The 144,179-nt window shown below is 37.6% G+C and overlaps 1 protein-coding gene across 1 annotated transcript; it reads left to right on the top strand.

Moving 5' to 3' along the window:
- The first annotated feature begins 48,040 nt into the window (after positions 1 to 48,040).
- Positions 48,041 to 132,799, top strand: LOC150080093 (uncharacterized). Its single transcript, XM_090381666.1, has 6 exons — positions 48,041 to 48,109; positions 53,281 to 53,283; positions 65,462 to 65,708; positions 85,130 to 85,265; positions 118,461 to 118,658; positions 131,944 to 132,799. Exons 1-6 carry the CDS (start codon positions 48,041 to 48,043, stop codon positions 132,797 to 132,799), a joined length of 1,509 nt encoding a protein of 502 aa, XP_090237792.1.
- The last annotated feature ends 11,380 nt before the right edge of the window (positions 132,800 to 144,179 follow it).

Here is a 144,179-nt window from a genome sequence, read left to right as displayed (position 1 = left end):
TTTCATCTGATGTTGCGAAAATGAATATTTAATAAATTTAAAGAAGGATTAGACAAATTACTGGAGAGGATGGATAAATGAAATGGTTATTTATTTGTATTTTATTATTTTATTTCATCTTTTTTTGGCAAATGTTATATAGGTTTGTCTCATTCTATCATTTTGGCACTACTATTATTAATACTAAAATACTGAGTAATAGCCAACACGCGTCAAGCGACTCGACTAGTTACATCGTTTCACCATCAGAGAATCCGAGTTTGAAGCTGCAACAGGAAAATCTGTAATAAATTTTCACAGAAGCGCTGCAGCCTACAAGTCTTTAATAACAAAAAACGAATGCTTGCTGTGTTGTACGTAGATTAAATATGTGTAAAATGCCAATCCAGCTAAGGCTATGAAGCATCAATATATTGTGTCTATTCTTCGGTCGGTTTACCTTTTGCTGGATGGAAAACTCGCATCCGATAGAAAAACCATGAAACCCTAGCCTGAGAAGGACTAACCCAGCCATCTCATAAAAAAGTCCATAAAATATGCCACTTCGTCCGTCAGATTCCAATTCAAGCCTTCTCCTCCCGATGTGGGGAGGACAGTGATTATAACCAATGTGCTACTTGCGAGGGCAAATAAATGCTCACTGTCGATTGGAACGAGGAAATTCACTCCGTACCTGGACTTTGGATCAATGGAAAGTAGTCGTATCTATCGATAAGCCGCTACATCTCTTCCAGTCTGATGGGCGTGTTTCGGTATGAAGGGTGCTTGGAGAACCCTTATCGCCTCAGTGTGCTGTTCAACTGTGAAGTTCGAAAGGGGGTGTTGTCATGAACTGGGGTTGTTTCTCGTAATGAGGACTAGTCCTATTGACCAGAATACATGAAACTAAATATTTTGCTACACACTGACGGCATCCGCTTAGTTCCTGAGGTTTGATTTACAAAGGTGTACCCCACCTTTGATAATTCAAGTTTCTTTGATATTGATAATTCTTTGATAATTCAACTTCAAGTTTGATAATTCATCTAAAGTTGGGAGAGCATTCGATTCATAATCTAATCTGGATCAAGAATTTTCTCCCTCGAATATTTGGCACTCCACATGTCACTTACAAGTGAAACAAGCCGTTTCACTTGTAACTTGGCATCCGTTTCACTTTTTGGTTGGATGTTTCTGCAATTATTTGAATTTTCTAAGCAATGCAGAAGGTTTTGAAGTTATGTCTACTACTATACGAGTACCTCGCATTACATCTGCCTTCTGCTTCTAGTTTCATTAATGGGATAAGCGCGGTTGCTGATAAGGTAGGATGACTCATTATAAATAAAGAATAGGTTAGTACGTCGAATGCGTATAGTGTTGGGTAATAGGTAATAACAGTCCCCGCTTCAGGAATGAGGAAGAATGTTTGTTCGCGCTTCATCCTGGTACCGTTTTTGACGTTGGCAAGAATGTATATTAATTCCAAAATATTTAAGCCAATAATAACAAGATTTACCAGTAGGAACAATAAGACAGCATTTGAAACAGTACAAGAACTATATATGATTTACCTTGTAACAGTCTAAAAAAATAATGAAAGGTGGCCAGAGGATCATCGTTGAAGGACAAAACTTTGAAAACTAATAAACAGCATTCAAACGACACAGAATTTTCTCCAAAAGGTGTTGTTTAATGTTTCGTGGCTTTCTGGCTCACTTTTCTTAATTTGAAACAAAAATTTTATGCTTATTTGTGGCTCAGTAAAATCGCTCATTTTAAAATGCGACGAAAGACATAAAGCACCTATTCAATATGCGTTAATTCATACAGATGCAGGTAAACGGGTGGTTCATATGTTATTGTGTTTACACGAGTTACTGAACATGTTGTAACAAGTCTCAATGTGCTACGACGTTGCAATTTCTAGATACAAAGTCAGTCCGTCCCCTAACTTTTTGAACACGTCATGTATAACGTCGCATTCTATCTATGGTAAAACTATGTATAAGCCATCATATCAAAGATAATTAAATGTATTTGAACTGCAAGGAGGTCTTGATTTTTTTTGCATACTTTTCATATTGATATTCCTCAGGACTGAATCGTACCGGCAGTTATTTATTATTATTATTATTGTTAATAGTAGTAGTAGCGGCATACAATACAAGAAAGCAAGCTTATAAAACATTAGCAAAAAAAAAAAAAAAAATCTCCCATGTCACCTGTCCATGCCCTCAAAGAATTTGTCTAGTTCTTCCGTGAATTTATTTAAACTACCCACTTCCTCAACAGCGGATGGAAGTTTTCCAACGATCAGTTACCCACTGGCTGAAGGCAAACTTCCGCATATCTATCCTGCAACCATCCTTCCTCAACTTGAATTTATGTCCTCTCATGTGTGTAGTGTGAGCAAGAAAAAGAATGCCATGAGCAGTGAGCTTGCTCAGTTCATTCAAAACCTTAAACACCTCAATCAGATCAACTCGCAGATCCTAGTCACCAAACGCTGCAGTTTGCAGAACTGAAGCCTTTGTAAGACCATCCTTTTTTTTTTTTTTCTTTTTGCTTTCCCCAATCTCGTTTTCCTTCTCTATATTCGTTCCAACAGCTCTACATACTTCCTAAAACGAGGGCCTCCAGACCTGTATGCAGTACTCAAGATGTGACCCGACCGTTGCCTTACACAATGGGAAAATTTCCTGCTTATTTCTGCTAGCAAAGTTCCTGTATATATATCATTGACAAAACACAATGGGATGGCCTGAAAGCCTGTCTACATTGCTCAGAGAACTTCGTATCTGACTGCACGATTACCCCCAGGTCTTTTTCATTATATACTACACTGAATGAAGTACTACACACTTGGTACGTAAAGCTGGAATTACTACTATTCATATGCAGTGTCTTGCATTTCTCAATGTTAAAATTTCATTTGCCATTTCTCAGCCCATTTGCTTAATTTTTTTAGATCTTGTAGCAGCATACCTTCATCTCTATCATTAATAGATTTATTATAAATTTATCAGCTGGAATACTTCAATATAATGTCTTCATTTTTTTAAAAAAAAAGAGTTGAATTAAATGGTCCAATTTTAATAAATAATTAGCATTAGCATTAGTAGAGGAATATGATGCGAGAAAGCAAGTTCACACAGCATCAGCCAAACAAAACAAATCCCATTTCACCCATCCATTCGCTCCAAAATTTTGTTTAGTTCTTCCTCGAATTTATTTAAGCTGTCAACTTCCACAACGATAGATGGAAGTTTGTTCCAGTAATCAACTACCCGCTGGCTAAAGAAAATTTCTGCAGATCTATTCTACAACTGTCTTTCCTCAATTTGAATTTATGTCCCCTCAGGTTCGTAATCTGAGCAAGAGGAGGAATCCCATCAGCATCGAGCCTTGTCAAACCATTCAAGGCCTTATACACCTCAATCAGATTACCTCGCAGGTGCCTAGTCTCCAGACGCTGCAATTTGCAGAACTTAAGCTTTTCTTGGTAAGAGGACCCCTTCGTTCCCCTCACCAATCTTGTTGCCCCTCTCTGTACTCGTTCTGCCAATTCTACATCCTATCTAAAACGAGGCATCCAGACCTGTACGCAGTACTCTATTCTTCTCTTCTTCTGGTTGGATATAGACAAATTTACATACAGTAGAAATCACAAGTTAAAAAAAAAACATTAAAAAACAAGGGGTAATTCTCGAAAGCAGAACTTAAAAATAATTGGACAAATTTCTTCAGAACCAGAATACTTACTTTTAAAAGTTAGACTGAGTTTAAACATGTGGAGTTATTCGGAATAAGCGCCATGGCAAGGCCACAGAATGTCAATAAAATGTGTTTTTTCAGTTCACTCATTTTTAAATATCAGTACGATGTACACATCTGCTCATTTCATTTGCATAGTTACTTGATCTATGTGCTGTGCGCAATTTCGGTCTGATGTAAAAGGACAAGTGTGCAAACTGAAAATGTACCTCAAACTTTTTTTAACACTATTCTGCATATACTGACATCCTATGGTATTAGCTGCATTGACTTTTATTCTAAACACCCTACCAATAAACCCTAAGAGAACGATTCTGGTGATGTGAGTGGATCAATTGTTACAATTGGGCCTTTATTATCTGAAGGCGTCTTCCAGGTGGTATATACACTGTCAATATAAAAAAATACCTGGCTCCATGTCTCCTAAGAGACACCGCTTCTAAGACAAAATTAATTTGACATACTTGCTCTGTTAATGTCAAGAATTAAAAATGTTAGGATTACCTATTATAAATCACTATTGATTTGGTAAAATGAATCACTGCATTGTCACAAAGAAACATTAAATTTGGATTATTTCTATTTTAATTTTTTTCTGACAGTTCTAATATTGACATTCAATCTCTCAGTAGTTTTCTACGCCTTTATTACCTTCAAAAATATATCAGTATTTTTATTGCATCTGGTACAAAGATTAAAAGCTAACAGATGGCTGCCACACCTCGAACAGCATTAATGACAAGGACACGAATTCGTAACAGAAAAGGAAAAAGAATTTGACATACTTGCTCTCTTTTTTTAATTAAGAAAAAAAAAAAACGAATTTAGTCCATCAATCTGGATTGTTGGGTTTTAGGCGCATCAGTGACTTAGACGATCTAAGGATTAAGCCCCATGGCAAGGCCACAGAATGTCATTATAATGTAGACGTAATACACAATTCCGCATTATGGTGTAATGCGGAATTGTGTATTACCTCTGTACAAGCCGTGTGTGTTCGAGTACATATGTATGTTGTGCGGTCTGAAAAACCCGGAATAACTCAGGGGTCTAAAACCTACTCCCTCTGCCCGAAATAGGCAAACTACTTCGATTAAAAAAAAACTTTAGAAATTCCTCTAGTTATCGCCGGGATTCGAACCCAGACTTTTCCAAATAAGTAACGAATGATGAAACCGTAGCTGTCACGGAGGACAAAACTGGCTTGCAATAATATTAAACTACACTCACTAGCCAAAATTATCAAAAACCTTTATTCGTTATCTATTCAGCCACCTTTTTCCGGAATTACAGCCTGTACATAGCATGGATTCCACTAGCTTCTGAGGGAGTCGGGCTCCAGATTTGATCAATTTTCCATCAGAATACATGTCTGCTGCTGTATTGTGGTCGGAGAACTGCGAAGCCGAACTGCCCTTTCCAACATATCACAAAGATTCTGAATTGGATTCGGATCTGGAGAATTAGGTGGCCAGAGTAGATGTTGGAAATCTTGGGACTGTTCCTAGAACCATTCACATGCAGTATACAGTTTTTTTTCAAGGTGGATAAGTGCGTTGTCGTCTTGAAAGAATACATCTCAATTCGGGTAAAAATGAAGTGTTGTGGGGGGTAAACTTGGTACGATACGACAGAAAGATTGGAGGTAGTAGAAACTTCAATAGTATGAGCGGATCTAGTGCAGTCTTGGTGGCACCGCTCCATTCGGATCTTTCAATTTTTTAGATTCTTCAACACCCGTCGCATAGTTTGGTTGGAAATGAGTCCATATTTGCTAAACTGAATTTTGCAGTCATTTTCTGCACCCTGGACCTTGTATTCTGACGAACTATTCGTTTTAAAATCCTGCAGTCTCTTCTTAGAGTGCTGACTTCCTGCCGAATTTCTTTCTTTTAGAGCTGCATTCTCGTTTCATCTTCCACTCACAGCATACTTTCGAGATGATTTCTTTAAGACGCCAATGAGTTCGTTTGTTTTCTTAATTGTGGCTAAACGTGCTTCAACAATTACACCTTTCCGAAAATTGGAGATATCTTGTGTTCCTCAAGACCAGATCGACTAAGCCCTAGGAAAGATTACAGTATTTATCTGATTCCAAGGAACCTGTGATCATACTATGTAACTACTTGCATTTCCTGCATTTAATTATCTGTTGACGCCAATTGTAAAAGATTTATAAATTTTTGGCAAGTGAGTGTAGAATAAAAGGAATCACTGCAGTTTTCCTTTAATTTCGATCTTAACCAGAACAAATTGATTATACGAGTGAAGAGGGAGAATGATATGAAGAGGAAAAAAAGCTTTCTGTTGCATCGACATTTATTTCTTCGAAAGAAAAGATTATTTGCAACAAATCTGTCTTAATTCTTGTTTTATTTTCGTGTAGCAAAAAGAAAGAGCGGCTCTTTTGCTCCATCACTCTGACAAAACCGCTTTCCTAACATCTGAAATGGGTGTTTTCAACGTCTCCCATCCTGCCGATGACAGGAAACATAATGCAGGCGGCAAAGGTACTTCCCACTTCGCCAAACAGATTTTAATTCATTACCGACCGAGTTTAATTGCATACTTATGTAACCGGGTCTCATGTGACCTTCAGCGCAGCAATAAAAGTCCGAAACGTGTACTGTGCTTTGACAACCTTGAAAATATAAAATAACAAAAAGCTACCTCTATCGTTTCGACTAGTAATACAATCCATCAGCACGGCATGCGTATACAACCTGTCTTCATGCAGGTGAGTTTGGGATTCTTAAATAGTTGACAGCCTAAAGAATTGTGGTATTAACTGTTTAGTTTTCATCAATAAAAACTGTCCCACCTCCATCCCATCGCATCACACACCCATTTACTTGTTTACTCATATTTCAACAGCTCTATGATAAATTTCAAAAGAAACATGTGTCAGTCATGGAAAACCATCTTTGTTTCTTAAAATATTCCTTAGACAATAATGAAATATGTTTGGCGAATTTTGAAGAAGTGAACAGCTACAGTGATGAGTCTATATCGACATTTCTGAAGAATTTATTATCATAAGCAGTGTATTTAAGCAAAGCATAAATAATAGTTAAATGGAGGAAAAATCCATAGGAAAAACCTACCATAAAATTGAAATATCAACATATCAAAGCGACATCTATAGGAATTAATATTGAATTAACATGCTGCATGTTAATGTTACTAAATATTGACTGGAATTTGTCGGTTGGTCACTCGCACACTAGCAAGGCTTTTGTGGATTTATTGGATGATTGTTTTCTACATCAGCATGTTCGTGAGGCAACATGAGGGAGCAATACTCTTGATCTGATTATCAGTAGTGATTCTTCATGCATTAAGAATCTGCAGATAAATGAACCACTAGGTGGCAGTGATCACAGTGTGTTGAAGTGGGATTTACTCAAGGAGGTAACTACCATCAGAGGTAAAGGGAAGGGTTTTTGTTTTCGTAAAGGCGACTATGATGGTCTGAGACAGTATTTAAATTCTATACAGTGGGACCAACTGATGATGTTACCAACAGCGAACTCAAAATGGGAAGCATTCAAGGAACTAATCTTGGAGGCTACCAGGCTTTACATACCAACTAAGAAATATTGTTCAAGGTTTAGGCCTAAATGGTTGTCAGATGAACTAATGAGGCATGTGGCAGAGAAGAAAAATGCATGGGATACATACAAATTAATGGGTGACATGAAAGCCTATGACAGATATAAGTTGGTCTGTAACCAAGTCACAAAGGAGATTAAGCAGGCAAAGGCAGACTACGAAAAATCCTTGGCAAAGGATGCAAAGAAAAACAGAAAGGAGTTCTTTACATACTTGAACTCGAGAAGGAAAGGGATGAATCAGATTGGTCCACTGGATATTGATGGTTCAACAGTTGAGGATCCTGCTCAGGTGGCTAACAATCTAAACGAGTATTTTGCATCTACATTCACGCATGAGGAGTTATTCAGGAAGGAGAATGATGTAGGTAAAGTAAACATTGGCAGTGAGCTGGATGATTTTGTAATAACTGAGAGGAAAGTGGAGGAGAGATTGTTGAGGATAAACATAAAAAAGGCACCTGGGGTGGATGGGATCTATCCAGTTATATTAAAGGAGGCAGCAAAGGAAGTAAGCAAACCCCAATTAAGTAGCCATAATTATGAGAGCTTCTTTGGACTCAGGGGAGGTACCCATAGACTGGAGATGTGCAAATGTAACCCCAATTCACAAAGGAGGATCAAAGGCTGACACAAGTAATTATAGACCTGTTAGTTTAACTTCTGTTCCAGGTAAGTTAATGGAGGCACTGGTTAAAGAAGCACTGCAGGATCATCTAGACAAGAATTCAGTTATAGCTCAGACGCAGCATGGTTTTGTTAAGGGCAGGTCTTGCCTGACCAATTTGATTGGATACTATGATGTAGTCACAAAAGAACTGGATGCAGGGAATAACTTTGATATTATATATTTGGATCTTAGAAAGGCTTTTGATACTGTTGCACATGGAAGACTGCTGCACAAATTGGAGCAGTGTGGCATTGGAGGCAAATTGCTGCTGTGGATAAGGGGATGGTTGAGTGGCAGAAGACAGAGAGTGGTAATCAATGGACACTGCTCAACGTGGACTAATGTTATTAGTGGAGTTCCTCAGGGTTCAGTGTTGGGTCCGTTGTTGTTTTCGGTGTTTATGAATGATATTGATGATGGGATATTAAGTTTAATGTCCAAGTTTGCAGATGATACAAAGGTTGGCAGGGTCGTTAAGGACACTACTGACGCTATGCTGCTGCAACAGGATCTGGAAAGGTTGAACAGATGGGCTGAGAGGTGGCAAATGAAGTTTAACATTGACAAATGTAAAGTACTACATATGGGAAACAGTAACCCCAGAGCAACGTATCAACTCTGCGTTACTACACTGACAGTGGTGGAGAATGAAAAGGACCTGGGGGTAATTGTGCAGGCAGATATGAAGTTCTCTGAGCAGTGCAGACGAGCTGCAAGAGTAGCTCATGGTGTTTTGTCAATGATATACAGGAATTTTTCTAGCAGGGATAAGGAGGTGATTATTCCCTTGTATAAGGCAATGGTTAGGCCACATCTTGAGTACTGTATACAGGTCTGGAGGCCTCATTTCAAGAAGGATGTAGAGCTGCTGGAACGGGTACAGAGAAGGGCAACAAGATTAGTGAATGGAACAAAGGGTTGCTCTTACGAAGAAAGGCTTAAGTTTTGCAAATTACAGAGTCTGGAGACTAGGCACCGGCGAGGTGATCTGATAGAGGTGTATAAGGCTTTGAATGGTTTGAGCATGCTCAATGCCAATGAGATTCTTCATCTTGCTCAGAATAATCACCTCAGAGGGCATAAATTCAAATTGAGGAAGGACGGATGTCGGATAGATGTGCGGAAATTTGCCTTTGGCCAGCGGGTGGTTGGTTGGTGGAACCGACTTCCATCACTTGTTGTTGAAGTTGATAGCCTAAACAAATTTAAGGCTCAACTGGACAGGTATTTCGAACGAACAGAGGGGTGAAATGGGAGTGGTGTGTTTTTTTTTTTTTTTTTTTTTTGGCTGATGCTGAATAAGCTTGCTTTCTTGCATCATATGCCTCTACTAATGCTAATGCTAATATATTAGAATGCGCACGGATGATTTTTTATCTTGATTATATTTTTCGAGTACTGTTAGCAGGATACTGGAGAGTTCAGGGAACTGCAAAGTGGGCGTCGCTTAATTATATCGAGAAACATTGTGCAATTCATCTAAAATTCAGATGGTTATATATATCACAGTTGATTGATTACTTGTATGAATTTTTATGTATGAATTAATCGAAGTCTATATTAATCAAGAGAAGGAACGCGACATAATTCATTGAAAACTTTGATTGAATAATCATGAACATACTACTACTTAGTCTGTTATTATATATTTTTTACATTTTGCTTTTTTACTCTTATAGTTGGAGTCCTACAATTATTATTTTAGTAGTAAGCGTGCGGTTAATGACTGGGCCATACAGTTGGTGGATTGAGTTCCTAGTCTTTTTTGAATGCCTCAGATCCACTGTCCAAAAATTGATAAATTCTTCGTGTGTTTGATAGTCAGTTTTTGGACGAGAAACCCAAGTTTCTGGGGAAAAAAATAATAAAATAAAAAATACCTCGCCATACTGACTAACTGTACCAAAGCGTAAAAGTCCTCCAGAATTCTTCCTAGATGATATTCACACGTAGTCCTTTTCCACAGGGTGGGAAGAACAGCCATAGTAATCACTCCCCTAATGTTGTGGGCTTTCTGGTAGGGTAAATGCCATTTATTTTACTTTCTAACAGTGCGAGCGCATAGATTGACAACCGATATCATAATGGTTAATTTGCCAGTATTAGCCTGTAGGGCTGGGGAAGAAAAAGTGGAAAGTTCGTATTAAAATGATCGGGGATGACTTTTCCTTAAGGAATGGACTCCCTCTTAGATATGAAATTCTCCTTAAATAATTCCGATCGCTTTGTAGGTATGACTAGTGACGTGAAAGTTATGTACGAGTATTTATGATAACATTTCTCTGGTTTGTCTGCTGTTAGTGCATCAGAAATTCAGACTTTAACCTTCTGTTATAAAAACCACTACATCATACATTAAAATTTAATGGACTTCGCATGCTTTGAAAATTTTCACAAAATTATTTATGCTTTATATTTAATTCATATTTAATTATATGAATATTTAATGATTGCACACATATACAACACACCTCATACCTTCTGCGACTACAGTGGTAGAAGGATTCTCACAACTCAGAAACAGTATACTGTGAAAGGATCGAAGTTCGTACTTTGAGAGTAGAAGATTCGGAATAGATAATCCTTTATTCCTTCTTGTTTGGCTTCGTGATTAAAATTATGAAACAAACCTTTCAGACAAGATAAATTTCTTAACTTGTACACTGGATTCCTATTGGAATCATATTAAGTAGTTGAAATTGATGCAAGAAAGCAAGCTGGGAAAGCATAAAAAAAAGTATTCCCACATCACCAGTCCATCCCATCAAATAATATGTTTAGTTCTTCCTTCAGTTTATTCAAACTACCTACTACAACAATAGATGGAAGTTTGTTCCAGCAATCACCCACCAGCTGGCTGAAGGAAAACTTTCGCACACCTATCCTTTCTTCAACCATCCTTCCTCAGTTTGAATTGATGCTCCCCCCCCCTGTGTGTGTGTAGTATAAAAAAGAGAAAATAATGCCATCAGCATTGAGCTTGTTCAATCATTCAAAGCTTTAAACATCTCAATCAGACCTCCACGCAAGTACCTAGTCTCCAGATGCCGCAATTTGCAGAACTGAAGCCTATCTTGGTAAGACCATCCTTTTGTTGCTTTCACCAATCTCGATGCCCTTCTTTGAACCGTTCCAGCAGATCCACATCCTTTCTAAAATGAAGCCTCCATCCCTGTATGCAGTACTTAAGATGCGGCTTAACTATTGCCTTATATAATGGGATATTCACCTCATTATTATTATCACTGATAACAAAGTTCCTGTATATCATTAACAAAACCCCATTAACTGTCCTGGAAGCCTGTCTGCACAGCTCGGAGAACTTCATAACTGCATAATTACTTCCAGGTCTTTTTCATTTCCCATTACTCTGGTGTAGTACCATACAGTTGGTACGTTAATCTGGGATTTCTGTTATCCATATGCAGTACCTTGCATTTGCCAATATTAAATTTCAACTGCCATTTCCCAACCTATCTGCTTAATTTTTCTAGAACTTGTTTGCGGTAGTTTACCTTGACTACTGTGATTAACTACTCTGCCAACGTTTGTATTTTCCTCGTGTATAACACAGTTGATAGAAGCGCCGTCCTCCCCTAAACAGGTGCGAAAAGACTTGACTTCGAATTCCGTCAATGACGAGGAATTTTTATTGGCATTTTTCACAACGTGGCAGAGTTAGTCAGTCTCAGGCGAGGGTAGAATTTTTTCCTCCCTGAAACTTCGGAGAGAAACGCAATTTGCAATCATATATACGGCGCAGTATGGCCTAAGTTGCTGCAACCATTTGTATCATCTGCAGCAACCATTTGTATTATCTGCAGACTTAGACATTAAGCCTGATATACCTTTATCTATATCATTAATAAATATAGAAAACAACATTGGGCCCAGCACTGAACCCTGGGCGACTTCACTAATAACATTAGTTCATGAAGAGCAGTGTCCATTAATAACAACTGTCTGTCTTCTTCCAATCAACCATCCTTTATCCATAGCAGTAACTTGCCCTTAATGCCCCACTGCTCCAATTTGTACAATCTTATGTGCAATAGTAACAAAAGTTTTTCTGTAATCTAAGTATATGATATAAAAATTATTTTTTTGCATTCAGTTCCTTTGTTACTGCATCATGGTATCAACCGGATTTCTTAGGAGGTTGTCACTCAACAAATCTATGCTGTGATTGCAGTATAATTGCATTCCTGTCTAGATGGGCCTGCGTTACTTCTTAAACCAAGTGACTCCATTATTTTCCTTGGAACTGCAATTTCTCATGTCACCTTTTTGATCCCCTTTGTGAACTGGCTATACGTTCGCACAATTCCAATCCATTGGACCTCCTCTGAATCCAAGGATCCACGTGATTATGGCTTTGGGTTTGCTTGCCTCCTTTGCTGCCTCCCTTAATATAATGTGATAGATCCCATCCATCCCAGCGCCTTTAATGTATAGCTTCAACAGTTTCTCTTCCACTTTCCTCTGATTTATCACAAAATCATTTAGTTCTCTCTCTCTCTCTCTTAGAGTTTGATAAGCTTTTCTGGCATTAACTTTCCTGAAGAATCCTCATATGTGTTTAGCCAAAACTGTCCTAAAAGTATCAATGATCTTGGGCAATCTTATTGCTTTTTTTCATTCATCTGGAAACATTTTTGGCGTCTATCATGGGTGGTGTCTTTGATGATGTTTTTATACACTGATCTCGCCTTTCGATTGTCATATTACCGTAGATTTTTTTTTATCACAAGAAGTTGTAACGTCGATTAACGATCGGCCACGATAGGATCTCACTTTCCATGGTTTCCTCAAGGATAGACGCTGTTGGGTGTACGATCCAGTCAGCGTCTTCGCATGAAGTTCTGCCACGCCTAAATTCAAAATACCTACTTAAGTGTATTTAAATATACTAGAGCAAAATTTCCCCTCGTGTATGCTGAATGTCACTATTCACTTCATCAAGGTCACTTCTTCAAACAGAGGTGTGTTCTTGGGCCCAAACACCTCCAACTTTTCCATGTTTAGGTTTTATATTAGCATTCTTCGTACAAATACTGATGGCTTTAATATTATCGCCAGTCATGTTTACTCTTCAAATCATGCCATTCTGCTTTAATGTGATCAGAGCTGGTCCTTTGAGAGGAGGAATGTAGCAATATACCTGGGCCCGCACTGAAATGGATCCCAAATCTTACTAAGGTTGGGGAAGAGCCTGAATTCAGGCAAGGAGAACTTCTTTAATGAAAAATTAAATGAAAAAAAAAAAACGAGAATATAAAAGCGAGGGTCTACACCCATCTAGGGAAGCACAGCAGCACGGGATTCAGCAACTAGTATTACGCAACTGCTGCTCGAAATCGTCCATGGAAACTCCCACTGTACCAACTTAATGGGCGAATACAAACACCTGCCAAGAGGAAATTTAACACAAAAAAGAGTTTAGGGAAATTACAGTGACACTCCATCAAGGAAGCATAGGTTGTGTGGAAATTCCTTTTATAACACGATAGTGTTTAATTTTGTTCATCATTATTTGATTAATGACTTTGCCTGTATTAAAGCTAGAAAAGTTAAGTTTTCATTGTAACTAATTATTATTTTTTTGTTAGTAGATTGTATTTTGTTTATTCCAAAAAAGTCTAACAATTTTATATTAAATGTCCTTTTCTGTCTTTTGACTTTTAAGTGACGCCCTTTTCAAATACCGAAAAAATTATGAAGTATAAGCCTTGGAGGGGATGAGAAACCACCGAAAAAAATTGTTTATTTGAGGACTCTGGTGAGCCTTGCAGTTCTAGCATTAATACACATGGAGTTACGGGTAAATTTGGTCTAGTGAATCTCCTCACTGGACCCATTATCAATAAACCCCGTTTGTATTGTCTCATAACCGTTAACTTTCTGACCGCATTGTAAGCAACTTTCATTAGTTAGCCTATAAAGCTATCCTTGTTCTATTATTAATCCACGAAGCTATTGTTGAACCATTGTTAACCCATAAGGTTAACAATGGGTCAAATGTTGATCTAAATAAAATTAATGTTGACCCACCGTTGGCCCATAACGTTATAGTTAACTCTTTGTTAACCATAAATTTATTGCATCAACAATGGTTAACAATAACGTTTATTCATGCCCATAAATAAAAGTCGTTGTTAACCCAAATAAAAATAAAATAATAACAAGAATAATATTCCATTTGACATCAAATAATGTCAAATGGAATAATCGATGCTCTTATCTTCCTTGGTTACTCCTATTTTACTCCTATCTTCCTTGGTTAGACTGTACAAGGTAACAGGCGTTGTTGATCTAAATAATTTTGATATAAATGATGACACGTAGACCGGTTATTTTTATTTCACTTTAAATCTTTAGTTTATAATTTGCTTGCAACATCTTACTCAATTATTATGGAATGCGAATCGCTTTCATTTCATTAGCCTTTGACTAACGATTCATCGCTAAAGAAGAGTTATTTGCATGCTAGTGTTCTTCAATTTCTAGAAGGTTATTTCCATTCTTTTCCTTGTATTTTTCTTTTCTGTTTTTTTGTAATTCAAATATTAATCACTTTATGGTTGCGCATTCAAAATTCCATTTCGGACATGCTTTCTGTGCAACATTGAAGAAGACTAGACTGTGGGGGCCGATGCTTCTCTGAATTCTTTATTTTCGAAGGAACTTATACTGCACTTAAGAACAAACACAAGCTAATGAGAGAGAGAGAGAGAGAGAGAGAGAGAGAGAGAGAGAGAGAGAGAGAGAGAGAGAGATTACGACAAGGAAAGCGGAATCACTGAATGAGATCATCAAAATAAGAGAGAAACCAGTTTAAAATACATTAAGGACAAATAATAGATGGATTGGTAAATGAAGACAGCGAGAAAGAATAAAGGAAAAATAAATGGGTTGTGAAAGATTAACCGTAATGAATAAGGAAGAAAAACAGGTTGGGAGAGAGAAGAGCAAACAAGAATTATGTCAAGAGTAAATATATGGTTGAAATCAAACAGTGAGAGAAACATAGTGAAAAAAATTGAACTTAATTGATGAGTACAGTTAAGGCGTAATTGATGAGCACAGTTAAGGCGAAATGCTCACCAAAAATGAAATAACATAAAAAATAAAAGAAAAGACAGAAAAGAAACAGTACTCTTTGGAATTCTTATGAGTATTTTATTCTGCCACTTCTTTGAAGAAATCTGGGTTTGATACCTATCTATGGGTGAAGAAAAATTTTAAGGCTTTTAAATAGGAGCCGTTGGCAAAAAAAAATTAATTCTTTTTAATGAAAAACGTGCGTAGGTTGCAAGTTAAGAAGATGAAAGAAGGTACTTGTTGACATTATACTTGAATTTCTGTAGATTGTAACTTTCAGAAAATACGTGGGAAGCATATACACTACTCAGACTCCCTCCAGTCACTATCTGGCTGAGTAGAGGCAATGAGATTATAAATTAGCTAATCTGGATACCTCCTAGAGAGAGAGAGAGAGTTACCAATAGGTTTGGTCCAGTGGACTGTCTATATACATATTATATACAATGATATACATGTTAATTGCAGTCCTGTTAATTACAATGTCATAAGTGAAATGAACATGTAACATGTCCACATTGTGGCACAGGAACCACAAGACAGCAGTCTTTTTCTGTAAAAGAACGAAAAGCGCATCCACTGGAGGTAGTGCTATACCAGTGGGCGCTAGCTAATCCTGTACCACAGCTGCCCAAACTGGAGTACCAGTTAAAAAAAAAAGGGGAAAAAAAGTAGATGGGTGATATAAGTTTTAAGAGGTATCGATAGACATTGAAGATGCTGGGTTGGTTCCTTGTTGTTGAGATGATGATAGACTTGAGAAGAGTTGCTTTCTTTTGGTGAAAACAGCAGAGCAGAATTGTTGTATAGCTGAGAACTATTGAGAATTTTCAGTCAGTGCCACTTCATTTCCTTCAGAGAAGTTGCTGAAAGTAGCTTGTAATGTAGATCTGTCGTCATGGTACAGGCCGCAGCGATACAGAATGTGCGTCCAGGTTTCCTTGGTACCACACAAGCAAAGACTGGTGTCAGACAAGCCAAATTGAAATAGTTTGGAGTTGATGGAGCAGTGCCCAGTAAGTATATACGATGTTGTTAAGCTTGGAGAAAACCATTGGCGGACGTTCTTGTTGAGAGGGAAGGTAACTGCGGGAACAAAAGGGCTGGTGACTTGACCAGTAGTACTGGAATCCTATCGTGATTTCCACACGCTGATAAGTTCATTCCAGATTCTCCGTTTCTCGTCTTTGATGTTACCAGTTAGGTTGCATGAGATGCCGAGAATCTCGCCAGGAACTCTGTTCTTTAGACGATAGCATAGTCCTTTGAAGATGATATGCAGGTCTAGTGGTAAGACTCCAGCAAGGACCTGCAGAGCAGCAGACACTGTCCTGCAGGCCCGGAGCATGTCAAGCAGCATAATCCGTTGAATAGAGATGAGCTTGGAACGAAGTTTAACATTAACAGCTCTATGAAACCAGACTCCAGAAGCATATGTTATTGGTACGAATACTGCTGTATAATATAGTAAGAGAATCTTCTATTTAGTCCCCAGTCCGATTGGGAAATGCGGATAATTGCTGCAGTGAACTTCCTAATTTTCGAGGAGAGTTGATTAATATGAGAGGAGAAGGTTAAACTGTCGTCTAAAATTACGCCAAGCTGTTTTAATTCAGGAACAAAAGGGATTTGCTTTCCATCTATCTTTATATTAGGAGGTCTTCTGTAATCTAACCTGCCCTTAAAAACCATCAGTTTTGTTTTTGTGGCAGATATTCGCAGTTTATGTATACTTGACCACTTAATTAGCTCAGGAAGAGTTATATTGGGTGATTGTTCTAGTTGAAGACGCGATCGACCTGGAATTAGAAGAACCAAATAATCGGCATATGCGAAGGCAGAGATATTGTCAGGTTTTTGCATGAGCCAGCTGTCCAAAACTATGTTCCAGAAGAGGGGTCCCTGAACCGATCCGTGGGGGGCATCCTCTTGAGATGATCCTTGAGAGAGACTACTGTTTCGAGATTACTTGGATGAGTCTATTTTGAAAGTAGCTTCTAATAACTTGGTATAATTGCTGAGAGCACTTGGCTTTGGTAAGGCAATTGAGAGCGCTCTCCCACCGAGGGAGTCGAAAGCTCCCTCGAAGTCAATGAATATGGCTAATTCATATTTAGCCCTCGAAGCTGATGTGCGGTTAACTAAAGAGACCAAGGCGTCTTTCCAAATTGGGATGGAAACATTAAGTTTTGACCTTCAATTAAATCTGCTACTCTGGGTGCTAACAATCTTTCAAACAGTTTTCCAAAAGAGAGATGGGTCTGTCTAGCAGCCGGCCTGCAGACACCGTTTTAGAGTGTACTCTATGAGGTCCAATGAAATTTTCCTTAAATGTAAGGAAGACTGGATTTCGCCACGATGCCCATCATAACCTCAAAGGACATCAGCCATACTGAATGATACAAAAGATGGCGAGACTACCGGAGCTTTACTCTGGAGACTAAAGCATTTCACTGTGTAGTGTGGATATAAGTTGATTATAATCTTTTCTTTAGGTCTTTAGGTTTAATTATATAATCCGATTATATTATTTGCTTTAGGTTACGGCTCCTTTAACACCTTCCTAAATAGAACCTTATTACGTATTCATTAATCTTTCGTGCATTTATTTGCATAATCTGTCATTACGAATAATATTGTTTGCCTTTTATTGTTTGAGAGAGAAGAGAAGAGAAGGGTTGTTTTTGCACCTTCCTGGCTTAGCTTCATTATTAATTAAAGTTTCTTGCAATTATTTGCTCATTCATCCAATATATTACCTTCCCAAAATATTCTGACACTCCCTTCCAGCCTAATGAGCAATGCCAGCGGTTTGTATGAAAAGCAGGAACAGGCAATAGCTTTGAGAACGCACACTGGTACTGTCATACATGAAGCTGTGGCAGTCCCGGAAAGCTGTAGTAAAAAAATGAAAAGTCCGAATGTTCGTAAAGATTTCAGGGCCTGTAGGATGCTGCACAACATGGGTTTTCATAGCAGAGCTACCGATAACAAGCTGCACATCACACCAAAGAATGCCACACATAGTGGCATTCTTTGATGTAATGTGGAGCTTGTAGTCGTGCCAGCCCACCATTTTTGGAGCATGAAACAGTGGAAGCGGGTCCTGTGGAGCGACCAGTTGCGTTATACGTTCTTCTGGTCGGACCGTTGCGTGTGGGTGTGGGGAATACCTGCGGCAGTGTATTGCGTGCGTCCACAATGAAGTTGGAAGGCGGAATCATGGTGTAGAACTGCTTCGGTGATTTGGAACCTTGACACGTTGAACAATTCCATTTTGCCCACACTCTGGCATTTCTGTGAAAATTAGCTCTCCTGTCCCAGCATGATAATGCTCTATCCTACAGCGAGCAGTGTAGAAACTTTGTATGAGAAAAACCCAATAACCCACCAGGCTAGCCAAAGGCTTATAAATCCAATGAAACATCTTTAGTCTACTGAAACATTGGATCAGGTCGCAGGTAATGTGCCACTTTACAGACTGGAGAATGTGCCAAATGAAGAATGGACTTATATTCATCCTGCCTGCTACAATGAATTGGTGGATGTTCCAAAGGAGATCGATGTTGACAGTAGGGCCAAACAGATCACACCTTATTAATTTGTTCATTAAAACTTGTGATTTTTTGTGCCCAAATACTTTTGGTAGGGTGGCACATGTATATATTAATCTTTTGCTTCTCGTTCTGGATCTCTCTCTCTCTCTCTCTCACCTCTTCTTCCACCTTTCCTTTGTCTTCGTTTTGCTTCCGTTTTCTGCCTAGCTGTCTCTTTCTATTTCTTTTTTCTCTTTCACTTTCTTTCTCTCTTACGCTTTCTTTCTCTAAAATTTCCTTTTCTGCTTTTTTCTCTTTCTTTATCTTTCTCCTCTCTCATTATATATATATATATATATATATATATATATATATAACATACTTTCTCTTTGTATATACAGAGAGAAAACACTCCACTTGTCGCATTGACGTAGAGAAGCATCGTATTTGAAATGTCAAAGGTCACGCTGCAAGCAGCGCTTGCGTGATTAACCTGCCGCTGATGCTAGTGGTGGGCGGACTCAGATGGTGACGAAGAATGTTGCATGTAACAGCGATTGGAGCAGGCTGCTATCCCCAGTCCCTCACATAATTCTTCCATTGTGGAAATAACAAAAAAACAGCTCCTTGGCGGTCTGTATAACCGTATCGTTTTGTAGCATCATTTTCTGTGCAAGGATAATTCTTTCTCGGAAAATGTCTCCAGAGCACTTTTTTTTGTTGAGGTTTCTTTTCTTTTTAGACTAAATCATTTTACACTTCTGTATCTCTTTCTCCGTTAATATCTACTTGTTTACGTATCTCTTTTTCTGATCTGTCTCTGCCCATCTCATACTTTACTCAACAGGTACTGACGTCAATATTAGAAAAAATTCGTTTCACTATTCAAGTTTAAAAAAAAAAAAAATGAGTGATATCCTTGTTTAAGCAAAGTGAAACTTATCTATTTATAAAACGGAAACTACATTATATGTTACCCTAGGAATTAATCATAAAGTCTGTGAGCGCTTAGTCATGTCCGTTATGGAATTGAAAGCGCCATTACTTCAAATGTACTCTTATATTGATTAAAAATTAATTATTCCTAAAGGAAATTCAACTGACCGCATCTTGGATGCTGCGTATAGGTTTGGAAACCTCAGTAAAAGAAGAATGTAGACTTGAATTTAAGAATATAAAAGCGGGCAACAGCATTAGTTGTGGAAGGGGATACAAATGGATAACCTCTGGCATGATGCTTTGAAGGGTATTGTAGAGTCGTAGTACCTGCGTGTACCTGTGAAGGGACCACGTGTAGTGGCTAGAAACCAGTCATCTGCGAGGATAATTGACCGTTTATGGAAAGATAATTGTAGGGTGGATGTAAGAATATTTGCTTTCAGTCTAAGGATTACCAGCTATTGTAATGAGCTGTAACCTAGCCTTATACAGTATTAGAAGGAGGGTTGGATGAAAACCTAGCCTTGTAGTATATTTATGTAGGATTGGATAAATATTTGGAGGAAGGAGATAAACATAAAATGAGGGTTACGTTTTCTATGGCAGATCCTATAATCTTTGCTTCCTTGCATCTTTCTTCTGTATTTTTAATACAAATACTAAAACGGCGATCGTGTATAACCCACTAATAAAATCTGATAGTATTTATGCAAGGCTCTGTTTAAATTCCATATAGATATTTAGATGTCTTCAGAACAGGTTTCGCTGTTTTAAAGTAAAATCTTCCTTTTTAACTGTTTTAAAAATAGTTTGTTGGACGAAAACTTTGAAAGTCTTGGTTTATCATCCAACAAACAGAAAAACGACCATAACATATCATGCATAGACCTGTTATTCTAACTGCTCATGTCTTTAGCCAACTCAGTACTTATTCTGACAGTCTAGCCACAACCAAAATTGGGGGATAGGATGCACTACCAGAATTGCACTTCCGGTCAGCCCTTGGAAGTCCAGAGTACTGCGGTACTGACAGTCGTTTGTGATGCGAAATACAGGCAGAGCACCCTTTTTAATTTGGTACCCGTTCGCCAATTAGCTCTAATGTGACACTCCTGTACTAGTTCCTTGAGAGAATAAAATAAGCACTTATAAAAATTGATATAACCACACATACTAAATGTAGCTTTCTTTTCATGGGCAGGTTTCATTAGAATGATAATTCATTTTTAGCTTGTATAGTCACGATACTTATTAATTATTCAATGTAATTTTCTAATTTTGTTTAAGGGTATAGTGAAGTTTATTTGATTAAATTTCATATATTTTTTCTCTAAATAATTAGAGACTGTTCCATTTAACGTGTGTTTTTTATTATTTTTTTTCTATAGGCCGTTAGATGTTCCCGAACTGTTTGGCTCCATCAAGTTCATGTAATCATCACAGGTGAGTAAAAATTACACTATCATTTCGAAGAAACTTTTTTTGAAGCTATCGTTGAATCGGCTCATTTTATAATTTCTGTGTTTTGTATAAAATTTATTATTGGTCTTCAGTAATTGAAAGTTTTAATACGATATGGACAGTTGAATGCCCTGATTTCTTATTTTGATTGTCAGAAAATTACGGAAATTCACTTAAAATATTCGGTTTAAATTTTGGCAGTTGAATGCTTTTTTATGATTTGAAAGTTGCTTGATTTTCTTCAAAATATTTCGCTAAAATGTGATGCCAGTTCTGCTAATCCTAAAACATAAAAAGCATAATGTGCGTAATACAATACCAAGTTAATTTGGCAAGTAATATGACTCCAAGTTAATTTAAATTCCTTCATTATTTACAGAGCATGCGGAGGTGGGCCACTCCTAATCGTGAAACACGCCCATGACCAATTCTCAAGAAAACAGAAATAAAATAAAATAAATAAATAAAATAAAACTCTCAGCATCTTAAATATAACATGCGGTCCAATATAATACAAAGAGATATGGCACCAACAAGAAGAACCTAAGTTAATTTATACGTCATGTCTCTTGTTAAGTAGCTTTAATATTCTACATTTAAGTAGCATTTAATTAATTTAACAGTCTCCTAGGCACAATTTATACGCCCGTGCTCTTGCTCTCTAATAGATAGTATAGGTTACAAAAATAAACAGTCACTTTTTTAACTGCTGTAAGCTTAAAATTTAAAATTTCTTTTGTTATGAATATTTGGTGATAATTACTGTTTTGCTATAAGTGTATTTATTATTCCAAAGGGAAAAATAAATAATAATGCAAGATGATAATTTGAAATGAGAATCAGTTAAAATGTAAATAACTTTGAGTAAAAGAGTGCTTAAGTATGAAATTTCAAGTAACATTTTTTGCTCTGTGAATGGTTTTGGCATCTACCAAAAACCTGGATAACTATGAAAGCAGAAAAGGAATTGGCCTTCAGCATGGAGGAGCACGTGTTCATAGTAGAACACAGCACACTTAAAAATAGAGTGGTTTAAAACCAGTTAACATGATTTTTGTGAGCAATTTCATTGGTGTAAGACATCATCAAAATCTGCGATATGGAAACTTGTAAAAATGTTCAGGAAGACTAGTAATGTGAATGTTATACAGTTTGTGTTCTCATATCATCATCGTGTCACTACAGAGACTTGCATTACAAACGATAATTCTCATGCAGCAGTGAAGAAATTATAACTATTTTTAAACTTGCAGAAACTTTTGCCACCAGACATTCGAAAACGAAGCCATTACTGAGAATGGTTACTGGAACAAATGGGTGAAGACTTAGATTATCCGATGAGGCCTAGTTTCATCTGGCTGAATATATAAATCCCCAGAATACTCTATGATGTACAGAAACTCTCCAACGCCCTGTGAAGATCGGAATGTGGTGTGCAATGATTCGTTACATAATTGCTGAAAGTAACTCATCTTTTTCACAGAACAATAATCTTTCAGCGGTACACTGACGTAGTTCATGAATTACTTTGGACACCTATCTGAGGAGGAGATTGTTAAAGCGTGGTTAGAGGAAGATAGCGCAGCAAGTCACACGTAATGTGCGTCTATGGTTGAGCTGTCTCTCTTGGTTATAGACCCATACTTTCAAAATAAATATGGCCCCCACGCTAACCAGATTCATTACCTTCTGTATAGTGGAGCTATGTCAAAGACAATGCCTACAAGTTGGTATGCTGCTTTTAAATTCTTCCACACACGCTGGAAGAATTTAAAAGTAGCATACCAACATCGCTCTCAAACACGTTGCGTGCATTGTTTTTGAGTATACTTCGTCGTGCTCAGTTACACTCTAATCACGATGGTGATGGTCTTCATATTTTATTACAAATTAAGTAATTTTGGAATAAAGAACATTACTTGTACAAGTAGATCTCCTATATCTAGCTGTTGTAGAGATCGTAGGGTTTTTTAGATGCATTAGCAACTCGGCCGTCCATATTGCGCCGTATATAATACGTTGGTAAATTGCGTGTGCTCTGTGGTCGATTTATTGTTTATTGGATGAAAATCTTGGTTCTTCTCACAAACCGTTCTTACTGCTTCCAATTGTGATCTGCAACTTCTGTATGTGTAATTAATGTGTACAGGTCATGTACAAGGAGTATATTTTATTTAAATAAACGAATTTATAATGGTAATAATAATTATTATTATTTCTCTTTATATAACGATGGTAAGTTCTCACTTGGAAGATTGTATTTAGTTCTGGAGCAGCTAAAGAGGGACAATAAATCTCCTTGAGTGAGTTCAAAGAAGTTAGATTGGTTGGGAATGCTAAGTGGTTTCCTTATGATGAATGCCTTAGAAGATGTTGGCTGCTGAGTATGGAAACCAGACCCTCAGGGGTGACCCAATGTTTAAGGTTCTTAAAGGAATAAACAGAATGAATGAGGGAGGTATTTCACGTTGACTGATGAAACAAGAAGAAGAAGAGGAGGACATACAATTTTGGAAAGCAATAGAAGATATCTCGAAGTTCACATTTGGCAGCGTGTAGTAGATTGCTGGAATAAGTTGACGTCGAGAATCTGACAAGTTTAAAGCGAAATTGGATTGTTACTTTTCTTGACATGATTAAAAATTGTGATCCATTTAAAACTTGAAATGTCAAACCTGAATCACTAAATTTTGACCTTTCAGGTTTGAAATGGATCAAGTTTTTTTTTATTATTTTAATCAGGTTTTCTTTTTATTTTTTAATTTAGGTTGATTAATGATACGGATAAAATTCATAATACCAATGCTAAAACGGACAGGACTATCGAAACCTGGAATACTGTTTTATGACAATGCAAGTCTGCGTACAGCGAGGGTAATCCAAGAAGCTAGTAGTGCAGTGCACTGGGGGTGGGATCTTCTTGTTCACCCTCCCTACAGCCTGATCTGCCAATTTGATTTGCTTGGTTCATTTAAACTACTTTAATGACAAATGGTTTTCTTTTGATAACAGGTTGAAAATGGTGAACGTTGCTGATCACAACAGTAACTGACACTTTGCTTGCTCGAATTTTCAGAATTTGATAAAATGGAACACTTTTATAATATTGTGAATTGGTTCAGGTACTATGGGATCAATAACTTTTCTTGTTTTAGATTATCCTACAAAAAGTTCAAATACGCTTCACTTCCCCCTCTTGTATATGTCACGGTAGTCTCCATGATCGTTATTAGCACTGGGATGGCCGACAAATGGTCTGCATTGGCGCCAGCTGTTTTCTTATTATTTTATTTTTAAAGTCTGAAATGTCACGGCCTTAAATAGAGTAGATCTTCGTGCCACATTTACAGGTGTAGTCCGAGAGCTCGCTGATATATCTTATATAAAGAAGAAAGGTAAAGCCCACATCATCATGTATATCATTTTGAACGTGTTCGGATATAGCTTTTTATGAAGCGCTGTTTTTTTTTTTTTTTTCAACTACTTTAAGTAATACATCATAACGAAAATGGATTTGGTGGTAACCATCGCAGTGGACTTTGTTTACGACAATCACAGTTGATGCATAGGGTAGGGCACAAATTTTTATATTCTCATTTTAATGCGCAGGCAACAACTATGTTTGAATACATAAAATAAGTATGAAAGTATCATGAAATATTTATTAAATTTTATGATAATAGAAAGTTAGTATAATTAATGGAAATGCTGAACAGATTTCCCTGTTCAGTTTTATATTTAATCATCAAGGCGTAAAAATACCCTTCTGGTTATTGAATTTGAGAATATGAAATTATTGTTGTATTTCTTGGGTCTTTTGGTAATGTGAGACTAGAGGAGTCCCGCACTTTCAAATAGCATGTTCAACTACCGTTAGTTGGAATCACTGCTTCGATACGACTTAGCACAGAGGTTTTCCTTTTTTTTTTTTTTTTGGAGATGTAGAAAAAGTCCGCTCACTTTACAAATACTAATAAGGGTGTTGAAAAGCCGACACGAAGACTATTGCTGGATGTGACGTGGTCTTTTGCTGATGAACAAGCCTTTTTAGTTCATCTCACAAATGCTCAATGGATTGAGATCTACTAATTGGGCTGGCCAGGACAGATGCATAAAGTCTTTCTCTTTTTTCTTCCTACCATTATTTCACACATTTGTCCATGTTTGATGATTGTGTGTCACCTTGAAAGTAACCTTCTTCTGTAGAGCTTTGCTGCAAATGTAATACACCATGTAATCTCTTCGATTTACGGACACTGGAAAAAAAAGTTAGGAACACCTTTATTCCATGTCTGGTAGGACCACCTTTTGCCAAAAGTGTGGTCCGTACACGTCGTGATATCGATTCCACTAGGTGTCTGAGGAAGTCTAGCTCCAGATTTGACAATTGTTCCATCAGGATATTTGGCTGCGCTATTGTGGTTAGAAGAGAACTACAAAGCCAAACTGCCCATACCAATATATTTCAGATATTGTCAGTTTACTTCAAATCTGTAGAATTAGATGACTGCATGATTAAATGCGATGAAAAGAGATTTATTGGTGGTAAGATGACCTTCTAGTGGTATGAGCAGACCCAATCCTTACAGAGTATACCCTATACTATGATGCCACCTCCATCTGCTTGGATGGTGGACACGAGACCTTCTGGACGCATGGCTTTATGATTCACTCACATTTCTACAAACCATTGTTGGAAAAAAGCGTAAATCGAGTCTTGTCAGACTGCATGAAATTTTTCCACTGTTCCATAGTCCAGTCTGCGCGGTAGCATAATGGTATTGTCACTGTCCTCCCCACACCGGATGGAAAAGGACCCGGGTTCGAATCCCGTCGATGACGCGAGGAACTTTAGTGGGCTTTTTTCACTCCGTGGCAGAGTTAGTCGGTCTCAGGCGGAGTTAGCAAGGTTTTTAATATGGGTATATGTAAGAGATTACGGGTGGCCCTAATATAATAATTTAAATTTGTTCCATAGTCCAGTCTTGGCGTTGGTGGCACACTCCAGTCAAATATTTCAATTTTTTTGCAGAAAGAAGTAGTGGCTCTCGCATTAGGCACGCAAATAACAGATCCCAGATTTTTAAAATCCCGCCACATAGTTCGTTGGAAATGGGCCTCTGTTTTTGCCTAGATTGAATTTTTCAATCATTTCCTGAAAACTGGACGCACAACTCCCTTTAAATTCGTGCAGTCTCATTGTTAGAGTACTGAAGCATTTATGCCGCATTTCCTCCTTTTGATGCTGCATTCTCCTTTCCTCTTCCATCCACTGTATACGTATAAGATGGTTGGTTTCGCCACACCAATGATTTCGTTTGTTTTCTCAATTGTGGTTAAGCGTACTCCAACAAGAGGTCTTTTTGAAATTCGTAAAGGTCACGAGTCTTTCACATGACCGAATCGACTACGAAGCCACAGGAAAGCACACAGTATTTATCTCACACGAAGGAAACTTGTGTGACAATTTACATTGTACAAAGGCCTATTTATCTGGTAACGCCAGCTGGAAAAGTTTATAATTTTTTGGCCAGTGAGTTTACACATTTGTTGTGTACACCTGTTGCTTAAAGCCGAAATATGAATGGGTACTGGTTTCTTTCTCAGGTCTTTTCCCCACAGCGGGTAGAAAAGACCTGAGTTCGAGTCCCTCGATAACGTAAGGAATTTTTATGGGTCTTTTTCACAACATGGCTAAGTTAGTCGCCTCAGGCTAGGGTAGCATGATTTTTTCTCCCGGAAACTCAGAAACAAGGGTATGTGAGAAGAAGGAACATTTTTAGAAGGTTGTCTCTTCTTGTCATTAAAACGTTTCAGATATCTTATATTGGTTAGTCTTCCACATACGAAAGAAAGACAACATCAACAATAATTAGGTTTTTAAGCCTTTACTTATCCAATGCCACATAAGATAAAGAACCTTTAAGACCTTGGCAAGACCGGTACTTATTGTACCATCGGCAACGAAGCTTGGTCTTTAATGTTAAGTTAAAGTTATTCTTCTGTCATCTGTCATCTATTTTCCTTAAGGAAAATAGATGATAGAAGAATAACATTTTTCAGAAATGTGATTTCGAGAAACCTAAATAAACATTCAAAAACTATCGACAGAAATTAAGAAAAAAAAAACACGTTGGCAGCATGGAAGATGAAACAATTTTAAAAATGATTGAATTTACCAACCTATGGGAAAAGATCAATAGGAACAAGCACATCATCTATAGAAGAATTCATGAGATGGTCTTTAGCAATGGGCCGCCTTCCAGATTCATTCACAGAAAGAGACCACTTCTGGAGGTGGTGGTTTGGTGGTATTGATCGGTAGCAGTATTATTGTAGTAGTAGGGTTTTGGGAAAATTAGCGACTAAGGTCATATTGCTGCGTGTTTGTTGTTTGTAAATTACGTGTGTTATGAGGCCGATTTTGTGTTTGCGGGACGAAAAACCCGAGTTTCCGGGAGAAAAAACCATGCTGTCCTCACCTGAGATCGACTAACTCAGCCACGTTTTGACAAAAACTAACAAAAATTCCCCACCGTCATCGACCAGACTCGAACTCAGGTCTTTTCTATCCGGTGTGTGGAGGATGGCGATCCTACGAACTGTGCTACCATGAGGGCATATAGTTGGGTGTTAGTGGCCATATCAATGGCAATAGGAATTCGCATGTTGTTGAAAGATGTGATCCTTAATCTCTATGTTCGCCTTTTTGCAGACACAAAAGGCGAACATAACTTTTGATATTGTAATGTTCTCCAGGTGGTTTCAGTTGATTGAATGGGTCCTTAAGTGTGATTAATTAAATATGTTTACCTAATATTAACCTGGAAACACAGTGGATATAATCACCATGTCTCCCCACCGGCTGGAAAATGATCTGGTTTGAATCCCGTTAATGACGATAGGAATTTTTATGAGCTTCTTTCAACAGCTGAATTAATCGGTCTCACTGAGGGTTGAACGGTTCTTTTCCCCCATAAATTTGAGTCTTTTTTTCTCACACAAACGGACGAACAGACAATGATTTACAGATACCATATACAGTACCGTCTTCTTAACCTTAGTTGCTATGATACTCATCACACACCCCATGCTCACTAGTTAGTGCATTTCTATTCTACTGTGAACCTCTGTTATATTTTAGAAGGATCAACCATTTTCAAGTTCATAAATTCGTCTTATTACAGACAAATTTGTATGTCGAAATTCCTTTAAAATAATATTAAACTATTCAAAAAAAAACATCGTTTATTTGGTACGTGTGTTATTCTGGCAAGGTTTCGATTATGAAGATTTTTTTGAGTATTTCTGCACTTTACCTGTTATGTACGATTTTGTGTGCTTGGTGTAAATCGTGAAACAGAATGAAACCAAGTTGTTCTTTATAAATGTATTCTTTATCAGCAAGGAAAATTAATTAATAACCTCTAATGTTTATTGTATATTTGGTTTGATATGTAGCGTACTCGTCTGAATTTGTTCAGAAACATGAACTGAACAATTTTTAAGATCTGTCGAGCTATCCCGGTATAATTACACTCACTGATCATGGAATTATGACCACTCCTTCCGTAAAGGACTATGCAGCGTATCTCGTATAAAAAACCGAACAGGTTTGTACGCAAGAGCAGTGGTAATTTGCATGTGGTCGTGCAAGTCAACGTGATAAAGTAACAGTTATGGAACATAGTAAAGATATCACGGAGTTTCAAAGTGGGCATTATTGTGGGAGGTCATGCTTCGGGTGCTTCCATATCGGAAATGCACGTCTTGTCGCTTGTTCTCGTCTCACTGCGGTTAAGGTGTACAAAGAATGATGTCGAATGGTACAAACTACCTCTCGCCAACAAACCGGCAAAGCGGTAGTTGACATCGAGATATAATATGCAAAATGCAAGAATAATTTTCCAAATGAAGATGCACCGCACACTCAGACGTATGGGGTTCCATAGTAGACGACCCAACAGACACCTTCTCCTCACCAGAAACACGCTGTTTGAAAACTAGAGAACTGGAAATGAGTGTGCTAATCGGATGAGTCCAAATACTTGGTGAAACACGCCTAAGGACGCATTCGTGTGTGGCGCAAGTAACACGAGTCCATGGACCCATTGTACACGGTGGCCACTATTCAGGCAGCAGACAGTTGTTGCTTAATATGGGACATGTTTTGCTGGCAAAACTAAGACCCCTTCCTCTAGTACGTATGGACCAGCATTTCGCTGGCTAGGTCTAATCGCAACTCTTAGGAGACATGTGCACCCTGCATGCTGCATTTTTTCACGGACAGAAACGAGATCCTCCAAGACTATAATGTATACTGAACAATCTCACGCCTGTTTAGCCGTTGGAGGGGATCATACGCCGTGCTGATGTCATATGATCATATTTTCGAGCATCTGGTATCGACTTTTGTAATATGACTTTTTTTGGTAATTCTTATTCAACCCCTATTAATGTCCCTGATTCCTGTTCGCAGTTTCTCGCTGTCTTCTTAATTCATCGTTATTCTATGTATACCACCATGCCAAATTTTGTCCCGCTTCATTGCAAGCTGCACGAGTTACACCACGTTTTCTACGTGTTCCGTTAATTTTGTCAAGCAGCGTACATTTAGCCAGTAAGGCTAAAAAAATTAACTTTGATAAAACTCACGTGGTATAAGAGTAATCATTTAGAAAGAAAGATTCTGTCTTATTAATATATTTTCATTATATTGTCTGTATTTATTATTTTTTAAAAGTTTTGCGTATTATATACAATAAAAATATTAATATTTTTTGTTAGTTCCGGGTTTCTAGAAAAGGTATGGGGGTTAAACAATCTCTAGAAACGGTCTGGTTTGGGTGCGGGTCTATTACAGTGGACCCTCACACCATTATACGCTGGCATTGCCATTCAGTAATTTCCTGATTCTTATACCGTCGTACACTGGTGTGCAAAATTTAAGGACCAGTCAGGTTTTCACCTGTAGCTTCTTTTAGGAGTGGCCTGGGTGTGGGAAAAGCATACCAAAGGAACCTCGTGAGGTACAGAAATGATCAAGAAAACAACACCGACACAACAACGGAAACAAAACGGTAAGGAGGGGCTTTATTCAAAAATGGCAACGTAGCACTGGTTGCCATGATGCAGATGCATCACTGCCAAAGATGGAACAAAGGGAAGAGGTGGTCCTCAGTAGGAGATATGGCCACCCGTAATGTCGATGCAGGCTTTGCACCACCTGTCCATACCTAGAACAATGTTGTTGATTAGTTCTTGCGGTAACATCATCCATTCCTCTGTCAGCGCCATCTTCAGCTGGTGAACATTTTCTGGTGGGTGTGGACGTGACGCTAGGCTCCCCAAAGCGTCCCTTATGCGTTCGATGAGATTTAGATCGGTGGAACGGGCAGGCCAATCCATACGAACAATGTCCTCACTTTCCAAAAGCATATCAACAGCTGCAGTGCGATGAGGTGTGGCGTTATCATCCATAAACACGAATTCGGGGCCAATAGCACCTCCGAACAGACGCACATGGGGAAGGATTACCTCAGTACAGCAGCGTGCACCGGTTACAGTAGCGCCTTCCAGTATTCGGAGTTATGTACGTCCATCCAAGATAACGCCTCCACAGACGAGAACACCTCGACCGCCATATCGATCCCTTTCAGTGATGTTTGCCTGGTGATACCGTGTGCCAACCTCTCACCAGATTAGCTGACGTCCAGAATCGCTTCTGAGACTGAATCTACTCTTTTGTGATTGCAACCTTTAGAAATAGTGTTGGTCCTTTAGTTTTGCACGCCAGTGTATAAGCATATTACATCTCTAATTGCACTTAGAAATCAGTAATTTCATAAATGAGGACAAAAATTTAATTCCTGAAAAGATTTGAAAACCTTGAGCACTGATATCTATAAACAGAAAATCAAGTTTAGAAGTTTAAATGTGCCGGTTTTCCTCTCAGACAATTTCTTCTATTTTCAAAGACACAAGATAACATAAGCTTCCACCTAGTGTTGCATTTTTAATAAAACCAGTAAGAAGATTCCTTTGGTTTATTTTCCTGTCTCTTTAGATAAAAAAATATCATTATTTCCTCCATCGCTTTTCCTATTTAGAAATTAAAGATATGAACAGTGCAAATGTTTACATTCTGGAATATTTTGAACTTCCAAAAGCACATCTTGGAAGGTAAAGTATAAAGTTAAGGATCAGTCAATATTTTTTAATAAGTGCCATTAACAGTGTTTTGGTATAATTAATATTTAAGTGTAATACTTTCTGGGGATATATACAAAGTGGAGATAAATGTCGAAAGCAAGTACTTCGTCTCTGTCGAAGAATTGGGTATAATTTAGATTTACAGTTCGCTGGGAACCGATTAGCATGACAGTTTGTACTAACAAATTTCCTGCTTGGTGCAGCATTCACTCAATGCTAAAAACTTTCTGCTTAATTGCCAAAATCATTGGTTGTTCATAAACATACACATTCTTTTATCGACCTTACTCCACTCAGCGTTCTGTGACTAAACAGCGAAGGAAAATTCCTCTAAATTCTGACTCACGGAAATGAGTCACCGATGTTGTGTCAAAGAATTATTGAGCTCGGAACATGGATGTTTTTGTTGTAAACACTGAATAAAATGATATCTGCACACTCCCATCCCTGTTATCACATCGTGTCCGATTCACCAACAGTCGGGAGTGTTTCGATCGAAGTCAGTCTTTTCCTTCTTATCGGCTGGGACTTTAAGGAATGTTAATTTGTTCGCTTTAAAGGTAACGGATGATTTCTGATATTTCTTTTTAAATTGAATATATTATTGACATATATGATTAGGTCATTAAACGTTACACGTGGCGACATGAAATAAGAAGTAGTGCTGTTGATTTTTCATTCCAGAAGTGAACAAAAAAAGAGAGGGGATTAATGGAATCTTCAGCTGAAAAGTAAATAAATCTCAGGTATCAGCTGGCGCTCCTTCAGGCAAGAGATTTTGGCTGCTTTCTTAGACATCCTTTTGGTAGGTATGTATATATATTTAAAATTCGTTTTGTGTTATTAAAACTTTGTCCTTTCCGTATTGAAACTTGCACTCCCTTAAATTTGAAGTTAAATCTTTAACTAAAGATGCATAAAATATAATTTCGTTTAGAAGGACTGGTAATTTTCTTTCTTTGAGTTGGTTTGTGTCTTTTTTTAGAGCAATGGGATATAATTCACTATTTAGAGATAATCATTACTATTACGCAAGTCAAAATCCAGACCGACTAACTCGGCCACAGTATAAAAAGTAGACATAAGAATTTCTTCCTTCTCGAGAGGATTCGAATCTGGGATTGCAGAAGTGGAGACCACTTATGCAGACGAGCGTTATAGATGAGATCGGTATCATTATACGCAATAGTACAGAAAATACAACTTACCAAAAAAAAATAATTCACAGCGAACATCATCTGATGTTCAAAAGCATACAGGATTTTTTTTTTTTTTTTTTGCTGATTTGGCTTGCTAGGATGAAGTTGAACCACATGTGCCCTTGGACTATTCTGTGCTCTGATGAAGTCCATTTACAGATGAACAGAAGTTGAATATCCTTAATGATTAAATACGGGCATCGCTTCCGTTACAATTTGAGACGGATTCCCCACAAATTTTATTATTGAATCGCACTTTATCGAGAAGGTTCGATCTCCTATTCCTCTTGGGGACTAGGAGATCGAACCAATCGATGTCAATGAGGTACAGAAACTTTGCTAACAGGGATAAGGAGATATTGTCCCTTTGCACAAGGCCATGGTTAGGCCGCATCTTGAGTATTGTATACAGTAGGGGCCTCACTTTAGGAAGGGTGTAGATCTGCTGGAAAGAGAAGGGCAATCTGATTGCTGAAGGGAACAGAAGGGTGCTCTTACCTATAAATGTTTCAGTTTTGCAAATTGCAGCATCTGGCGACTACTCATCTGCAGGGTGTTCTGATTGAGGTGTTCGAGGTCTTGAATGGATTGAGTAAACGGAATGTGAATGGCATTCTTCCTTTTACTGAGTCTACTTACTTGAGGGGCATAAATTTTAGTTGAGGAAGGATGGTTGCAGGACAGAGGTACGGAAGTTTGTGCAAGTTTGCCTTCACCCAGCGGGTGTTTGATTTCTGGAACAGACTTCCATCTGTCCATCTGTTGTGGAGGTGGATTGTTTGAATGAATTGAAGGAAGAACTACACAAATTCTTGGAGGGTATGGATGGGTGAAGTGTGCAATGTTTATTATTATTATTTATTTATTTATTTTTGCTGTTGCTATATGACATTGTTTGCTTGCATTATTTGCCACTACTGCTGCTACTACTACCTTGATCATCATAATATGTGGCACGTATTGTAGACATACTGTAATATAAACAGTACTGTGATATCGTATAAAAGCAAGCCAAATGTTCTCATTAAAACTTTTGGCTTGTGGAGTTTCTATTCATAGGATGTTTATCTCCTATATACGTCTTCTCCACACATCCTTAAAGGAGACAGAATACATACAACCCACGCAAAACGTAATAGGACAGGCTGGAGGTGAAATAAATTTCATAGCATGCAGTGCTTGGAATGCAGCCATAAAACACATCATGGAGACACTCTGGGCATGAGTGCTATACCGATACATTGAATGGGTTGCAACATACTGCGTTAACTTACAAAACATCCAGAACCTTTCGCTGTCATATCGTAAATCACCTTCTATAAATTATTTCTCCTCTTTATAATTACGGATTGTCTTTATAAATAGCAGATTTGGACTTTGATATTTTTATCTTTCCATGCCATAAAATACTACAATGTGTTGGACTTCCATGACATTTCACTTCAAACGATGTTTAGAGTTTCGTTGGAGTTACGAGCTGACACTCTACTATTAAAACCTGTGTCTTATAATTCCTTAAAGTTAGGTGGGCGCATTTATGGACACTCTTGGCGAGGCTTTGACTTCACTGTATCCTAAGAAAACTGTTGGGATGTCATATTTATTCTCTTCAGGGATTTGTTTTCTCATCTCTTAACTATTCTTGGTCTATCACATAGTGACTAGCCAATGAGAATTAGACCAAGAAAAGGCACCAGTTTAAATCTTGCTTCAATAGAAGGAATTTTTGTGGCTGCTATTTTTAGATCGTTATCAGATTTAGAGAAATAGAAGACACATAGGTTTTTTCCTCGAGTTTTTCAACCCACAAAATAGGCAAAACAACAACAAAATAAACGCAGTTTACAAACACGTTTCATACGGACTTATCTATAAACTGGAAATGGTTCACAGCTGATTGCTCGTGGTCTCTGGAAATAGAGTTCCTGCGAAGTTGGTAGCTTTCTCTGGCAGAGAAAGCTACCAAAGAGAGAATGCCCGAAGCGACCTACCAACAGCATCTTTCCAACTGTGAGATTGTGAGGACATGTCATGGTTTCAGAGTACTTTTTGTGGTTTGGGATTGGGGCTGTTGGACGTACTTGCAAATCTGCTCAGTGAAGCATTATGTATTATCATTCTAGCCTCTTCGCGACATCTGCACTCTGCTAATTCTTCAGAATTAAGTCTTTTATTTCAAGATAATGCCCCTGTTTCTTATGTACATTTAGTTTGAGGAAAACGTAGTTGACTTGCTGTTCCAGAGCCTACCTAACCTGAATTAAAAAGCAAAAGCTGAATTGAACTGCAACACTGGACCGCAAAAAGGCCAAGCCCGTTTCGACTGTTGCTACTATGATGGCTTCTGTGAAGAAGGAATTGCACAATTCCAGCAAACTCCTACCATGAAGTTATGGAATCTCTTCCGCAAAGCATCAGTTGTGTCATGGGCCCACAAGCTATTGATTTATGTAATGAAAATTCATTTTATTTAATATTACCAGCATCCAGTTACTTTTGAAGGACAAGGTAGTTTCTGCTGTGATTTTTTTTAAATCTATGCAATATTTAATGATTTCTAATTTGCTAATTTTGTATACCAGTACTTTGGTTGAACTTTACATGAAATACAAGTTTTAAACCTTTGACAAGATATTTATTAATTCAGCGTATATTAGATTTGTTAGAATCATAAAAAAGTACTCCTATGGTATTTCAGTTAGTATAAAACGGATATGGGGGAGAAAGACCTTCCAGCTAGGGCGACTGGTTTCTCCAGGATCCGTCGTGACTCTCGATGCTCCTGTGCATTATCTATCCTGCCACTTATTTTTAGCGCAAAGCATGTAGTAGTCCTGGTGGGGCAAATTCGGCGAGGAGTGATGTAGATGTTTCAGATCTTTAGAAACAACTTTACAGTTGATGGCAATGACAGAAATAACTAATTCGAATACTTTTTGTTTTTTGTCTTTTATTTCAAGATAATTTGAAGGTGGCTTTTGCCCTTTGGACGCTACCCTTTCCTGTGAAGAATCGCTATTAGGAAGTTGCAAAGTTTGAATGAAAATATGATCGTTTTGGAATTACTACTACTACATGAAATACGATCAAGCTATGGGGAGCAGTTCTTGAATCTTGTGTGAAAACTCATGCCTATAAAGTGGAAAAGTTTAGTTTTGCAGATTGTAGAATAAATTGTCAGACATTTTACAGGTGGTATAAATTGGCATATGATTTATTTCGGCTCATTCCGGTTATATATGCATGTCCTACTCTGAGGCCCTCGAACTCTAAACTGCAGAACCGTTATTTGACACTTCATAAGGTGTTTCTTAAATAAGTTACGTATCTGTCCTAGTAAAATATAACAGATATTCATATTTGCTTGTAACAGCATGGCGAACTTTATGGTTCATATGTTGACCAAAATCGGAAAATGTGGTGGAAAACCATCTAGAAGCTTGGTTAACAATTTTGTGAAACAGATGTAATCCCGTAAAAAACATCCTTCATGTTATCCTTAAGTTGTTCTACGACTCAAGAAACATTGCCAAAAAATGCCAGTTTTTCTCCCCGATAATGAATTGACAAATAAGCTTCCCTCGAGCTTAACGATTTCAAGATAAAAATGAATTATGGGACTCACTTTGCATGTTTTGACACTTTCCCAAGCCGTTCTAAGGGACAGTAATCAGGAAATTTCTTGAACAGTTACAGCAATATTTTCTTCATGTGTGGCTATCATAAAATCATCGAACTGAACAGATCTGTCTGATCCGGTTTCTATGGTCACTAGACCCGAATATTCAGAACTACCGCGGGAATTGCATCGCATAAAGTTCTCTTTTTTAAATTCATAAAGCAATATATGTCTAATGTGTACTTATGCCTCCATCTTGTTTTCAACTCCTGAAAAACGCCTTACGAAAGTCCTTTTCGTATTACCGAAAATAACACCACAAGTCAACAAGTATTTTTCATCTGAGAAAAAAAAATATATGTGGACTAGATGGATATTTGGACTCTGTTTTCGGTTTTCCTCTAGCTCTTCTAGAGTTTGTGAACAGACCGATTATATGAACATGATGCGACCACAAATATATCTATTCAGCCTATCCACATGAATATAATTATAATTTATTTATTATTATTGCTTATACATTTATATTTATATAATTGTTTTACCACATCTGAATCCTTGTTATTTCCTAATTTAATATTTGATAAGTTGTTTGAGGTAAGATCTGCCGAATCTTATCTGAATCATCGTCAAGCTTCGAAGTAAAAATCACCCAAACAAATTCAGCTGTGTGTGCGGCTCTTTCCTAACTAAATCACAACTACTTACAATCACGTTTGATATTGGAAAATTTTCTAGTTATCCTTTGACTGCCCTCTAAGTGACCAGAATAAGACCACTTGTTATTTGTACCACCTCTTCGAATGGGTTAAGTGACCAATTGAATAAAAGAAAAAAGTCGATACTGTTTGCTATATTCATGGTGTGGAGGGAGCCAGAAGACACGACGATACGTTTACTTTTGTAATGGGAATGCAATTGAATTCTCAGCGAAGAATAAGCATAAATTTATCCGAACCTGAGTTCCACGATGAGACTAAACCTTCACGTTGAAACTCGTGTTATGCCAATTTCTTTACTTCCACATCATGGACATATTCTTTCATATATTCTTTAGATACGAAATATAATACCATGCAAGTGCGATTGGAGGAGGACCGAGAATTTCAGGCGATCCCGAATACACACCCTACAAAGAGATGTCAGGGTTGGAGCTGTTTACCGAAGATGAGTTAAATGACCTTGTTAGAGATCTAGTCCTCTCCAAAGATAAAGCCGAACTTCTCGCTTAGAAACTAAAGCAGAAACATGTGGATAAGAAGAACGTCCAAGTTTCTCACTGTCGAAATGGCATTCTTCACAGTTAACGGTCTGCTCTGCTACTGCCATGATATCAATGGAGTTTTTATGGTATTGTTACAAGTACACATTACATCTAAATGGTGCCTCTTCATCGATTCCTCACAGCGAAATTTGAAAGTTTTTCTCTTGCATAACGCGAAATTAAAGCCATCCATCCCCATTTCCCACACTATTTACCTAATGGAAACGTACTATAATACGAAGACACTACGTGAAGCAATTCAATACAGTACTCATCAATGATATTCTATTGCTGACCATTACATCACATGCGACTGGTATCGCCCTCTTGGGTATAACAAGGAATGACACGAAGAATTTTTAAGGCCTTTTCACAACGTGGCTGAGTAAGTCGGTCGCAGGCGAGGGTAGCATGGTTTTATCTCCCCGAAACTTGAATTTTTCGCAAAGAAAACAGCACATCGACCACAGAACACATGAAATTTATGGACATATTATATGCAGCGCAATATGGCCTGAGTTCCTGATACGCCCAAAACCTTACAACAACCAACCAAGCGACTGGCAATAAAGAAGAACTTATGAGCCAGGAACGAGTAGTATGCAGTATGTTCCGTTATTTGATCCTAAAAAAAGATTTTCCTTCTACCTCCACTTTAAACATGATCTAATGAAGAGTGTTGTAAAAGTGATTTGTAAGATGAATTCGAGAGGATTTCATTACTTAAATGAGAAATTTCCAAAGATCAGTGCCGCGAAAGTGAAAGAGACAGAGAGAAGCATTGTGGTGCCTCAATCAGAGAGCTGCTGCAGGGTAAAAGCTTTGTTTTCTTCGTATACAAAGATGGAGTTCAGAAATTGCTCGATGTATATAAAGAAGTAGGATGTCGTATGTCACTGCAACTTCATTTCTTGCTTTCGCATTTAGGCTTCTTTCCCGAAACCTGACACTGTGAGTGTCAAGCAAGGAAACATTTCCATTAATCAATGGAAAATCGCTACCAAGGTTTCTGTAACGAAGTTATGTTGGCAGACTACTGTTGGTTGTACAACGATTCTGGATAGCAAAGTATACCAAAAGAAATAATCTGCACAACATTTTTAAATTGTACATGCCTTTTTGTTTACGATAATGTTATATATTATTTTAACTATGTATATAAAGTGTATTGGGCCTAATATGTAAAAATGACAAATATTTAATTTTAACCAGTCACGTGCTAGAAAAAATCGACAGCATGTTTGAAACTTGTTTATAAAGGTGCATTTACATCTTTGAATCACTTCTTTTAATCGCTTCTTGTTTGTTTTGTAGGGGTTTTAGGTGCATTGGCGACATATCGCCATATATTGTCTGTAAATTTTGTGTGTTCTGTGGTCGATTTATTTGTTTGCTGGACAAAAAAACCCAACTTTCCGCGAGAAAAAACCACGATGGCCTCGCCTGAGACCGACTAACTTGGCCACGTTGTAATAAAGGCCGATAAAATCTCCTCACCTTGTTGACGGGATATAAGGTCTCTTCCATGAGGTGTAGTGAGGACTGCGATTCTAGCAACTGTTACACTAAGGCAATCACTCCTTCTTATGACTTCTAGGCTTAGATGTCAGGTAGCCTTACAACATTTTAGACATTCCTTCTCGAATAAGGCCTTGAGACATTATCTTTGATTCGTTCTGAGAGTTGCAAAACCCTATTGCCATTCTCGTTAAAAATAATTTAATTAAAAATGTTTTTTTAAGTAACATTTTAAAACAAACTTTACCGGACTAGTTACTAAAGATCTGCAGCTCCAAGATTTTTATCTTCTCAATGAAAAATAAAACCACGAAGAGCAAACACTCGAATTTTCTGATCCCAAAGTTATACATGTTTCAGTAATCCAAAGGTTAATCTGATTATTGGAGTGAATATGTTGTGCAGGCCCCTGGTAGTTAAGTTTTGAATTAATTTTTATTGTTAAAAAAACTATATATTGATTTCCAACACTACAAATATTGATTTTCGAGGTGTATTTTGTTGAAAATTCCCCTCTGTATTTTCTTTTTTAAACGTAATTTGTACATTTAAAATGTTTTGTTTTAAAAGTTTATATTTTGCTGTCTAACCTGTTAGTTTTTGAGATTCGAATTTAAACATCAATTGAGTCATAATTAAATCACGAAAAGAATTTAAATTAACTTGGAGTCGAATTGCCTGCCAAATTAATTGAGTATCTTATTACCCATGTACGTTTTAAGTTTTCTAATTAAAGAACTTCCTGGCCTGTTCCCGTGTAAGGAAAGACTTTGGGGAACGGAATACATGAAAATTCCTAAAGAAGTATTAAATTTCAAACTGATGAATAAAAATAGGTATATTTGAATTTAAGCTTGATTAATTTATTGCTGTTACTTAACTGGCACTATTTATTAATCAGAATTTTTTCGTGACGCACTGGTGAAGGGATAGTGTCCTGAAACATTGCGACTCTTCAGCTCTGCTTGCTACCGAAATGTCCAAAGATTTCGCAGATGTGATTAATATTTCCGTAATTTAATAAAAAGAAATAGTAAAACCAATTTATTTAATAATACATTCCAACCGGTTGGAATGTATTATTAAGTTCACGTGATAACTAATGTATAAAGTGTGTCCACTAAAATAATTGCAATCGTCCAAAAGAGAAAAATGAGGATGTTAGAACAATAAATATTTGATGAGTTTTCCGAAGAGTTGAACAACCTCGAAATTGTGGTTAAAGTTAATTCTAGACAGTTTATCTGAATATACAAACGTTGCTAAGTGTGAAAATTCCTTTTTATTCTGTATACAAATAACCATTTACCTTTCTTAATCTCAGATAATAAAAAAAAGATACCACCATTTGATGTATTAATTAGAAAATTAAAAGAAATATATTTTTAAAATTTTTGTTAATTCTGGATGTACTTTTCATATATTCAAAGACCCAAAAGGTTCTGTATGGACAAACCATACTGTTATACAGTGTACTTCTCGGCAGTAAGTAGTCACTCTTGTTGTGTGAAAATAATAGATATTTAGCCCTCGTGAGTAACATAGATAACAGAAGCGCCGTCCTCCCCACACCGAGTGGAAAAGACTTGAGTTCGAGTCCCATCAATGACGTGAGGAATTTTTACGGCCCTTTTTTTACAAAGTGGGAGAGTTAATTGGTTTCAGGCTAGGGTAGTGATGTTTTTCTCCCGGAAATTCTGGTTTTTCGTCTAGAAAACAGAAAATTGACCCCAGAACACACACAATTTACAGACACGGAGCATATAACCTTAGACTGAGTGGACAGAAATCATGGGATACCCGCCTAGTAATGGGTAGACCTACCTTTCGCCCGGATAAGGGCAGTCACACGGCGAGGCGTTGAGTCCACTAGTTCACGAAAGCGTTCCACAGGTATTTCCATCCGTGCTTGCTGCATCGCTGTCCATAATTCCGTCATATTCCTTGGGCGGAGGATCCAAAGCTCCAACGGATCTTTGCACAGCATCCCAAAGATGCTCCACAGGGTTCATGTCTGATGAACGAGGAGGCCATTCCATGGTGGTAAAATCTGCGGAATGCTCATCGAAACATGTTCTAGTCACAACGGCTCTGTGGGGAGGCGCATTGTCCTGTTGGAAGAGTCCATTGCACTGTGGGTGTGCGACGACGATGAAGGGATGAAGATGGTCTGCAAGGATTGAAACGTAACCTGGACCGTTCAGAGATGCGTCTAGACGTACCAGAGGTCCCAACGTGTGCCAGTTGAACACGCCCCAGACCATTACCGACCGTCACCTGCCTTAACAGTTTCTTGTTGACATGATGGGTGCATAGCTTCGTGAGGTTTCCGTCAGTACGCACTCTCCAGTCCCTTTGAAATAACTGGAAACGGGACTTATCGGACCAGGAGACCCGTCTCCAATCATCCAAGGTCCAGTGCCGATGTTCTTTCGCCCAGTTGAGGGATAGAGTCCTGTGTCGTGGTGTTAGCAATGGGACTCTGGTTCAGCGGCTCCCATAACCTATAGATACTGTCGAACGGGGACAGTGCAATTTGTGTACCACCTGCGTCAGTTTACTCATGTCATTTATCCATACTGACATCCAGTTACCGTCTACGTGAATGCAGTGTACTTATATAACTGCCAAGCGGTGGGTTCGTCCACTAGCGAAAGGGATGACAGCGTTGCGTTTTTCAGGAACTAGGTATCCCATGAATTCTGTCCTTTCAGTATAGTTGGTAATGTTTCTAAAATCCTACAATAACAACAACAACGGATATTTACATGGTTTGCAAATGTATCAATGCACAGGGACAATCTATTTTCAAGAAGGAGGGCAGACCGCATTAGCGTTTTATAGACTAAATGTACTGCGATGTATAATAAATTGCTAATTTTAATGCTATTGACCTAACATTGCCTGATTGGCAAAATGTAAATAACAGAAATATGAAAATATTGCAAATACTCTGCTGATTGATAATACAAAATTAAATAGATCTAGTGACTGTTGAAATATGGCCACCCAACTTTGTCGGTGAATTAACCGTCCATCGTTATATAAGACTAGCTGAGCCTCCACTGGCAGTATTAACTAAATACTGACACATGTAGAATCCTTCATGAGAGTATAGGGGTTTCCCACTTGTCGTTTGGAGAGGTCTGAGTTCGAGTCCCGTTGTAGAGTGGAGGAATTTTAAAGGTTTCTTTAATTGGGGTTGAGTTAGCCGATCTCAGGCGGAAAAATATCTTTACAGAACATTCCACGGTGGCGTTCAGTTGGAGTGAAGTTTAGCCTTGCCAAAGCAGGTTCCCCTCTCCTCAGTATTGTCCACAATCATTGCCTTCTTGACTGAACAGTGTAATATGGGGCATGACGACATTTACTGGATTCTTCGTAGAATTCTCAGTGCATCTAGGGAAGAATTGTTATTGCAGCCATTTGCATTCATAGTTTCATACCCAACCAAAGAACCTAGGCAAAACCAAGTAAAACAGACCTAAACCATTTGCTACTGGCACCGAACTTTGACAAGCACTTGCTGCAGTTGCAAAGTGGCATCTTACATATGAAACATACAAGGGGCGTTCAATAAATTATCTACCTAAGGTACGTCCCATAATTATATTTCAATGATTCATGATTTATGTTCCTACATATCTCAACTTGAATCATTTTGATCCCACCATTATTTTAGGTTGTGCTGCTGTAAACACCTGTACCAAATTATGGATTTGCTGAAATTGGAGTTCAATCACGAAGTTTCTCACCAAAGAAGGAAATGGGCCAAAGGCCATTCATGAAAGGATGGTGACTGTGTATGGCAACAGTGCACCTTCAGAGTACCAGACGAAATTATGGTCAAAACAATTCAAGTGAAATCCCTAAAGAATGTGACATATCTGAGAGAGAGATGGCGCCTCCGTAGCCAGGTGGGCAGGAGCAGCAGTGCGTAGCACACGCTTCTTGATTAGACCGGGGTTCGAGCCCGTGACCACCAAATACGGAGGATGCGGAAATGTCACGGAATGACCACCGCATATCCCTGGAGCAATATGGCCTTAGTTGCTAATGCTCCTAAAAACCAAACAACAACAACATATCTGAGAGAACAGTTATAAACATCCTCCATGAATATTTGGGGATGACTTAGATCAGTGCTAGGTTGGTCTCAGATGTCTGACCCCTGTGCAGAAGCAATTCAGAGTCCAGTATTGTGAGGAGAATTTAGAGCTTTATGGAGGGAATCCTGGAACTTTCATCTCCAGAACCGTTAATGGTGATGAAACGTGAGTTCATCACTGGGATCCTGAGACCAAGCAGGGATAAATGCAATGAAATCACACGGGTTCTCCACCACCCAAAAAATTTCGGACACAACCTTCAGCTGGCAAGATTATGGCCACCATATTTGGGATCCTTAGGGAATTTTGTACATTCACTACTTGGGACACCAGCGGATAGTCACTGGGGGGAGTCATATGCATCCCTACTGTACAACCTAAGGGATGTCATAAAGGAAAAACGCCGTTTTTCCTCTAGAAAACCTTCCAGAGGTGTGCTGCTTCTTCAGGACAACGCACCAGTGCACAGGTCACATTCTATTGTTGCTGCTTTGAGAGACTGTAACTTTACAGAACTTACCCATCCATCTTACAGACCGGATCTGACCGGATTTGATGATAATGAACTAGTCTGTTATTTCTGCGTTCTTGATGAACAGAACAATTTTATTTGTCTGGTATTTCCTCATTGCCAACAAAATGGAACAGTGTATTGAAGTTCAGGGGAGTTACATTACAAAATAAAACCAGATTTTTGCCTCTATCTCATTTCCTTCATGGGTAGGCAGGTAATTTATTGAACACCCCTCGTATCACATCTTACACTCATGGTATCCATACTGCACCATCCTTCCGATGGCACTCATTGTATGGCAAGTCTATCAAAAGAGAGTCAGAAAAATTGGTGACCGCTTCCTTTTTTGTTGAAAGCCAAAAGAACTGCAGACATTGAGGGCATCCGAAACAAATGTGGATTATCTAGCCGGTCAGCCGCCAAATAGTTCACCACACCGGACCTATGGGTAACTCTCTAGAGGGAATCCGGATTAACTAGTATACCATCTGGAGATAGTCCGAGTAGTGTGCATGCAGGAAGAATTTTTAAGGCCACGTTATGTCAAGGAGCTGGATATAATCTTGCTATGTCTACTTTATATCAAAAAATTTCATTACTTCACACAACAGTTTCCCCATCTTTTCTTTATTATAGAATACATCATGAATAATCAAACTAATAGAACACACTTATCTGCGAAAAGAAGTAACCCTCCGAAAGATCTCCTCGTTCATTACACAAATATACGTAGTCTCAGTTCTAATCTCAATGACCCATTTCACAGAAAATTACTTAGGAACCTCCTCTTTCGATCTTCTCTGGCTTAAAATCTCTCCACCCCATTCTATCAAATTCATCTGTGGCCTCTATTGTTCTCCCAATTCCAGTAATCACTTCGAACTGTTTCACTTCTTTCTTTGAAACTTGATTTTCTCCAGTCACACTTTCATAACAATGAGGTAATTTTCCTTGTGAATTTTGATTACTAAGTTCTTGGAGTTCACAACTCCAGTTAGCTTCAGTTTTATAGTCACACGGACTCAGCTGGTCGAGATGCTGAGCTTTTTACAATTACTGACTTCACAGAGATTGTTCATTTACCTACCAGAATATCAAATGATCCTAACCACACAGACAATAAATACTCTTGATCTTTTCCTCAGGGACAACCGTTCCAAGCATACGGACGAGGTGAGTAGTGCTCCACGCACCTCAGATCACAACTTGGTGCTGATCTCTTCTCCAAGGGAGCCTTTCTTTCGGGGCCATTCTCAGCCTCGTCTTTGGCATTCCAAGAATAGAAAATGAATGATCTCTCAGATTTCTATTCTATTCTTCTTTTTCTTTGTTGGATTACTGTTTTAAATTTTCTGGCGACAATTTTATTTTTGATCAGATTGTTTGCAGTGAAATTATTCATGCGGGGATGAAATCCTTTATTCGACACTTTATCTTAAAATCTCCTATTTTATTTAAATCTTAGTTTTCCAATAAATGTGCTAAGGCTATTTTAGATAAGAATGTTGCATATCGCAGTTGGCTTGATTAAAAATCTCCAGATTCATTTTCTGTCTAGAGGAAGAGAGAGAAGGATGAAGCGTTCCGATTCTGAGTTGACCACCATTATTTATAAAACAATTTTTTTTCCCGAAAACATTCCTCGTTGAAAAGATGGGGGATTCTGTACTTTGCAATCCTGGAATATTTTTTAGGTTTTCAACGTATTTTGTTGGCGGGAGATTCCGCAAATGTCCTATTAATTCTTCTCCTTATCGATTTTTTTACTCAATTTATAAATAATTAATTTATTAATTTGTAAATGACACGTATACCATTGTTTTGCAGAACATTTCGCTGCCTTTATGCCGAAACTTTGAGCTCGAAGTACCCGCTTGTAGCACAAACCACGTCTTCAAAAGTTGCTTTAAATATACAAAGCTATTCATGCTGACCTTCATTGCGTTTTTTTGCCTTTCGTTCTTGTTCATGTTTTTTGAATGGTTAGTTTATTAAAGAAAGCCTTGAAACATATTACGTAGGTTGGTTTTCCGGAAATATTGATGCCTCTCAAATGGCTTTTAATGTTCGTATTTTCCACACAGTTTTGTTTGTTTGTTTCAAATTACAGAGAATTCCTGTTAAGATTTATAGTGCCAGTGTTAGTTACGAGATTAAAATGTATTATTTATACGAATATTGATCATGACACTCACGTGGAATATCATTCCAGTAATCAACAACTTGTTGGCTAAAAGAGAACTTCCTGCAATCCAGTTCAAGCCTCTTCCTCCTTAATTTGAGTTTATGGTCACTAGTTCTGGAATAACTTATAACAGTGAAAATTTTGCCTTCATTTTGCCTTCTGCCCCCTCTCAATCAAAATCTAAATCACCTCAAACAAAAATCATCTGTCAAAAACTAAACTATTATATTGGGGCCACCTGGAAAGTAACTTTCATCTACCCATGTGTACTGTGTCTGTAAATTGCGTGTGTTCTCTGGTCGATTTGTCTGCTTTGCTGGACGAAAAACCCCAGCCCGAGACCGACTAACTCAGCCACGGAGTGAAAAAAAGCCCACAAAAGCTCCTCGCGCCATCGACGGGATTTGAACCTGGCCTTTTGCACAGTGTTGGGAGGACGGTGACAATACCACTGTGCTGTCACGCAGATAGACACCCTAATCAAGTCTCCTCTAAGATGTTCAGTTTCCAAGCCCACTTATTCGAAGATTTTCCTCATACGGATTTCTTTTGCTGATCTCGCCAAGCAGGTTTGGGCTTCTTGAAGAGGTCCAAAGAAGAAAAAAAAAGAAGAAGCTCGGTGTCTATTTTTTTATTTTTGGTGGGGTCTCCATTCTCGATAAATGTACCCTGTTGCGTACCTGAAAACTCGATATGGTCAGAACGCCTTTCTTACTAGGCAGTAATAACATCAGTTTATTCAATTAAATATGCATATCACGTGTATGCTATCATATTTGCACGTGCTTTCCTTATAGATATGCGAAAATGATATAGTAGATGGTAAGATTAATCGCCAACCTTTTTGTTTTCTACCCTGATATAGTATCTGCAGTTCGCAGATTTCGATGCATAGATGTTTTTAGAAATTTATCTGTCGTGTCTTTATTAACGAATACATTAGTAATAAAAAGTTAAGGAACAAACGCAACATTTTAAATGTATTTTATTATAAATTAAAATAGAACTAAATATTCGTCATTTATGTAACAAAACGTCTCTGTCTGGTCCCTAAAGTGACGCATAACTGTTTCAACATGCAAACTGGTTAACCAGATAAGCGTGACCTGTTTCCGGACCCTCCGGATTTCGCATTTATCGTTCACACTATTGATTTAAACGTAACCCATCATTGTGAAAATGTCACAAAGGCACCATTTTCATGACTTGTTTAGGAGACGATCCATAGGCAGGACAAAGTCAGAACGAAGTGCAGATAACTGAATTTGACTGGCAGTGTTTGTAAGCTCTGTGGAACGAGTTCAAAAACAAGTCTCTCAAAGAAACAGTTCCTTGTTAGAATAATAGTGATATTATATCAGCGTCCAAGGCTACCCTCGCTTCGAGTTTTTCCTCGTGTATTTGTCAGTATAAGTTGTTTTCACGGGTTTTTCAGTCTTGAAAAACCGGAATAAATCAGGGTTTAAACCCTACTCCTGAGATCGGCTAATTAGAATGTTCTAAACGAGGAATGGCGAACCAATGGCATGCATAGGAAAATATACAGGTACACGGCCACTTATAAATAATCTATATTATAATAAAAATATTTTTAAGATAAATTTGTTTAATAGCCTACTAGCAACTATAGGTGAAAACCTCTAGTTGTAGCTAGAAGGTTTTCACCCAATGCGCCGATGGGGCTGATACACTGTCCAACCAAAACATTATGACCACCCTCCCCTGTGTTTAGCAGTCAGTTTTTCTTCTCAACCTGGTGCGCACGTGTCGTGGTGAGAACCGGTAAAAGTGATATTGCAGGTTCTCGGAATGAGGTCCATACGAAGTACTTCATTGACATGAGCAAGGGATGTAATCTGACGGATTTCGAAAAAGGAATCATTATCGGGTGGCAGTATTGCTGAAACATTGTACGGTGGCAGTATTTGCTGAAACTGCGAATCTTGTGGGCTGTTCGTGACATGCTGTGGTTAAGGTATTCGAAGAGTGGACGGAATAGTGGACAGAACAGTAGTCGCAAGGCCAAGCAGCCGCCTGCACCTCATCGATGCTCCTGGTGAACGTAGACTGTCCCGCTTTATGCGAGCCGATAGATCGAAACAGTGGAACGGCTGATCATGGACTTTAACTAGCGGATGGTTAGCGGCGTTTTCAAGATCATAATCCAACGAACCCTCGTTCCTATGGATCTCCAGAGTAGGAGTCCGGTCAAGATACCCATGCTTACGGCCACCCATTTCCAACGACACCTAAAGTTTGAGTCTGAACGGCATCATTGGACCACAGACGACTAGAAAAAAAAAGTTGCCTTTTCCGAAGAATCACTTTTCATGCTATGCCGTGTGGATGGTGTGGCGAAAAACTGAGGAGAGGAATAACTTGTGTCCTGGTCCAACAGAAATAGGCAGTGTTTTGGTAAGTGGGATATTTTCCTGGGAATCTCGTGGAGCCCTCCTAACCCTATACCGCATTGTGAATGATAAAACTACCTCTCCATTGTGACTGATCAGGTATACCCTTTCATGATGACTGTTTCCCAGATGGTACAGGTGAGGATAATGCGACCCACCACATTGCCGGTATTGTTCGAAGGTGGTTCGCTGAACACAAAAATTACTTCCAGGCAGTGGCGTACCAAGTATCATCGTAAGGGGGGAGGGGCATGGCGACCAGACTTTTGAGATTTTTTTTTAGAACGCCTCCTGCGATCTTTTTCTTTAATTTCAAATTCTAGGTTAGGGGGCGGCATATGTCCCCCTCTGCCCACCCCTGAATACGCCCCTGCTTCCAGGTGCTACTTTGGCCGCCGATTCGCCAGATATGAATCCTATAGAACATTTCTGGGATTACGTGAATCGACAGATCCAGCGTTTGAATTCTCCATCATGGACTATCGCAGATCTACCAGACCACGTTGAAATATACCTCCTGCAATGTTCGGAGGTCTTATAGCGTCCATGCCTCTATGTGACAGGTATAGACCGTACAAGGTACTGATAGCAGAAGGAGGACATAACCATGATTAGGTAGGTGGTCATAATGTTTTGATTGGATAATTTATATATTACTGGGTGTGAGGACTCCATCGATAGATAGTTGATTTCTGATAGATGGTCGTCAGACGGTGGATACAGCAGTTTATTACTGGTTGCCTGGCTTGTAATTTTGCCCCTGAATGGCATTTTATACTGCTAAAAGGCTTAACAACAGGAATTATATACCCAGTTTAGGTTTTGCTGTCCTTAATTTAAATCCGCAAACTAAAAGGTCAGCTAGTCAGCCGGATCAGTTGTTGTCTCTATTCTTTGTAACTCGAAAAGTGCGGTTGACTGATCACTTCATTGTGGCTTATTGCAAGATCGAAAGTTCTGTGTGCAGAGAAGCTTGAAAATTCTAAACTAACTATTGTACTAATATTTATTTAGCATTATTCTGTATTTTAAGAAATGGGGTGGCAATATCAGACTATTAAAAGTATCCCTTCTGTCAAACAAGAAAAGTATTGGATATCCGAATGAAGAGAGGATTTTAAACCGTCTAGATTTCAGGTCTAGAGTTGAAATTTTGCTAATTGGAGTCGTTTAAACATTATTCATTTTCAGTTATAAGTACTTTCAGTTGTAAGTCGCTATTTATTTTCGTTTTGGCTTTGCGTCATTGCTAATAGCTTATCATTCCAAGGAATACAAAATAAGTTTCAGAATCAAGGAACGTCTTTGTTTTTATTAAAACAAATAAAATATGCAGCAACCCAAGGTCGAGGATCACCACAGTGTCTTTCTTTGGTGGATTAGTGTTGAAGTGACTCTGATGGCTGTTAAAGAACAAACAGAATTGATGATGGTAACCGTAACTTAAAAATATGCAAATAAATTTTGTCTACAGTAAGTTTTTGAAGTCTCTAGAACCGACTTTTATTATATTGAAAATCAGCACGAGTCTGCCGAAAATGTTTCGACATTTAAATATTAGAAGCGTAAAGATTTGAAGGAAGATGCCATGTTCAGAAGTACAACGGTAAATTATAAAACTCTGGCTTGTTTTCGATGAATTTATTGCTTAATTACTATGACAAATTGCTTGTTTATGTAGATGCTATTATGTACCCTAATTGTGCAGACGTCCTAGCAGCAAAAACAAACGTTTATTACACGTTTTATTATATATTAATAAAACTTGATCATATATCTCTAATAGAACAAGGGCCTATTAAACATACTTTTGTAAATGCTAAACACAATTTTTTCTGATTTTATTTTGATAGTGCATTAGCTGTATCTATTTGGCATCTCCTCACATCCCCATCCCACATTCACCAGAGAAGACTTATACTTGGTTCTTTTCAGATATTATTTCGTTTCTTTTATATTTAACTAGCAACATTGATTAGCAGACATTTTCTTATAATAAACAAATCTTTCCTGGTGTTCATGCTTTTATAATATTTATTTTATAAGATTTACTATCCAATCTTTTATAAGATTGGATAGAAAAGATGCTGAAATCATAAACATTTTGTTAAAAATTGGAAAATTTTAATATCAGCATTTTAATATGGGCTTTAATGACATCCGTTTATTCAGTTTTTTGGTTATAGAGAACGGAATCTTGCTATATTTTTTGTTGTTTGCCATATTGCGCCGTCATCATCATCATCAGCCATTTTCAATCCACTGCAGGATGAAGGCCTCTCCAGCAACTTTCCAGTTCCTTCTGTATGCAATGGCCATCTATTTGCTACCCACAAACTCAATAATTTCATCTGTCCATCTCCGTCGTTGTCTTTCAGGTTTTCGTCTAGCTCCTCTTGGGTACCATTCAGTTATTTTCTTAGTCCATCTGTCATCTTGTCTTCGCGCTGTGTGTCCTGCCCAAGACCATTTTAGTTCTTTAGTTTTGATAAGAATGTCCTTTACTTGAGTTTGCTGCCTAATCCATGTCTTTCTCTTCTTACCTAACAGTCTCATTTCCAATATAATTCGTTCCATTCTTCGCTGTGTAGTTCTCAGCTTCTCTTCCATTCTTTTGGTGAGCGCCCAAGTTTCATTTCCATAAGTCATGGTGGGGAGTATATATTGGTTCATTATTTTACGTTTCTGACAAATTGGGACATTGCTCCTCAGTGTGTGTGACTATATTTCCTGAATGCTATCCATCCAAAATTTATTCTTCTCTTGACTTCCAGCCATTTACCATTATTACAGCTAATGACTTGTTCCAGATAAGTAATGACTCCACCTTTTCAATTACTGCTCCTTCAATGATTATATCCCTTTCTGTGGCATACTTGTTCATCATTACTTTTGTTTTAGCCGCATTCATCTTTAGTCCAAAATCCTTACCAACTCTGCATAACTGATTAAGATTTTTCTCTAATTCTTTATGATCATGGCTTATGACCACAATTTCATCTGAAAATCGTAAATGGTTTAGATACTCTCCATTCACATTGACTCTTTTTTGCGATCAGTCTAATCTTCTGAAAGGGCAACTTCGGAGATATTGTGTCTCCTTGTCGAACTCCTTTCCCAATTTTAAATTTGCTACTGTCTTTGTCTAGTCTAATCTGTTGCGCCGTATATATGCTTAAACTGCAGATTTTATGTGCTGGACGAAAAACTCGATTTTCCGAGAAAAAAAAAATCATGTTATTCTCGCCTCAGACCGATTAATTTAGCCACGCTGTAAAAAGACCCATAAAAATTCCTCGCGTCATCGGCGCCATTCGAACTCAGGATTTTTCCACATAGTGTTGGAACGAGGGTGATTATAGCAACTGGGTTACCCACAAGGGTATTTGCATTTCCATTTCTCATAAAATGTCAAGTAATTTCATGAAGGATGCCTTTGTGATTTTGTCTTGCCATTTTCCCTCGTGGGTGGCACAATCGCCGTCCTTCCCGCACCGAGCGGAAAAGACCTGAGTTCGAGTCTCATCGATGACGTGAGGAATTTTTATGGACTTTTTTTACAACGTGTCTGAGTTAGTCGGTCTCAGGCGACGGTGAGCATGGTTTTTTTCTCCCAAAAACTCTGATTTTTTTCCCTGCAAACAGAAAATCGATCTCAGAACACACACAATTTACAGACAATATACGCGGAGCAACATGGTCTTAGTCGCTAATGCTCCTAAAACCCTGCTACAACAACAACTACAATAACGTCTTGTCAAGTTTCACTAGAATTCACAGGAATCACTAGACGCGGCAGTGATCATAATACATTAATGTTGAATTTACTTAAAAATATAACTACTGCCAGGGGTAAAAGGAGAGAATTTTGCTTAAGGTGATTACATTAGTAGTTAAATTGAACTGACGAGACTTGTCTCAGAGAAATTTTAAATTCTTTTCAGTGGCACCAACTGATGATATTGCAAACTACAAATTCTAAATCAGAAGCATTCAGGGATTATAGAAGCTACTAAGCTTTTTATACTACGCGTAACCACGAGATATTGTTCGAGGTCTAGACATAAATGGATGTCACATTAACAGATGAGACGTGGCAGAGATGAAAAATGCATAGGATAATTATAAATTATCAGGAGACACGGAAACCTATAGGGAATATAAAGTAACCGGTAATCAAGTCACTTAAAGAAATTAGGCAAGCTAAAGCAGATTATGAGAAGTCTTTTGCTAAGTATGCAAAGAAAAGTAGCATAGAATTCTTTGCTACTTTTTTTTATGTTAACACTAGAAGAAACGAATGAACCACATTGGCCCACCAAGTAGGAATGTCATAATTATTGATGAACTCTTCAGATTGCTGAAAAACTGACTAAATATTTAGCATCCAGACTGACGCATGAAGAAAGATTTACGTACGGGAATACTAGAAGGACCAAGTTATAACTGGGAGATAAGTAAGTTTGTGATAACTGTGAAGAAAGTGGAAGAAAAATTGTTGAAGCTGAAAATTAATAAGGCAACTAGATTAATGGAATCTATCTAATTATATTAAAAGAATCAGTAAAAGAGATGAAGCAAACTTTTCTCATAATTATGAGAGCACCCTTGGATTATAGTGAGGTCCCTATAGATGGCAAATGTCTCTTCATTCACAAAGGGGAATTAAAGGGAGAAGTGAGCAACTGTTGACTTCTGTTCTGTTCAACCACTGTTTTACAGTAAATAGATAATGCAGTACAATATTTGGATGAAATTATTTTATCGTTAACCATTTTTTAATCAAACATTTTGTGATTAAGAAAATTATGTGATCAAATATATTCATTGCGCAGTTTATTATTTAATAATAAAAAAATAAATATTTTATTATAAATCGTTACGATTTTGTAGATGTCGCTGTTTGTTATTTCTGCAAGAATTTCTTCGTTTGCCAACGTTTTATTCGTTTGCCAATGTAAATTTATTGACTTTCTGGGTTAGAATTCAAGGTAAATTCCCTTAAAAATAAAACGCTAATTTAAAATTTAAATAATTAACTCTAATTTGTAGTCATTTATGTATATACCTCGAGTCAAACTGCTGTGATTTTTAGTTCATTAAATGGCAGGAACAGAGTGTCGTTATATCTGACTGCCATTTTCAATACAATAAAAGCTATTTTCTTATTTTCAGCAGGTAAGTGTAATGCAATTTCCTCTCATAATCTGAACTGTGCGTAGGTGTTTATATGCACTTGATGAAACTCATTCCGGATTCTTAAGGAAAATTTTATTATGCAGTTAGAAAGAAAAATGAACATTAGCTAATGCAATCACTAAAAAAGAATGCGTGGGGCTGGCATATAGCCATAATCGTGGCGATAAAAACAAAGTTGTTTTTTTACCCCTGTAACTCGGTTCAAAATTTCTCAGAAGTAAAAGACTACCAAGAAAACAAATATACTCGTATTTGGTATTCCAAAAGCAATTACAAAACGGTTTTTTTTCTTTTTTTAACTTCGATAGCTGTCATAATTTATGGTTGTTGAAATTGGTGGGAACTCGTTTTAAAAATTCGAGCGAAGGCTTTTTTATTATTATTGGTAATATCCCGTTTTATTTCCTGGAGTCGTCATTTGCGAAATTTTCTATTACAAATTTCATTTCCAATTTTAAATTGGTTATAATTGTGAATATTAAATATGGATGTTTTTTTATGGCCCAGAACAAAAGGTTATTGGAACCCATAGTACCAACCATCTATAGATTACACTCTCTGTGTAATAGTTGAAAAGACAAGAGATGTGTTGCCGTTGGATTTGAAATCTGCAAATATTCTATAGTCTTTAGGAATTACAAAAAACCCTAGTTTCCGGGAGTAAATTTTTGCTGGACGAAAAAAAACCCCAGTATCTGGGGATAAAAAACCTTGCCATCTACGCCTGAGAACGACTAACTCAGCCACGGAGTGAAAAAAAGCCCATTAAAGTTCTTCGCGTCATCGACGGGATTCCAACCCGGGCCATTTCCACCCGGTGTGGGGAGAACGATGACGATACCACTGTGCTACCCGCGCAGACTGAGAACTACCAGTAAACCTCACCAGTAACCTTTGGTTGATACGCACCAAGAGGCCTACTTCTTGCCAACAAAACTTTCCCCATATTAAGCAACCATCCCCACCTGCTTGCGAGCTATGCGGCATAGTCCATTGCGGATGGGATGGTCACAATTCAGTGATCATTGAGTGTACAGTATTAGTATTAGCAATGGCCACATGGTGCAAGGAAGCCTATGGCTTATGCTGCACCAGCCAAAAATAATAAAATAAAAATAAATAAATAAATACAATAATATATACAAGTTATTGTTATTGTTATTTGTTTTTTTTAGGAGCATTAGCAACTAAGGCCATATTGCTCCTGGAATATGCGGTGGTCATTCCCTGACCTTTCCGCATCCTCCGTATTTGGTTATATACAAGTACACTGTTTTTAAACTGCATTAAAGCACCTTGTTTATATTTCAGCACACCCACCAAGTCAGAGGAGTTTACAATAAATCATGAATACAATGGTTAATCGTAATTAGCAGCCACGGACTTGAACCACGGTCCACCCAAAGAGCGTGTGCTAGAGCATGCTCGCTCTTGACCACTCGGCATAATGGTTAATTGCAGCGTCTACATGACAGGTCGATGGCAGTACTATTAAAAAAATAATACAAAAGGTATGTACGCTACACCAAGTACACGCCTTTTATATTCCCATTTTAATGATACTGCCATCTACTTACAATAATAATGGTACTGCCAGTACATACACATATTGACAGGTATATCAATGTGGACATTTGTATGTAGGAAGGAAGTATTAATTTGAAGTATGGATGCATCAGAGGGGATCGGTGGTCTACGCTTGAACATCGTGCGACATGCGTGTGTATAAACGAAGCTGTCTCCAAATGGAACATAATTGATTGCATCGTAGATCAAGAAACAAAAGTGGAGAACTTCATGCACGGACCATCGATCGTTCGTAGTTGAATATGTAGTCAGATAATTGTTCCATGGAGTAATAAAAAAGATTGTCCTGATTCAATTGCATTACCGCGAACTAGCCACAACAAAAACAGAATGAAAGCCTGTTCTAATTGATTTCCATGCAATTTCTCAAAAAAAAACTTTTTAAAAGATCCTTGTATAATGGCAGTGGCCGCCTTGCCAAAACACGTAATACAGGCGGAGAGTGAATTTTAATATACTGCCACTCTAACATAATTATGCGTTTTTATTCATAACGGGGATGTAATCTTGCAGTTTGGCTTAGAATATCAAAGTCCTAGGAGTACTTTATATTTTTGCCAGGACTATAGCTGAGACTCAGTAATTTATATGATAAACTATTATTAACGTAGCAAACAACATTTGTAACTCCAAAGCAGTTTACATTCTAACACCACTGTATGATCTTAATAGCAAGAAGGATGAGGAGGTAGTTTGCAAAACACTGTTGCAAAATGTGAAGACTTGGCAGTCAGTGAGCAGAACCTTAATGTACTTAGATAAGACCGATGGTATAAATTTGAGAAAAGGATACTAATTTGGTAGGAAGAAAGGCGAGTTAGCAATCAACAAGGAGAAAAATAAAATTAAAAAATGAGGGATTCTTTAACTGATTCTGATTTTCAATCCATTGAAGACTGGAAACATCTGTGGATTAACGCTCCGGGTGTAGTATTAATATAATTTTAGAATTATATTAATAGTTGCAAGTAACAAATGATGCAAGGAAGCAAGCTAATACAACACAAGCCAAAAAAAAACCCCTACCCACCTCATGTCCTTCTTCTCAAAAATGTTTTTTAATACTTCCTTCAATTTATTCAGGCTCTTCACCTCTACAACGCTAAATGGAAATCTATTCAAACAACCAATTACTCTCTGGGCTAAACCAAAACTTTCGACCATCTCTCCTGAATCCATCGTTTTTCATTTTATGTTCCTTTGTGTGTGTATTGTCTGAGAAAGAAGAAAGTTACCATGAGCATTTACTTTACTCAATCCGTTCAAAGCCGTAAACACTTCAATCAAATCTCCTTTCAGTCGCCTGATTTCCAAGCGCTGCAATCTATAGAACTGAAATATTTCATGGTAGGAACACCATCTTATGTCCTTGACTAATCTTGTTGCTCTTCTCCGCACCCTTTCCAACAGTTTTGTATCCTTAAAATGGGGATTCCAAACCTATATGCAGTACTCAAGGTGCGGCTTAACCATTGCTTTATACAATGGGATAATCACCTCCTTATTCTTGCTGGCAAAATCCCCGTATACCGTTGCCAGAACCCATCATGAGTCTTCTTAGCAGTCTGTCTCCACTGCTTAGAGAACTACTTATGGGACTGTATAATTACCCAGATCTCTTTCTTTTCCCACTTGGGCTCTGCTTGAGCGTCGTACCACTAATTGGTGTGTTATTCTGGGATTATTAATGTGTAATACCTTACATTCATCAGTGTTAAACCTCAACTGCCACTTCTTAATCCGTTTGCCTAAGTGTTGTAGGTCTTGTAAAGACCAGATTCCTGTCATTTACCACCCTGAGTGTAAGACCATGCATTTCACTTCATTAACAGATAGCCACCACTTCTTTGACCATCGCTGTAGCCTGTCATAAAGAAGCGCTATGTGATGCTGTTCATTAACTAATCTCTGATCTTGATATAACCCAAAAATTTTGATATTACAGTATATATATTTTGATATTACAGTATATATATTTTGATATTACAGTATAACATTTTGATATACAGTATATCGTTTAAGAAAATCAGAAACAGCAGTGGTTAGAGTACCGACCCTTGGGGGGCGGATCTTCACTTCTTACTTTGCCCTGGTCTGAAGAGTAACCATTAATCACAACCGTCCTCCTGCTGCTCTGCAGCAACTCTGCGACCCAGTAAGGATCTTTACAGTGAACCTAACATGTTTTGGCTTATACAGTAACTTCTTGTTCAGGACTGTCAAATGAAAAAAGAATCCTACATATCAGCGGATTTGTTATAAATACCTAATCAGCTTAATTTCCTTTACAAAACTGTGAATTCCATTTTTATCTAATGGCAATATGTTGCATTATCGATTCATTACCTCTTTGATTTTCCTACCACTGATATGACGGTCGGTCGGTAGTTACCTACTTTGCTCTTAGAGCTACCTTTATGCATTTGAGAAGTTTTGGCACTTTTCAGTCCAAAGGAATCGCTGCAGTAATTCCCTCATAATTAATTACCCACAGCGGCTCACATTTGGTGAGTATGGGCTTGGCACCCAGGGTCCTGAGCTGGATATCATAATTTTTCTCTTATTTGGCGATTCCCTTCTACTTCTGACTCTAGCCGGGTGGGTTAAGTGCCTGCCTGGCAACCCAAAGGTCGCGGGTTGGTATCCCGCCTCGGGCTTGGATTAAAGTACTGCAAAAACCTTGGGAGGTGCATTATGGCCGCTGATGCGCCAACAACTACCGGAAAAAAAAACTTCGGACTCTCTCTCGGGATAATTCAGAATTTTTTTTTTTGGCTGGTGCAGCATATCCTCAGGCTTCCTTACACCATATGGCTAGCTAATAATAATAATAATAATAATCTTAATGGTTCAATGCATTCTCTTACCGCCCCCTTTAAAATATGTGGTTATGTGTCATCAACTCTCAACTCCAGGAACTTTATTCGCCTTTAGTTTTGAAAGTTTTTCGAATAAACAATATTTTGTAATTCCAATATTATTGCTAATTTCATGTTTCTCAGCTTCATTCGCCAGTTCCTCCTCACCATGAAGGGTCTTTCTTCTTTATAGACAATATGGATGCAAACTGGCTATGCAATTAATCAGCAACATCAGCTGGGTTATCTAAGATTTTCTAGCACCCATTGCTCATGGGCCCGATCTCATTCTTTTTTTTATTCGTATTCATATACGTGGACAATTCATTGTACCCTTAATAAACTGGCTGATTCATTATTCTTCCACCTCGGTATCCTTCTCGTGCTATATTTTCTTACTGCATTCATTGCTTCTACGACTATTGCTTTAAAAATATATCCCCTTCGTCTGCTGTCCCTATTGACAGAGACCATGTAGCACCTCAATCTGTGATAATTTCCCTTTCCTGAAATTAACACCCATTCTTTTGCAGTCAACTACTGCTATCTCTCTCTCTCTCTCTCTCTCTCTCTCTCTCTCTCTCTCTCTCTCTCTCTCTCACACCGCATCATCCAACTTAGAACTGCGTGACCATCCTCTGCTAATTACTCTCCTCTCTATGATGTCATCTGTTTTGTGGGTGAGGATCAGGTCTGGGATATTCTTCTCCTTGATACTTTCCCAATGAAATCCAGGTACTCGTTAGTGAAACTAATGAATATCTAGATTTAAAATTTTGTTCTCCGTGGTGAGCTTCCCTTCCATTTACTCCAATCAGCAAGGGGCAAGAAATCGCCCATAAGAAATTTGCCCTTGTTTGTCCATTCTATCTGAATACTGTTCATAATCTTCTGGTCTGTAGATTACTCTGGCTGTAATCATACCTTTGCGTCCAATTAATTCACACATGGATTCTATAATATGAACAAAAGCTTTGCAGTTTTAATAAATATATGCGTATCTACTGAATTCTGCAAAAGCTTTTGTCGAACTCAGGCTGCGTTTGATCAGAAGCATGATTCCACCACACCACCTATCTTTCCTGTCCTTCATAAATACATTGTAAAACTCATAATTCCTTATTTCTGGGCGACAGCACCTTTCTTTTAGCTCTATTATGTCAACGTTGGTTGTCCTAACCAGGAAGTCGAATTCAGTCATTTTATTGACGACAATCCTGATATTACTGTACAAGCACACTAAAAACTAAATGTTCTTGTACAATTTACCACCCTAACATACCCCTTAAAGCTACTTAAGCATGTTTTCCTAGCGTTAGCTAGTGAAACATGTCTAAGTAACCATGCAAAATATTCCAACGAATAGAATGACCAGTTGAACTAGATTACCTAGTAGATTGACCTTGGAATGCATACCACAGGCTATACAAGCAATGAACTCATGACTCATACGGGAATCGTCTACGCCCTTTCTCATCTGAATCATGACATCCTCGATGAAGTATTCGAAATGAATCTTGTACCGCCCATTATTAAGGTACGAATTACTGAACTGTTGTAATACTGACAAAATATTCAGCTTATTACAGTACTTAAAATCAAACAGAACACTAATGCAATTTTTAAACAATAAACTTTAAATGTGAACTATTAATTTGATGAGATGACGTTCAGTATCAAATCGTATTGTCTGTTTTGAAGGAATCGTAAATGTTCTCATGAGTAAAGGATATGTATTGTATTGCCGTTTCATTTTTAGATCTTTTAGAGCTTAAAATGTGTTTCGAATTCCTCAGAATTAGCAAATATTTCCTTTTGAATAATTTTAGAAAGTGATTGTAAAACTGTTTTCAAGAAAGAACTAGACAAACTGTTAGAGGGGATGGACAGGTGATACGGAAGTTTTTTTTTTGCTGATGCTGAACTTGCTTTCTTGCATCATTTGCCACAACTAATATTGATACTATTCTGAAATAAGTTCAGAAATATATATTTAAATTCTTATTTAGGGAACTTCTCCTTTTAAAGATACTCATACCGGCGTGTCTGGCGCTCTTTGCCATATCACGCTCACCGTCACGGAAATCATTAGATTTTCTTATCTGGGACTGGACTAAATTGCACCAGTACAGAGTCACTGGGATATACCCATCCACTTTATAGCGTATGGGTAAGTTGCCGTTGCTCTACTGGCTCCTCCCCACATTGGGTGGAAAGAGCTGAGTTCGAATCCAGTATTTTTCACAGCGTGGCTGGCTTAATCGGTCTCAGGTGGGGTAGCATGGTGATTTCTCCTGGGAACTCGAGTTTTTCGTCCAGCAAACAACAAATCGACCACAGAACACGCAATTTACAGGCATATTATATAGGCTCAATATGGCCTAAGTTGCTAATGAGCCTAAAACTTTAAAGCAACTGACCAACCAACTTGTTATTGAAGGAATGCTCCAGTTCATGAAATAAATGGATATATCTAATAAAATATTTAGGGTATTGTATATTTGTACTGTCATGCGTTGGCGGTTGCCAATTGGTGTCCAATTTCTGGACACCAATTCTATAAAATTTCCCAGCATTCGGCGTGGCCCTCTTATATATATTCAAAGTTTGCGATGAGAACTTTGCTGTTGCATAATGTTGTGCGCAATTACAATTACCGTTTTCACTGCTAGATATGGCTGATAGGCCACAAATCAAATTTTGTTTTCAATAAAAAATACTTTCTAATAGTATAAACTGTATTTGGGTGGTTTCTGCTCGTATATTTTCGTATTTTCCTATGCATGCTCCTTGTGACTCACGTGCCATGGATTTATTTTAACCTGATGTTAATGAAATTTGGGATATCCGACAGCAAAATAAAGTTAAAGCTCCAAATATAAAATTTCATTAAAATCCACCCACTGGGAGTCGAGTTGTTAGAGGCAGTCGGACAAACAGAGGATATGTTGAAGATAATGAGTGCTTACACACATGCAAACGCTTCTGAAAGAGAAGGCAGTCCACATTATATAAGATCCGAATTTTGAAGTTTTTTAACTGTTATAACTTGTAACCCCTGCGAATGTTGCTCGCTTTAATCCCTGGAAGTTATACCGGTACAGCACTAGGGGTGCTAACATACATTGGGAATGTTCTGGTTGTTGTTGTTGTTAATTTTATACTTGTTGTATATGGAACATCTGATATTCACTGTCACTTTTCGCTTATTGTACAATAATTCATATACGAGTATGTATTTCAGTATTCTGTTTCGTAATTGATCTTCCGTGACAGTGTAGACGTTTCGCCTTTGGTCAATCATTTGGAGAGATCAGGGTCGAATCCGTCGGATTTCAACCCAGATTCAATTGGAATTGTAGTTAGCCAGTCTTAGGGCGAATGGACAGGGCTTTTTCTTGTAGGTTATTCCAAGTTTTTCAACCCTCAGAACATGCAAACTGGCTCATCACAGTTGTACAGTTCTAAGAAAATATGGGTTAGCTGCTGATCTCCTATAAAGGAAAAGGAAAGCTTGTAAAAATTGATCAAAAAACGCTGAGATATAAAGCAATAGAGAAAAAAATCAGCATTATTATACAGAAAAAATGCTATATTAGCAACGGAAGATATTTCTTGGACTTGCGAGACAAAAACAGAATAAATTCGAAACAAAAACAGACAAAAACAGAATAAAAACAGAATAAATTCGAAAGAGTAAAGTTAAAAGTTGAGTTATGACTTCACACCTTGGCCAAGTTAGGCAGTCTTGGACGAGAATTGCATGCCTTCCGAAACCTGGGTTTTTCATGAAGTAAAACAGGCATACCGACTATAGAATATATGCAATTTACAGTACATTGGTGCCTCGTATCCATAGTTACTTTGGTAAAAAATCAAACAATGAACAAAACTGGTTTGTAAACATCAGGCGTACACAATATTTCTATTTATGTAAGTGACTGTTTCTGTTATATATAATGTGACCTTTCAGAGCGAGCGAGTGCTTTTCAGTGTCAACATGCTTGCCAGTGTCACGTCCCCACTGTCAGGACAATCTGCCCTAAACAAGACTTTATGATCCTATAAATATAAATACATATTGAAACCTTCTAACTGTTGTCTAAATCATGCGCTTACGATTTATGGAAACGCTTGAAGCTACAGGAATATTTTAGTTATGAAGGGTCATCTTTCTGGTGCGTGTTGTGCAAGTTAGTGCTGGTCGTCTCAAACAACAAGCCGGAAACTACATTTGCTCTTCGCTGCACATCGCTAAAGCACGTGTTCATGATCCTTCTGACGTCATCACGGTATTAGGTTATAAGACACGGTTGATTCTTAATAATGTGACCTTTAATACACTGGGGGTGGTGCTTACATACGTGCTCTTGTAATGGCACCCAGCGAACGTAGCACAACTGATAATTGCGTTAGGAGAAAGCTGTCCAATAATATGTCCAAGAATCGGAGGGTTCGTAGGAATAAAGGGATTAGCTTTCTTGTGAGGATTTCGCTGAGATAGTGACATGTGTGATAGCATAGTTGCTATTACCAAGAGTCCGATAAAAAAGCGAGGTCAGCTAAGGATGGATAATATGCGTATTCCTGCTGTCGAGGCAAATTGATAAAATTCAAATTGCGTACTTTGATAAGAGTATTTCCCCAATCTCATTTTGGTGGACAGCTGGTTATAGATGCGACCTAGAAGGGGATTGAGTGTTTATAAACATTACTTCTTCACAATATGATGTTGTTTTGGTCTTTATGTGGTTGGTAGATATTATTCTGTTTTGTTATCATATTTTGCAGGTGCTTATATGTTTGCATAAATACATGTATCAGATATTCATTTCAGTATTTAATGGACCATAATATTAAACTACTGGGTTGACACACATGGGAAAGGGAGGGAGATAAAAGACAGACTCACATACTCATAATAACTTTTGGTGTCCGTGTGCGCAATATCAGTTGAGAATTAAAATGCATGTCTTATGGAAATTACAACTTTTGAGTCTAATAAATTGTAATTATTTACCATATGGTAAACTGTATAATGGTAATAAGGATGCAATCATTAAATGGATAATTATTTATTATAATTCTGAGTTTCTCTGCCAACGAACTGGTGGTTTCATTTAATAATGTACAATCTAAAATATTTCATTATTTCCCCATTTTAATTCTTCGTTAGATTAGAGGGGGGGCCTGTCGTTGACTGGTGGACTACAGAATGAGCACTTTTCGTAAGTTTTTTAGTCATTGCAGAAGATGGCCGCTATATTATTTATTTTTATTGTTCTCAAAACTTGTGTTCTTGAGCTTACAACTGTTCTGTATTGCATCTTTACACTTTCTTATTCTTCTGGTGATTTTATTTTTGCTTGGAAATTTTCTCATATCCAGCCAGTTCCTAAAAAGGGTGATAAATCCCTCCCATCCAATTATCTTCTCATTGAACTTCTGCTATTTTTAAAATAATGGAGAAATACATTAACCACCAACTCCTAAACTGTCTAGAACCCTTCCAGCTGATCACTTTTCGCCAGTAGGGATTCCGTTAGTATTGATTCACTGGCTTATATTACCCATCTATAGAAAAATTTAGTTGAGAAGTTTGGGGAATCTCAAGTAGTTGCTCTTGACATTTCGAAGGCTTTCGATCGTGTTTGGTATAAAGGTGTTCTAACTACTCTTTCATTTTATGGATTTCCGAAGGTTTTCTGTAATTGGATAACCAGTTTTCTCTCTGACCGCTCACTGAGGATGATTGTAGACGGTTCCCTAACTTGAAACTTCTCCACTGATGCTAGCGTTCCCCAAGGTTCAGTTTCTTCCTCCCACTCTTTTCGTCTTGTATATTAATGACCTTCTATTGACTAGAAATGCTAGCTGACGATAGCACATTGCATTCCATCTTCCAGTTTGAGAAACATTGCCATGCACAAATAGCTGGAACTTCTCGAATATCTACTAGCAATTCGTTAAATGCTGATCTCCCGGTAATTCTCCAGTGGAACAAAGATAACTTGGTTAATTTCAATCCTTTCTTATATCCCAAAAAAAAAAGGATTCTTCTGGTCCTATGCTTATGTTTGATGACACTCAGATTTCTGACAAGATCACATATCTCTATTAGGGATTACTCTGACTTTTGATCTCTCTGTTGGCATAAGCACATCACAGATGCTGCGTTCATTACATCTAAAAATTGGGTTTTATTTTCCTTCTATACAGCTACTCATTCTATACAGCCAATCCGCCCTATCATGGAATATTGTTCCTAAATCTGGAGCGGTTTCCCATAATAATCTCTCTCAAGCTTCTAGCCTCCATTCAGAAGAGGGGCAATTAGGATTAATTAATGACCTATCTCTTACAGTCTCTCGATTCTCTGTCTCACAGGCGTCCTGTTATTTCTGCATGCTTTTTCTATAGATACTTTCTATAGATAGGCACTGTTCTTCTGAATTGGGAAATAATTCCTCCTCTCTCTTCCACACCAGTCCGAACACGTGCCGCTACCAGTCATCTTCCTTTTACTGTCCAACGTCAAACTCACAGACTCAGCTTTTCTACTTCCTCAGTTATTCTTCAACGTCCTTTTTCTGGAACAACCTCCCTTCATCCTCATTTCCCAAAAATTATAATATACAGAAATTCAAGTGTAATGTCAACAAGTATCTTCTTTCGTTTCTTCCAACCTTCAACTCACTCACTCACAGTGAAAAGTAATATAGATTCTAATACCGTTCGTTTTAGGGATTTTAATTTTAAAAAATATATATTTTTACCAGTATACAGATAATTTTATGAAACCTTTTTCGATATTAAATGAATAAATTACCAGTAAATCTGACATTTGGAGGGATAAAACCTTGCTGTAGCTGTTAAGATACCGTATTGAATATTTGTGGTGTAGCTGTCATGGAAGTTTTCATAGAGTAGTCACTGCGTATGCGCACAGTTATTCAACTTTAACCGTAAATATCAGATTACAGTACTAATACTCTATTACGATGGCATCAACAAAGAAAAGTCTTGCTTACACAGTTGATTACAAATTACAAATCATCAGTTACGCAAAGGAACGTGTAAACAGAACTTCGAAAGACATTTCGAGCCACCACCAACAGAGAAGATGATCCCGGAGTGGCGGAAATAAGAGATGATAAACTCAGTATGGCAATCATAAACAAGCATTACCTTCATCACAAACAGCAAAATGGCTGGACTTGAGAAAGAACTGAATCGGTGAATAATAGAGGAAAGGAACTGTGCCCTGTCTGTGCGAACAAAGACAATTATTTTTGAAGCAAAGGGAGTTGATCATTTTGTTGACGCAACAAGCTGTTGTTATAGATTTATGAAGCGTAACGGCTTAGCTGTGAGGACACGAACAAGGATAGCTAAGAAAATGACTAAACAATATGAAAACCAAATCCTGGAATTTCACAGATTTATAATTAATGCTAGGAAGCACACAAACTACAAGCTTGGCCAGATTGTTAATATGGATGAAGTACATTTAATGTACCCTCAAATAGTAGGTAAATGTTAAAGGTACAAAATCAGTAACTGTGAGGACATCAGGCCACGAGAAGACACACTACAGTACTATTTTGGCTTCTTGTTCTGATGGAATGAAACTTCCACCTCTCCTCTTATTCAAGAAAAACTCTGCCAAAGGAAACAATCCCACCATGTATTTTTCTCTATATTCATTCTAGGGGTGGATGGATCAAGATGGAACCAAACTGTGGCTGGAAAATGTGTGGTCACGGCTTCCTGGTGGCCTTCTTAAGAAACCTGCCCTATTGGTATGGGATCAATTTCGTGCACATAAAACAGAGGAGGGTGAAAAATTAAAAACACGACTTGCTGTAATTCCAAATGGACTTACTGGTCAATTACAACTACTCGATGTTTTTATTAAAAAGCCTTTTAAAGCTTTCATGAAAAAAGAATGGAATAAATGTATGAAGGCATAACAACAGAACTTAACACCTACTATGAAGAGACCAACAATTTTTAAGTTGTACCAATGGTTAAAAAACCTTGGGATCCAGTAAAGACCGAAACATTATGATATTGAGAATGACAGTTCGCTATCAGACAACTGCAGTGACTGTTAGGATAAGGAGTGTGATGATGATTATGAAGAGGATGATAGCAGTGATGGATTTTCTGGTTTTGAAGAAAAACTTTTTTATTGTTCTTTAAATATCAATTAGAATAATATTTTTGTATATGAATTTTTCTAAATTATGGATGCTTCTTATAAGACGGAAAATACGGTAATTATTTATTATTATTATTATTATTACGTATTTATTTTATTATTATTATTAGTTTATTTGTTTATTTTTTGTTTCTGCAGATAGGCTCCCATCATGCAATTTGAATTAGGATGAAATTTAAGATTAAGATTTTGGCATTAAGATAACATAAGATAAGATAAGATTTTGGCAAATTTAGAAACGGATTTACAAAATCGTAGAACAAAAAACGACTAGAATAAAGTATTTACGTGAAAGCACCACTTATAATAATGGCGCCTTTACTTTTTGGCTCTACAGGTAGTTGCCAACGCATAAATCCTGATCTAGTTTCCATACAAAGTCAGTAAAGTCTTTTAAACAAAATATAGTAATGTAAAGGTAGAATGTGAGTATAATCCACATTTTAATTCTGCTGTGCTAATTTTTAATGAAGTAGGGAGTGTGTGACAAGATTGGGTAAGAAAATTCGTTACCTCTCAATTTCTTTTAAAAAATATGTATATTTTAACTTGCCCCTAATAAAGAGCCGATGATGAAAATCATCCACGCTTCGTGCCGGCCCTGATGTTACCGAGAACGAAGTTGGTTTTCTAGTTTATAATATCATTTTAAAGTAATACGAAATATATCCTATTTTTGTTTCTCATAATATACACAAAGAAAGAGCAACAACAACAAAAAACAAAAGAAACAAAAATAAAATAAAACGAAGATGTAAATTTTCGATTGTTTAGAATGGCCGTAGAAGGCAGCACCTGTCAGCTTCTGTTCATTTTGCGGAATGGAGGTCAAGGTGAATTACGAAAGCAGTAAAAGAGATTGACATTCAACGCATCTCCGTCTGTGGCATTTTAACCTGAAAAATTCTGAGCAAAACTTGTAAAACGAACCTCTAGCACGTTACTTAAAGATGTTTCCCTATAAATGATTTGATTTCTTAATAAAAATCGTTTCAAGCGCATCCTCTCTGCGCACTAATTGTTGCAAACCGTTCCATCAGATAGCACGGTCTTTTGCATGTCCACGAATCTTCTGCAAATGAACCTGTGAACTTTCTAGCTATAAATGTTTTCTTGGGAAGTTTCATCTACCGTGATGATTCTTCTGGATGGGTCATATGACTTTCTGCTAATCGTCTGACTCACGTTAGTTCTGGAAAACTCCCGCCGCATTGCACCGCCGTTAGCAACTCGCGTCTTCTATATTGATTGGCACTCGCAACTTGGCCAAACTTATGCTCTATGCGGCAGCTAGGAGAACTGCAACTGCTCATGCGCATCAAAGCCAGGAGATGGCGTGTTTATAACATTGTTGCGTCATTTCGTACTAAGCTTTGTTATTCCGTTTTGGACTTTATTTTCAAACCCGTACATTGTAACGAAACAGAGCTTCATTATTTCGTCATCTTCCCAGCAAGCGGATTGTCATTTTTTCGGCACCGATTATAATCTCCGTTTTTTCTTTATCTTATTAATCTGCGTGATCTTTTGGCTTCAGAGTTCTGTTGATTTTCAAACGAAGATTATCTGTTGGCTTGTTTGAAATGTGCAGTGAAAAATGTGATTATTAAAAGAAAAATGTATATTTCGTTCGTTTGGAAAATTCGTTCGTTTGGAAAATGGAAAGTGACCGATTTTGGTTTAATAAGCAAGAATTGGAACGTATGGAATATGGAGACTATCAACTGTTAATTGAAAAATTATTTGATCGTTGCTTTGTCTAATTAAAAAAAAAAGAAAAAAAACCATCTCAATCATGGTGCCAACTTCACGAATTACTGCATGTCATTGATTTTTAAGCAAAAAATAATTTAGAAAAAAATATATATGTTGATGGTTTGACTAATGGGCCTCCACCCCTTCTAGTCTTAGTGTCTGTCTTCCGACTTTGGTAGGATTACGTCATACCGATTCCGTCTCGGTCAGTAGGCAAGTGACATTGGTTCTAAATGTGCATGTGGCTCCCCTATCGTCAACGCTTAATGTTTCTCGTCGCCGCTTTCAATCCTTTGAGGAAATGCCATTGCATGGATTGTGAAACTAGACGAGGAAAGGTGCAGTGCGACAGTTGAACAAAACTTTCATACTACGTCATCAGGGGAGAAGTGTTCATTCGTGAGATTGGCCCATCAGCTACTGTTAACTTCACATCTTCGATCATTTCCTGTGTGGCCCTTTAGAACAGATGTGTTTGTATAGTGCTCACATGTGTGGAGTGAGATGGATTGGATTAGTCGTGCTCTTTGCACGATACTACTGTTCCTTGGTAATTTTCCTTCTTTACGTATTTTCTTCTTGTCGTGTGCCTTTTTCCTCCCTCTCCTCTTCAGTTTTCCGTCGAATTTTTCAACTTTAAAAATGATAGCTTTAAGTTATCATTCACCCAACGAAAGTGAATGAGATATTGTATATGGATACAGTTCATTTACTTGTAAGTATAGTTCACAATCGCCTTTTTTCTCCTCATTGAAACGTACGTATAGCTTCCAAGCTAGATTTTATATAACACGCTACTTGTAATATTTATATCTATGAGTGTTTAGCTGGGATTTTCTTAAACTTTAGCCTGATGCAGTAACTATATAACTCTTCCAACCTGACAACCGTTTAGTATCCAAATAACTGTTATTGTTTATCTTTATAGCTACCACCACCACCCTTTTGGCTCTGCGGAACGTTCCGAGAGCCTGTAAACACCGTATATCCCAAAATATATTTGATATGACCTCTGAGAACATTTAAATCGTAAACTATATCTTGTGGATGTTAATATCCATAGGACTTCGTAATTTGATCCTAATCCATGGTGTCTTAACTGATGACATTTCCAACTACAAAGTATATATATATTTTAAATTTTTATGAGGTATATTTTGGAGCTTAAAAAGTTGTCTTAAGGTATCTAAACTTCTGTGAAAATATCAGCAGCTACGTCTTTAATTTTTATGTGTTAACTATATTAATTTAAATCGAATCCATACCTTAATTTGCATAAAAACGTTTGTTGTAAAGATCAATCTGTGAAGCGATTACTAACAAAAGTGATAAGGATATGTGAAGACATATTTTTACGATGGGTTACGCAATTGAGTTAAGAGTTACTCCAAGTAACAGCTTAGTTGGAAGTTAAACTTGAAATGCATCCTGGTATCGCCAGTTTATTACTTTATCTTCTTGACAGTTCTGCTTTTCTTGTTACGCATCAGCAGACCACAATAAAGTTTACTTGCAAATTCCTATAACTTTAAAGGGAGTTAGGTCTTCAGCTAGACAACCCTTACTTTTGTCTTCACTAATATAGAATTATCCAATTAAAATGCAACATGCCTTGGGATAATCCAGTTAATTGCAACCCAATTTCACCATAAACCAATTAAAATGCATATTCGGTAACAGCTTAATTTACAAATCATTTTTGTGATATTAAGAAACATTCGGTGATAAATATACATTCAGTTTCTTGATATTGCAGAAATGATTTATATTAGAAGGTAACGTTCCAAAATAAACATGTTTTTTCTCTAAAGAAAGTCATCTACATACGCTTCGAATGGCATTGCTGCTACAGTGAAACTGCCTTCTGCTCTGTCTAACAATATATTATTCAACTCCAGTGATGTGACGTGCTCTGTTTCTGTAATTACTTCTCTACGTTCCGTTCAACATCGCGTTGCGCAAGGAATGCATTACTCTGAGTAATCAGGTGATGATGGGTTCCTGGATAGGTGTGGGTTGTTTGTAGCTTACCATCTGCTCTGTTTCTTATGGCTCTTTTAAACCATGCGCTGATTTTACAGTCGTTACTTCTGCTGTTATTATACTCATCTTTGAATTTACACATATTTTGGATTTATTCTTTCATCTCTTGCATGTTTAGATTCAAAACTCTTGTACCAAACTTTGGGAGCGTGTTAGAGGATTGATAATAAAGAAGAAGAAACGTTTTACGAACACTGATTACAAAGTACTTTCTTCTTTGTTAAAGCTGCTTGAAAATTTTCAAGTCAAATAAGAAGCGCCCAAAAAGCATTCCATTTGTCATTTAAGTATATTTCTGTATTAATTTTTTTACACAAAAATTGCAAGTGCTTGAAGTCTTGTTTTCAGTCTGGATTCATGCTTCATAGATTACTACACATTTTGCAACCGTTGTGGGGTGTGGCGTGCCATTTCAGCAGCGTGCTGAATACTAATGAAACTGCTCTTAAATCAATACTTTAGCTTTGCATACCAGTCCATTTAAGTATTCCCACAAGTAAAAATATACCTTAGGTCAGATGGTGGAAGATAACTGGACTTCACGACCAGTCCATCTCTGAGGGAATTTTTATTTAACCAAGCCCTTGCTTCTCTCGTAATGTACATGTGATTCGTCTTGCTTGTACCGCATCTGTAGTTGCAAAATAAGTGGCATGCGATAGAGAATGAGTTAATCGCCTTCCCAAGGAACTGAACTTTATCTGTCAGCAGTTAGTACATATAGGTATTCCACAAGAGATGGAGGCTGCTACCATACCATACCAAACATTAATGCTGGATTGCGATTGGACAAATGAAGCGAGGATTTTTCTAATATCATGCATGCTGATTAGTCTTATTCGTCAGTAACATGCGGCTAAGAAAGTTTGCTTCATTAAAAGAATCCGAAGAGAGGCTAGCAACAAAAATTATATAAGGTACGTAGTAGCACTAGGCTAAATGACCTGAACATTTTAAAGTAATCGGGTTGGAAATCTGGATGAAACCCACTCTGGTAGGTACCTAATCTACTTTGTACATTCTTATTAACAGACCAAGGATCGTTTTTTGCTAAGCTGCATAGTCTTGGAATCGTAGAAAGATGCAACTGTGCGTGTGGTGATCTAGAAACAGGGGAACATGTTGTTTTTATCTGTTTGGAATATGCTGTTTACGTTTGGAATTACTAAATAAAGTTGTTAATGTTTTTTTTTTTTTTTTTTTTATGAAAACCCCAAACACGAAAGGCATCAAAACCTATAGCACTTAGTACAGTGCATGGGTTGAAGGAGAAGTATGGGGTAAGGGGATGCCGGAAACTTTGCTCTAGAGACTAAACATGGGTTTCACCACTTCAAGCCTCCAATAAGCAAAGTGGTGGTATTTCACCGGTTGATGAAAGTCATCTACCACCTTTAAAGTCATCTACCACCTTTGTTACTTGTTTGATAGATGGGGTTGAACCGTTGTTTATTAAAACAAGAGAAAATTTTATTGCCTTTCAAAATTTTGCAAATTCAGTTTTCGCAAGAAGGCATATTCTTTTGCAGTTGGAAGAGTTAAGATTACATAATGGATGTATTGGTGGACTGTACCCTTTTATTTACGTGGAACAGAGAAATTTCTTTGCAGAAGTGAACAAGATGTTGGCACTCTGTTTCCTTCATGGGTGGGTGTCCACTTCTGCTCCTGCCAACACTGTTGACAAGAAGTCTTAATTACAATTTTTCGTGGGTTTGATACTGCAATACTGCCTTTTTTCAGCTTGGTTTTGCTAATTAATTATGGGTAATTAATTAGCAAAATTAAATTATGGGTAATTTCTTTTGAGCTCTCTGACTGGTGGCGGATTGTTGTTCCTTGGACTGTTTATCTTTTTTTGGAGATTGCTGTGGGTTCCTGCAATGTGTTATAGCAATGGAATGATCAGTCTTTCGAATGTGATGCTCATCTGTGGACAATGTTTCTTAGGCAGCAGTTTCTGTTGTAACTACTGTTATTGTTTGATTATACTGAATGGCTGCTTTTAACTGAATATGTTTGAATCCCTACTTTGATGTTGACTTTTTGCATTTTGATTCTGTGCAGTTGTGCAGTTCCTTATGCTGTGCTTCTAATAGACTAATCTCCTCAATTGTATTTATGCCGCTTATTGTGCTGCGTTTGAATTTATTTAGTTTTAAATTTACAGTTAGTGGTGCTGTAGTTTTGCTATAATTGGACTCAACTTGATTATACACATACTGTTCGTGCTGCTGTAACTGTTGTTGAGCAGTTCCTTGTGCTGCCCAGCTATTGAAATGACTTTTGTATTTTATTTATCCTGCTTCTGTGGCTCATTCTGTTGTGGCTACTTTCGGAATGAACATTGCGAAGTATACTTAATTCGTCGTCAGTAATCATATAACTTCTTATGCTACAGTGCAATCAGAAGAACGTGTTGCCTTGCTGTGCAGCTGTCGAAGTACCTTCAGTATTCTGTTTGTCCTGCTTGTCCAGCTTGTTGTGCTGTAGTTGAGTTGGATGACATTGCAAAGTATAGTTGGTTTGTCATGTCGTACTATAATTTCATTGATGTTGTGCAATGTATTTATGTGTATAAGATTGTCAATAATTGTATATTGTACCATATCTATAATGTGTATAGCGGATTTGTCAGAGTGTTTGGCCAGGGACCGCTTTACTCAATAAATGAAAAAGATGAATGAAACAGCTTCCGCCGGTATCTTTCAGGGGCTGCAAAATGAATAGTATTAATGGAAACCTTCATGTAGTGGGGCGGTGATAAAATAAATACAACGTTTCTGAGGCACTTTTCGTGTAGTAAGGTGCATTTTCTTGTTTTCATCTGGCCGCTTAAATCTTGACATGGTCCTTGATATAACCCTTCTCGGGCTGAAACTTTTGACACATCCTGGAAAGTGTATGTTCCTTGAGGCATGGTGAACCGGTAGTTAGCAATTACTGTACACGAAGAACATTTTCCCCCCTTGGTCGTTTTGTGTTAACCTTAAAGAGAAATTGGATATCTGTAGACGAGTCGTTTGTTTTTGTTAACCGCCAGAGTAACTAAGGCTATGCGGCGTTAGATAGTGGGTATTTTATATTTCTTGTTTGCTGAACGTAAAACCTGAGTTTTCAGGAGAAAAAAACCACGAGATCCTCGCCTGAGACTGACTTAATTCAACAACGTTGTGAAAAAAGCTCATAAAAGTTCTTTGCGTTGTTGACGGGATTCAAACCTAGACCTTTCCCACCCAGGGAGGAAAGGACAGTGATTATATCTGATGTGCTATCACACTGGCTTAGAAGAGTCCAAAAATGTGAACATCGTTATTTACTTCTGAAGGAGTATGATCTCTTTTCAACAATTTGTGATATAAAATTATAATCGGTGATAAATTTTCCGGTAATAAAAAGTGATATTTTAAAATAAAGCAAAAGAAAATAAAGCACAGGCACACCTCGCTTTAAGATATTTTATTATAACAACACTTGGAAATTACCACCATTGTTCGGTTTGCGATATCCTTCGCCTCATTGCAGTACTTCAAGCAGAGCATTTAGTAAGTAAAAGGTAATATACGCTTTACTTGATTCACCTATTGATTTCGCTTTAATAGACTCATTTAAAATGGGTCCAAAACGATCACGAAAGGAAGAGGCAGCGTGGAAGGAAATTAAGACGAGAAAACTATAGCCTGATTGTATCCAAAATTACTTTGGAAGGCAGCTCGGTATATATCAAGACATGTAGTGGAAACTGAAAAACTGGCTGATGCTAAAATGCTAATAACCACAAAAAGTAGTAACAACCGAAGCCATGTCACAAGCTTTTACTCAATTAGAAGCTGCAATGACCATCTTTGCTGAGATGGTCATTGCAGATGACGTAGTTCACATGGATATCAAAAGCATGGGAATATTTTTTTTACCAGCTACTGTACAAAGAGAAGGGCACATAAATGTCAATAAAGTCCATAATTTAAATGACCGTAGCCAACTACACCTACAAAAGGAGAAGCTTCATTGTCTTTGATTGACAAAGATAAGAAAAACAAAAGTGTCCATTCCTTTTTATTCTACAATTTTCCTTTCATTCTATGGTTATATTGCCTAATGGAGCAGGCTCCACGTTAAATAAACCAACGGTCCATGAATTTTAGCTTTCTCTTATATAGCTAAGCTGTTCTTATTGCGTTTTTATGCAAAATAGGTAAGTCTTCTTTCACTATTAATGTATTATGCTCTAATAATTAATATATTTGAAATTTATTGTAAGGATTATTATAACATGGGATTTTATGGAAAATGGCGATTCAGTTAAAGACATTTCGCTTAGCGATTCGTTTTTACAGATACAACCCTGTCATTAAGCGATGTATACACTGTACAGTGTATACATTGGTGTGTTGACTAAGATTGCAGTTAGAACTCCACATTGAAGCATTTCATTATATAGTTTGGGCACTTATAGGAGCAATGTGAGTTGGATGAGCAATCGGGGATATAGATATAGATATAGTTCCACATAGATTCCAGGTATTGCACAATTAGCAACGATTACAATCATAAACAAGTTGGAATTGCCAGACTATAATGTCACTTTATATCTTAAAAGGAAAACTGAAACAAGCCTCCAACCACAGGCAAGTAAATATCGATAACTATGTATGCATTTTATTTTTAGTATACTTCTTAAGATTAAAATGAATAAAATAAATCTGCAGTCGTTGTCAATTCACTGCAGGATGGAGGCCTTCTCAACAAGTCATGTTGAGGGAACTGAACCATAATCTGCCATGCTGATCCACTTCGGGTTGGCAGATCGACCATAATTAGAAGTGAGGAGATTGAAACCTGGCCTATTCAAAGAACGTGTGCTATTTCCCTCCCACTCCTGGCCACTCAGCTACGAAGGCCTCACTTCTTAAAGTTATTCTAATAAAAACATGTACTGCATTCATTAGCTAGTATGGAGTTCTGCGTTGAATTTATGCTTCGTTGACGAAACGTAAATTCAGTAAAGTGGTTAGGAGACATGCCTGGACCGCCACAGGGCTGTCCTAGGGTGTCTTTTATGGCATCGATTATTGACAGTTGGGTGACGGCATCCTCGTTAAATGCATCCCACCTGATAATTAGTCGACAACTTTTAATCGGAAAACTTTTAAAAATATATTCCGGACGGTAGAGGAATTTATAATTAAACAGGAGTTAGCTAAAAGAAAAAATCCTTGTAAATTGTATTTGTGTATTTCTTGGCAGAATTTCTTAAGCGATCCTAAGAAAACCTTTCTTAAGCTATCTTAAGAAAACTTCATGAGGCCCTTTACGGCCTCATGATGTTTTATCATAGCCATTGCTTGGGATATATTCTGTGCAAGAAAAGCACGCAATATCTGAATATTTAACAGGTGTTTTGGCATCGAGTATTAAATTATTGATTTATTAAAGATTTTGCTATATTAAGAGCAAAAGGGTCGTTTTCATCGTTAGAAAAGAAGTAGTAACAAATAAAATAAACTTATCTTCATAAAGATTTAACCCATCCAAAATCTTCCTCATTCATTATACAATTATAGTTGGCCTCAGTTCTAATCTCAGTGACATTCATTTCCACCTAGAGTCTACCAAGCTCCACTTACTTTTTTCTGAGAGAATTTCAGTTATGGGTTGCTTCAACCACCATTCATCTCCATTCCATCCAGTTATCATCCAATTACAGTTACGTCTACTCTTTCCAAAAGTAACCTAGAAACACATCAATCGCCAGCTCATAAACTATCGTAAAACTTACCATCTGATCAATGAACGACATTAGGCATTCCGCCAGTGTCTAGTGTGGATATATTGGCTTTTGTTATTCACCTTTGGACAAACTCCATGGAAAAGTTTGGTGAAACTCAGGCAGTTGCTCTTGACATTTCAGATTTTTTGAGTGTTTATCATAAAGGTCTTCTAACAAAGCTCCAATCTTATGTATTTCCATCTCTTTTTTGCAATTGAACAGCCAGTTTTCTCTTTGACCGCTCACTGCAGGTTGTAGATAACTCTCAGTCTTCTAACTTCTCCTCTAATGCTTGTGTTCCGGAAGGTTTAATTCTTACTCCCATTCTTTTCTTCCTGTATAGTAATTACCTTTTTCCACTGACTGAAAACCATAGTCTCCAATAGGGCGAAGAAAACTTAGTTAACTTTAAATCAGTCCTGTCTTATTTCTTGCAAAAAATTCGACTGCTCCTAGGCTCATCGTCGATTACACTCACGTTTTTACACAAGACCTCTATTAAGGACCCTGACTTGTAATCTCTCTTGACATAAACTCACAAATATTGCTTCTTCTGCATTAAAAAAAAAACAAACCAAAACTTTTTTTCACTCTCTGCGTTACTTTTATTCTACGCAACTAAATTATTCTGTACAAATTTAAAATCCACCCTACTATGGAATATTGTTCCACCTGGAGTGGCACTCCTAATCTTCTCTCAGTCTTCATTCAAAAAAAGGAATTCAGGTTAATTAACGACCTGCCCCTTACAGTCTCTCCACTCACTGGCTCATAGATTCAGTTTCTTCTACAGGCCTCTTCTGTAGATACTTCGGTGTGCATTGGCATCTGTAATTCTCCTACTCTCTTCTAAACTAGTCGGAATATGTGCCAACATGCATTTACTGTCCAACTCTAAACTCATAGAACCAACTTTTCTCACTTCCTTGTTTATTCCTTTTAATTGTTTTGTTTTCTGGAACAACTTTCCTTCACATGTATTCCCTAAAAACTATATGCTACAGAAATTCAAGTCATTTGTCTTTTCAGCCTTCATCACATGCATGGAGTACTGTAGGTTCTAATACCTTTCGTGTTTGATGTTTTCATTAAAAAAAGTAGTGTCCACTAAGATGGGTCGTTGTCTTTGCTAATTATAAATTTTAATCCAAAAATCACTTAATGTAATAGTATTTTCTTTATTTAATTATATTTTTTAATGATCACATACCATGTATCGGGCGCCCTCGAACTTATTAGCTCCAATATCCTCGAAATTTGAGGTAAAATGAGATGGATAATGCCAACCGATTGTGCTGTCAACCGACTGTCACGGATCCTGTGCCGAGGCCCAGCTCTGCACATATGTGGGCGTGATAGCACCCTATAGATTTTCACGCGAAGCCGAGTGGTCAGGAGCTAGAGTGCAGTGGCATATGCTCTTTGAGTGGACTGTGGTCGAAGCCCATGACTTCTAAATACAATTAATGATTGTATTCAAGATTTATTGTAAACTCGTCTGACTTGGTGGTTTTGTCGGAACATTACAAGAAAGGGAGTATAAAGATGGACCATAGACATTGTGGAATAATGTGCGTTGACTAACTCAGTACACCCTGACAGCAAATGGAAATGATAAGTGAACTATTTTCCTATATCGAAGAGCACTTCAAAGAAGCTCTTTATACCAACCTTTCTACCCAATTGCAGTTCAGAAGCATCAATTAAGGAATGGAAATCATTCCATTTCCATTCTAATTGCTAAAATCACCATAATAAACCAGCCAATATCACCACAGAGAGTCATATCCATAGTGTTCAGCTCGAGGAGTGAAAATAAGTATGATCCTTTGTACCTGTCGCCTTAAGGAAACTTGCCCTCAAGAAAGTTCTGAGTTTTTCATCCAGCAGACAGGCAAATGACTATTGAAGAATTCAATTTACAGGCACTATCTACTGATGACTTTAGTTTCCTCGGCGCAAAGGTTAAACAAAACTGAAGGAACCTTAGTAAGTAGCAAATGCACTCATCCTATTCCCTCCCGTGTTTTACAGCCCGCACAACCTGCAAATCGGCCTGCGAACACATGCTTCTACAGATATAATACACTTTCGGTTATGGTCGCCCTCTTGAGGGACGTTAACACCAATACCAATCGCCTTTGTTGTAATGAAATTCAAATCGTTATTAACAGAAACAAAAGTGGCATCACCTATGAGTTCTCGAAGTTTTAGTTATCACTAGTCTTTTTCTATCTAGGAGTCATCAATTCCTCTCCTACAAAGATTTTAGGACAATAAACTAAATCATTTATTTTTTGTTTTTCTCAGATTTAAACCACAGTGTTTGCAAATGACATATTACAATACATTCTTCAGTTCCATATAAAAACAATAAAGTGATTGATGTACAGTAATTAGGGACAGTCCTAGAGTTCAGGAAGCACAACTGCGAAAATTATTGTTAGGAAAGGCGACAGCAATAAGGAGTTCTCCTTGCCTGGGTTGAGCAAACCCCCTCTTTGTTGGAGGTTTCGGGTTCTTTTCAGTGTGAGACCCGGGTTCATCCCAAATGATGTACCCCCCTCGTCAGTAATAAAAGAAAAACAGTCAGTCAGTAGGAACAGTAAAATTGCTTTTTCAAAGTTATGATGTACCTAACCGTTAAATTCCACTATATATTTTGCTCCGGGATGCCTGAGAATCCTTCTATTGACCCTAATTCGTGAATCGTTGATTTATAGACCTATTTAACGATTTTCAAGGTACTCATATACGATGAGTGGCCTCTTTATCAGGTATTTACCGAACAGTGAGTATGTCCGCCCTCAGAACAACCTGGATTCGTTGTGGTATGGATTCGACGAGGTGTTGGAGGCGTGCCGTCACAGGGATGTTGGTCCAGTTTGACTCAGTTACGTACTGTTGCAAATTGGATATTTGTGGATTTCTACTGTGAAGAGCATGTTCCACCTCATTCCACAAGTGCTCAGTTAGATTGAGATTCTGTGACTAGGAAAGTCATTGCAGTAGACCGAATTTACTTCCATGCTCATGGAAATTTTGTACAGTTCTGGCCGTGTAACCTGGCGCATTAACCTCTTCGAAGAACCGATTCTCAGGATGGATACATTGCAGCGATGAAGAGATGCGCTTGGTTAGAGACATTTTCCAGATAACTTGTAGCAACCAAATGTCGTTCCACCAGTATCAAAATTCCCAGTGTGCACCACGAAAACATGCCCGTACACCATCGGCCTGCATTATTGATACCTGTCAGGATGGGTCCATGGACTCATGCTGTTGTGTTCGCCATTTTCTGGATCTCCCATCAGCATGATCCAGCAGGAATCAGGATTCGCCAGATTAGGCAAAGCTTTCCAATTTTCCAGTATTAATGGTCCTGAGCTTATTGTAAGTGTACCTTCTTGTTTTTCCCTGACAGAAGTGGGATCCAATTCAGTCATCGGCTGCTTAACCCCATCAGTGACAAGGTACGACAAGTTGTGCGTACCGCTTTAGTTGCCACTGTTTTATGGTTGCCGATGGCTATTATTCGACTGACTAGCCTTTCTATTATCCAGCATAAAAAGAGGAAAGAATGTTTATTCTTAAAATTTAAGTTCGAAAGTCGCCTGAAGGTGTAAAGAAATTACCGAAGAGTATTTAGAGATAGCAATATTGATTAATGAAACTGAACTGCTAATTTGCTATGAAAGATTAAAGAAACTAGATTCGAGTTGGAGAATCTAAAAAAAAGGTGTTGTGGTTTAAAAGAACGTAAGGACAAAACAAAATCCTTTTAACCCATTAGGGAAACAAGAAAGATAAACTTAACTTCTGGAAAAAATGGTGAACACTTGACATCTTACTATGCAAAAAATATCAAACTGTAAGGCGCTCTACTTCCTATTACATATATATATATATATATAATAGGAAGTAGTACGCCCTAAAAAAAAAGAAACAGAGGCTATATTAATGACTCGACTCTTCTTTATAAAATTTCATTCCATTAGTGCAGAACCAGCTATATACTGGTGGACAAAAGTTAAGGTATACTTTACAGAATAACTGCCCTTGTGGGTAGCAGAGTTGGTAGAATCGCCATCCTCCCAACACCAGGTGGAAAAGACTTGAGTTCGAGTCGCGTCGTTGACGGGAGGAATTTTTATGGGCCTTTTCCACAACGGGCTGGGTTAGTCGGTCTCGGGGAGGGTGGAATGGTTTTTTCTCTCGGAAACTCGGATTTTTAGTTGCTGACGCTCCTAAAACCCTAAAACAAAAGAGCCAAAAAATGAACAAAATAAACAGTGAATGGCTGCAAGGGAAACCCCCTTACTCTTGAACACTCCTAGCCAATTAAAATTTTCTGTGAGTTTGCGTGTGTGTGTAATTTTTGAAGCCTTTATAACAAGATTATTAAAGCTTCAGCTAATACTTCAGTATGAAACTTTGATATAGATTCACAACACAACGTAATATAACTGTATATTTTCACTTTAATGATATTTGTACATTCTTTTTACATTCTTGATTTCTTAAGCTATGATATTCTTTAATTTAATTTAATTAAAGAACGATCTTTGCTGCAAAGATCGGGGCTAGTCATGCCTATTGTTTGCGTTTTCTATAATACCTGAGAGTAAAACTATGCGCATTGCAATTTTCTAATAATCACCTTGAACTAGGACCTCAAGAACAAAGACCGGTCTGTAATTGAAGAAATCTGTGTAGTTGTCACCCGCCCACTAGTTCTTATTCATACTAACTCACTAATATGGAGGTAGGTCGCTTTCAGCTGTGGTAAGAGTTTCTTCATATACCCTTCAGAAACTTGTGTGACGAGTCTTTACTGCATCTGAGGAGCAGTTCAGTTTAAAAAATATCGTTAAAAAGCTTTTTATATTTTTATTTTTCCCCTTATTTTAAGTTTAAGTTCTAAACCGGTCTTGCGGTAGAATAGAACAACATTCTTCAACAAAAGCACTGGTTGATTCATACCAATTAAATACACGCAGTCGAAAAAAAAAATACGAACCTTTGTTATTAAGATAGTCACAGACAAGAAATTTGAATAAATGCAAATATATGCAAAGAAAACTGTGACGTGGGTGATGACGTGTTGCCTCGTTGAGTATAAAGACTGCGCAGCTGTTTGAATGAAGTAATCAGAATGGAGAAAACGCATGATCTACCAAACTTTGAAAAAGGTCTTATCGTCGGTGCACATTTAGGAAGAACCACGATTCAAGAAACGAAAGAACTTTTTTCTTAAAAGCATCCATCCACTGTGCAGCAAATAATATCTCAATTCCCAGTCCAGAATTGCCCTATTTCAAATCGTACCATGCGCAAAGAATTGAGAAAATTGGCTATTGGCAGTCGCATGCCTATTCGGAAGCCATTTATTTCAGATAAAAACAGAAAAATCTGCTTTCAGTGGAACAATTGGAGAAAGTCATGTAAACAGAAGAATCACGATGTAGGTAGAGTGTGGCGAGAACTTCATGAAGGGATGGACCCCGCTTGCCTTTTTAAGACAACTCAAGCATCTGGAGGTGGTACGGGGAATGTTTTATTTCCTGAAGGTGATGGCTACTTTATGAATGTCAATGCAACAGCGCATCATGCCAGAATTGTACAAGAATGATTCGGAGAATGACACGAATTTCCACCATCTTCCCTTTCCCTCACATGCACGTGATCTAAATCCTATTGAGAATGCATGGAATATGCTGGAGAGAGCTCTTCGGCAGTGAAGTGCTCTTCCTTCAACTTTTTCGCAGCTACGCGATATTTTGCTGGAAGAATGGAAGAAAGTCAGATAATTACACCAAAATGCATTAAAACAGCTTATAGAATCCATGCCTGCCGCGACGCAAACTTACTGTTATTCGAAACAAAGGCGGCCCGATTCGATACTGAATAAAGGTTCGTATGTTTTTTAACCAATGTATGTATTTTCTAGTTCTATGCCTGAGAATGACTGCTCATAAAATCCCGACTCATGATTAGAGATGCAAAATCTGGATTCAGCCAGTGATACTCAGATCTAATTCTTCCGGGAATGGTTTAGAATTCGGAGACCTGACTGAAGTTTTCAAGGATTTAAATATGGATTAGAAGACTACATGCTCATGGCATCCTCAAAGTGGTTATTGCGAATAAATTTAAAGAAGGATTAACAAATTATTAAAAAGGTTGGGCAAACGAAGTAGGAAGAAAGTCAGGTCATTTTGTTTTAAAGGGTGTTGCTATAAGCTTGCTTCCTTGTATTATTTTTCTGCAGCCAAAACTACACTAAACTTTAATTTTGCATCGCTTGCAAGAATATAAAAATCACAAGCTTTTATCGAAACAAAAGTTCATTTCCCCAAAGTGATAAGCAGCAATATCGACTATCTTCTTGGCCTTATGTCTCATTTATGGAATATGTCTACAACTAAGACATCCTCCAAAGTTTGCAGGATGAAAAACCGTAGTGAATCTCTCTACAAAATCCTACGTCTCCGCCTGAGATTGACAAATTAATTATAGCCTCCAGTAAAAGAGATTGGAAGGTTCTAGTGGTCAAGGCACGAATCGAACTCAGATCTTTCCAGTTGGCTACCGTATAACGAAACCCCCCCCCCCACACTCTTTGCAAGTGTTGTAGTCCTTCGAAGACAGCAAATTTCAGAGTCGCAGATTGTTCATCAATAAACCAGGGATATTAGTCACGCAATGTAAATGTTAAGGAATAGAGAAATGGTCTCGCGCTACATATACGAGTATATTGATTTAAATACTCTCTGCCAGCGAGAGAGAGAGAGAAAGATTTCAATCTCTCTCGCTCTCTCTCTCTCTGGCTGAGTGCATTCTGCATGGAAATGCTTCCTATGCACATGGAGATGGTTGTGTAGTGTGCACTTGCTTGTGAAAGTTTCCCAGAAACTCGTCCACAGCCACCTGTCTTTCTCAGAATTTTGACAAGTAGTGATTAATGTTAGAACGTTAGTTGGTTAGTAAAGAATGGCGAGTGAACTTCAGGACTATTAGCATGAGTACTGTTCCATTTTGACATTTCGCTAAAGGGCAAAGAGGGTTTCTTATAAATAAAGGTGCGCACTTTATATTCGTTCATTTCCACTACCTTTTTTTTTTAATTGAGTCTACTGTGCTTTCCGATTTTCGAGTAAACAGTTGGCGAAAGTGTTGGTTGGAAACGTGTCTGTTCTGTTCATTGGACGAGTTCATCGTGTAGTTAGAATTCGGTGTTTTTAATTGTCGCTGAGGTGACTCCAGCAGAGAGCCCATCTTGGATATATAAGGACCTCATAATCCCAAACAGCTCATAAGAAATAACTAGGGGAGAGCTGTCTCTGGTGCTCATGCATTGTGCAAGGTTCTTGTGAATTGGGAGAGTTAATGCAATTTTTAGAACCTTCCTGAGTGCTTGTTGGAAGATGGGAAATTCGTTTATTATTCATTAGGAAATTAAGATTCATTAAAATCATATTTTTGGCTTTCGAAGATAATACATGTTTATTATTAAGTTACTTGAGAATCGACCATATTTTGTTTTTCGAATTGGTCTTGACCAATAACCAACATTTTAATAAGAAACATCTGATGACGACGAATGGAGTTAGAGAACAGCAAATAGGATTGTTAGCTGATACAATCTGTGAGTACTGAGGTTGCTCAATTAAAACGTGTTTAAGACCTTTAAAGAGTTTATTTTTAAAAGTCGCCTTTAGCATATAGACATTGCCCCATGCTTCACTAATTTATATTTTCCTTCAAAAATTCTTTTGGCTCTTGATACAACTATCTTTCGATGGCTGTTTCGATCTCAGCATCCGATTGCTTCCTTCTGCCGATTGTCCCTATGTTTGATGCTGAGGCGCAGGTGGTACAAAGTTTTTGTATGCCGTTCTGAGTTAATGTTGGTATCAGTTCTTTAAAAACAAGGAACAATTTTTGAAAGTGTAAATGTGTAGGTGAAATTAAAGCCATTTCGCTGCTCACAGTTATGCCACTGAATATCGCAAGTATGCCAGCATTCTTTTCTATGGTTTCTAGTTATTGATTTCTCCAAAATGTATTCACTTGTTCCTTATATCCCGTTATCAAAGTATTGCAGTAAGAATGAACTACAGGAGTGAAAGAGAACATCAGTAATCTCTTACGTAATAAGTTTCAGCTGCAAGAAACCTGGAATACATCCAAAGAAAGGTTCGATGAAAAAGAAAAAGAAAAAAAAAAAAAACAGAACTAAATCTTTCTTTTGGTTTGTAGCCAAGATATTGAGTAATCCTCTTTATGTTGGCCAACATATTGAATACTTGGACAGAGTGATGTGACAGTAAAACATATGACACAGATCTACATTGAATGTTTAGACTGCGTGTACTCACAGTCTAATAAGAATAACAGCTGTACACTTAAAGGAGTTATAAAATGCTTTCAAAACTGATTTCTTTTCTTAATGTTTATAAAGGCTATAGAGAAAATAGTTGAATTAATTTTCCATAAAATTATACTTTTAGTAATTACTACTCTTATATCACGTGAATATTGAGATAGTTAATAACTAAATTTCTGTACATCAGGGTGACGTTTCGGGAAACCTTTCTGGTATCCATCATCCGATCATATATTGGCTGTTGTCAGCCCACTGCTTGCCGATTCTCTCGATCCGCACTTAATTCTATAGAAAATTGCACGTAACGTCCTTCCCCAACTATATTGAATTAGTTTTGTTGTTTTTTTGTAAATGGTTATATTACGATGTCCTTTCGTTGGGTTTTAATAAGGCTTAAAGGTTTTACATATCAAATTGCGATACCTCGTGATGGAACTTTGATCACCTGCTAATAGAAAGAAAAGTGTTTGGATTCTTATCTTTCGAAGCAAATTGCGAAAATATTACCAAAATGGCGCTTCGGGTGCGTTCTTCTGAGGTTTTAATTGCGTTCCAAATCTGACAGTTCACATTCGAAACAGGAGGTAGGTAGGAAGAAAGAGGCGATTAACAGAATCTCGCGTAGGGTTGCGCTGTGTCCGTATGTTGGTCGTGCGCAGCGAAACTGGAGATGTAGGTATAGAGTGCCAAGGTCGGCATCGATCGTCCGTGCACGTGTGCGAGGCGCGCGTTTGCAGCACGTCTTTACTGCCGCAATGAAGCCCTTTTATTTATTTATTTGTTGACTCAGTGGATTCCACGTAGTCCGCTGCTTTGATCGTGAAATGGTGGTCGCTGATGACGTCATGCGTTTTCGTTTGCATTTCGATGTTCAGCTCTGAGGGTTCACGCAAATTTCTCTTTCTCCCCCATTTCTATCATCTCACCCTACCCAGGGTGAAAACCGATGACAAATTAAGGTTATTAGCGTTAAAGTGTATAACTTGAAGGGTGAAATGTGGTAATTATTCCCCTTGTAGTTTTTCAATAAGGTTCTTTAGAAATCGTTTCTCCCATATGGATAACTTGATGGTGTATAATTACCTTTCAGTGTTCGTCTCTTTGTTATTGGTTGAACTGTATTTAGTGTTGGATTACTGTTATTATTTTTTGTTAATCTTTCGAGTGAAGTTGGCTAAACATATTTGTGTCATTTCTAGGTATAGAAATCCTTGGAGAGAAGTTGGAATTAGTTGATATTTTACCCTTTTTGTCGCTTCGGCTCGTTTTGCTCAGCATTTGCGTCTCTTTTAATGGTCAAGCTGGCATCAATGTGGATGGAGTAGCTGTTAACAGGTGAGCTGTTTCCTACTGTCAGATCATATGCTATTCATAGTATTCTTGGAAATGAAGCCTTGCTTTTAAGGGATGACGAAGGCCTGTGCATTTTTTGTACATAATTATGGATATCTGTTTTGAGATGTTTTCTTCCCCAGCAGCTCGAATTGAGGTATGAGTCTGTTTCTGCACTTCGCAAATTGAGGTCGTAATGGCAGTTAGTGGCTGACCTTAAACTTTATAGTAATTGGCTGTTGGTGGTTTGTATGCTTGTTTTTTGCGGTATTATGTTTCATGTTCCCCGATAAGAGTAACTTAACAAGCTGCTCATAACGACTTACCATCTCATATGTATCGTGAATTGTGTAATAATAAGAATAGAATGAAAACTGATAATATTAACCCCATCTTCAATATCTGCACTGATTGCGTACATTTAAATCTTAATGTAATCAATATTTTTTTATTTTAAAAATTATGCTATGATATGATAAATTTGGGCAGAATAAAGAAACGTATTATGGTTTGTTTTTAATTTATTTTTCTTTAGAATTAAGAACTGCAGAAGAGAATTTTAAACAGAAAAAAAAATTAAAATTACAAATGATTAAAAATCAAAAATGCTACTTATATATTGCTAACTCTTGTAGGAAGCGATCCTTTGCAAGTTAAGGTTTAATTTATAAAGAATATCAGGATTTTTTGTTTATTCTGTGAAGAATTTACTACACAGAAATCATGTTACGAGTCCTATGCCAATTTATTTGTCACATTCGCTCTATTCATTACTTGTGCCATAATTTGATATCCTGCAAAAACATAATGAAAAGTTTCTGTATCGATTATTTAGATAATGACCCTAGATAATGATGAGAACGTTGAGAATTACAGAGAATCAATACAAAACGGTATTAATCTATACTATGCTTTTAATTTAATTTAATTTAATACTAGTATTAAAATATATACAGAATATATATTATATTATATATAATTAACAAAATAGAGTAAAGAACAATTTCTTATACATGGACGGTCTAAGTGTAAAATGATTATTGTGATTATTCAATACCTGAAGGAAACGGAACAGAGTACTTCTAAATAACTGTTGAGTACAAGGGACAGGCAGTGAGAAATTAGTTTTATAACGAGAATTCAAGGGGAGGTATAGTGAAAGGTGTTTGTTCAAGAAGAGATGGAGAATCGATAATAGTTTATGATATTGTAGACAAAAAGGGACCCATGGAGTTGTCGTCTGGCGTGAAGGGGACGATTCTGAAGTGACCACAGAGAGCTCCATAGTTTTGACGGTGAATTTGAATTCTCTCAAGTCTGTGAGAAAGAAGATATTCCTGTTGTGGGGACCAAATGATATCACAATAATCAAAAATGGTAATTATAAGCTGCTTGTAGAGAAGAATTATAACTTTGTCACTCTTGAAAATTGAGGAAGAATGCTTAATTAATCCAATATGTTAGGAAGTCTGAGATATTACGTGATCAAAGTGGGAAGAAAGATGAAGGTCAGATCGAAATAGGACACTTAAGTCCTTGAATGTATCAGTACTTGCAGTTAGAGTTTCCAGTATAATAATCAGTAAAGACGAAGAGTCTAACTGCACGATCCGATCGAAAGCGACATTTTAATGGGTTTAGAAACCAAGTTATTTTTTTTTGAGCTAGAGTGAGAGGGAATCAAGACAGGATTGGAGTTCATCGCTGTCATTTGAAGAATAAATAATTTTGTAAAGTTTAATTATCATCTGCATAGAGTTTCCACTCAACATTAATTGACTGAAATAAAGTTGACTCATCATTACTGTAAACAATAAAGAGTGGACCCAAGGGTGAGCCTGGAGGAACACTTTGTGAAATAGTAAACGGAGTTGACGAAGTACCATCAATTATTGCAATTATTGTAGACCATAAGACGAGAGTTTGAAGAGCAGAGTCAAATGTATGTAAAAATATCAAGGAAAAACGAATCAATTTCAATTTTTAATCAATCATTCCAGCTGTATGCTTATATACGCTGGAAGAATAACTACATATATAATTATTACATGGTGCTTATCACATTATATTTGTACGCGATTTTCTTCAGAAAGCCGCAGATGAAAAACTCGACCATCTCGCCTGAACATCGGATGGAGGTACTTAGAAACATTTCTGCTGCCTTCGATTGGATCGATACTCCACTTTGCCAAATAGCAGACATTCATGCTAAGTACATTACAGAGGTCAAACTATAACTGTTTCAAGAAACCTGTTCTAAAGTTCTGTTTAGAAAAAGGGAAAATAGAGGAGGACTGTTCTATCAAATAATTAAAAGAATTTATAGGATGACCATTTATGATCAACTTGAATATTTCGATTTTTGAGTTGAAAAGTGAATCCTTATCACCCTTTAATGGAAAATCAGTGTTCAGACGAATTGTTTAATATTTCGTTGAAATTTAAAATTCATCTTCCCTTGCAAAATATAAAGTGCTTCACGTGCTAACATGAACAAAGTATTCAATTGAATTTTACCAAACTAAACGCAAGATATGCAAAATTTTCGACCTATTCATGATTTTCTTTTTTTGCATGTTCTAATGGATAGTCATATAATAAAACTAGAGGAACTTACAACCTTAAATTTATTCAAACTACCCACCTCTATAAAACCAGATGGAAGTTTGTTCCAATAATTAGCTAATCGCTGGCCGAAAGTAAATTCCCTTACATCTATCCTGCAGCTATCCTTGTTAACTTAAGTTTCAGTTTATTTTTCAATTTGTTTTAATTCATTTTTCAGTTTAAGGAAGGATGCAATCATCATTTAGTTTACTCATAGTGTGCATAGTATTAGGGTCAGGCGCCACCTGTGGTTTCCCACATCTGTGCCATATGTTCGCTGTGAAGGAATACAATACTACTGTAAATGCCAGAAAAGTGTTGTGTGTTGTATATGAATATTGCGTTAGGTTCTGTTGTGTGTCCTGGCATTTAGCCGCAGGGTCCCTGTTGGGACTCCACGTTGCCCGCACACACCACTAAAGTACAGAGTGTACGCAAGAAAGGAGGGTATAGCTAGAAATATGGAGGATGTAGGCGAAGGCATCCTCCAGTTATCAATGGAGCAATAAGCGCCATCAGTTGAAAGGGGAACCCGGGAAGGACGATAAATAAGACACAGCAAGAGAGCTGCGTGTAAGTTACCACTGAGGAATCAAGTGGCCCTTACGCCAGTTGATCCTGTCCAGATTAAGATCGGTTGACCAGTTAGGTAAGGAACAGATGTTTGGGTTGTTCCTATTTTGTGTTGGCAATAAGGTGCTCCGTCTTGTGAAGAATTTTGTGCAAACTTGGTAAACTCATAGTAGTAGTTTTCTTCTGTGATGAATAAGTGTTCATTTCCTTGAGGGTTATCTTGTATAAGAGTAAACAGGATGCTGCGGAGGTCTCATAGTGTTGACAGGTATATACTAGATGGTTCCAGTCTTCTATTTCACCACATGCACAGTAGGGGTTGTCAATGATTCCCATGGATGTTAGTTTATGGTTTATTGATCCGTGTCCGGTAATGAGGTAGTTGGTATAAAGACCAGGAGAAAAACAATTTGGAGATTTGGGAAATACGGAATTCACATAAGGTATAAATTTCTTGGTGATTGGGCCCTTGTCGGCAGCAGTCCATCTGTCCTGCCAAGTCTGAAGTAGTAGGATGGCAATTTGTTTCTTTTCCTGCCTTCGAATAACCTCCAGATCAAGCGGAAGGATGCCCACAAGAACCTGAAGTGCTGGGTTGCTAACTGTGCAGCATGCCCTTGTAATAGTAAGAAGGATGGTGCGCTGGATGGTTCCCAGTTAACGTTTGTTGTTGTAAAGAGTTGCCCTGCGAAACCAGACCCCTGATCCATACGTTATGAAGGGAAGGAAGACTGATTTGTACAGAACCTTAAGGGTGCGTCGGTTTAATCCCCAATCACGACGACTCACCCGTGCAATGAGAGCAGTGTAGTTTCTCACTTTCGCATGGAGTTGGGCAAGACGCGGAGAGAAAGTGACCTTAGGGTCAAGTACTATTCCCAGTAGTTTTAACGTAGAAACTGGCTTGATTGTTTGGCCTTGAAGTTTCCTCTGGCTTCCAGAGAAGCTCTGCTGTCAGCCTCAATCGAGATGGTCACATCATCAGTAAAGGCTTGTATAGCTACAGGACCTAGGTCCAGTCCAAGGAGACACTTACGAATCTCCTCGCAAATGTCTGATTTCTAGACACTGCAATTTGCACAGCTGAAGTCTTTCGTGGTAAGAGTACCCTTTTATGTCCCTCACTAATCTGGTTGTTCTTCTCTGCACCAACAAATCCACATCCTTCCTAAAATGAGGTATCCACACATATATACAGTATTCAAGATATGGCTTCACCATTGCCCTTTAAATCGGGATAATCACCTCCTTGTCTCTGCTAGCAAAATTCCTCCTTGTCTCTGCTAGCAAAATTCCATCATTGAAAGACCCCAATTAACTGCACAAGCAGCCCGTCTGCACTGCTCAGAGAACTGCATGTCTGACTGCAATCCCCCCCACCAGTCTTACTCTTTCTCGTTTACCTTGAGTGTGATACCACCCAATTGGTATGTTATTTAAGGATTACTGTTGTCGACATTGAGGTTAAATATTTTATTAATGGCTAAGCTCAATTGCTGCTTCTCAGCCATATGTACAATTTTTCTGGATCTTGTTGCAGTAGTGCGCCTTGATTCCTGTCATTTACTACTTTATTGCCCAGCACCGAACAGTGAGGGACTCTATTAATAATATTGATCCAAGAAGAGCAGATAACAGCTAACCGCATATTTGTGGCGCTCTGAAAATTGGCACAAGGGAGCTCTAACGAAAATGGACAGAGTAAACTGAAGTATGCATGAAAGTTGAACGCAAATACCAAGTATGAAGAAAAAAAAAATACAATGAAATTACTTAGGAAGAGAAAACAGTCTGTTTCTCAATGTTACAAGTACACCCCAAGTTTCTCTGAAGAGTAGTGTCCAGCTTTGTCATTAAGACAGATCTCCTGCTCTGGGAGAATTGAAGAGAAGATTGATACTCACTAAAACAGCCCAGAGAGCCCGACTCAGTTTTTTTTTCATCTCGTTCGGTAGAAGAGTAGTAAATTTGAATAAATTTTCGGTTTATATTCCAGGACAACTACAAGGTCATAGGAGTTTATTACCGTATTTAGTCATGCAGTCTTGAACCATGGTTACTCAAATGCGTGTATTTTAGTACTCTCGCGCTTGTGGCTCATGTGCTTTAAGCTGAGCTGTAGTTATGTGAAGTTTCTTTTCAGTTCTCATCGAGGGCACAAGGAGTTCTTTTTTGGTAGTTATTCAAGCAAGCTTAACTCGAGAAACAAGAAATAGGATCACAACAAGGAGCTCAGGACTGTTGATGACGTTGTTAATTAAACTGTACAGGATATAATAATTATTATTATTATTATTATAGTAAATGTTTTCTTAATTTTGGGCCTCGGTAAAAATGTCTTTCAGAATCTGGTAATTCATAATTAACAATGGTAGTGCCACCTTACAGCAATCAATCAAAAGAAAAACATATAAATATCATATAAATCAAATTATATAATATTTATATATTAAATACTTTAAATATTTCCTTATGCAAAAATATTTATATCCTCCTTCCTCATAGTGAGCGTACAATGTAAGCGTATATAACTAATATAATAAGCACCAATTTGTAATTTATCATAAATTTGCTATTGCTTTTTTGCAAGAGCTCTATCATAACCACCCAAATATCAAAAATCAAAAAATAGGACCAGTTGATTTATTTACCTTGTAAGCTGTTATCATCTGCCATATGATCTCAGATCTTTAGGTCTCCTATACTTTTGTAGATAGTCTGTATAGCTTGTGGAATTATTGCACCGATGCGTTAATTATCCTTTTTGATCTTGCACTTATTCTAATGGCAGGAAACGAAAATATTGTCATTTTATTTAGTCCTCTGGCTACCCCTGGCTCCATTGTTACCTCACTGCGACAAAATGTCGATATAGCGGAGGTGGCGGCAGTGGCGACATCTGGCGTGTAACCTTTGCACTAATGCTATTAAACCCAACGAAGCAAACTTAATTGTTTTAAAATATTATGCAGCGCTGTTACGATGTTATATTTCGTTCTGGAGGTTAAAGTTTATTAACTCTTATTATTATAATCTTTAAGATTTGTGGATGTACGCAGTTAAAAGCAATTTAGTTTTAAATTTTTCGCTTTATTCTCTCCGACTGCCTTTGAAATCTTTTCGCAAATACCAAAGAATTAAAGCAGGAGTGGCTTTATCGATTTTGGCAACAGTTTAGACTTGTAGAATTTCGATAAATCAATCGTTGTTTTCTCTCTCTCTCTCTCTCTCTCTCTCTCTCTCTCTCTCTCTCTCTCTCTCTCTCTCTCTCTCTCTCTCACAGTTTGAAAAGGTAATTTGGTTTTTCACTGACATTCATGTGAATGATTTAAATTCGAGAGTATTAGTGATATAGCTAACAAGAGAATTATCGATCTTAACCTGACGCCTTGGACTTAGACGTCCTTATATTATGTGCTTAAATTGCGATTATTCTAGTGTGGGTTGCCTGTTTTGCGAGATTAAAATCCCGATTTTCCTTGAGAAAATTCATTCAAAGACGTCGATGCAGATTAACTAAATTTTCTACATATTGCAGCAAAGAGACGTAGAGTAGCTCATTTAATTGTATGATCATGGAATTGTGTAATGCACATAGTTTGATACTGCTTGTAAGAAGGTATTTCTTTAGTCTTCTCTGTAAGGACACGGAGAAACTCCAATTCTGTAATGTCCTCTAGCCAGGCGTTTCGCGGTGATCTGACTGAGATGCTGAAGGCCTTTTCCCCTTACACACACACACGGACATAGATTAAAGGGAATAAGTAACTAAAGACCAGATATGAAGAAACTTTGCCTTTAGCTAGAGAAGTATTGAAAGATTTCCTTATTTATTATAGATTGAAGGAATGGATGAAAGAGAAGCGGTGTATTTAGTAGTATTTTATTTATTTATTTTATTATTTTTTAAGGCTGTTATTACATAAGCTTTACAATACATTCATCATCATCATCTATTTTCAATCTACTGCAGAATGAAGGTCTCTCCTGCAACTTTCTAGATCCTTCGGTTTTGTGCAATGGCCATCCATTTACTACCGTCAAACTCATGAATTTCACCTGTCCATCTCTGTTGTTGTCGTCCGGGTTTTCTTTTAGCTACTCTTGGGTACCGTTCTGTTCTTTTCTTAGTCCATCTGTCATCATGTCTTCGAGCTATGTGTCCAGTCCAAGACCATTTCAGTTCTTTAGTTTTGATAAGAATGTCCTTTACTTGTGTTTGCTGCCTAATGCATCTGTTGCTCTTTTTATCTAACAGTCTGTTCCCTAATATAATTCGTTCCATTCGTCGTTGTGTGGTTTTCAGCTTCTCTTCCATTCTTCTTCGTCATTACTTTTGTTTTAGCCATGTTCATCTTTAGTCCGAAATCCTTACTAACTCTGCATAACGGATTAAGATTTTTCTCGAATTCTTTAGGATCATGGCTTACGATCATCTGCAAATCGTAAATGGTTTATGTACTCTCCATTCACATCGACTCCTTTCTGCGACCAGTCTAATCTTCTGAAAGCTTCCTCAAGGACAGCAGTAAACGACTTCGGAGATATTGTGTCTCCTTGTCGAACTCCTCAATTTTAAATTTACTACTGTCTTTGTCTAGTCTAATAAAAGAGGTAGACATTGCCTTATGCTGTATGGAGTCAAATGCCTTTTCATAATCCACAAATGCCAGGCATGATGGTGTTTTATATTAATTTGCTTTCTTCATTAGCTGCGGGTATTACATGAAGGTGACCCATAGTTGAGAATCTTGTCCTAAAGTCAGCTTGCTCTTTCGGTTGATTCTCGTCAAGTATTCTTTCTAATCTGTTAGTAACGACCATTGTGAACAACTTGTAGATGTGGGACAACAAGCTAATTGGTCTATAATTTCCATTTCTAATTTATCTCCTTTCTTATGCAGCAAAATTATGATTGCATTATTCCACTGCTTAGGCATGATGCCTTCCCTAATGTATTTTGTGAAGGGTCTTGCCAGTTTTTGTGTCATGTCTCTTCGTCCTAATTTTAACAACTCTACAGTAACTTCATCTTCACCTGGGGCTTTCCGATTCTTCATTTTCTTCGGTGCATGTCCTACCTGATCGGGGAAGATATCGGGTATGTCGTATGCTTTGCTAATTTCTGGTCCATCTTCCCCACTGCTTGCATCATTTCCTCGCTCCTTGTATAATTCTCTATAGTACTCTTCTGCTATTTGAATTATGCCTTCTCTGCTGTTTATAAGTACACCATCGCTATTCTTCAGTTTCAGTATCATTTGTCTTTGTGTATACTGCTCATGACTGCTGATTTAAGTCCTTTGGTTTCCCCTTAATGCTTGTTTTACTTTTACTAATAGTTCTCTGGTAACTGCTGCCATCTGGAGGTGAAATTCTACTCAGAATTACGGAAATATTGAGATTAGTATCATCAAAGTCAAATTTTTTAGGCTGTCATGCGATGATTAACCCATTGACTGATAACCGATGGGTGGTGATTTGAATTATTCTTCATATAATTCAGTTCACACGCTCGCGCTGGTAACGACTGTTCTGCAGCGAGTGGAAAAGAACAGAGTTCGAATCCCATCAATGATGCCAGGATTTTTAATGGGCCTTTTTCACAACGTGGCAGAGTTAGTCGATTACAGGCGAGAGTTGCATGGATTTATTCTCCCTGAAAATTGGATTTTCTGTCCAGCAAAACAGCAAACCGACCGAAGAATAGAAGCAATTGCAGACACGATATATTGACGCCTCATAGTCTTAGTTGATTTGGCTTTTAACACACACACCAAACCTAATTCAGTTAACAAAAAAAAAGAAAAAAAAGGAGACAGTACTGATCCGAATTGGCCAAAATATTTGAAATATTTATTTTCAATCATCTCAGTATTTATCCACTTTATACATATCAGTCTTGATAAAAACTAAAAAGGCAATTCAGAATTCCTCGATATACCACATGCATTGGACTCTGTTCATTCGGATATTCCCCTGTTTAAACTTTTTAACAATGGTATACGTTTCTTCTGGTTGAATCTTCTTGAACAGTAATCGTCATTTATTTGTTGTCATTAAAGTTGAGGCTTCTATTCCTGTTAATTCTTTTAAGTCCCACAAGGTTCTCCTATAGGTCCTCCTCTATTTTTTCTACATTTAAACGATTTGTCGTTTGGCGTTCCAGTCTGCCGACATCGAGAAAAGAATAAATTAAGTTATTAATTTATCTTTTGATAACGTAAAACTTCGTTCTTCTCCCTCTGGTTCAATACATGTTTCAGAGTAACAAATTCAAAGTATTCTAATGGTAACTCAATGTACCTTTATCTGCAGACTGCAGTAAGCAATAAAACAAAACCTTTCTTTTTTTTAAAATAAAGTTACAACTTTCAACACTTGCTTTGAGTCAGAGGGATTTAACCATTCAGGTTCTCGCGAGATGGATGGTATCTAAACCCGAACTTTTTCATACTGATGGAAAGACACCACCTTCCGTTAAATTGGTGCCAAGTGGTACAGTGTGACCAGTTTCCAAAAATCGAAGTCCGAAAAACGCATCGATTCAGAATTAATTTTGTTGCTTCAGACATTTTGAAAATATGAACGGTAATTTGTATCCAAGCAAGAAACCACTAACAAATTGAGCTTACGCCAAAGAATTTATTCTTACTCTTTTAAAATATGGCAGGCGGATTCATAGTAGCCACCTGCACTCCATCTAAAATTAGCTGCTATTGGATGTCGAGAAGTGAGGCGGATGTGCTTCTTCATAAGCACGTGGATGTTGCTCAACATATGCGCAACAACCAAAAATGTATTATTAGGCTCGTAGTGTTTTTCACACTTTATATTGAGGCCTATCAACCTAAAAATATGAAAACAATTACTACATCTAGAAATTTAAAATATATTTTGTTTTTCACTTGTATAGTCCCGAATTTTTATTTATTTTTTAAAATTTTTGTTTATTTATTTTATTTGTGCACGTATGTCTTAAAGATATTGGGATTCCAAAAGTTTTGGTGCTGCAAAAAGATTCAGTAACCAAAAAAGTTGAAAGCACTGTTCTAAAGAATTGAAGAAGAAATGTCAGTGGTAAGTTTAAAGTTGAATTATGGATGGATATTGACTAGTTGTTGCTTGTCTTTGAACTCGTAAGCCCATGCTGAGAAAGATTAAAAGTAAGGATTAATACAAATGAAGAGGTGCATTTTTCTCTAGAAAGCTGAACGTTATATTTCTGAAGTGCAGATCCGCATTTCAGAAACGGGTGGTGGATATACAAGTACTTGTGGTTTTTTTATTCAGACAAACTGTTTCAATTTGACAAACTGTTATCCCTGTGATTCCCCTGTGATTATAACCACTGTGCTACAGCGTTTTTGAACCGAATACCTTATTTATTTTTACCACGGTTATGAGGCGCTTGATCCAAATACCAGTCCTTCTTCGATGTTCTTCTTGGGTTTTAGGGGCATCGGCGACTAAGACCATGTAGCTGCGTGTATATTGTCTGTAAATTGTTCTGAGGTTGAGTTTCTATTTTTGGACAAAAAAAACCCGAGTTTCTTGGAGAAAAAACCATGCTAGCTATCCTTGCCTGGGACCGACTAACTCAGCCACGTTGTGAAATATACCCATAAAAACTCTTCCCCCGTCATCGACGGGATTCGAACTCATGTCTTTTTCACCCGGTGGGGGGAGGACAGCGATCCTACCAACTGTGCTACCCACGATGATAACACAAAACTAATAGGCTATACGTCATTGTTATTTTAATTCCCCACCAGATTCTGTCTTCGCATTCCAAAATTGGTGAGTGTCATGATGCCATGTTTGGTGTAAGAATATATAGATATACAGGTCAAAAGAGGCAACACTTCAGCGAGAATCTTTGCTCTTTTTTTTCTTTATTTGTTTTATTTCCACTGGAATTTCGGTATGTGATCCGCCAAATAAATAGAGTTGCTGTTTAAAAGGTTATTGTATGAAGACTTTGTATTGATTATCAATATACTGACTTTGTTGTTTGGTGATTTTTTTCTTGTGTTGTTGCCATGAACTTGGAATAGCAAACTTTCCATTTGATTTTTTGAGAGGATATCAGTATTCCTAAAATCGATGGAAGAGAGGTCCTCCGCTCAACAATGGACAGCTACTTCGTTTTTCTGTGTTCTTCAGAATGTATCTCTAATTTTCCTTGAACTCAAGTGCCTTATGTTTGGCCAGTTTATATTTTCGCACATTCACGGTTTGTTAATAAATAGTGCGATTAGGGTCTAAATGGGAGGTATAAAAAAGGAGGTATAAGGACAATTCTTTTCACAATGGATAAAAGGATGGTTGAGTGGGAGAAGACAGAGGGTGGTAATCAATGGGTGCTGCTCTTCGTGGACTAATGTTATTAGTGGAGTCCCACAGGGTTCGGCGTTGGGTCCACTGTTGTTTTGTATATTTATCAATGATATTGATGAAAGTATATCAGGCTTAGTGTCGAAGTTTGCAGATGATACAAAGGTTGGCAGGGTTGTTAATGACAGTAATGGCAGTGTGCTACTGCAACAGGATCTAGATAATTTGGGCAGATGGGCTAAGAAGTGGCAACTGAAGTTTAACCTTGACAAATGCAAAGTACTGCATATGGGTAGAAGTAACCCCAGAGAAACATACCAACTGTGTGGTACTACACTTAAGGTGGTAGAAAATGAAAAAGACCTGGGAATAATTGTGCAGTCAGATATGAAGTTTTCTGAGCAATGCAGACAGGCTGCCAGGGAAGGTCGTGGGGTTTGTCAATGATATATAGGAATTTTGCTAGCAGGGAAAAGGAGGTGATTGTCCCTCTGTATAAGGCAATGGTCAGACCACGCCTTGAGTACTGCGGACAAGTCTGGAGGCCTCATTTTAGGAAGGATGTAGATTTACTTGAGCGTGTACAGAGAAGGGCAACAAGATTGGTGAGGGGAATGAAGGGATCCTCTTACCAAGAGAGGCTAAAGTTCTGCAAATTGCAGTGGCTGGAGACTAGGCACCTGCGCGGTGATCTGATTGAGGTGTATAAGGCCTTGAATGGGTTGAGCACGCTGAATTCTGATGAGATTCTTCCACTTGTTCAGATTACGAACCTAAGGGGGCATAAATTCAAATTAAGAAAAGACAGATGTAGAATAGATGTGCGGAAATTTGCCTTTAGCCAGCGGGTGGTTAATTGCTGGAAAAAAACTTCCATCTGTCGTTGTGGAAGTTGATAGATTAAATAAATTTAAGGAGGAACTGGACAGGCATTTGGAGGGAATAGTGTGTTTTTTTTTTTTTTTTGGCTGATGCTGCATAAGCTCATACACTTGCTTTCTTGCATCACATGCCACTACTACTACCATCTATTGTCTTCTCACGTCAACAAGCTTCTGCCGCAAGATTGCTACTGGCTCAATATTCTTTTGTTGTTGGGCCAATCTTGGTATATTCCAGCAAGGTGGCAATGTCTGTGATGCGGTACGCCCGGGCCAGCCGCGCTCAAAGTGACTTTGAGTCATATTCTGCTGTTGGCCCATTTTCTTGCTGAATTGCGCGCACGCAACACATATGCAAACATAATACACAATGGTGCAATATGGTCTAAGGTGCAGATGCGGCCAAAGTCCAGAACAACAATCTGACTGCCTGTTTTATATAACTTGATACGAATATATGATACTATTTCTGACGAAGCGATCACACCCTTGCACGATGGCATGTACCTAATAAACTGTCCACTTAGTGTATATACGTAGTTTCCTGTATTGTCTTTTGGATCGATTACCATAGCTTAAGCTGTTAGTGTGGAGATCTCAAATCCTGATTTCAGTGCTAAAGCTGACGATTTTTTAAAATTTAGTCTGTTATTAACACTGCCCTGAAGGAGACCTTATGTATGCAACAAAACGCTACTTAAATGTGCTATAACGCCACCAGTAGACTGACAGGAGCACGACAAAATGTTTTGTTTCCAAGTGTACCACAAACGACATCTCTACCAGGAAATATGTGTGCGTGTGTTACGTGGTGAGTCACAGATAGCTGTAGATCTCCGTTGTCATGCAATGTCACGCGATGAATATACATAGATAACATGATCACACCGGAGAGAATTATTTAACAAGCTCTCAAAAGTACAGGATTTCATCAGCTACATCTTATTTTGAAATATTTCGTGTGAAATGAATTTACGTTAGTTTGCTCGTCCATGGATGGTAAGGGAATAATAAGACATAAATAAATTTGTGTGTGTTAACTTAATAATGTAGTTAGGTTACATAAATAATGCCTTGAATTGCGATAGGTAAAAAAGATGTTGCTATAATGCATGTTTTGTGTTTTGAAATGCCGATAACACAAGTGTTGTAGTACATTATTCTACTAATATATATACATGAAGATATTAATTAGTTTTATCCAATAATATTTTACTTCAGTAAGTATTTGTGATAGTGGGCCACTTTTCACTCGTTTGTAGTAGTCTACTCCTGTCTGAAATCGGAGAATTCTTAAGAGTATCCTCCCCAACTCCCCAAAACAAAAACAGCAGCAGCAGTAGCATCTAGAGTCATTACTAGACCTATAAACGTAGATTGGTCTTTCGTTCCCTCCTTGAATAACGTTTATATTTACACTTCGATTGAAGCCAAATTTATAGTACCTAGCAGAGTGTTTTAGGATACTCTAAAGAGACCTATTTATTTTGGTCCGCCATCTTGTTTCAAAATGGCGACCGCCCAAGAGTGATAAAATGTCTTCTAAAGTGAACAGGTATAGACAGATAAATACAAATACGCACCAACAGCACGTATTTGCAGTATGTATTAGAAGATCCCATCTGCTTGTCTCAAACATTATTCGACAGATGGTAACGCTCTCAGAAATATCACATTTCAGAATTAAAAATAGGACTCTTAAAACTACCGCTGGCGTAAAAGAATTGGAGGTTAAAGTGCATATCGAAGTGTACAAAGATAATAGGGTGCACTGTGAAGTAAAGGAAGATCAGCTCATCAGTTTATCGGCATCTTATGGCTTCTTATTATCCCTGTGGATTCAATAAAAGACAAAACTATTGTAGTAAAATTTCCTTACATATTTGGAGAACCGAAGAAGGATTTATAATGAAATAATTCGAAAAAACTGTTCTAACATTATAATGGCTAGGTGGAAAGACGAACAGCTATTCCTTAAAACACCTGATATTCCTCTTTTATCAATTTGGACAATCATAGAGCAATAATACATAGCCGGTTATTTCAGCATGGCAATGCCATTGTTAAAACAGTTTTTGATAGGAGCGCTCTTAAGTTTTTCAGTTGGTCTACACACACCTACAGCTAGTACCTGGTATCCATTATCTCGTAAAGTGTTAGCTGTTGCTGGGGAGTGGAGTGGGAGTTTTATCATAAGGACAAAAGTAGGATAAAAAAGTTCATGGACGTAAAGACAATCCAACAATTGTATCTTATCAATTGCACTTCTGTTATCGCTATATTTAGTCCGCTCTTATAGGATATGGGAAATGCAGACTTTCGTTTTTTATAGGCATTATCTGAAGTCCCTGATAAAACAGTGTTACACCATTCTCTGATCCTAATGAAGCAATGTTAGTTCTTAGTCACCAATAATCATCAGTTGTTCAAAGTAGCTAATTGAAATGCAAAGCTTTGGAACAAGAGTGTTTGGATAGATTTGGAATTTCTCTTACCCCCTTCCCCTCCTACTCCCTCTTATTTTTATTTGCTTCTCCTCCAACGTTTGTGAGGATAATTCTAGAACGTGACAAGTATCATAACTTAACCCTTAACCTTCGCAAGGTCATCAGGAGTTTTATCTTTATTGAGAATTTCTGCAAGTCATATCGTTGGCTTAGAAGCCTATAAACATACATGCGTGTAAACTAGACCTAGTTTCGGTTTCAACTTTCTTTCAGCTTGTATGCTGGATTAAGCATCGAAGCAATTTAGGTTGCAGACACTCTAAAAGCTTTTTCTAAACGCTGTGGAAAAATAACCACCGTAGCCCTTGCTCATTGACTTTTGTTTAAAATTCCAGATATAAATCCGACATTAGTTCGAGTTTAATTAAATTTGGTATAACTCTACAAATCTTTCTTAAAAATTTAAATATAAAGTTTAGTGAAAAATTTGCCTATCGGGAGTCGATTGAGGACAGTTGGCGTTTTACGAATTTACGAACGTACCTTAGATGAGCGCACAGTTATGAGAAGTTTAATCTCTTTGGTGTAAATTGTCGAGACATAATTGAATGTTTTGCTTTGGGTTTCAACAATTCAGCCTCTTTACTGCTACATCGGAATGGATGAGTAAAGAATGCTCTCTTTATCAATGTACGACATAATCTTCACCTGTTGAAGATAACGATATCTTATGAGCATGCTGCAGTGAACATAAAGACATATTCGTGGGGCTAGGTTGAGGGTGGAACCTTCCCATCTCTACTTAGTGTAGATGCTAACGGCTTGTGGCTGTCAAGTAGAAAATAATACGTTCAGTTCCTACAAAAGTGACATTTAACCCGATTTTGAACAGCTGTTCAAAATCGGGATAAAATGTCACTTTGGTAGCAAGTAAAATAACTCTTTTGTGAAAGTTACAATTTAATATTAAATCAATTGCAGTATTTAATTCGTGAATCACTTAAAAACGATTTTTATTTGATCAGATTTAATGGACTTAGCCTCTGTTTTCAAAGTCGATGTATAGCTGTTTTTTTCTTTCTCTCCTCGGAGAAATCCAGAGAAAAAGTCGTCCTTGTCTTATTATCTTCTCTTTTTCCCCACCTCATTCTGTTGCTCCTGCTTTTGTAACCATGAAAGATAAAATATTATTATTATAAAAGAATACAATGTACCTTTTGTTTTTTTTCATTCGACAGTAAACAAATTACAAAGATAGACGAACTTTGTTAAGAATATTCAATACCTTATCAAGGCGATAAGGCATCGTTTTGACAACAAATTACATCATATGCAGTTAAACTTTAGTGTCTACTCCTTCACGAAAAGTTAGGGAAAGTGAAGGTGCAGTGTAACTGTTGCCACAACTTGCAGAGAAAAAATACTAATACCATTGGTGAGTTGTGCGTCGGCCGAGAGTTAATACACTTCTCGACAAAATTAACAGAACACAACGTTTTTTATGAATATTTTATTTTGAACAGTGTCGCCGAAGACACTGTTTACAATAAAACAGAGGTTCTCTTTTATCCTAAAAACAGATTCTAGACGTTATTTCATCTGGAGACAACGAGGAATGTGGTACCATCCCTCCAACATCAGAGAAAGGGACACTTACGGTTGAGACGGTGTTCTGCAATGGGACAGAATAATGATCAACGGCCGCACCCCTCTTCATGTTTTTGATAAGAAGTACAGTAACTTTCGAGTGGTCAGGAACGGCAGTGCAGTAGCACACGCTCTTTGAGTAGACCGGGGTCAAGCCCCTGACTGCTAAATACGGTCTATCTGCCAACCCGCACTGGACCAGCGTGGTAGATTATGGTCCATTTCCCTCAACATAAATTGTTGAGGAGGCTTTCATCCTGCAGTGGATTGATAATGGCTGCAGTTTACTTTTTACCGTAACTGCGCAGAGGTACCGAGAACAGATTCTCGAGCCATATGTGCAACTTTTTAGGAGTACGGTTGGCCCAGATTTTCTTTTCATGCACGACAACGTCCAGCACATATAGCTCAAGCAGTGGAGGAATATCTTGAAACTGAAGATATCTAACAACTGCGGTGGCCATCACAATCCCGAGCTTAAATCCGATCGAACATGTCTGGGACGCCATTGGGCGTCGCATTGTACGCCGACAGCCAACTCCTCGGTCACTTGGTGAGCTAAGTTCTGATCTGGTGGAAGAATGGGATTTGTTTTCACAGAATCTTATAAACACCCTTATATCAAGCATGGTTCACAGCTGTCAGGGCTGTTTATAAAAGGAATGACACAGCTGTCATTCCTTTTATAATTGTTCAAAGTTTCTCTCAGTCTCCTCCTTTCGTCGTTATTCTATGGCATACGACCATACCAAATTTTGTCCCGCTTCATCTCAAGCTGCACGAGTTACATCACGTTTTCTATGTTTCTGTTAATTTTGTCGAGCAGTGTAGATTCACGGCTTGACTATGTGAATTTTCTAAATAAAATGCTTAATAAAACCATGGCTTATTCACGGGCTCCTTTGCAGCCATAGACATTTCACTTTATTAAACACACTGCAACAAAGACGCAAGGGTACTGGACGAGCGGCAAAAGTATCAAGGGTCCAAAATTAATTATAAAATAATTCTTTTCTTGAGATCTCAGGAAAAAAAAGGCATTCAAAATTGTTTAAGACTTTTTAAAAATCCCCCAAATCGTACAATTTAGCACATGGTGCCCCATTTTCTAAACAGTTTCCTGGGAGGACTCCAGATGCCTCCCCCTTTCCTAGGGGGACTGTTCCTCAGCGTTTCAGAAGCTTGTTTTACAAAAAAAAAGTCTTGAATAAACCTAATGTTTTCGGAAAAGCACTGATACCACCAGGTACCTATGCATCCACCGATGAAGGGCCAAATAGCCCTGAAACAGCTGTCAAGGCGATGGTATCCCCTGAGAATAAGTAACAATAGTTTTCTCTAATAGGGAAGCATTACTTAATTGTCCTTTTAAAGAGGTTACAGCATAAGTAGGAACATGTCGCTAAGTCGCTTTTTTCCAGGAAACACAGTAGAACTCTTCAATCAACTAAGAATTGAACCGGAAAAGCTCTGTGACGAAAAAGCCTACAGATTGAAAGTCTGTGTCCACTCCTATCGTCTTGTGCAACTGTAGTGCACAGCCACTCGTCTCAAAAACTGCATTTAATTTTGATCCCTTTTAACTATATATTCTCAGTATTCTAGATGTCAACGTAAGATGACATCTAGAATACAGGTGGTTGATGACTTTCACCAACCGGTGAAATACCACCACTTTGCTTATTGGAGGCTTGAAGTGGTGAAACCCATGTTTAGTCTCTAGAGCAAAGTTTCCGGCATCCCCCCCCCCCCCCATACTTCTCCTTCAACCCATGCACGGTACTAAGTACTATAGGTTTTGATACCTTTCGTGTTTGGGGTTTTCATAAAAAAAAAAAAAAAAAAAAAAAGATGTCAAAATTTTAAATATTCTATGATGTCAAAGATGCCAAAATTTTAAATATTCTATTATAATATCATAATTACTCATGTATTTCAAAATTATGTATTCAACCTTTCAGGGTGGACGTTCCATGGACTTCGTAACCTTTTGCTGGTGGGTCCGCTTCACACCTTAGAATGTAACTCACACCCTTATAGCCAATGGCTGTCCCAGGGGTGTCTAATAATAATAATGTTGGAATTACTTGAAATATCGAAGCTGAATCGTAGGGTAGCTGCCGGACAGAAGGCGGAGTTTGTGATCAAACTGATATTCTTCAGATTGGCGTGATGGAAGAAGTGGGGTCCTCAAGCATCGATTCTTGAACCACTGTTGTTTCTGATTTTCTGAATTAAAAACTGTAGAGGAAGAAAGAGAGCTGGGAATTACAATACGAGCAAATATGAAGTTCTCTGTGGAGTGTAAACAGGCCGCCTGGAAAGCCTATAGGACCTATCGATGATTTATCAAATAATATCCTGTAGAGATAGAGGTCATAATCCTAATGTATAAGGTAATTGTGAGACTGCATTTGGATTACTGTATCCAATACTGTACTCATCTGAAAAAAGACATTGCACTTCTAGTGTCAAATGATGGGTAGCTTGCATTGTGAAATGGCAAAAGTGCCACCGTACGAGTCAAGACTTCGAATATGTGGACTACAGAGATAGACAACCAGGCACTTTAGAGGAGACCTGATTAAAGTTTATAAGGCTGTGAGAGGTTTACTGAAATGAATGAAGGCAGAATTTTCACTATTATAAAAAATGGCCATAAATTCAAATGACAAGGGAAGAGATTTAGACTAGATTGGAGGAAGTTTTCGTTTAGCCAGGGAGGAGTTGTTCATTACTGGAACGAGTTACCTCCACAGACATTCGAGTGTGACAGTTTGAAAAACTTCAAAGGTCAACTGGATAGTTATCTACGTGAGGAGAGAAGCGCATAATTTGTATTTTTTTTATCTACTTTTTACTTCTTTTTTTTTTTTTTTTTTTTGACCGGCAATAGTCAATTTATCCATATAGTGCAAGGAAGCCTGTAGCTTCCTTGCACTACATGGCTAACACTTATGCTAATAAGCAAAATAGTGGTATTAGTCTGTTACCGATGACTGGTGCCTAAATACCTAGTTAGTATAATCTCTATGGGTGGGGAGAATTGGACATTCAGAGCTTCACAAGACACTAATTTTCTAGTTCCAAAAAAAGAAAAGAAAAATAGTAAACAAGGACCTCAAACATTTAGATAACTCTGTTTTCTTGACTCAATGAAAACGATTATATTTCAATTATTCATTTTATTGCTGCTGTATTTTAATGTGAGGTACTCTGTTGTATCATACCCAAAAATCTAAGATGGCTGAGATTTTTAGCTTTATGTGATCTCGTGAATAGTAGACATTTTCCATACAATGTGGAAAAATATGGAAAAGGTTCGAATCCTGCCTCAACCGGAGCACTTTTAAATGGGTTGCATAATAGTAACAGCTTATCGGGAGAGGTTCGCATGGGCTTTCTCTCAGTAAACCATGTGTTTCTTTTTGGAAATCCTGCCACATCGGATATAGAATAGATTCAATTTACGGATACTGGCGCTTCGTGGCCTTAGCTTCCTTCGCATTTGCTCTCTGTCACTTAGTTGGATATTAATGATGACGATCTTCATCTTTTACAGTTTTGCAAGTATTCGTCAGTAAGGCATCAACTGAGTTTTGATTTTCAATGCAAAAATAAATCTCATACTTCAGTTGCATTAAGAAAAATCGGCATACTTTGCAGTTTCGTTAAGTGGGGCTGCTCTTCAACTGTAAGATCGAGCCTAGTTCTTGCTTCTTGCTGGTGTTTTTGGAAACAAAACTAAACAATAGAAAGGAACAAGTAGAACATAAGACGATATTTTGTGAGAAATTCAGAGAAGTAATTTATTTAAAGCGACAAAGTCATATAAATTGTTATCGATGACTTTTAAACTGAATTATACACAGGAAAATCAAGTCCAACAGTATTATTATTACTGCATGGTTGCTTTCTCTTCTTGTTACAGAAAGTCAGTTACGTGAAAGCTCTTTGTGACCTTCATAATAACAATTATTTTTAAGAATTGCATTCACTGCTGTTTCATTTTAATAGAAATGCGCTCATTGCACATATTCCAAAGACCAAGATCATTAAATTAGAACCGTTACTGGTAAATTTAACCATCATGCCTTTTACGAATTCCCAGTTTTGTTTACGTCAGCGTGGTGCATGAACTACTCGCGCATTCTGGAAAGCCTCTCATCAAATAACGCAACTGCTCCGCTCCGATACTCGGAACAGTTAACAGCTCTACGAATTGGGCGGAAAGGTCCTAGAAATAGGAGGGTTGCATTTCAGAGGGGAACACTTTCCGAGAAGTGCACGTTTTTTTTTTTTATTATTATTATTTCGCGCTGTTGGCAGAGGTGGTATAAGAAAGAGCGGATGTCGAGGTGTTTTCGGTAACGGTATTTCGAAATAGACTATGCCATTCACATTTTTGTTCTGTCCTTGGGAGGAAAGAAATGAGAAACAAAAGTTTTCACTTGTTATTTTTCAACGGATGAATTAAAAAATTTCATAATTCAAATAATACCCTCGTTAGCTGAGCTATACTGAAGTTAATTGTCGTTGTTGGGTTTTAGGAGCATCGGCAACTAAACCCATGTTGCTCCGTGTATACTGTCTGTAAATTGTGTGTTCTGAAGTCGATTTTCTGGACGAAAAATCCAAGTTTCCGGGAGAAAAACCATGCTACCCTCTCTTGAGACCGACTAACTCAGCCACGTTGTGAAAAAGACCTATAAAAATTCCTCCTGTCATCGACGGGATTCGAACTGAGGTCTTTTCCACCCTTTGTGGGCATGTTGAAGTTAAAAAAAAAAAACCTTAGGGGTTACCTAAGCTTAGCTCATACACTTTCAAGTATAATTTGTACGTGTTCTCTAGTAGATTTGTCTGTTTTATGCATGAAAAAACACTCGAGTTTCTGGTTGTAAAAAAATCTTGCTACCTTTTCCGAGACCGACTAATATGGCCACAGTGTGAAAGAAACCCATAAAAGTTCTTTGCATAGTTGCCGGGATTCAAACTCTTTTCCACAGGGTACGGGAGAATTGCAGTAATAGCCACCTGCAAGGGGCCTATGTCTAAACCAGTTTGAAAATGGAGTCTAATAATGATGTTTGTTATTGTTGACTCTTCTCTTTCGAGCCAATACGTTGCTAGTTCAAACCCAGACTATGCCACAAAAAGACTTGGCCGCGCGTTCTCGCAATCAGTGAGTGATTGGTCACCCTCTCATTATTTGAGCTGCAAATGGCACTTTAAAAGATACTTGAATCGGTGAACTTCAAGTTGTGTTTTCATTGGATGCTTTCCCTCTGGTGGGAGGTTGGAAATTAAGGATGAGCTTTCTGTTGTTTTTGAATAACTAAAGTGAGCACAAGCTTCAATTCAGATGAATCCAACCAACCAAAATACACATAGCCCTTGTTCGTTAGAAATGTGGGGATAATTGATTAGAAACATCACCGTAGTATTTGGCAGACTTCTGTCCACCATGAAAGAGACTGCATTAGATGACTGTCACTTTCTGCCGTTATAATCATCCGTGCGGACTCCGTTTCTGGTTTCAATTCATGAATAATGTACCGAAACTAGTCCATACGTCTAATGGGCTTTTCAACTTCACCTCCCAATTGCTCTGTTGGGTTCACATCAAGCAACTGTGGAAGTCAAGGAAGTCACTGTCATTCTGGAACTGATTCTGCAAAGTAGTGCTCTGTCAGATAGCACATTATGAGTATATAATGCGCCATACGACCGGGCGCATTATTTTATTGTAATATACTATATATGTTGTCATGTGCTGGAGGATTAGTAAGGATTTCTGACTAAAGATGAATATGGCTAAAACAAAAGTAATGATGAACAAGAATGCCACAGAAAGGGATATAATCATTGAAGGAGCAGTAATTGAAAAGGTGGATTCATATACTTATCTGAGACAAGTCATTAGCTGTAATAATGATAAATGGCTGGAAGTCAAGAGAAGAATAAATTTCGGATGGACAGTATTCAGGAAATATAGTCATATACTGAGGAGCAATATCCCAGTTTGTCTGAAACGTAAAATAATGAACCAACGTATACTCCCCACCATGACTTATGGAAATGAAACTTGGGCGCTCAGCAAAAGAATGGAAGAGAAGCTGAGAACTACACAGCGAAGAACGGAACGAATTATATTAGGAATCAGACTGTTAGATAAGAAGAGAAACACATGGATTAGGCAGCAAACTCAAGTAACGGACATTCTTATCAAAACTAAAGAACTAAAATGGTCTTTGGCAGAACACATAGCTCGAAGACGTGATGACAGATGAACTAGGAAAATAACAGAATGGTACCCAAGAGGAGCTAAACGAAAACCTGGAAGACAAGAACGGAGATGGAAAGATGAAATTCATGGGTTCGTGGGTAGTAAATGGATGGCCATTGCACAAAACAGAAGGAACTGGAAAGTTGCTGGAGGTCTTCATCCTGCAGTGGATTGAAAATGGCTGATGATGATGATGACTATACTGTATATGTTAATAAGATGTACTTTCAAATTAATGACTATGGGAAAGATAATAAAGAAGAAAAATTTTCAATTAGGTATTTATTAAAATTAGTGGGAGATCTGACAATGTAAAATTTCATCTACATTCAAATAACCAGGTTCATAATTACTAATATTCAAATTCAAGCAGTACCCCAGACTACTAAAATTTTGTTTAAAATATTTTTAAAAAGTATTACTGTAAAGTAAATACTTTTACTTCACAGTATTACTTTTATGTCAAGCTTAAAGGAATAAGCACATGCAAATATTGATGCAACAAATGTCTTTACTTCACTAGTTATCCATTTAGCGTGATCGGTGATATTACTAAAGCTGTCCTATAGTAGATCAATATTTCCCTTCTTTCTAGTGTTCACATATGCAAAAAATGTTTATTATTGCCCTTTTCCCTCTTCTGAAATGACTTTTAAAAGTCCGCTTAGCATGTCTTACTCCCACAGTAAATTTATTACAAATTAATTTATATTTTTATAGTGCTTTGAGTCATCCCATGCAACTTTCTCTAATGTTACTGACTTTATTATCTTGATAGCTGTTACTTTGGACTAGGCCTGGGACAATAACGCTAAAAACTATAAAACGATGGGTAGATTCTAGGATCAATTCTAGGTAGATTCTAGGATCAACGTTAGATCGAGAACTTCGCCAAGTTTCCAAAGATTGAAGCTTGAAGTAAGAACAGAGATTTGGCAGCTAAATAAGATTTATAATAATCGATTCGAATGGTATGATGAAGTCCAGGTGTAATTAGCTGTACAACCCATGAAGCTTGTTTCCTAAGATTTAACAAAGTTTCAGAGAAATTTTCTTACACCGTAATCGCATACACTGCCCTTTATTCTTAATTCTCGTGTCTTCGAGAGAGGGACTTGGTTGTCACCCCAGGATTCAGTAGCATATAAAAGAGAAGCAGGCATTGTTATCGCATCCTGAAGTGCTTGAGGCATTCAGAATTGTTAATTTTTCATCGATAATTGTCTGTTGAGTTCCCCTTGTTGATCGATAAAGCTTTGCTATATATGATACGGTCACCATAGTGACTAGTGTTATCTTTGTCGAGGTCACATTTATCTGGCTTTGAAGCCGTGTTTTTGTATTGTACTCTGTCTGTTTACCTGTACAAAAATAGGATAATAATTTGTGTTTGCCAGTATACCAGTAAATATCGCCGACACTCACTTTGTGTTCTCATAATTCAGAAAACAAAAATTACCAAATTTATAAAATAATTCAACAAATGGTTTTTAGAATACTCGTAAATCATTAATACAGACCATAATAATAATTATAAATTGGCATCGTAATTTGTGGCTGTTCTTCGTGCCTAAAGCATCAGTACTGTTGGCGTGTTTTGTTAATTTGAAATTGTTTATGGTTTTTATAATTTCTGTCTTAAGAGCTAGTGGGTTTATGTGTGGTCCTTTATACCAGTGGTTCACAGACTTTCGGATTAACGGACCTTTAAAATTGCAATGAAAGTTTTGGAGACCGGTATCCCTCAAAATGTAGTTACTACCAAGACCATCTGTTAATTTTATGTCTTGTTCTATCCTGGAACTGGTTAGTAGCATGTCCGATAATTTCGTTAATTTTTTTCTATAGGAATCCTTTCGTTTCACTTTTCTTTATTCGAACTTGCTCCCATGCTTTTGCAGTTACCAGCTGTAGTTTTTTCCTTAGATATTTTCCCTTTATTCCCCCCCTCTAACAAACCTCCTTGTCTTAGATTGTGTCCGGTCTCTTTATTCTGCTACTTGTTGACTTTTCTTAACATTCAATTTAATTTCAGTAAATATTTGATCATCTGCAGATTTAATATATTCTCCGTTGACTTTTATTTTCATACTGGTCTGTTCTAGGGTTTCCTCCTTCAATATCTGCTGCGTGAGCATTGAAAGATAAATGATGATAGAAGAAAATCTTGTCGGACTTCTTTTAGTAATTCCTCCTCACCTCTTATTTTCAATAATACCGTTCCTTTTTATAAAATTCGTCTCTCTCTTCCCCTTCCCCCAGTTTTTAAAGTAGTGGAAACAATCAAGACCAGAAAACTTTGCCAAATACCTTTTCTTATTATAGTCAGACAAAGTAAATTAAGAGGTCTTTTATCTAGGATGATCATTCTTTCATCCATGAATTTTGTTTATTTATTCGATTATTTTACACGACTAAAAGCTTTACCTCTGAATAACCATCATCTAGAGGGTTCACATTATAATTATAATGTGCATTATAATAATCTTATAATTAATAAAGCTGAGTACCAAATTACTGAAGCGTATTGTTTTTGCACGCTTTTTGGTTGGTTATTTTAATTACGTGCATAATTTCTAACTTAAGGATTCTTGACTTGGGCCGTTTGTGCTCCCTAGGTGCACATAACATCTTAAATTTGTCACTCCAAAATTCTCCTTCATCTTCTACATTGCAATTTCAAACCAGTTGCTTGTTTAGTGCAACGTTGTCTCTGTATGCGTCTGCCTTATTACCTAACTGCCATCAAATAACCCTATAGCCCTTGGGAGGAAAGCAGGGCACATCAGTATTTAAAGATGGTAACGTATACTTGGAGGAAAAAACTAATTTGAACCTGAATAGTCCATAGCACTCATCCACTCTACAGCTTACAGAATGAGGAGGGTTTCTATGGTATTGAAAATGTGAATTCATGTTTCAGCAATGGGGCAGTGACGATTCCTGTCCCTTTTGTTTAAAATAGTAGAAGCTAAAGGTTCATTATGCTATTTACCCTGATGATTTTCCTTTAATTTACAGAATATATTCCAGGCCATAATATTGGCAGAACTGCTTATTATGGCATGGCGCAACCGTTGCTGAGTAATTATCAGAAAGTATAGAGATAAAATGTACTAGTAGCTTTCGAAATATCTGCCATTTCGAAAGCAAACATTTTTTTCCCTTCTTAATCCTTGAAGACCACTGGAAATTAAGCCACGAACCAATGGATAGGAACAAGTGATGTGCAAACTGGGGATTACTAACCCCCTTTGTGCCCTAGTTGGTACAATCGTTGCTACTGATTCTACCAATGGGTACCAGGTTCGAATTCGATCAATGATGTGAGGAGTTTTTATGGGCCTTTTTTACAATATGATTTAGTGAATCTTATGCGAGAATAGCATAGATTTTTTCTCCCGAAAACTCGAGTTTTTCTTTCGGCAAACAGCAAATCGACCACACGAAATTTACAGACATAATATATACGCTGTGAGGGTTTAAGTCATCTAAAACCCTACAACAGCTAACTTCTTTTGTAAGTTGCAAAATATTTGTAGGAGGAAGGCTAAAAAAAAAAATTATAAATAAAATATCTACAATAGAAAGGCAACAAATCCATTGAGAATAGAAAGAAGGCAAAAGTTTTTTTTTTTCTTTATATATTCATATTAATTAAATAGTTGCTAAATTACGTGAATCGATTATAAGATGTTATGGTCCGAGAATTGGCAGCTAAAATCTAACCTTTCATTCTTAGTCTCCATTAGTTGACCAGAAATCCTGGAGTGACATATAAGCCAAGGGAGGGAGAGAAGCTAAAAGTGGATCAAGATGAAAAAGACAAAAAAGGTTTATGATTCAATCTGACATGAAATTTTCCATGTAATGTAAACGAGCAACTACAATGGCACATAGTGTACCGTCAATGATTTGTAGGTCCTTTGTTATTAGTTGGAAGGACGTCATTATGCCCCTTTATAAAGCAATGGTTTGACCGCATTTGGAACGTTGTATTCAGCTTTGGAGACTGCACCTAAAAAATAAAAAATAAAAACATAGAACTTCTGTAGAGGATTCAGAGAAGGTCCACCAGATTGATAACGAGTCCAAAGCGATGCCACACGAAGAACTGGTTAGAAGGTGTGGAGTGCAATGTTTGACAACCAGACTTTCTAAGGAGAGATCTGATTAAGATGTATAAGGTACTGAAAGGATTGGGTAAATGAATGAGGAGGGTCTCTTCTTCGTAGGTAAGATATGAACCAGGGGGTACACAAATATAAAATCTTAGAGAATAACAGAATATCATATCTCATGAAATTCACCTATAGTCAGGGGGTTGTCGAAAATTGGAATAAATTGCCTCCCAACGTGGAGAATTGGATGATTACTTTGTGACAATAGCTGATGCAGGAAAAAGTTCGCTTCCTTGTCTCTGTTGACCTTACTAATGCTAATACTTACATCAATCAGTAATAATATTTTTAATTTTTATTGGTTTTCTGTGTAAACTTTCGTTATTTGATAATATTATTTCAGCGTCTTTACGATAAACAAATAAATAAACCTGCTCAGACACCCACGTATATGTTATCATACCAAAAGCAATGGGATACTTATAATTATCTATTTATTCAAAGAAGTCAATAGTTTTTTCGCCCACTGCATCATCATCATTAGTGGAGTTCACAAATGCTCCACTTCCTCTTTAAAGCATTTGTGAATTCCATTGATGATCTTCTTGACTTTGTTCTAATTCGGTGTTCCAGTTCATCCAAAGATGTTCAGTTAAGGTTCAGCTATGCCTTTCAATGTTCCAACTGTAGTCTCTTTAAACCACGCGTTTGCAATCCTTGTTATGGGACATGAAGAGTTGTCTTGTTGGAAGGTGTAAAGGACGCTTCAATAAATTTTCCACACTGTGGGATACAGAGAATTGTCCAGAATATCATCAATATAGTAAGTAGTAATTATAGTTTCAGGCATTGCGACAAGTACACTTAATCCATACTACGAGAAATGCCTCTAGATCACGAGACTTCCTTCTACCAAATTAACAGTTTGGACAACGCACTCGGGTTGTAAGCATTCTCCAGGCATTTTTCGTATTCAAGCACTCTGTCAGACTGGAACAGCGTATAGTGTGACTTGTTCTTTCAAAACACCGATTTCCATTGATCCACTGGTCACGTTCGATGGAACTTGGACCACATCAATCGACGTTACGCATTCGTTTTTGTTATCAAAGGCTTGCTGGTAGCTGTTCTTTCATGAAAATTCATGATATGCGGTTCTTTACGTGTTGTGGAAAAGTATACGTTTGCGTGTGAACACTCCCAGCTTGCATTCTCTGGGATCTGAGGAAACTACCATACGTTAGGTCTACCCCGGCAACGAGATCAGGGGACTCAGGAGTTTTAGTTTTAGTTTGGTATGATCGTTAAAATCGCTTGGGGCTCTTTCGGAAATGGTTGGTTGTTGTGTTTTAGGTGCATCCAAAACACTTGAGGCCGTATTGCACTTTATATAATATGTCTGTAAATTGGATGTGTTCTTTAGTCAATTTGCTATTTTTTCTGGACGAAAACCCCGAATTTCTTGGAGAAAAAAACATGCTAGGGAACAGAAGTCAACGAATTACGAGTTAGAGACCTCAACACAACAAACAATGTTGTGTTGAGGTCTGAAGGCCATACCTGTATTAAGACATATAGCCTAACCGACTAAGTCAGCCACATTGTGAAAAAAACCCTGAAAAATTCTTCGCGGAATTGACGGGATTCGAACTCAGGTCTTTTCCATCCAGTGTGGGAAGGACAGTGATTCTATCAAATGTGCTACGCACGAAAGCTCTTTCGGAAAACTTGCGGGCAGGCCCACATTTTATAACTTTGCTGTTTCTTTCATCCAATTTCATTCTCCTTCCGTAGTTCTTTCCATGTCCTACGGTTTGGCATACACTTTTGAGATGAATTCCATGCTAACTGCCAATCAACTTTATAGGCGAGCAAAATTTTTTGAATATTTGTTAGTTGCACGCAATTTCCTGTAATCAGAGAGTTATCCTCAGCTTTAAACAACATGCTTTAGGGGCATGTTGTTTAAAGCTGTTTAAAAATCTGCCGTTGAATTTGGCATTGAATCACCTTTGTTTTTCTATAGGAGAATCAGAGATAGTGTCATCATAGCAAGGAAGATTAGCACCCGGGAAACAGCTTCATTATTTTCTCCTCTGCACTTCTCAATAGTGCACTTAGACTGTATTTTGTTTTCGATTGCTGGGCGCCCAAGCCTTGTACCTATTTGTTAGGGACATTCCATTTAAATCATTAGCTTACGACTTTGGCCTTGTACTTAAGAGTCTCCTATGCTCAAATATCTTTGTATAGCGGGAACAGTAAGCTGTAGCATCCTGCTTACACACCTGACTGTAATGTGCGTGTAAGTCTGCTATTTCCGGTATCTCCTCCACTCGGGAAGTAGAAAAAGTGCTTTCCTCTCTCACTGTCTGTCTCTCTCTCTCTCTTTCAGCTGCAGAAAAACTAAATCAAGTATTTACAACCAAGTACAATATTTGAAATCATCGTTAAGTTTCCTGTTCTGAAATTACTGTCATTACGATTGTGGTGATTATGAAATCTAGTTTTCGGAACTTAGAATACAGAAGAACCACCAAAAATAATCGTTTTGCAGGGATCATCAAGAAAGGACTAATTTCTTTTGTTTGTTTTTTTACGGTTTTTAAGAGAATTTTTCGTACGGTACAGTGATATTATTATATTAATCAACATGGAGTTTATTTTGGCTACCAGTAAGTTGTCAAAATGGCATTATATATATATATATATAAAAAAGAGGAAAGAATGTTTATTCTTAAAATCTTTAAGTTCGAGAGTCTCCTGAAGGTGTAACGAAATTACCGAAAAGTATTTAGAGATAGCAATATTCTTTAATGAGCTAGACAGTTAATTTGCTGTAAAAGATTAAAGAAACTAGATCTGAGTTGAAGAATCTAAAAGGTGGTGTGGTTTAAAGGAACGGTAAGGACATAAAAAAACACCTTTAAGCCCATTACGGAAGCACGAAAAATAAACTTCTTAACTTCTGTAAAAATGCTGAATAGTTGATACTATGCAAAAAAATATCAAACTGTAAGGCGCACTACTTCCTAATATATATAAAAAATAACGGTATCACTTTCAGATTGTTCTTTCTAAAATTTCATTCCATTAGTGCAGAACCAGCTGAGATATAAATAATAGAATGTTATATACTGGCCGACAAAAGTTAAGGTGTACTTTTCAAAATAACTGATACAAGTCAATCAATGAAATTGGGCTTCGTGTGCAAATCAACTTGGTTGAGTATCAAGCAGAGGACCACTGTAGACCTTAATATAGAGGAAATTAAGAGCTCTTCTAACGACAGCTTTAAGAGTACTGATGGTATTGAAGCCAACTCTTAAAAAAGCAGTTTTTACTCGTTTATGGTTGAGGAGGGTGGAGAAATTGGTCTTTCCAGAGCACCACTCATTTTCGTCATCTTATCATGTGGTAATTCGCACTACGTGTGTAGTTAACACCCTCTTAGTATGTGGCTGTCTAGGGGTGAATCCTACCGAATTAATAAACTGATAGTAGTAATAATACTAATTTGGAAATGTGGAGGAAAAGGAGGATTACCCTCTGGCTCACAGCGGTTCCACTTCCTTTCTCTCAATATCACATTTGGGTTGACATTCAGCTTAAGTTATGTGTTTCGTAACATACACGTTAAAGCAACTGAGGCTATGAAGCGTCAGTATATTGTCTGCAATTGGGAGTGTAGTCTCCTGTCATTTTTCTATTTGCTAGACGAAAATTCCGTGTTTCCGGGAGGAAAAACTACGCAACCATAGCCTGTGGCCCACTAGCTCAGCTATGTTTTGAAAAAGCCAATAAAAATCCTTCGCATCATTGACAGGATTCTAGCTGAGGCCTTTTTACCATCGCTTTTTACTTTATGATCACCATCTAATTACCCGGTGTGGGAGGACAGGGGTTTTAACTACTGTACTACAATATCATCTAAGCCAAAAGGGCACGAAGCGATGGTTATAACTACTGTGCTACAGCGACGGATTGCTATAGGACGCTTTCTGTATCTGTTTGTGTTTGACCCACTCTCCATTACGATGAATCACTCAGACGGACCACGCCATTGAAACATGACACGTTCCATAGAGGTGCCTGTTATTTTTGGTACAATCGAATTGAACGATGCACGGTTAGACCACTCTGTTTAAAACATCCTTATTTGCATATCATATGTGTTCTAACAGATGGATAGTGACATCTGCATTTGTTTTACATCAGTATCTTTATAGTCATTTTATGAATATACTGTCCTCCAAAACTTGCGGTAGCACAGGAGATATAATCACGCTCCTCCCCACACCGGGTGGGAAAAGACCTGAGTTCGAATTCCCGGCAGTGACGCGAGTAAGCTTTATGGTCTTTTTTCACGACACAGCTCAGTTAGTCAGTATTAGGCTAGGGTTGCGTAGTTTTTTATCCTAGGAAACTCGGTTTTTTCCTTAGGCAAACAGAAAATCTACCACCACAGAATTCATGCAATTTCCAGACATTGCCCCATAGCCTTAGTTGCTTTTGTGGTTAACACACACACCTAACTTAGCCTATACAGTAAAAGTATCCCTATACAACGTGGCTGAGTTAGTCAGGCGAGGGTGGCGTGGTTTTTCCTCTCCGAAATTAGAGTTTTTCGTCCAGTAAACAGCAAATCGACCACAGAACACACTTAATATATAGACATTATGTATGGCACAGTGGCCTAAGTTTCTGATGCGCTTAAAAACCCTACAACAATCTTAACTTGTAGGCACAACTGTAGTGGTAATGGCTCTTCACTTAGTGGATTAGCTGTTAACCATCTCGTTTCCTCGATCCTCCTAACAAATCGGAATCATCTGAGCAGTGATATTGGGCCACTTCTCGTAGATCTTTCCGGACAAAAACGTAAAGCAACTATCACAGACTCGGAATTCTTGTAGTACTTTTTAACAGCAAGGGCATGGTAGTTGGGCTAAGATAGCCTTCGTGCGTAGCACAGTTGGTGTGATCACTGTCCTCCCCACACTGGGTGGAAAAAGCCCGAGTTCGGACCCCATTAATGACACCAGGAATTTTTAGGGGTCTTTTATCACTGAACTAGTTGGTCTAAGGCGAGGATAGCATGGTGTTTCATCCCCGAATCTCGGTTTTTTGTTCAGGAAACAGAAAATTGACACCAGAATACGTAAGTTTCAAACCATATGGAGCAATATGGCCTGAGTTGCTGATGCTCCTAAAACCCTACAACAACCAACCAATCGAGCTAAGATAGCATGGTGAGTAAGGGTTGATGAATGAGACATGCCTTTTAAAGTAATCCGTACACCCCTTTGATGTCACTTTGTAACTACGTCCCCTTGTGATATCTGTAACGAAATAATTTTTTTATTATTTATTTCTAGATATTATGTACACAATGCTATAAGAAAAACAGTTCCACGAAACCGAAGGTAATGGGGATATTACGAAATAAATCAGCTACCTTGTAAACCATTTCCTAAACGAGTTCGAATGTTTTCTCAATTGTTATTGAAAATTTTAATTAAATGTTACACAGTTGAAATTCATTCGACCGTTACTAAAATAGAAACGTTTTTGTTGTATATCATTTTTCTAACCTTGAAGTTGGGGAGTTTTAACTACGTATTATCTACCACAGCTTTGTCATTATATTTCAAATGTGTTGGGCTTTTGCATACCAACTGCCACAGGGTTGTCAAACGTCATTTAGTTACTATAGTAACAGCACGTGCTGTTTTATTGAACTGTTTCATTCCTGGATGGTTAGCAAGATGGCACCATGGATTCTAATGTCTCATTTTGTATTCGAAAGAGTTGGGTGTTGTATTTTGGAGATTATGAATTTTTCACGCACATTCTTGGCGTATGTGTGAGCTGACTAAATCAAGGTGACAGAGGTTAATCATTTGTCTTTCTGGCCGCATTTATTTTCACTGTTGTGGTATGTCTGTGGCATAATGGGGTAAGCAATTCGTAAAGAACGAACTTTGAATTATACAATGCCTCGTATTTATCAAGAATATCATGGTGTTAATGGTAGTTTAAGTTATTACGTTATGTACCAATCATTGCATCTTTTACAGCTCTTCATGTGAATGAAGGGTTGTTCGCGTTAAATCCTTTCTTGATTAAAAGGCACTCTTCTTTCTTACCGATTTAATCAAACCCGATCGAAGTGACAAATAAATATTTGGAAAAGTTCGTTTCTTTTTCAATAAAATAAGCAGAGATGGTTAAAAGAAATATTTCTAGAAAGGAATTGATATCTCGGCTGTTATTAATATCAGTTCTTTCAGTAGATGTTTACCTGAAGATGCATTAAAGAAACTAATCAGAGTCGGAGGACGCTTTTGCAACTTCGCTGACCTTGACGATGTAAAGCGCCCTGAAAGTTCAGAAAAGGAGACCCTGGATCGATTACTGGAAATCGATATTGTAGTTTGCCGTCAGCTAGTATTCGGCGTAACGCAGCAGTTCGCCAGCTCGAGAAGTGTAAGGTGAGGCCTTTGTAAGGCGCCTTGGGACTTTGGAGTTGGTAGCTCTTAATAGAAAAGTGGTGGGAAAGGGGAATAAAATCCAATCGAATTATAGAGAATATTTTACCAGCCACGGTTGGTGTGCACATGTAGCATAACTGCACAATATTGTGCCCTTCCTATTAATCTGCACCATGCATTGGTATTCTAAGGCCCCCGAGTATATGGTTGGTTTCTGCGCTCTTCCGCTAATATTACAAAATATGTTATCTGTATACTCTGGCATGACCAAGGCGGAGGAGTTTATAACTAGTTATTTTGACAAGAATGCAAACATGAGCCGTATTTAGCATTCGTGTAAACTCAAACCGCGGTCCACTCGTGTTCTACTGCGCTTTCTTTTGTAGTTTCGTTGTTTAGTCTAATTTGTTTTATTTAATAATTGGTTAGATGCAGATACCGTTCTCACCTCACAATAACCTGCAGTTAACAACACATTTAGCGCGTGGTAATTAAGTATTCAATCAGATAAATCAGTAATAATTTGACCCTAATTGTGTTCACTTTGTTGGTGTTTAGTATTAGTATTTGCCATATAGTGCAAGGAAGCCTAAGGCTTTTGCTATACTGGCAGCATAAAAAAAAAAAAAAACCACCTTGTTCCACTCCTCACATTCAGGAGTCAGCTGGACCCTTAAATTTTCCCAAGCTGTCAACCTCTACCACTGATACAAGAAATTAACTTATTATAGAGGTTTACAACTCTTTGGCTAAAAGAATACTTCCTTCATTCCAGTTTGTATCTCTTCCCACGTAATTCGAATGTATGTCCCTTAGTGTCATTTATACCTGTGCAAATTTCACCTTCATTCAATTTACTGGCCCCTGGTCTCTTTTTACTGGTGCCTGTAATATCAATCTCTGTTGCTCTATATTCAAAGTCTTTTGTCATATGGACGCCCTTTTGCCGATTTCACCAAACTCATCTCCAGACTGGACCTTTTCAAGAAGCTCATGCCTGTTTTTTGGTGCGGTCTCCCTACTTGGACACAGTATTCCAAGTTCGGTCTTACAGTTGCCTTATACAGTGGTATTATGACCTACCTCCCTATCTCTACAAGCAAATGATCGATAATCATCGACAGGACACCATGGGTCTTCCTTGCTGCCTCTCTGCTTTAACTCAACTCCTCCCTCTAATGTATAAGTTATTTTGGATTTGCTATTACCTAAATCTCGGGATAGGTTTTAATAATCACAAATAATTTATTAAAAACCTATCCAGAGTTTTCCTGAGTATGACAATCGACTTCTGCTCATATTTCAAGAAGAAGACGTTTTTAATTGCAATCTCTGAACTCATTTTTTTTTTCAGAGAAATGTGGATTTTACAGTACATTATCAAGTTTTAGAATTTATATATTTCGACATTCATTTCTGTTTTCACGACAAAGAGATTTCAAATTCTAATGGGCGGTGAAGTTTCTTCACTGTTACTTTAGAATGTGAAATCCACGTACTTCCTTAACGATTATGAGGGTTTAAACCTTGGGGGGTGGGAACGAACGATAAATAGTGTCGTTTGATTGTGAAACATAACACTATTGATACTCTACTCACTTTTAACGCCCATAGCATATCTTATCTTTGAAAACAATGGAATTTGTGTTGTTTGCATATCACAGTCATGGCTGATTCGTGCCATATTCTCTTGCTAAAGATTGGGAATTCGAAACTAACCGGCACTGTTTCTCCTATGGCCCTGATAATAGATTTATTTCTTCGCTTTCCTTTTTATTTGTTTTATATTTTTCCGATACCAATACACGCCTTTTCCCTTTTACTGCATTAGCTGACTCAGTTTATCAGAATCAATAACGGCTCGTAATCACAAATGCCATTTGACCATGTGATTTACTCTTGTGTCACTCGTCCTGTTTATCTGTGACTCTTGGACCGTCCCGCGTGTTCTCTACCCATACACTCGAACATCCTTATAAGCGGCCCTAAACGATCAGTCCCTCTATTAGTGCAGAGAACAAGTGGCCTATTGTCTTAGTGATGATCCCGAATTTCAAGTGCCTCTCTACCTAGGAGTGTGCTCGGTTGAGGACTAGAATGACTTATGTATGCGAAAGCTCCGGTGCTATGTGGTGGTAGGGAACTGTTAAGGGTAGTTCTCTATATTGTACTATTGGTAATGACCAGGGATGTGGTAAACTGAAAGAAACCCTGGAATAATGAACTTTTTTTGATGTATTATAAATTATCAATACCGAAAGAGAGAGAGAGAGAGAGAGAGAGAATTTGGCATTGGTTCTAGTCTATCCATTTCCGCTTCTTTTACCCAGATAAAAATAACTGGCCTTTTCCTGTTTGTCTTCTTGCTTTCTAAATGTTTGTGGCTTGTTATTAATTTTAGTTCTTATGGCTTAACGTTTGACTCGTCTCTTGCATAACACTCATGTACGCCTCTGGAAAAGTAGTGTGGAATTTTTTCCCTTGACTTTTAGTCAAAAAAACTCAGCATGTAAGGCAGAATGTTTTTCATATTTTTTAATATAATATGCAGCTGTCCGTGCTTTTTCATTTATTGACCTGTTCGTAAACGAAAAGATTAGTGTATTTTTAATTTAATTTTTTTTTTATATTTAATAGATTTTATAAAAAATGGACCGAATTCTAGTAACTCAATAGGTATAATCGTTGTATTTTTTAATTGGTGCTATTTCTCCATAAAGTTGCTTGATGTTTTATTAATAAATAAATAGGGATTATTTTGCATCTATATGGTAGGTGACATGTTCCAGTGTAATCAGGAGTAATGATTTGATTTTAAATTAAACAAATGAAACTTAGATTTCAAGAGCGTATTTATAGGAGGAGGAGAAGGAGGAGGGAAGAGGAATCTTTCCGAACTTAGGGGAAGTATCATTAACTTCATTTCCTCCTCCTCCCTCCTTTCCTCGAATCAATTTTTGCTTCTGTACGTCCCTGATAGATTTTTTTCCTATGTTACAAGTTAAAAAGGCATACATTTATTTGGGTAAGTACAATTTTTGTGTACATTAAAACTGTTTTTTTTTTTTTTTAACAAAGTTCTACATTGGGAAATATAAATTGGATCTTCCTAATGCTCATATCTATTGAACTGGGTAAGGAGTTTTAAATAGGCGTCTTAGCATTTACTTTTGTATGCAGGTATCCCTCGAGTTACTTGATTAACCATTTCTGTAAATCGATGCATATTTTAAAAATAATTTTTATCATAAAAAAGTAATATGGCTGTGTTACCTGCTGGATGAACCTGTTGCGTTTTTTTTAAATTTTATTTATTTGTGTGCTTCTTGATGTTAATATTTTATTAGCATTTTATTTAAAATTACGATTAAAATTTTATACAAAATCATTTAATACGTGTTATTTGCATATTCCTTAAAATACAATTCGCATATATGCAAAGTAAACGTAGATACAGCATTATGCTGGACAGTCGAGCATATTGGTCTGTCCAGTGCTGGCAAGTGTCCGAGAAAATGTCCAGCAGTCTAAATTTTGTCCATAAAAATGTAATAATTATTATTTTTATTTTATCTGAGGAATATAATAAACGTGTCCATTTAAAATGGGTAAGCCTAAAAGACTGCGTATCTTGGGATGTTGAGGGATCATTAATAAATACATCATTTTTCATTTCCCAAAAGGTCATCAGGTAGAAGAAAGCGAACGTAAATGGGTTGGAATGTGCCCACAAACATAATAATTTAAAAGTTGGGTTTGCTCTATGTTTAGAGAAACGAATGTTCGTGAATTATCTGTATATGCATGAACAAGGTATGGCCCACAAAAAATACTCAACCGAAAATAGACATAAAGGCAATTTTTGTTGTTAAATGCATTTGATCAACCTCCGAAGTATTTCTCAATGCTTAAGTTTATTTTATTTTACTTTTATCAAGATTGTTGAGGTATCTATTATTTGTTTTATTGAAATGTTTTTATGGATTTATTTTAAAACAAAACAAAAAACAACTGAAATACAGGGTATATACTCAGAAATAAATATCATGTAACTCGAGGGGTATTTAATTATTGAGAGAAGGAACAGATCCTGCTTTTCTACTGTGAAAACTGTTTAGGTGTAATTGCTCTTACCATGGTGCATCTCCGTTCTCACAATATTCATATATATTTAGTTACTTAGTCCGTTATAGTTAAATAAATTTTCTGTAGCCTAATAGACACAATACGATTTTTTTAATATTAAAAACGAGAAAATTATACTGTTTAATTAAAAAGGCACTATGAAAGGTATAACAAGCCATTTTCACGTTAAGCCTTCTTTTCCTTTATATTTAAGAGTAATTTATATATATATATATTATATAATATATGTCTTTTTATATGTAATAAGTGGTAATGGAGAGATAAATATAATATGACATTTGCACCTGAGTGCGCAAAGCAACAGCAAAGGATACAAAAGTTTATATATATGAGGTAAAAGTAATAAATCTGTTGAAAAGTGCGAAGATGGAGGCATAAATTACACAAAATGCCAAAACTAATAGGACAAGGATAGCAGAAATTGGAGACATTAAAGGCGTGAGAAAGAGAGAACGAATGTGAATATCCTAAATGATATAATGATTTATACAAAATTATAGGCTAAATTGAATAGCCAATTAGAGAGAAGGGAACTGTAAAGCAAAGTAATAGCGAGAAATTTGCTATTATTCCATATATTAATCGAATCATTTTTGCTTTACAGTTCCCTTCTTTTCTAATTGGCTATCCAATTCAGATAATTTTGGATTATTATTATTATTATTATTAGCCATTTAGTGCGAGGAAGCTTCAGGCTTATGCTGCACCAGCCAAAAAAAAATTCCGAGTTACCCTGAGAGAGAGACACACACAAAAGTAGAAGGGAATCACTAAGAAAGAGAAGAATGATGATATCCAGCTCAGGACTCTGGGTGTGCCAAGCCCATACTCACCAATGTGAGCCCTGGGGTAATATTCACATTCTTTCTCACCACTTCAATATCTCCAATTTCTGTTATCCTTCTCCTATTAGTTTTGGCATTTTGTGTAATTTACGCCAAAACTAATAGGAGAAGGATATTAAAAAGTACCAAAATATAATTAATGAAATAAATAAATTCTATATGGTCATATGCCGTTGTTTTTCTCTTTTCATACGAATATTATAATCAATGTACACATATAAATATTCCTGCATAAATGTATGTAATACATATACGTATTTGTGTACGAGTCCACACTCCAACTGACGTCACTTCTATAGATTTTTCTACTGCTTTCCAAGATGAAGGTTATCCGTTTCTATGGTGGTAACCAGTGCTTCCTGGTCTACAGTAGCCAATGACGTCATAACTAGAGAATTTCTGTTGCTAGGATACCGCATTATTACTGCATGGCTGTTGCGTGCATTATTGTTTCTAGGTCAAGTTGAAAGTTTTTTTTTCTTCTTTTCCTCCTCACGATGAGGATTTACCTGACTTGTAATTGCCACACGTGTATTGGTAGCTTCTTATCTAATTTATACAACTATTTGATATTACTTTTTTAAATATAAAGACCATAGTTGCTGCTCCTGAAACATAAACATGAAATCATGTATGGTGTAGAAATTATTGTCAGTTGGCACCTGTTAACGATATTATTTTATTCATAAATACTAATTATGATTCTGTGTGGCAGGTTGGTGTTTTAATGTATTTTGAAACTTAAATATGAATATTATTTGATTTATTTATTCTTTCGTTAACTCAAACTTCTGTTAAAAGAGTAACACATGTATGTATTTTCTGTTTGATTTCTTCTCCACCATCGTGGTAAGAATGCTTTCCTTAAAGGTAACTGGTTTTTATTTTATACTATTATTTTACATCACAGTCTGTGTGACGTTAACATATGCACAATACCCGGGGTTTGCTGAGTACCACTCTGAGTTCACAGGGATGTAAAGTTGTGAACACAGCTGGTGGTATCTCAGTAAACCTACGGGTTGAACTGCAACGTCAGTTGTCACGTGATTGGAAATTCAAGGCTTTGCCCATCTCTCCTTGGGAGGTAAGTGTTTTTTTTTTTTTTTAATGTGCGTGTGTGTATGTATGTGCGTGTGTTTCCTGCTTTTCTTTTTTAATTATTTAAGTAAGGTGTGCATTTAACGCTAAAAATGGGTGTGTCTTATGGCTCTCATATTTTTATTCGCTTATTTTTGCACACATTGTCAAGAAAATCGTATTGCAATAGAAAAAAAATCATTATTTTGATTAAAACAGCAATTTATGTACACACACGCACACATACACAATGCCAGGTTTAAAATGTTTATGTTAATTTTTATTAAACAGTCTTAAGGAAATCGTAATGAATTATATTGACGAGACTATTATTTCGTTAAGAATTTTATATATTGAAGTTATATAACAAGTTATAGACTACTGCCAAAGGCCCTGCCTCTTATTAACTGCTTTTAGTTATGGAAAACTTTCACTTCCAATATTGAAAGATCTGACTCACGTACATGTTGCTAAAACCTTCTGGTTAGCAACAACTGACAATTACTTGGTGAGCTGTGTTCTTCTTTAAGTGATGCCTATTTACAGCCAGTTAGTTATTTTTGGCACATAAAAGTAGTGGTTGTCATGATCATAGGACGTGGCTTTCGACAAACTATTCAAAAAAACTGCGTCATATTCCTCTGTCATATTTCTGTCGTGCGTGCGTGGGTTTCAGAATTACATGATAAACAGCTTACAGGATTCTCTCCTCCCAGTGGTTTAATTGAGTGATGAAAAATAATTCGTAGTCCATACATATTGTTTAATTATAAAGATACCTGCGCCTACAAAAGAGACTTCCTGTTGGCTCGCGCCTTTGACAAATTTTAATGTCGATTATGTAACGAATTATTTTTCGCATTGTATGAATTCTTAACCTACTTGTATACATTTGAATAAAGAAAACATAGAATTTAATTATATATTAGTAAAACTAATTTTATATATTCTGTATAGAATATATAAAATATTTATATTATAGGCAAATATTTTCAAGTTGTAGTTCATAAAAACAAGCACAATTTACAATGCAGCAAATGCATGTTCACTTAGAAGGTATTAGAACACAAATATGATGAAAATAAAAATAAAATTTTATGAAATATTTATATATATTCAAAATAAAATGGAATACAAAGAATTCAAATGAAAGAGGACACGAATAAATCGATTTTTTAAACGAAATAAACTATAATTAATGTATCGCGACTTGTATCTCATACATGTATCCAGGTGTAAACGTATCCTTATGGATGCCTGCGTTAACAGTCACTCGAGATTTGCGTATACTGAGTGGCCACTTTATTAGATACACCTACCTAATAGCGAATAAATTTACGAGAATGCTCATCCATGTTTTCCCACAGTGTCGCAGGTTTTGTGACAGATCTCTACTCCGTTCAGCTCCTTCCACCTCCTCCCACAGGTGCTCAATTAGATTGAGGTCTGGTTACTTTGAGAGGCCGCCACATTAGGCCGAATTTAGTCTTATGTTTCTGCAACCAGTTCTGTACAATTGTGGCCTTGTGACACGGTGCATTATCCTGTTGGAAAAACTCAATTGCATGTGGATTCATTACAGCCATGATGGGATCCCACTGGTCGGAAACAAATTCAATAAAATCTGTGGCATCCAAATATTGCTCAATAGGGCCCAATGCACACACGACGATAACACTCCATGCACCATTACGTCGCCACGACCAGCCTATTTGTTGATATCTGGCAAGATGGGTCCATGAACTTTTGCTGTTTTCGCCATATTCTGATCCTCCCATCAACGTCACAGCAGACAACGTTTTTGCAGTCCTCTGCTATCCATTGTTTTTGTTCCTGAGCCACCCGCATCAACAAACTATTTCCGATGGCAGAAACTCCATTGGATTGATGTCATTTGGCTATTGGACCATCTCAGTACACCTGAGACACAGTCGTACGTGAAAACCTCAGCAGGGTTGCAATTTCCGAGATACTCATACGCACATCTGGCGCCAACTACGATGCCACGTTCCAAGTCCTTAAATGTTTCTTTTGCTTTGCCTATCCTTGCACCGAATTGTACACATACAGTATCCTTCGTATCTGCCCACCTGCTTTATACTGCATGGTACAAATACGTGATTCTGTACCTAATAAAGTGGCCACCCACTGTATATCACCTACAATAAGGAAATGATACGTAGTACATGAAGGTATAAAAATTTTTAAATTAATACGTTTTCAGTATTAGAACAAAATAAGATTGTTAATCCTATATATAAAGTAGATTTTTAGCGATTTATTTTGATCATTAATGCTGTCCATATTAAAAGCTCTTCTGTAAGATTCAGTTGTCATGAGATGATTTCGAAATTAAATGGAAAGACAAAATGGCTACAAACAAAAAGATCTTTTTAAACTATTTTTTTAAAACGTAAACGTTCTGTTGTTTAAGTACTGTTTATAGGCGTGTACGCAGAAATTTGACTTGGGGGGGTGGGGAATATATACCAACTATTTTCAATGATTGATTTATCCCCTGACTATTTCTTTATATCGAATTTCTTATATTAATATAGAATTTCATATTTCTCTACTAAAACGGATTTGAATAAATTAATACTGATGGAAACAGCAATTCCATTTTAGTATCACAGTACAATAGAAGAGAAACTTCAGAAGTTTGTTTAAAAGTAGTTAAGCAACCTGTGGGCAGAATTATTCTAGGGGATTGCAATAGCAGATTAATTGCATATATATAACAACTGATGTTTGCATTTTTGTTTAATGTCTTTTAGCTTTTAATCCTGTTTTGTGATGTACTGTAATGTGTGATAATTAGCAGTAATTTACACTCTGGTTTTCTCATTGCATGGCTGTAGACGCAGCTTAATCTTAGATTAAAAAAATACTAACCTCCCAGTGCTTTTACTTTATTTGTGAGCACGTGTGTGCGGTAGATGCTAATGTCCCCTACTGCTCTCTCTCTCTCTCTCTCTCTCTCTCTCTCTCTCTCTGGAGTAGATGGCAAACGCACAATGTGTAGACCAACACTTAATAGTTAGTTTGCATGCATGAAGCCTTCTCTTGTAGTGAAGCTGGAAAGTGCACTTTTTCCTATCGTCCCATGATTCCTATTCGCCTTTACTGTTGTCCTAAGTGTGTATTAACAAGGTATTTTCAAATAACTGTAAATGCATTTACTTAGGATAGTAGTATTGGTGATCATCCTGCATGACTTCTATCCTTGGAGGCTGGAGTCTTCTTCTTCGTTTTCGCCAGCACGGATTATTAACAACCTTTAGTTGAAGTAATTTAAATTTGCATGTAATTTGGATAATCTTATTAATATTTCTGTTGGGTTTTTTTTATTTCCTTTTTTTGTAGTTTGGAATGAAGCAAGGCTATCTGTAGCCACCGCTTTCCCATGTAATTAATTCTTTGAACTAATAAAGTGACTAATCTTAAACTCAATGTAAGTGTTGTCTCAACATAAATTAATCTTCCTATTTACAATAGTCACAGACATTTCCTTTAAGTTAATGGCGTCCATTTTAAACTGGTTTTTCATTTTTTTCCAATGCACACATTATGTTTTAGCAAGAATCTCATCAATTGAATGGGATTGATGTAAACTAAGCAAGATTTATGGTGGCTATGAAATACAGATTCGTGTGCTGTCATTAAATATGGAAGAATAATTTCAGATATTACAAATGCAGGTTAACCCATTTCTATCAAGTTTTCGAAATGTTCTGGGTCAATCCACATTCTTCCATCTTAGGTACTGCAATCGATAATATAATTAGGGTGCTGGTAGATGTTCAAAGCATAGTTGTGACATCTTTTATAGCGTATGAGATAGGGTGGCAGTGTTTAATTTATAACACAAACTAACCACCTTTATCTATACTGGAATACTCTCACTTTATATAGATTTTGAGAATATTCTTTCTATATCTGACCAAATTAGAGGTTCTACCAATTTCTTCAGTTTCCAATAATAAGCTTTTTAAGCGTTTCACTTCCGGTTAAAAAAATGTTCTTGTTTATACTCCTGCACGACCACCAGGTCAGTGGAATTTACAATAAATCATCGATACAAATGTTAATTATATTTAGCAGTCACAGACGTGAACCTCGGTCCACTACAAAGAGCACGTGCTACTGCACTCAGGCTCCTGACCACTCGACTCCATTACATTAAAAAACAAAAAAAACTGCAACATCTTAAATAGATAAAGTGTTCCTTTTCGTGGGTTGTATCACATGAAATTGTATGTTTATTATGGAAAAAAATAGCTTTGACTGCTCTTTAACCTCAGGAAACATTTACTGAGATAAAACAAAGAACAGTCAAGACTTGTTTAAAATAACAGCACGAGCTTTCAGTGGCCACTATCTCATTTTCATAAACTGCATACATAGCACACACTACATTAAAAAAAAAAAACCTGCTTTTTAATGCAAATAGTTACATTGTGAAAACAACCCATAAAAATTCCTCACGTCATTGACGGAACTCGAACTTATGTTTATCATATGAATCCATTGTCTGTGGTATGCCGTAATTGCCTCATTCCATTTACCCTTCTGCTGAAACCTTTCGTCCTATTCTTCATTCATTGCACCAAGGTTCTGCGCAGAAAATGAAACTATGTTCGTGTTGCAACCTAATTGAAACTAGTAAGCATATTATTGACAGTTTTCTTGTAGACCTCTGATTTATAGATGCCTAAAAATTATCATCTAGCAGCAGTTGTGGTCCGTCGCAAACAGTAGCTTGGAGTTTAGCATCCCATCAGGAAATTCAAATGGCGTACCTCTGAACATCCCCCCCAACTTTGTCTATGACCATAACAGACTGTTTCATTAATCCCACTTTTATAAGTAGCAGTGGCAGAAATACTTTATTTGGAAAGAGATAGTGATTCATTGGTGATATTTTTCTTTCAAGTGTGAAATTAGTCCTTTTTAGTCCGGTCTTCCTAATCCAGGAATTAGCTGTAACTCTGCTGTCCCATTTGCACAGAGAGTAAGGGGAATTTTGTGTCACCCACTTATCTAGCCATGATCACAGTATTTCTCCTTTTTTAAAAGAATTGCAGACTGTAATAATTTTCCTTAAGGTGTATTTCATACGCTTCAAAGGAACCTACGACACTTTATGGAATGCATACATAATGTGATGCACAATGACTTGTCTCGGACACCAGTTCTAACACCAAAAGAAGCATGGCACTTTCTTGTAAAATTCTTTCATTCTTACCATTTTTCAACCGATCTTCCTGGTTTATCTAGATCTGCTTGAAGTAGCATACCCTGATTACACCGACCCTGTGGTACCCCTCATCACATCAGTCAACGAAGAGCAGTAACCATTTATATTGTCTTCTACAACTCTTCTACACCTCTTTGTCTTCTACAACTTACCCATCACTTTATTCAAGCAGTAACTTACACTTAATACCACATTGCTCCACTTTATACAAGAGTTGTACATATGGATAAGTATCAAAAGCTTTATGAAATCGAAGTATATAATGTCAGACTTATTCTTCGTATCCAGTTCGTTTGTATGGAACTCATAAGACATTATTTCCTTTTAACAAATCGATGCGCTGTGATCCTTATATCTCTACTCCTATTAAGATGACATTGCATTGCATCTTTAACTATTGATTTATTTTTCCTGGCACAGAAGTCAAACTTACTGGTCTCTAGTTATTCACATCACCCTTCGAACCACGCTTGTGTGTAGGAGACACATTTGTATATCTCCGATCTGTTGGGACTCCCCTTGAATTTAAGGATTCTCTTATTGTTAAAGTTTGCTAATAAAAGAGCAACAGAGTTATGGCTAACCTGTTTTGTTGCTTCTTTTAATATAATTGCATAGATTACATTAGCCCCGAGTGCTTTGTTTAATTTTATCTGTAGCAATTTCCCATCCACCTTTCTTTTACTTATCAAATCAGTTAATTCTCAATAAGTAGTAGATAGACGTGTGCTTAACTCGTCCCTAAATACTGGATCATATGTGAATATAGATGCAAAATATTTGTTGAGTTTGTCAGCTACTTGTACAGGATTCTTTGTACTCTTAGTCAAATATTTCTCATAATCTACTTTAGCATAACTAATCTCTTAAATAATTTGATTATAGGCCAGGTTCTACTGCTTTCCGTGACAATGTAGTGCTTTCGCCACTTGTCCCTGGTTTGCAGCGGTCTGGGTTCGAGTTCCATTGATGGCTGGCTGGAGGAATCTGTAAAAGCTTCTTCAACTGACACTGTAGTTAGGCAGTCTCATACGGAGGGAAAAAGATCTTTCCGTGAGTTTCTGCCAATCTTTTGTCCTGCACCACATGCAGATCACTTACTCTTGCTAGTGGACGGGCATCGGGAATCTCACCAGGGCCACCGCGGCTAAATGGCCAGAGGAACAACTCACCCCAGCACTTCACTACGCAGAGTTGGGTGGAGGCCCCCGGTGCCGCCTGACAAGAAACAGTCACTATACCACATAATACAAATGCCGAAAATATGGTCTAAGTCGCTGTTACACTGAAAACCCAACAACAACGATTACAATTTTACAATTTTGTATTTATTGTAGGGCTCTTATGTTCCATTACAATTTATAACCATCCCATATATTTTTAGTTTCTGTTCCTAAGCTTATCAGGATATCTTGACATCCATTTTGGTCTAAGCCCTCAATATCTTTTAGCTTACCTTTGGGCCTGAAAAGAGTCTTAAAAATGTTTGAGTCCATCATGAAACAGTTTTTGTGTTCGATTTTTTCGCAACATTATGTTTAAAGCTCAGTATGTAGCCACTGCTTTTTAAGTATCCAGAAATGGTTTCATTTATTCTCTTTTGGACAGAAACTATTGGAAAATACCGAGAGCATAATATTTACCGTATGGTAAAAATAAGTTTTTGCTGCTGAAGCTGGACTTTAGTAGCTTTTAATGAAAATCATACTCATCATGTGACGTTTAAAGTTAAAATTTTGTCTTCGTTGACTGATGTGCAGTAAACACTTAAAACCATGACTGTGGCCGTATATTTCAATGGCCACTTTGAGGGGATGCTCACATCAAGTTCGTTTGTTTTGTAATTTAAGAATGTGGCAAGCCAAACTTTTAGCCATTATAATCTGCACTGGATTTATATTGTTTGTGACATTCTACAGCCGTTTCGAGTCTGAGATTTCGCGTATAGATGAAGCCAGAAGAAAACTAGCAAGCTGCAGTTGCAAAGTTTAGGACCTCCATCTTATGGAAAGACAAGCATTCAGTCACTGTTGTCAAAGGATAATAGCTTTGATGAAGCAGCGAGAGATTCCTTAGATGATGCCATTATTATATATAATAGAGTACCAAAAACAGGTAGCACAAGCTTTATGGGGATAGCATATGATTTATGTAGACATAATGGCTTCCATGTGCTTCATATTAATACCACCAAAAACTCTCATGTATTTTCCCTTTCAGATCAAGCAAGATTTGTACAAAATGTTACTGCTTGGACATCTAAAAAAACAGCAATCTATCATGGCCATATTGCATTCCTTGACTTTGGGAAATTTGGAGTAGCCCAGAAGCCAATATTTATCAATATTATTAGAAAGCCATTAGATCGTTTGGTGTCATATTATTATTTTCTTCGATATGGTGATGATTTCAGGCCATATGTTATTCGTCGAAGACAAGGTAATAAAATGACATTTGATGAGTGTGTTGCAAAAGAAGAAAAAGAATGTGATCCAGAAAATATGTGGCTACAGATTTCCTTTTTCTGTGGTCACATGGCTGAATGCTGGGTACCAGGAAATGAGTGGGCTCTAGCGCAAGCCAAACAAAATCTTGTACAACATTACTTACTTGTTGGAGTAACTGAAGAGATGCATGATTTTATTGCTTTATTAGAAGCAACACTCCCTCGCTTTTTTCGAGGTGCCACTAAACATTTCATTGAAGGTAAGAAATCGCATCTCCGAAAAACTTACAACCTTTGGGAAAACAAATTACCTTTCCTGTTTTCTATCCTTTTTCCCCTGTTCTTCTTGGGTATTGCTTATTGATCATCTGAAAATTTTAAATCGCTCTTATACATCTAATTCGTTGTCTAATGATATATGCCAGGGTAGCATGACCCATCCCACCTAGAAATACTTATAACTAAACCATTTTTAGTCTTATTAAAATTCTGAAGGATACTGACAAGTTTTTATTTCTTCCCTCACATCATTTAATCAAACAGCTAATTTCTGATATTAATCTTCTCCTTCTAGATAAAAAAATATCTTTAAGTTATTGTTAAGAAAATTCTTTATACTAATCTCTTGAAATTTTCCAGCTTAAAAAATAGTATATTTATTATCCTGTTTCTGTATAAGCGGTAGTGTAGTTTATAAGCACTGCCCTCCCCACACCGGGTGGAAAAGGACCGAGTACGAATCCCGTAAGTGACGCGAAGAATTTTTTTTTTTTTTTCACAACTTGACTGAGTTAGTCGGTCTCAGGCGAGGGTTTCATGGTTTCTTCTTCCGGAAACTCGGGTTTTTCTACCAGCAAAGTTCGACCAAGAACACACACGCAATATACATTCGAAATATATACGGCGCAATATGGTCTAAGTCGATGATGCGCCTAAAAGTCTTACAAAAACAACAGCAACATTAAGCCGTATAATCCTACACTGTAACCTCTGTTCTTAGTGAATTTAATTCTTAATGCACTGGTGCAGACTAGTTGCAGCTGACCTGGCTGCAGCTGGTTTACACCAGTATGGGATAAGAGAAGGCCCTGCAAACGGCCAGCACCGATTCACTTCCACTTAGGGGGGCCTTGTCCCTATAACTATACTCCCAAACTCCAGAAGGTAACTCCCTGTCATCCACCAAGAATTTCAGGAAAGGGGATAGAAGGGCACCCTCCATGGGGCAACCAAGAAGAACAGAAGATAGTGTATGCGGTGTTAGGTTCCACAAGACAAAATATTTAGGGTGAGGAGGGATGCCTCCCTATCATCCACCCCTCTCGTCACTTAAACTATCAATCTCGCGCTCTCTTCCTAACAGAAACTTATTCCTTCCCCCTTTATTTTCAGGCCCTCCCTGGTAAGTTCAGGCGATGTCAGGGCTCTTCCCGCGAGAGCGCTCGAACCTGTTGACCTGGCCCGCCTCCCCGCGGTACTGGAGGGTAACTTGGGAACTGTGTTGTTCCACGGACCTCGTAGGCTAAGTGGCCAAATAAACAACATACTAACATTAACCGTACACAAACGTATACTTACCCACACTATCTGGCCTCTACAGAATCTGTATTACGTCCAAAATTAGGACGCCCAGTTGGGGGAGAACTCCCTGGGACCGCAGGACATGTAATCCTATACGCTAAACAAGATATTCTTAATGAATATTGTATATCTCTGTTATTTGTAATTGCCACTTATTTATGTTCCGAAAAAAACTTAATATGTATATTTATTTATGCACCTTTTAGTTCCTTTAAGAACTGATAGCTGGCAGTTACATCATTAATTTGTGCACCCGGTAGATATACTTTGGTTCTGTTCCATCTGTCCTTATTAAGAATATACTTCTAGTTTCGTTTACAGTCTAATACCTCAGTAAAGCTACTCCCTATGAAACTAAATAATTCTGCATTTTAAAATTTAGTCCTGGAATCTGGAGAACATCCACCTGCATAGCATTAGAGAAAGCTTTCAATTTGAAATTTCTTTAGACCATCAGCTCGTTTCCTCAGAGACTCAATCTCATCAAGCACAGTCTTAAATTAATTAAGTATGACAACTCTAGCCAATTTGAGCATGTACTTAAATAAAGTATTTAGCGAGGTTCGAAAGCAGGCCTTTTCTATGCAGTATGAGTAAATTGGATACAGAACTGTATAAAAATCGCCATAATGGTATTGTGCACAAATATCTTCATCTAATTAGAGTAAACAAGAGCTGACTGTGCCTGTTTCTGATTTTTTTAATTGATATTGGCCCTGACACAAAGCGTGTTGTCAAAATATCCAAACGGCGTTCCTGTAGTTGTAAACAGCTCGTTGAGGCGAGAAACCAATGGAGGCTGAAAAGTCTTATGCAAGATATCAGAAAGGCTGCGTTCAGTCAAATGAAAACTGGTATACAAGTGGTAACAAAAGGGGACATTTCAGAACCCACAATTAGTAGTACCTTGCCATGGATGGGATATCTCAGCTGAATCGGTTTTCACAACCGTCAGCAGAAAACAAATAAATACAGATACTGTCGATTCAAGAGCACCAGCACTAGACAATAGAGGATTGGAAAAATGCTGCGTGGTCTGACGAATCCCGGTTTCTGCTGTTTCATGCTAATGAGAGGACCCGAATATAGCGACAACAGCGTAAGTCAATGGACCCAGATGTTAACCCTGCCATATGTGAATAATAAAGCGGAATATTGATGTGGAGAGTGTTTTTGTGGTGCATATTTAGCCGCCCCTTCACATCAGTGCAACATTCGGATACCGCAGGTTATCTAGAATTGGACACATCCCTTAATGACTACATTGTATCCTGCGAATGGGTTCTTTTAACAGGACAATATGCCATGTCACAAGGCAGAATTATACAGAACTGGTTCGAGGAACATGATACTGAATTCAACCTGCTGCTTTCTCCCCAGTCACCAGATCTCACTCCATTTGGGTACCTGCGAGATAAGGTGGAACGAGCTCTTCGGAGTAGAGATCTGCAAGCGTCCAATTTGCAACAACTGTGAGAAGCAGAGTCAATATAAACCAGAATCTCTATGGCACCCCTTTCGCACCTCGTCGGGTTCATGCCACGAAGAATCCAGGATCCTTCGAGAACTGGAGGGAGGGAGGGGACCTGCTCGCTATTACGTAGGTATAACCAATGAACTGGACATGCAGTGTGATGCTTTAATGCTGCACATTACACGGTATTACACTTGGGAAATACTAACACCAATCAACTCAAACACTTATAGAGGTTAAATGAAAACAATAGAATAAAAATGGGATCTGAAGGTCACGATCGATCGAGGCAGAAATGAAGTTCAGTGCATTCAGGAGACAAGAAGCTGCCCATGGTGTATTGGCGATTTATGACTAATTTTTTTAGAGCCAGAAGGGTTACGGTTCCATTGATAAAGCAACTATGAAACAACTTTGTGTCTTTTTCACAATGTGGCTGAGTTAGTCGGTCTTAGGCGAGGGTAGCATGGTTTTTTCTCCCAGTTTTTCGTCCAGCAAACAGAAAATCGACCTCAGAACACACTCAATTTACAGACAGTATACACGGAGTAACATGGCCTTAGTCGCCCATGCTCCTCCTAAAACCCAGTAACAACAACAATATGAAACAAGACTTGGAATACTGTATCAAGTATGGAGCAACACCTAAAAAAAATTGCAGGTCGTGAAAAGTTCCAAAGGCGGGCAACGTGCCTATTGAAATTGGCAAATGGGCATCCGTACAAGAGGAGCCTTCGAACGTATGCGCTACAGAGATTTGCAAGCAGATAGCTTAAAAGGTATACAATTAATATTAGAAAACTGCTGGCCTGGTGTTGAGGAGGGAGTTTGTTTGGTTTTTAGGAGCATTAACAACTAAGGCCATATTGCTCCGGGATATGCGGTCGTAATTCCCTGACCATTCCGCGTGCTCCGTATTTGGTGGTGACGGGCTCGAACCCCGGTCTAATCAAGAAGCGTGTGCTACGCACTGCTGCTCCTTCCCACCTGGCTACAGAGGCGCCTTGAGGAAGGAGTAGTGTTCGAATTGGAGACACTTGTAATTTAAATGCAAGGAATCATAAGTACCTTGCTGTAAAACTGCGGGGCATAACTTCTGTCGTAATATAGTCCTTGATTATCAAATCCAGTTGTACTGCCACGTGGTGCAAGGAGCAATAAAAAAGCAGCATTGTGGAGTAATCAGTCATGGAAGATGTCTTCCAGTCAGATTTACATGTTTGGGCTTGGAAAATATCTGGCAAACCCTTCAGATCACGTGCGTTGTCTAAATTACGAAGTCTGCAGACGCTAGTGTTATGGTGCTTTGGAATTTCACGTGATATGGCCTTGATTTTGTGAATGTCAAATCTTACCTTTATGTGGTGGATAATGTTTTATGTGTAGATTGCACTGGGGCGACTTTTATGGAGTCGATTCCTGCAGCTGCCAGTATGATTGAGACCCATCTCCAAAGAAGAATGATTTGTGGACTCAGTTTACCGACCAAATCAGTGGCCTCCACAGAGCACCTGCCTCAACCAAGTAGTGCGCCTATGAGATGAATTAGAACGCCGGATTCGGGCGTGCGCCTAAAAAGACCCCCCCCCCCTTCTGCATTCTCTGGAACTATAACAGCTGCTTTAAAAAAAGAACGGAGCGTGATACCACAGGCTTTTTATCAAATATTGGCTCTTAGCCTTCCACAACGGATTCGCGCGTTCATTAAGGCCAAACTCTATTTATTTTCGTAATATATACATGTATTCTGAACTACGTGTAGTGTTTTGAGCTGCAATCATTGGTAACATGTTTGTGTTTAAGAAAAGAAACTTTTCCTTTTAGGTTTTTTTACAGTCACTCGCTGGTACATAAAGCTTACAAAGTTAACGAGATTTAGGTTCCCTAATACTTCGTGCTAAATTACTTATCTTTTAAGTAACTTTTAAGTAACACACCCTTCGAATATGCTCATATAAATGATGCGTCATTCTGCCTAACAGAATGCCAATATTAATATGGGACAGTAGGTTACATTGTGATTGCTAACTCACCATAGATATATTTCAACTGACATTTATTAGGAACCCAGTCAATATTATGCATATAGGGTCAAAAAAACCAGGTCCTCACAGGTAGTAAGTTGGTAGAATCGCTGTCCTCCCCACACCGGGTGGAAAAGACCTGAATTCGAATCCCGTCGATGAAGTGAGGAATTTTTACGGGCCTTTTTAACAGCGTGGCTGAGTTAGTTGATCTCATGAGAAGGTTGCACGGTTTTTTCTCCTAGAAACTCGGGTTTTTTATACAGAAAACTGCAAATCTACCACAGAACGAACGCAATTTATAGGCATTATTTATATTGCGAAATGTGGCCTAAGTCGTTGATGCGCCTAAAACTCTACAACAAAAACAACAAAACTGAAAATAGTTTTGGAAAGTGCTATTTTGTAAGTTTTACTGAATAATTTTTCTGTTTTTTTGTAACGTACTGAATGGTGTGTTATTTCACAAACTTAATTTCAGTTTATATGCAAAGGTAATTACAGCTCGCATAATTAGACTCTGAAAGATGAAATCATTTCCAAGAGACGACAATGTGGCCCGAGGGGTTTTCAAATAAAGAAGATGAAAAATCGACTGCCACATCCATGACGCACATAATTAGTATTAAGCTAATATTCATATATACATGAAAAAAGTGGATGGACTACATACAGGAAACGCAACGACTTTCAGCATGGTTTCTTATACAAACAAATATTAATTCTATTCATACGGTCGTTTTAATGTATTGGTTCTATTCGTCCATAAAGTGAATGCTAATTTTCTTATTAATATACTTTAATTCACTAAACCTTTTATTCTTTACAGCATTTTCTTGTTACTGTTTCTGCACCCACTTGGTGTATTATTAGAGTTTTAAATATTAAATTAATTTTATTTACAGTTTTGAGAAATTTCATTTTAAAATTGCTCATTAAAGTCACACGAAATTACATTAAGCATATAAATAAACTGGTGTGAAAAATTTAAGAACCAACACTATTTCTAAAGTTTACAACCACAAAATCTTTACTTAAGGTACTCTTTAATGATGAGAGTAGATTCAGTCTCAGCAGCGATTCTGGACGTCAGCTGATCTGGCGAGAGGTTGGCACACGGTATCACCCCGCAAACATCACTGAAAGGGATCGATATGGGGGTCGAGTTCTCTTCTGGGTATGCGTTATCTTGATTACTAATTGTAGTAATAGGGGCATGTGATGCAAGAAAGCAAGCGTAGAAAGCATCAGAAAGCAAAGCTGATGCTTATACAGCATCAGCCAAAAAAAAAAAAAAAAAAAAATTCACAAACCATTCCATCTAAATATTTGTCCAGTTGCTCCTTAAATTTATTTAACTTGTCAACTTCCACAACGACAGATGGAAGTTTGTTCCAGCAATTAACCATCCGCTGTCTAAAGGCAAATTTCCGCACATTCTACATCTGTCTTTTCTTCATTTGAATTTATGCCCCCTTAGGTTCGTAATCTGAACAGGTGGAAGAATCTCATCAGAATTTAGCGTGCTCAACCCATTCAAGGCCTTATACACCTCAATCAGATCACCTCGCAATTGCCTAGACTCCAGCCACTGCAATTTGCAGAACCTAAGCCTCTCTTGGTAAGCGGATCCCTTCATTCCCCTCACCAATCTTGTTGCCCTTCTCTTATACACGCTCAAGCAAATCTACATCCTTCCTAAAATGAGGCCACCAGACCTGTACGCAGTAATGAAGGCGTGGTCTGACCATTGCCTTATACAGAGGGACAATCATCTCCTTTTCCCTGTTAGCAAATTCCTGTATATCATTGACAAAACCCCATGACCCGCCCAGGCAGCCCGTCTGCATTGCTCAGAAAACTTCATATCTGACTGCACAATTACTCCCAGGTCTTTTTCATTTTCTACCACCTTAAGTGTAGATACCACACAGTTGGTATGTTCCGCTGTGGTTACTTCTACCCATATGCAGTACTTTGCATTTTTCAATGTCAAACTTGAGTTGCCACTTCTCAGCCCATCTGCCCAAATTATCTAGATCCTGTTGCAGTAGCACACTGCCATTACTGTCATTAATAACCCTGCCAACCTTTGTATCATCTGCAGACTTCGACACTAAGCCTGATGTACGTTCATCAATATCATTGATAAATATACAAAACAACAGTGGACCCAAAACCGAACCCTATGGGACTTTACTAATAACATTAGTCCACGAAGAGCAGCGCCCATTAATTACCACCCTCTGTCTTCTCCCACTCAACCATCATTTTATACATTGTATCAACTTACCCTTAATACCATTATGCTCCAATTTGTACAGTAGTCTTCCATGCGCAACAGTGTTATATGATATCAAAATTATCAAAATAATTTTGATATCATATACTTGGATGGACGTACATAACTCCAGATACTGGAAGGCGGTACTGTAACCGGTGCACGCTATTGTACTGAGGTAATCATTCCCCATGCGCATCTGTTCCGAGGTGCCATTGGTCCTGAGTTCTTGTTTATGGATGATAACTCCACACCCCATCGCACTGCAGCTGTTGATATGCTTTTGGAAAGTGAGAACATTTTTCGTATGGATTGGCATGCCCGTTCCAGCCGATCTAAATCTCATCGAACAGATATGGGACGCTCGGGAGAGACGCTCCACACCCACCAGAAAATGTTCACCAGCTGAAGATGGCGCTGACAGAGGAATGGACGATGTCACCGCAAGAACTTATCAACAACATTGTTCTAAGTATGGACAGGCGGTGCAAAGCCTGCATCGACATTAGGGGTCGCCATTTCTCCTGCTGAGGACCACCTCTTCCCTTTGTTCCATCTTTGGCATTGCTGCATCTGTATCATGGCAGCCAGTGCTATGTTGCCATTTTTGAATAAAGTAAAATACTGTACCGTTTTGTTGCCGTTGTTGTGTCGGTGTTGTTTCCTTCATCATTTCTGTACCTCACGAGGTTCCTTTGGTATGCTTTTCTCATATCCAGACTTCTATGAGAAGCTACAGGTGAAACCTGACTGGTCCTTAAAGTTTGCACACCAGTGTATTACCAAAAGTAAAGGCAAAATTAGTTTTTATCATAAAACCTCACTATTTTTTATAAAAGATTCCATTTGATATATGTAAAAATAATGGTGGAAGAAAAGATAACTCTTACGAGATAAAATATTGTATCTGCATTTGTTGCTCACTGGGCTTGATCAACCAATCAATATATATTCTATGTTGGTTACCTACTGGATCGAAGGGTTTCTGTGGTCGCTTGCTTATTCCAAGAGTTTCTGGTCAGAGGTACACAGTAGCAATGAAACCAATAGCAGATTTCATATTGCTAATATATAGTATTTTGGGAGGTTGGAATCATTCTTGTGGTTTGGCCAAATCAGTTTTGGGCACCCCAAATATGAAAGAGAGTTGAAATCTGTCGTATCCATTCATCATAGATGGGTTAAGGATTGAGCATTCTGTGAAATTTACGCCCTGTAGAAATTTTATTGCGGAGAATGGAAATAGAGGGAGTAATGAAGAAGAAAAGTTATTGGTCCGTTGAAGGCTAAATTGTGGCTGATGCTGAACTGTGAATAAGGGTATCATGATGTCTACAAAGTTAACAGCAGCTCAAAAGGAATATGATGTTGGATGAAAGACGGTAATACCTACATTTTGAGTACAAGAAAGTATACTTGTCTCACGAAAGTTTTGAATCTAATATTAATGCAAGTGATACTATGTCCGTGTCTACAAATCTGAATTTTGTCGAAGAAAACATGGGTAATACAGATTCTTCTTTTTGTGTGTGGATATCTTATATGATTGTGAAGAGCATAAGGTGGAATGTATTAGGTTAGGTTAAGCTGCATTAAGTCAAAGCAGCTAAGGCTACGAGGCTTCAGTATATTTGTGTCTCTTATTGCGTTTATCCATCGGTCAGTTTGCTGGAAAAACACGGTATATGTACAGCCTGTGTGATATATATGAAAAAAGAAATAATAATTGTCAGATTTCTATTGGTCTCATTTTAATTTAAAAAAAGGAAACAGCTCTATAAAATCTTCTAAGAGTCAAATATAAAACACTATGAAAATCCATCCACTAGGAATTATTACTGGCGACGGACAGACGGATATATGAAGACAATAGGCACTTTACATATAATAAAGCTGACGCATCTAATAAATTTTTATCACAGCAGTGGTGTGAAATGTTTTTCGAAATTAGTTTTAAATAAAATTCATTCTTCCATGTAAAAATTTTTAAATTACATTTATTTAATTTAAAAATATATATGAAATATATATTTTTCATATGCTAGTTCAATCGGTAAGTAAATATAAATTTTACAAATTTTTTACCTCATTAGTCGGGCCTTTTTCACAGCGTGGCTGAGTTAGTCGGTCTCAGGCGAGGTTAGCATGGTTTTTTCTCTTGGAAACTCGGGTTTTTCTTCCAGAAAACAGAAAATCGACAATATACACGGAGCAATATGGCCTTAGTCGCTGATGCTCCTAAATTAGTCCCAATATATAAATTAAAATTATGTTAATAAGGAATTCAAAAAAACAAGGCCATTTTAATTTAAGTATTGGGACGGATTGGATCAAAAGAGTGTAAGAATATCATCTTGACTTACAAATAAAAGTAATATAAAATTTATCACTTGGAAAAGTGTGTTTCTGTTAAAGATAACTGTATCACCATGTTAACGTCTTTCTACAATCAAGTGTTTTTGATTTTAAAAATAAGACGTGGAGATAAGCAGGAAAGACCAGTCATTATGAAAAGCTTGTGGGTGTTGAAGTAATTGCCCTCGTGGGTAGCAGAGTTGGTAGAATCGCCGACCTCTCCCACACCGGGTGGAAAAGATCTGAATTCGAGTCCCGTCGATGATGTGAGGAATTTTTATGGGCCTTTTTCACAACAACGTGAAAAAGTTGGCTTCAAGCAAGGGTATCATGATTTTTTCTCCCGTAAACTTGGGTTTTCCGTCCAGTAAACAGACAAGACACAGAGTAATATGGCCTTGGTCGCTGATCCTCCAAAACTGTACTACTACAACAATAACATTCAAGCCGTTACGGCCTTTTGTGCTCAGTAAGGGTTGCTGAACACAAAAATGCATGTAATGTACTATTACAACAAAACTACTGGTAGCATTTCAAAAAACTTTTTTATTGTATACAAGAGTCACAGAATGGTGAAAACAACGAAACGTTGACGTACTCTTGAATTGATTGATATGTTTAGGCGATTAGTCATGTGTCATCACAACGAGTTGACAGAGAGACCGGCCACACGATTTCAAACTAATTATATACACTGTGCTGCCACTTTATTAGGTACCTAGTAGCGTGTTGAGCCTCCTTTAGCCTTCAAAACAGCCTGAATTCGTCTAGGCATGGATTAAACAACGTACTGAAAACGTTGTGCAAGAATGGAGTACCATGCAGACATGAGTGTGCCACGCAGTTTCTTGAGATTCGACGGAGGTAGGCCTGCAGCGAACAGTCCTTTCCAGCTCGTCCCAAAGATGTTCAATGGGATTGAGCGGGCCACTGCAGTAAAGAAAAGTCATTGACGTGTTCCTGGAACCATTCCATTGTGATCCGGGCTTTGTGCACCAGCGCATTATCTTGCTGGAAGTAACCATCTGATTGAGGATAAACTGTCAACATGAACGGATACATTTGGGTAGCAACGATGTTTAGGTACGATGTCGCATTCAGACGTGTATCAATGGACCCAACATGTGCCAAGAAAACATTCCCCACACCATAACACTGCCCCCACCAGCTTGCACAGTAGTCGTCAGACATGACGGGTCCATGGATTCATGTTGTTTTCGCCAAATTCTGAGCCTTCCATCAACATGATGCAACAGGAACTTCGACTCGTCAGACCAAGCAACTGTTTTCCAATCCTCGATAATCCAGTGCTGGTGTTGCTGTGCCCGCAGGAGGCGTACTCTCTTGTTCTACATTGATAACAAAGGTACGCGGTGTGGCCGTCGGCTGTTGTAGCCCATTCGCGACAAAGTGAGACTAGTGGTCCGTTGCGATATTTTGTTCTGCGCAACAAGTTTGTATTCTGACGTGATGTGCGACATTGGGGCCCGTCTGTTTGCTTGCACAATTCTAGCCATCCTCCTCTGACCTCTCTCATCAACAAGCGAATTTCTTTCACAGGAGTGCCGTTGAGGGGATATTTTCTATTCGTTGCACCATTCTCGATACACCCTTGAAACTGTGGTGCATGAAAAGTTCAGGAGAACTGCCGTTTCAGAGATGCTTTGTCCAGCACATCTTGCACCTACTACCATGCCACGTTCGAAATCCGTTAGATCACTCCTTTTCCCCATTCTTGCTACGGTTTGTGCGTTTAACTGATACTAGAAAGGTTGTTCTGCGGAATTTATATCCACAACTGCGGTCATGTGACTTGCAACGTTGTGGTACAAACCATTTGTGTGCACAGCAGGCGTGTATCTAATAAAGTGGCAGCATAGTGTATATGTATGTTTTTCATAGTATCTTTAGGATAGCTCTGTCATCAGTTCCTTTCACCCCTCCTCGCCTACAGAAAACTTTTTTCTCGATTTATCAGAAACCAAGATTTTATTTATTAATGGCTCTTGTAGGCAACGTGAATTGAGTC

This window comes from Mastigoproctus giganteus, chromosome 9 (genome assembly GCF_048544385.1).
Source record: "Mastigoproctus giganteus isolate SK-2022 chromosome 9, ASM4854438v1, whole genome shotgun sequence".
In the NCBI taxonomy this organism is placed as follows: domain Eukaryota; kingdom Metazoa; phylum Arthropoda; class Arachnida; order Uropygi; family Thelyphonidae; genus Mastigoproctus; species Mastigoproctus giganteus.
This window is presented reverse-complemented; position numbering and strand designations above follow the sequence as displayed.

Bases quoted from the DNA above. Each gene is read 5' to 3' on its own strand.
- LOC150080093 (XM_090381666.1), top strand. From the start codon at position 48,041: ATGGTGTGGCGAAAAACTGAGGAGAGGAATAACTTGTGTCCTGGTCCA. The intron at 85,266-118,460 runs GTGAGCTGTTTC...TTCTTTCAGTAG, and splicing joins GATGGAGTAGCTGTTAACAG to ATGTTTACCTGAAGATGCAT. The intron at 118,659-131,943 runs GTGAGGCCTTTG...GTATAGATGAAG, and splicing joins GCCAGCTCGAGAAGTGTAAG to CCAGAAGAAAACTAGCAAGC.